Source organism: Pongo abelii, chromosome 13, assembly GCF_028885655.2.
Source record: "Pongo abelii isolate AG06213 chromosome 13, NHGRI_mPonAbe1-v2.0_pri, whole genome shotgun sequence".
NCBI classification, from domain to species: Eukaryota; Metazoa; Chordata; class Mammalia; order Primates; family Hominidae; genus Pongo; species Pongo abelii.
In genome coordinates this window covers 55991223-56135401 of record NC_071998.2, presented here as the reverse complement: position 1 = coordinate 56135401, position 144179 = coordinate 55991223, and the positions used below count along the sequence as shown (strand labels likewise).

Below are 144179 nucleotides of genomic sequence, written 5' to 3'. Positions count from 1 at the left end.
GTCCCAGACTCAATACCAAGAGAGGACCTAGAAGAGAACCTTGGAACTGTGGCCAATTTCAACATGCCTCCCACTAAGATCTGTCTTGGTAGGCAACGAGTTGATGTTGACACCTCAGGCTCTAGGTTCCCTGGCACTGCTAAGTTTTGGTGCCTTTCTTCTTGGGTACCCACTTACCCTTAGGGATGGGAAAATTGGCAATAATGGGACAAAGCTGTGCAGATCTAGGGGCACAGTCAACATTTCAGTCAGTTAGATAGCCAACCTCTGTCTACCTTCAAGTTTGCCCTGATGGGTTAGGATGAGGAGACTGTATCTGAGCCCATTGATTGTGTCTTCAACTAAATTAGGCAGAGCTTGGGGATGGTGTAGATTTAAGAACATCAAATTCAAACCATCACATAGCCAGAAAATCAAAAAACAGCCATGAGGCCAGGGTTAGATATATAGACATTAAAACCATTTAAAAAAAAGAACTATGAAGAATGAGATCAGGAATGCTGAAGACCCAAGTCAGGTTTCCTGGAAAGGAAATGGGAATTAGGAGCAGTCACTAATTCTGCTAAAGTCTCCTGCACTTGATTCTTCCTCACAAGTTTACCCCATGGCACATCAAATCTACTTATTTTCCCATACAATTTGGGTAAGAGTAGATATTCACTAAATTTGCTTCTGGACTACTCACTGCCCCCATTTAGCACAGCACCCCCATCAACATCTAATAAATTAATGACCTAAAGCAAGAGAACAGCCTTCCATGAGGCTTCTGGTAACACAGCTGTGCAAAGGGTCATCAGATGGATCTTCTGGCTTTGTGAGATATTTAATAGAGCAAGAGGAAGAGAATGGAGCCTGAGCATCAAAAAGGACTTTAATTGTATTTGTTATGTTTTCTTTTATTAAAAAAATAAAATTGGGGGTATAAACTGTTAATTAAATTTTACATGGCATTGTTATTTTTAAAAAAAGAAGAAACCAAAAGGATGATGAGACTGAAGGAGGGCAAAGGAGTGGGAGAGAGAGAAGGGTAGGACTAGAGGGGAAAAATGAAAGAGAGGGAGTGAGACTGATGAAGAAGGGGAGGAAACTTCCATCTGAAAGGCTCTATGAGGCGCTTAGTAAACCCTATGGTGAAATGACATGGAACTCAGCTCTGTCAGAGGTTGTAAGTACTCAAAGTAAGGGATAAACAAAGATAAAGTTCTAGAAGCCACAGATATGAGACAGAAATTCTTTGGATACAGGGAAGGACCCAGAGAAGTCCTTCTAGGAAGTACTACCAGAGGCTCCAAAGGAGAGAAGAGAATTACAGTCGATGGGTAAATTCCACCCATGTTCCCAGAATTCCAGGGACCTGGTCAACACCAGAACCTCCCATCAGACACTTTCAATGCATTTATATAGTTCAGTAAGGAAATGTTATTCTGGCTTTAAAATAGGAGCCAATAAAGAAAGAGAATTCTCTTTACAGTTAAATTATGAATTTTTCAGGAAATCGAACTTTTGTATGATGGGGTACCTATACTGCATTTACATCTCCGAAACCTAAGTATGGGCAATAAGGAAACATACCACCTAGTGGCAGACTACCTGTTGTGCTACAAACACAAAATCCATTCCCTTTTGATATAAAAAAGTTTTTTTTTTTCCTTATAAGACTTTAATATCCAGTAGTGAAACTAGCAGCTTATAAAATTTGCAGTATTGGAGAGAAGAAAAAATTCCAAATATATATTATTTCCTTTCATTAACTGAATACTAGAGAATGGAAGAGACTTTATAACTGCAGGAAGAATACATCCTCTCATTAATCCCAGCTGCTTAATTAAATCAATTGGAAGTCTCTAATTTCATTGTGTCTTTTCAGATACTTAAACCCATTTATTGGGAGAAGAAGATTTTAGATGGCTAAAGTCACATTTGGTTGAATTTCTTTAGAAGACATAATCTCTTAGTGCAGAAAGGGATTGTCTGAGACAATCAACTGACAGATTCCCTTCCAGTACTTTTGAAGGCTGTCGGAGGACAAAGCAATCATCATACACAGTGGGGCTGATTCCTATACGCCACATATGATAAAAAGAAAAAAAGATTAGCCTCCTCATTCAATAGGCACACTTTAGTCCCTGGAGAAGGTAGAATTTTAGCACAACATCTGGCCAGCAGAAAACTACCACGATTGAAGAAAATGTATTTACCCGTCCCTTCCTGGAACAGAAGGTAATTCAAAGTAGCAAAGAAAAAAGTGACACATTTCAAAACAATAAGGGGAGAAAAAAGTCTGTACAAGGTCAAAGAAGGAATATCAGAACCTAATGGTCATTCAAGATACGTCTTCAATGACTTTGTGGTTGTATTTAAGCATCAGAAACATTTCTATTTGGGGAAGGAGAGATACAAAATCTAACAAAGTAAGCAGTAGATAATTAAGAAGTGTCCGTATATGGGGCTGATTTGAGTGTAAACACCAGTCTTCCTCTGTAAGTAACAGATTACTGGCCGGGCTTGGTGGCTCCTGCCTGTAATCCCAACACTTTGGGAGGCCGAGGCAGGTAGATCTCCTGAGGTCAGGAGTTCGAGACCAGCCTGGCCAACATGGTGAAACCCCGTCTCCACTGAAAGTACAAAAAATTAGCTGGGCCTGGTGGTGCGTGCCTGTAGTCCCAGCTACTCAGGAGGCTGAGGCAGGAGAATCGCTTGAACTGAGGAGGCAGAGGTTGCAGTGAGCCGAGATCACACCACTGCACTCCAGCCTGGGTGATAGAGCGAAACACCATCTCAAAAAAAAAGTAATATTACTTTTGCTACCCGCCACACCCCCTCCAAAAAAGAGAAATCCTTGACTATGGAAAAATGTGATTTCTGGAAAGCTGCTTTTAAAAGAGAAAAATCTTGCCAAATTGTACTCCCGTATTGTCATGACCCACCACTGTTCTATTTCTACCTCTTTTTATGAATGGGCAGAACTTAGGCACGTTTATATTTTTAAAAACATTACAAAAGGTGCACTTGTTCCGTCTTGAGATAAAATTGAATCACTAATGCCACATTCATGGGAAGCCCCATGTGGTTAGTAAATTTTCTTGGGGCTTATGTTCTCCCAGTCATTTCCCCTTCTGATTCTCTGTTTCTGCTGAATAACTCCCCACACGCAGCTCTCACCTCCTACATCCCCTCTGGCCTCTTTATTGATTCCCAGTCTATTTAAACAGACTCTTTTCCTAATTTTCCTAAAGCATCACTTGCTCACGGCAGGGGGTATATGATACATTTTATAGAAGGTCAGAAGCCATGATGGGGATTATATTACAGCAGCCCAAAAATCCCTATAAAACAAACTATAATAACTAATTTTATGGTGCTTAACTGAGTGAAAAATGATTTATAAAATTGTATGCCTAGTCTTTTGCGGGGGGTCGGGGGAAGGGTCTTGCTCTGTCACCCAGGCTGGAGTGCAGTGGTGCTATCACAACTCACCACAGCCTTGAACTCCTGGGCTCACCACAGCCTCCCACCTCAGCCTCCCAAAGTGCGGACATTACTGGTGTGAGCCACTGCACCCAGCCTGTGTGCATACTCTGATTGTTAACATCACCCACTAGGAGGACAAAAAAAAGAGAAGGAAATATACAAAAGTGTGACTAGTGGTTATCTTAAGTTAATAAAATTATTGTTCATTTTTTTCTTCCCCTTCCTCTCAAACTTTCTACATCTTCTTTGATGCACTTGCCTCTCTACATGGCAAGGTGGGTGACCTTTTCTTCCAGCCCACATATCTCTGGGCTTCCTTTTCATATTTATAATGGAATGTCATTTCTGCCCAGCTTAGTGAACTGTTGCAAGCCTGTGGCTTTGCACTTTCCCATCTGCTGAGAAGAGTTGCATTCCAGGTACTTATCAGAGATGACCTCTAACTCTGTGCTGCTCAATATTTCGCAAAACTTCAGTTGAAAATAAATAGTGTAAATGGCAGATTGCCTGGAGGTTATTTCTTTCCCTTTATAGAATTATACTTTGGCAAAATGCCAAGAATGAGGGACGTTATACAAAGAGGTCCGACGCAATTCAGCCGCAGTCACTGCAGGGCATTTTAGGAACCTGATCATCAGAGCTCAAAATACTTTTTATAAGTAACTGTGAGAAAACTCACTTCTGTTCTTAACACCAGGGACAACTGAGCTCCTCCTAAAAAACTTCATTTTTTTAAATCACATAACCAAATGGGATTTTCCTCTTTGCTCTAGTCACTAGGAAGCCTTCAGTCAAATTTTTATTCCACAGGTATACATTTTCCATACTTACCTTTGCCATATTTATCCTTCCCCTTAGTCCTCATTTATTTTATATTCTTATTTTTTTATTGTCTTAAAGTTTTTATGAACCAAGACAGTTATAAGAAAAGCACTTGCCCCACTGTTATAAAGGAAAACAAATTTGAACAATTGCCCATGGAATGATGGAGACATATGGTCAGAACTTCTTTTCACTCTTCAGTGAAAAAGACAGACAGCATCTTCTTTGGCAAAACAACACTGATCAAGGAAGAGAAGAATACTTCAATATTTTCTCTGTGAATCCTGGGCTGTTTTCCATAGGAAAGCTGGATCTCTTTAAGAAGTTTTGAGCTGGGAAATGTTTTCATTAAACATATTCAAACAGTTTTTCTTTGTGGTTTGTCCTAGGAAAATGTGTGTGCATGAGTGTACCTGGTTGCTTGTTTTGCATCAACAAAAGGACACCTTAATATTCACTTTTTGGGAAAAGCACGTATATAAGAAACAATCACATGAGTTTCTGTTCCAGGGCCCTTGCAGAGCAGTAATAGGTTCTAGCTCTGCTTAGCTGGGGATAAGTCACATGAGACAGCAAACCTGGAATTTCATGGCAGAGCTTGTGTATACCTCCTGTTGTATAAAGGTTATTGTGTGATCATCATACTGCCTTGTTACTCAGGCTCTTTGGAACTCAGTAGGAAGTATTAAAAGTACACAATTTTAAGTATTAAGGGTTATAGAGAAGATGTTGCTATCATGTTTAAGACATTCTCTTCAATATAATCCAGAGCTGGCTTGTTTTTCCCCCTCAATGACTTTCTAGAAAAACTCTCATCCTTTTTTGCTGAAATGGAGCCGTACCTTTTCGCAGGATTGTTCTGTAGAGGCTTAGTTGTCACTAATGCCCTTCCCCACAAACATAAGCCCCCTATTATTAAAAAATCAAAAAGTAACAGATGGAGGCAAGATTGTCAAGAAAAAGGAACTCTTATATACTGCTGGTGGGAGCATAAATTAGTTCAACCATTGTGGAAGACAGTGTGGTGGTTCCTCAAAGACCTAAAGATAGAAATACCATTCAACCCAGCAATCTCATTACTGGGTATATACCTAAAGGCATATAAATAATTCTATTATAAAGACACATGCACATGTATGTTCACTGCAACACTATTCACAATGGCAAAGATATGGAATCAACCTAAATGCCCAACAATGATAGACTGGATAAAGAAAATGTGGTACATATACACCATGGAATACTATGTAGCCATAAAAAAGAATGAGGTCATGTCCTTTGCAGGGACATGGATGGAGCTGGAGGCCATCATTCTCAGCAAACTAAGGCAGGAACAGAAAGCCAAATACCACATGATGTCATGTATATGTGGGAGCTAAATGATAAGAACACATGGATACACCGAGGGAAACAACACACAATGGGGGGATCAGATGGTAAAAGGTGGGAGGAGGGAGAGGATCAGGAAAAATAATTAATAGATACTAGGCTTAATATTTGGGTGATGAATAACCTGTACAGCAAACCCCCATGACACAAGTTTACATATGTAACAAACCTGTACATGTATCCCTGAATTTAAAAGTTTTTAAAAGCCCCCAAAAGATGACTGTATGACTGTAAGCAACAACAGTTAAGTTGTTGGAGTTCACTGGAGTTAACTAAGTTCTTACTATGTGCCTGGAACAATGCAAAGCTCTTTACGAAGATCTCATTGTCCTTCACCACCAACCTTCTAGGTAGGTGCTGTGGTCTGAATATTTGTGTCCCTTACAAATTCCTAAGCTGAGTCCTAATTACCAACATGATAGTATATGTTGAACATGATAGTATACATTAGAATATGGGGCATCTGGGAGGTGATGAGGTCATGAGGGATTAGTGCCCTTATAAGAGGCGTGAGGATGCTGATTTGCTCCTTCTACTATATGAGGATGCCTAGAAGTTGCCATCTACGAGGAACAGGCCCACACCAGACACCAAATCTGCTGGCACCTTGATCTTGGACTTCCTAGCCTCCAGAATTATCAGCAATAAATTCTGTTGTTTATAGATTCCATTTAAGGTATTTTGTTAGAGCAGCAGGAATGGACTAAGACAGTAGGTCTATCTCCATTTTAGTGTTCAGGCTCAGACCACTGAGTAACTTGTCCAAAGTCAAACAGCTACCATATGAACAGAAACAGGATTCAAACCCAGATTTGTCCAACTCCCAAATAAATACTCTTGAATGTGACGTCATTGGGACTCCATTTGTCCAGAAGAGCAGAAAGTCTAAGTCCTCTTTCCATGGCTTGTTCACCCCAATAGAGCTAAGAAGTTCCAGGTACTTGTTCATGGGCAGAGGGTCTGCCAGTCCTACTTTCTCCCAGTTAGCCGCCAGAGCCAGAACTCAGTCATGCTTCTTTGATCTCCAGAGTACCATAATAGCTTGCAACAGAAGACAGTTGCTTTAGAAAACAAAATTAGTCCAGAAACCTGGTGTCCCATGAAGTTTAAAAAGGTCTTCCATTGACTAACCCTGACTTCACTAGAAGGCATGGTCAGCTCCAGCTATGTCCAAAACAGTTTAAGTGAGGCTAGGCCTCTACCCTCGAGTTTCTTATGACAATGTTAGCATTCCCAGAGGGTGTCTTGGAAATATGAAGACACATTTTAGTTGTCATAATGACTGAAGGTTTTATGTTGCTGGCTTTTAGTGGGCCAGGATTCCAGACATCCTACAAAGCAGGTGACACAGCCTACATATCAAGAAAAATGGTCTACAGGCGACTAAGGTAGGAGGGTCACTTAAGGCCAGGAGTTCAAGACCAAACTAGGCAACATAGCAAGACCTTGTCTCAAAAAATTAGCAAATAAATAAAACCTTAGCCAGGCACAGTGACGCATGCCTGTAGTCCCAGCTACTTGGGAGGCTGAGGAAGGAGGATGGCTGGGAGCTCAGAAGTTAAGGCTGTAGTAAGTTATGGTCATGCCACTACACTCCAGCCTGAGCAAAATAGCGAGAACCTGGAAAAAAAAAAAAAAAAAGGTCTACATGCCTCATATATCCACAGATGTTCCAACAGGCATCAAGGGTTTCCCACTTATTTATAATTAACTGAGCAAAGGTTTTGATTTTGTCTTATATATAAGCCAAAATTACTTTTTTATAATTTTATAACTGAATTTTTCAGGATTGCAGCTACTCTGTCTAGAAAAGGGAAGATTGCTATGTATTTAACTTGGAACATCACCAATTGTGGCTCACCATTTCAGAAAATCATGTCACTAACAGTGACGCTACTTGTGATATGACAGTGCCCATTCTATTCTACTATACCAGTATCATATGGATACGATGGCCTACGGGCTGCCACATTCATGAAGATCCTACATGTGCAATATCTGACCACTGCATGTTGTCTTCTGATGTGGTTTGGCCATATTGCTTTTTTATAAATTATTTTCCCTTCATGTTTCCTTTATATTATACTCAGGACATTATTTTGATTATTTTTTATAGATTATATATGCTCATATATCTTATCTATGATTTTCATTTCAGGACAGGGAAAGGGCATTTCAAGATATTTCTTTCCTGAAGGGGCAACTGATAGCATTGGGAATCACTCTACTCTCCTACCTAACAGAGTGCAAGTGAGTAATATGAGTAATGTGGATCTTCAGGTTAAAAAAAAGGAGGCTTCTTTACTCATTGTTATCTCAGCTGAGGATGCTCTATGCCAAAAGTGATTTGGGCTACCAGCTGCCATATTTTTAGATTCAAATGCCCAAGCCATTTGCTCAAAGCAGAATCCTTTGCTTTTTGGAACAAGGCAGGATCCAATGCCATTGCTAACATCCAGCACAACTCTGTCTGTCCCCATAGGCACTTTAATACAGGGACCTTTTTTATATTCCTATGGCATTGGATCACCCAGCCCACTCAAAGGTTTCTGTAACCTGAAATTACAAGAAGAGGAGTTTGAGAGATTTCGGTCCCTTCTCTCCCAGGAGGGCCATTAAAATCCTTATGGAAGTTTGCTTACCTCTATCCTGCTTTCTTCCTTACAAATTTAAATTCTTAATATCTGTACACTGTCCCAGTGAAAACCTCACTGGACACTCCACCAAAACTACTGACAGTCACTTTATATACTCATTCTCCCTTTGGATCCAGATGAAATGCTATAAAAGGCCAGAGGTTGAGCAAGAATTATTTCCTTTCCCCAACTGAAGAAAGTGAGGCTCAGAAGGAGTTACAGGACTTTGTCAAGGACACAGAGCTCATGAATGGCAGAGCCTGTACAAAAACCCTAGCTTTTGAATCCAAATGCCAGCATGGGTCACACCATATTAAGGTGATGGAAAATTTTTCAAAGCCATCTCAGAGTCAAACAAGTTCCTTCTACAACACATCTTTGAAAGTTTTTTCCTTCTCTCTTAAGCAAGGTAACTAGAGTCATCCTCTAGATAAGCAGAGAAAATATTACTTACAATTTAGATGGCAGTTTATATTGAATGTGGGCCAGAAATCCTTCTAACACACACAACTCATGCACACTCATACCCAAACTCCCACCTGTTACAGGCTCAGCTGCTTATTGATGGAATGGGACATTTACATACACAACTTAAAATCTTATCTGGGGGCTGCAGACTTCCTATTGGAATTATCAAACATTTCCAGCTTATTAGCCCCTGCATTCCTGAATTCAAAGGTCCTACAGAGCCTGAGGAAGAGCCAGAAGTTTAAAGAGCGCACTTTTTAGTATGTTTTCCTGCTCATAATGAGGGAGCTTAAGGTCTCTTTATGCTCTGAAATCCCATGTTGCTTTGACAAGAGCCACCCTTCCTTTCCCTTAACAAACACTGGGCACCCACCAGTCTCCTCTCAGGGCACCTCTGAACTCTGGAGAGCAAAGCAATGCTCTCCTGAGCATCTCTGAGAGCTCACCCAGATCCAAGAACCACATGCAGCTCTGCAAGGGAGAGTGGCTACAGGCTTCTGGGACCTGGAAAACTGGTGCTTGCTACTACCAATAGGAGCATCTTCAGGCTGAACATAGGACAGACATGGGTACCCCCACCTCCCCAGTGCCTACTTGTCAGAGTTTATATGTTAAGACTGGTACTTGATCCACATTGTCTATGTCAATGAACAAGTACCATAGATTCACATTCAGTGGTTAAAATTACACACAGTGGATCCTTACTGTTAACTTCTTTTCATGAAACAACTTTAGTACAAGATAAGTGTCTCTTGTATCTGGTCCAAGACTCTGTGCTGCCATGTTACACACGAATTACAGTACAAAGTGTCATGTCTATGAGAGGTTCATGCTATGTCCTCCAAAGGACACAACTTTATCAAGGCTTTAAACATTTTTGGTCCAAGTTCTGATTGCAGTAGAATTTCAGTGGTTATGGAAGACACGATAAGTATAGTCTGGATACAGATTACCCTCATTAGTCACTTAAAGGGTGCTTTAAGTGTGTGCACGCTGGGGCCTCCTACTGTGGGCTCCGTGGTTACAGTCCCAAACATTACAAATGTCAATGCGCTTGAAGAAAAGGTTAAAAACAACAAAAGGAAGACAAAGTTACATGGCAAAAAGAGAAATGCTCCTGGGATCGCCAACCTTATTAAACATGACAACACGTATATAATGACAAAAATTCCACAGATCCACTTCCACATGATACTAGAGATCAAGACCAAAGGAAACACAGGACTGTAGTAGGTATTTCTGGGTGAGAAAAGGGAACATCATTTTTGGAGGGAAAAGGGAATTTCTGTGGGGGTAGGAGTTTCTAAGTGCCCACACCAAGGGGTTGATTTAGGCTTGGGAAGGGAAGACACTGAAAATTTATCAGCATGGATTATGTGTATGACAAAAAAAAGTTGAGAAGATGAATTTGGCAGTGAAATTTTAAATAGATGCCACAAAACATCAGTCTCTTATTTAATCCATATAAATCAATAACTCCCACCAAACCCCCAAGAAGATTTTTAAAAATTAACCAGGGAGTTTTTGGGGAGAAAAATACAAAGACACACCCTACCCCTGCACCCCCCACCCCCCAAATCCAGATAACCACATGAAAGGCACAGTCAACTTGCTACTTTGGTTGTAAATCCAAATATGTACACTGCCAAGTCTAGATACAGGACAAGTATTTATAGCTGAGCAAAATTTAAATGGCCAGTAACTTTTCCTACCAGAAATACTTTGGCAATTAAGGAAAAGATTCTGGCCAGGCGCAGTGGCCCACACCTGTAATTCTAGCACTTTGGGAGGCCGAGGCAGTCAGATTATTTGAGGTCAGGAGTTCGAGACGAGCTGACCAACATGGTGAAACCCTGTCTCTACTAAAAATACAAAAACAACAACAAAAAAATAGCTGGGCATGCTGGCACGCGCCTGTAATCCCAGCTACTAGGGGGTGCTGAGGCAGGAGAATTGCTTGAACCCAGGAGGCAGAGGTAGCAGTGAGCCGAGATCGCGCCACTGCACTCCAGCCTGGGTGAAAGAGCGAGACTCCATCTCAAAAAAAATAAAAGAAAAGAAAGATTCTGATGATGACCAGAGGCTGGGGGAGGTGGGGAGGGAGGGAATGGAAAGTTGCTGATCAAATGGAAGAAAGTATCAAACAGAAGGAATAGATTTTGAGATCTATTGCACAACAGGGTGACTATAGTCAATAATAGTGCACTGTATATTTCAAAATAACTAGAAGGTGAATTTCAAATGTCTCAACATAAAATATGATAGGTGAGTGAGGTAATAGATATGTTAATTAGGTTAATTTAATCATGTCACATTGTATACATATATCAAAACATCACATCATACTCCATAAATGTATACAATTATGATTTGTCAATTAAAAATAATATTAATCAATTTGAAAATATACAAAAAAGGAAAAAAAAGATTCTAATAGAAGAACTATTCTATCTGACAGTATATGAGACCTGTTAGTACAAACCAGCTGAAGCCAGTTCATATCAGAGACAAAGGAAATGGGAAAAGAATTTGACCTGATGAATAGTTCCTGTTTTCACCTTCAATTTCCAAATAATCCTTGCTGCAATATTTCCGGTAATTTCTCCAATGAATAGTCTCCTGAAGTGAACTTGATTAGAGGAAACAATATTAGATCTATAAGGCACAGCTCCATTTCTCTTCATATTCTATAAACTTTCTTCCAGGGGCAGGCCCTCCCGAGATTTCTTAAGAGAGCCAGACAGAAGACAGGACAGAGATTAGGGGAGGGTGGCTAGAATCAAAAAAGGAAAATACAAGCAGCTTTAGTGGATGAGACTTAAATTTCTTTGTAAAAACAGAAAAAGAAGTTATAATTGCTGCAAATTATAACTATTGATTTATTTTTCCTTCAAGTTACTAACAGAATTTTTAACTGCCATACTTTGCTACAAGATCCTAATCAAAACAACAGAGGGAAAAAGGATGCTTCATTCCCCTCTTCAGGGGGTCCTCTAAAACTCCAAGTTTTACCTGAGGCGATCCAATTTGGTACCAAGTCATGCTAACACAAATACTACTTGGTATCTCTTGTTTTGTTCTCATTTTATTTTTGTCTTGCTCCACAAACAGATGTTAGAGGAAGGCCAGTTCTAAGAATGGCCACTGGCAAGAAAAAAATAAACTATAAAAGTTTACAGTGTGCCTTTTTAAAGTATAAGACATGGAGTTCATCAAGGATCTCACTTAGACTTCATCTATCCACATTAAGTATTAATGCCATCCTTCTGTGTATGAGACTTAGAACAGTCAGGGGACACTTTGCATAAATTCACTGAGGAAGCTGATCTGTGCCTTAGCTCCTCCTAACTGCTGAAAAGGGATTATTCTCCTCAGAATTCGTCTGCAGCCTCCTCCCAGGGAGTACTGATGTCATGTTTGCAAAGCACTTTGAACCTACTCAGAAGAAAGGAAACACACAAACTCAAGACATTCTTCTCATATTATGTAAGACATAGTAATCATTTTTTTGCTTCACATTTAGAAAACTGCCCCTCTAGCCAGGCAAGGTCTATGACGAAATCACTGCAAAGGAAAGATGAGATCTCCCATGATCTTCATGTATCTTTTGTTGCTTGTTTTGAGGAGTCTTTTTAAAAGCTGTTTTTACTGATATGAATACTTCACATATTTATAGGGTGCGTGTGATATTTCGTTATGTGCATAGATGGTGTAATGGTTCAATCAGGGTATTTGGGGTACTCATCACCTCAAGTATTTATCATTACTATGTGTTGGAAACATTTCAAGTTCTCCATTCTAGCTATTTTGAAATATATAATACATTCTTGTTAACTATGGTCACTTTACTATCAAACATTAGAGCTTATTGCTTGTGTCTAACTGTATATCTGTATCCATTAACCAGCCTCTCTTTATTGTCCCCCCTATCCATTCTCTTCCTAGCCTCTGTTATCTGTCATTCTACTCTCTATCTCCATGAGATCAACTTTTTTAGCTCCCTCATGAGTGTGAGAACATGAGACATTTGTCTTTCTGTTCCTGGCTTATTTCACTCAGCATAATGACCTCCAGTTCCATCTATGTTACTGCAAATGACATAAACTTATTCTTTTTTTATAACTGAATAGGATTCCATTGTGTAGCTATACCACATTTTCTTTGTCCATTCACCCATTGATGGGCACTTAGATTGATTCCATGTCTTTGCTAATGTGAATAGTGCTGCAATAAACATGCAAGTGCAGGTATCCCTTTGATATACTGACTTCTTTTCTCTTGGATAAATACCCAGTAATGAAATTGCTGGATAGTATGGTAGTTCTGTTTTCAGTTTATTGAGAAACTCCATACTATTTTCCATAGTGGCTGTACTAATTTACATTCCCACCAACACCATATAAGGGTTTCCTTTTCTCCATATCCTTGCCAGCATCTGTCATTTTGTTTTGAGCAGTCTTTATGCCAGCCAACTGTCTCTCCATCTCTTCTTTGTCTTTTCTTGCAGTCCCTGGCAAATGGGAGGAAGGGAGGGAAGAAGAAATATACAGACAGAAAATTAAACAATGATCCATCCTCCTTGTAGATGCCCTGAAAGGTGCCTAGAGTTCACCAAGAAAACCTGATTAAAAGATCTCTTCCCATATTCCAATTCAATTCCACAAACATCATAAGCCCTTCAAGTATTTAAATCATAATTTTTGCCTTCACAGTATTTACTTCTCATAGCAGGAAAATAGAAAGCTTTGATTGCAAAGAAGGACACTGTTGATATTGTGGTGTTATCAATATCAATTGTGGTATTATGGCTAAGAATGCAAAAAGCAAATATTAGAGTCAATAGCAGTCTCAGGTATGTCTCATTCCCCAAGTTTCCTCTCCCAATCCCAACATTTCCCCTCTCCATCTCTATCCACAAAGAGACCTCTCTGGTGCTTCCGAATGACCTTTCATTATCTTCTTCCCAAAGCAAATCCAAGTCAATTTAGGAACGAGGTCTGATTTGGGTCATTAACCTTCAATTATCTTTTAATTTGGGTCAGTAACCATGACCAGTTCTTCAACTATACAAGGAAACTTCTCCCAAAGGGTGAAACTTCTTATTTCTCTCACATGCAAGCCTCGTCCATTCAGAAAAACAATGAGACTCTGAAAATTGCTGTGATAAACACGCCTTCTGAGAGAGTTCAAATGTCTCCTGAGGTCGGGGGAAACAGAATCCCAAAATAGAATTCCACTTTCTACCAGGTCTTAAATCTGCTCCCACCATGGTTTAGCAATAAAACTACAGCCTACACCTTGTTATCCTATCACAGGGACAGCTGAAAATCACTTTTTTTTTTTTTTTGAGATGGAGTCTTGCTCTGTCGCCCAGGCTGGAGTGCAATGGTGCGATCTCAGCTCACTGCAACCTCCACCTCCCAGTTTCAAGCGATTCTCCTGCCTCAGCTTCCTGAGTAGTTGGTATTACAGGTGCCCACCACCACACCTGGCTAATTTTTGTATTTTTAGTAGAGAGGGGGTTTTGCCATGTTGGTCAGGCTGGTCTCAAATTCCTGACCTCAGGTGATCCGCCAGCCTCAGCCTCCCAAACTGCTGGGATTACAGGTGTGAGCCACCGTGCCTGGCCAAATCACTATTTCTTTATGTTCAAAAACATACTTTCCCTCCCACACAATTCATTCAAGAGCTCCTTTAAGATCTCAGTGGAAGACCTGGCTCCTGCTAAAAGTGCTTCTCCAATTACAATAGAATCCCCTTAACTCTTTGATCTGTCTATCCATTTATTCCAGACTTCTGACTCTAGGAATCATTAAGTGGTCTTTCCTCTTTTAGATGGCAAATTCTGTCATGCCTCATAATTGAGTGGGCACTCGATAAATGAATGCTATAGTGCTCTGAGAAATAATACTCTTCCTATTGGCAGCAAATATAAGAGAAACTTCCTTAGAAGCACTATGAATTACCACTTAACAAGCCTGAGTTTTGGCTCCTGCAGAAAAAGCAAACAAAACAATAACAACTTACCCCTGAGAGCAGCCACATTGCTATCTGGTTGCTGCCCTCCAGTCACCTGGCACACTGTAGGTCCCACAAGAAGGTGCTCGACAAGTCCTTGTTGGTAGATTGATTTGTAAAGGCATGAGACCAGTGATATGTAATCCATCACCTGATAGGTAGACACCAGCTGGTTTCCAAACAGTCTAGCTGTGCCCAGCTTCTGACCTCCCATGGTCCTTGGCTCCCTTACAGCTGAGAAATCTAGCTGGATGTGAGATGCTGGGCCAGGAGCAGGATGCACAAAGCAATGACTGGGAGGCTGTTGTGGAACACTATGAGGAATTTGCATTTGTTTCTCCTGCCACAGTCACCACAACATCCCTGTCTCCCTAAGAGTGCATTCTCATTCAAAACCTATCCCACAGCTCCCCTTCTATACCCCAGTGGCCACAGCTTCAGGCTTGACACCGAGTGAGTCACAATTAGAATGCACATTAGACTCACATGGAAAGTTAAAAACTGCTCATGCCCAGGCCCCACTCCCAAACATGTTATTCAGTTGGCCTAGATAGAGCTGTTCCTGTGTTGATATTCTTAAAAGCTCTCCAGGAGACTTTAATGTACCATCAGGGTTGAGGACCACAGTCTTATATTGTTCAAATCCTAGGCCCATACCTGCAATTGCCTCTCTTATACATTGAAGCTGCTGATTTATTATATGCCAGGCACTGTTCTAAATGCTTTATTATAAATGTATCCAACCCTCATAAAAAGTGGGTGTTCTTCCCACCCCCATTTTTCAGGTGAAAAAACTAAGGCATAAAGAGAGGCTAAATAATTTGCCCAAGATTTCACAAGGTCACAGCCAGGCTTTGAACTGAGGAAGACTCACTCCAGCACCCACTCTCTTAACCATTAACCAATACTGCCTCTCTGCATTCATTCAACACACAAAGGCTTGCAGGTACCACATGAGTGCCCTCTAGATCCCATACAGACATAATCACTTTTTCAGATAGTCATATTCATAAATACTCATATCCAAACAAATCATGTCTTGATCAAAAACCTTCAATGGCTTACTAAATGCTTTGCGGATAAACAAACAAACAATATACAAATGCCTTCCTTAATTGTACTTGCCTTCCTCTCCGGTATCTCCTCTGGGATCTATCCTCCAAAAATTCTGAGTTACTTGCAGTTTTTACATGTACCGTATAATCCTAAAGCCAGGCTCAAAAACTGGGCCTCCCCTCCACTCTGCAGACATGGTCATTACCAGCATTAGAACTCCCCATAAATGTGTTTCCAAAACAATATAGAGATGCTAGGACATAACCTTCCCAAATCGCCAGGCTGGAAGGAAGCATATTCATTCAGAAACTCAGCCCTTCAAGGAATGTGAACAGCAGTATAATATGAATTTAAACCTCCTTACATAACCAAGTAAGAAAACATTAAATAAATCAACTATCTACTTCCTCAAAACTCTTAAAAGTTCAAAAATGAAATATCAGGGTGAAATGGTAATACTTAAAGAACTTGCTGCATTACTCTAACTTGCAGATTAAAATTCTTATCTTCTAATAAGCAATCTATGCTTAACTAGCTCGGTAGAGGCCACAATGCCTCTATTTCCATAGAAACTCCCATTGTAAGAGTGTTTTAAATGCTATAGCCCTATATTCCAAAACCTCCTATAAATTACATTTATGACAAGTGAGAACAATCAAATTTGGGGCCAGAGTCGTAGGAATTAATTATCAGGGCTTCCAAAAATAAGTGGTACAGTATTTCATTCCTGCATTGTAAACCAAAGGAAACAAAACTCAACCCTACAAAACAAAGAACCCTGGTGAGTTCACAATGAAGCCTAGAATGTGCCCTACATTGACCTATTTCAACTTAAAATGTAAATAAACTACGTGTGTTTTGCTTTACATCTCCCAGTTCCGTAAATCCACCCACAACCTCCTCTGATACTGCATTTACATCTGTCATTGACTGGACAAAACCCAGCTTGTCCTTGCTCTGTTGTGAGATAGAACATCTTTCTATTAGGCCACCCAAGTTCTAAGTAATCTCCTTCCGCACAACCCAGATAAAAATCTCGCACATATAGAGCCATCTGACTTCTCCTAAGTCTAGCTCAGAATGTCTCAACTGTGGCACCATTGACATTTTAGACTGAATAACTCATTGTGGGGCCTAGTCCTGTGCACTGTAGGATGTTCAGCAGCATCCCTGGCCTCTGCCCAGTAGAGGGTACATCTCCCAGGAGTACATCTCCCCCAGGCATGACAGTGAAAAATGTCTCAAGACATTGACAAACATTTATTGGGTCTACAATTGCTTCCAGTTAATAATCATTTGTCTAGCCTCATATTCAAACCATTTTGGAATTTCCACTATTTTTACATTTGGCCACATTTTTTACTTTCCAAAATTGTTCAAAAGCAGTGTGTAAAATTGTCTTTGGCCTTGGAATTTCAAAAACCTTGTTGTTACCAGATTGTAACCCTCAATCGGCATTCATTTACAATAAGTCCACATTAACCCCTGATTTAGAGTGGGGAATTGATTTGGCCAGGTTACACAAGAATACAGTTGTTCAAAACAGTCCTTACTAATACCTGTATTCCTCTTCAGAATGCCCTCCAGGAGGGGTTAGCCATGTGGTTTCTACTGGGTGGCCATGTGCAGAGTTTTGCCTATTGCTTTCAGGTAAGCACATTCCATCTCTTAAGAGGGCACTTCTGTCATTTAGGTAGCAAGTAAGAGAAAATGCAATCTAAACTGACTTCAGCAACAAAGGGAATTTTTTGGTGCAGGTAAGTGAGAAGTCCCACAGAATGGCAGCTTTTGAAACAAGCTGATCTGGGCTTGGGCTTACAAATTTGAGTGCCAGTTATTTCAGTTTCCTCTTCTCCATAAGTCAGTTTCATCTTCCAACTGGCTTCCTTCAGGGTGGCAAATGGCAGGAGCAGTTCCAGCCTTACGTCCACACATCTCATTACTTAGAAGATAATGCCTTTCTAGCCAAGCAAAACCCCTGAGCTTCATCGTAACTGAACTAGCTTTTGTAATGTGCCTAAGGCTGAAGCATCCAATCAATGCCAACAGAGGAAGGCCATAGGTTGACTGGCTGAGGCCCTTAAACCAATCACAGTAGCTAAGGGGGAAAGTAATGTTAATGGGTTTAGAACAGTGGTTCTCAAAGTATGCTCCCTGACCAGTGGCATTAACATCATCTGGGAACTTACTAAAAATGCAAATTCTTGGGCCTACTGATTCAGAAACTCTGGAAGTGGGGCCCAACAATCTATGTTTTAACAAGCCTTCCAAGTGATTCTGATGGAAGCTAAAATGTGTGACCCACTGATTTTGACCATCAGGTCCTACTCATGGAGCCTAGAAGGGGTGAATCCCATTCATTTCCCTGGGCTGTCACACAATTAGAAAATAATGGAATGGAGGCCTGGGAAGTTACCATTGAAACACTTCAGAAGGGGATGGCCCCAGAAGAGGACAGCTCATTTCACTTCTTACTTTCTATGCTGAGGCTGTGGGGTAGAAATCACAGTGATGAGTACTACAAATTAGCAAGTTAGTTTGAAGATTATTTCTGATGCCAATATTATTAGTCTAAGGACCTTGAAGAAAAATAATGACAAGCATCAACCTTAGCATTTTCTATGGGTCCTAACCTACTCACTTAGGAGAAATTTGACAAATTAATTTACACAAATATGACAGAAATAAACCTACTTAGCAATTAAACAGCACTGAAGAAGTCATTCTCTAAAACAGTTTCTTAATCATGACTAATACTAAGAATCAACTAGAATAGGGTTACATATACAGATTCCTGGGTTCTACCCTAGACCAATTGAATCAGGATCATCAAGGGAGGGGCCTGAGAATCTGTACTTTTAGCAGACATAGCCAGTGATACACAGGGATTATATATGTTTGGAAAATGCTTCAAAGAGATAAAGCCAAAAAAACAAGGAGAAAAATCTCATGGAGGAATTATTTGAATGCTTCTGACTAATCAAACAGTAGTTTCTTCCTCTTATTTTTATTTTTATTTTTTTCGAGACAAGGTCTCCCTGCGTCACCCAGGCAGCAGTACAATGGCATGATCACAGCTCACTGCAGCCTCACCCTCCAGGGCTCAAGCAATTCTCTTGCCTCAGGCCCCCTCCACCCCCAGTAGCTCAGTCTATAGGCGCGCACCATCACGTCCAGCTAGTTTTTTGTATTTTTTGTGGGGTTTTACCATGATGCCCAGGCTGGTCTTGAACTCCTGAGCTCAAGTGATCTGCCTGCCTCAGCCTCTCAAAGTGTTGGTATTACAGGTGTGAGCCACCGCACCAGGCCTCCTCTACTTTCTTGAATGCACTCCCTCACTACTGGGGCCTCTAACTAATGTTTCTTCCTCTAGTCTGACCCTATCCCACACCCTAAACAAGTTGCTTTCCATACCATTGTCACAGTAAAAGAAACTGGATGTCAGGCCTCTGATCAAAATCTATCACAAGTCCTTACTATGGTTCATAGGATAAAATCCAAAGCTTTAGCATGACATCCTAGACTCCAGCTAATCCAGTCCTTGCCTTTCTTCTTCAGCCTTACTTCACATTGTTAGTGCATTTGAACTCCACCCTTGAACCACCCTGAATCCCTTCCATTGCCTTGAATACATACTGCTCTTTTGCCTTTGTGCCCTCTGCTCACCATGGTTTTCCTTCCCTCTTCCCCTGGTGTATCAGTCAGGTTAACACTAGGTTATGCTGAGGTAACAAAATCTCAGTAGATGAAGATGACAAAGATTTACTACTCTCTCACCCATTCTATGCCAGGGGTTGGCAAGTTTGTTTGATTTTTTTTTTCTAAAGGGCTAAATGGTAAATATTTTAGGCTTTGTGAGCAACATACAGTCTCTGTTGCACACTATTCCTCTTCTTTGTAAAACCCTTTTTAAGTGTAAAAATCATTCTTATTTGTAGGCCATACAAAAACAGGTGACTGGCTAGACTTGGCCCATGAGCCCTAGTTTGCTAAACTCTACTCTATGTGACCAGTGCTAAAGACATGTAGACAGCAGGGAACTACTCACATGGGTAGTTCTAAATGAATCTAATCACTCAGAGACCTGGGCTAATGCAGCAGCCACCTCTAAAACATTTCTTGTCACCATGCAGACACAAAGAGAGGGTTTCACATAAGCAATTAAATGCTCCAGTCTGAAAGTTGCACCCTGTAACTTAGGCTCACAAATAATTAGCCAAAGTTAGTCGTTCGACCCCATCCAACCATAAGGGGGCCAGGATGTCCAATCCTACCATGTGTTCAGAAGTGGGGAGAATTCAGATTGCTGGGTAAAAATTATGAAAAAAGCTCAGAGACAAACGCTCTGTGAAGCCTTTTCTGATACCTTCATCCTGCAGCCAGAATAGCTGCTTCTTCCTTGCAATCTTATAGCACTTTAGGCATCTCTTAATCAGAGTGCTATACATAGGGTACTACAGTTGCCCACTTGCCTGCCTCCCCTACCAGATGCTGAGCTTCCTAGATAAGCACTTCTGTATGCCCACTACTTTGCACAGTGCCTGCTAGCTAGGGATGCTCAGTATGTGTTGCTTCAACAAATAAATGAATGTGGTAGATTGTAGGAGTGAATGGGATTTACTCTGCATTTACCTGAAGGCATCGGGAATCCAGCAGTGTCAACTTCTCTGAACCCAGTTAGTTCAACCATTTTAGTCTCCACTTATGATCAATTAGCTGTTACTTCAACCACTTCAATATCCACTTATCATCAATTTATCTTTTTAGTTATTAGCTACTTTCTATCATAATCCAATGAATTTCTCCATACAACCTTTTTCTTCTAATAAACAACGCCTTGCAGAGAGCTGGTCCTTGAAGCCACGGAGCACTTTGATATAATGTGGGTTGGTTTTGTTTTCCGTTTACAGGCCAAAAGGCAGATACAGAGAGGCATAGTGATTTTTCCCAAGTTACACAGTCAGTCAGAGATGGAGCCAAAAGTTATGCTTTCTTTTGAGTCAACAAAAAAGCTACAGGATTGAACACAGAGCTGCAGCTAAGTTCACCGAAAGTTTATTTATATCCCTTGGAGAATTAGAAAGTACTCACACACATTTTTCAAAGATAAGTCTTATTATACCATACCAATGTATAGCTTGTAGTATACCTATATCTCTAGTAAAGTATTAAAAACAAGTCATATGACTGTTTATTAATGCTGCCTCTTTTTGTATTGATTCCACCCATCCCTTCTACTCCTTTCCTCTTCTGTAAAGCGGCAGCTCATCAGATGGCATTTCAGAACCCTGAGAATATGAAAGACATCATGCACTAAGGTTTTCCAATCACATCTCAATGCCATTAGGTGAATAACACCGGCATGCATCTTCACTACTAAATGTCATAAAAACAAATTTTAGTTGTTTCACATGCAACCTGTGTGGCTGCTGCAGTTTATATCAACTATGTAACCACAGAGTGGACAAAATAGCATTCAAAATGAGCTATAGTGCAAGATCCCATCCATACCTAGAGTTAAGCCCTTTCATGCTTAGCAGTCACAATCAGGATACCTTTGGCCCAAAGAAACACAACCTGACTTGGAATTTTCCTCTCCTGTGTGTCTCCTGGATATAGTAAGTTCCTAATAAACATCTCCCCTGATTGCTAGCCTTGACAAATTTCCAGGAGAACCAGGGCAAGGACAAGACAGTGAGACAGTGCCCGCTGCTCTTCAGATCACCAACAGAATAGAGTCAGAATATGATATTATTGAAATCTTCGAAGTTTGAATCAAGATAAAAACAACTTTTTAAAAATACCTAAAAACCTTTTATTTAAGAACGTGAAATCGCTCGATGTGCCCTCCCACTCTGGTTAGATGCTTAACAGACCACAGCAGACAATGCACCTCAACCAGGGCTAAGTGTGCAAGAAAACTGAAGTACACAAAAAGCAAATTATAGACTCAGGTACTGTCAGGCACAAAAGAAGAATCAATTCTTTCTAGGAGTCTTGCCTTTGCTTCCTTTATTCTTTCCTCGATTCTTGTAATTGAATGTTACAAAGTATACCAAGAGGAATAAACGTATGGGGCCCCTCTCTTCCAAACAAGAAAAGGTTAAGCTTTTAATTACAGGCCCCCAAACTATCATTTTGTGCAATTAGCAATTAACTATAATCGTTGATGAGCAAATGCAAAGCTGCGCTAGCAATTTCCCTTCTCCTCATCCCAGGCTGGGTTATTTCAGTCTTGTTCTATTACAGAGGACCAGCCACAACCGCGCGCACTCTCTTTCAAACACACACACTCTCTCACTTAAAGACACATTTAGTTTTCAGCAAAATGGCATCTCAGCGTGCGATTGAGACCGGCATCCCAAACCCCACATTTGAGCAGCCCAAACGTTTGGAGCCCCTCCGCTTCATCACTTTCTAAGTGGATAGAGGAGGCCCGAAGAAGATGCTACCTACCAGCCTCTCTCAGGGTCGCAGGAGAGGGTGGTAGAGAGATGCTTGTTGCCCCTGGAAACTGCAAGTACCCCCCAGGTGAACGGCCCGTTAGTGGGGAGGCGGCGGCAATAGCAACGATAGTTGCATCAGCGCTAACCGCTGCTGCTGCATGTTCTGCTGGAGGCTGCTGGGAGGGTACAGTAATGACTGTAGGGAGCGCACAGCTGCCGCGGCGGCAGGTTCCCTGGATCAGGAAATTAGGACAGGCACCGGGGATTGGAGGCGAGGGCGGTGCGCGAGCCAACCAGCGGCCGCCCCGGGCCCCCGTGAGCCCTAGGCGGACGCGCAGAGCAGCCGAGCCCCTAGAGCAGTCCGGGTGGCAGCGGCGGCGGCCACGACCACGGTCACTCACACACGCACGCTCACACTCGCACACTCCCAGCGCGGGCACCCGGCTGCCCGGCGCGTGTAAGAGGAGCGCGTCGAGGGAAAGGAGGGCTGAAGCCGCCGCGCTCCCGCCCGCCCGCCGCGCCTCCCGTTGACCACTCCCCCTCCTGCCCCCTCCCCGCTCCTCACCCGGCGCTCCAGCCGCCGCCGGTGTGGGTGCTCCGGTACCGGCTACTCTCTGTTCTGTCCTCTCTTCTGCTCTCGGCTCCCCACCCCCTCTCCCTTCCCTCCCCTCCCCTTGCCTCCCCTCCTCTGCAGCGCCTGCATTATTTTCTGCCCGCAGGCTCGGCTTGCACTGCTGCTGCAGCCCGGGGAGGTGGGTGGGTGGGTGGGTTGGTTGGTGGGGAGGAGATTGTGCAAGTTGTAGGGGAGGGTGTGCCCTCTTCTTCCCCGCTCCCTTCCCCCTCCTTCTCCCCCTTTCCCCTCCCCTCCCCCACCTTCTTCCTCCTTTCGGAAGGGCTGGTAACTTGTTGTGCGGAGCGAACGGCGGCGGCGGCGGCGGCGGCGGCGGCAGCACCATCCAGGCGGGCACCATGGGCACGTCCGCGCGCTGGGCGCTCTGGCTGCTGCTCGCGCTGTGCTGGGCGCCCCGGGAGAGCGGCGCCACCGGAACCGGTGAGTGAGGACGCGCCCCTCCGCCGGCGAGCGGGACCCAGCCGGGGCACCGGGAGACCCCGAGGCGCAGGTCTCCGTTTGCCCACCCGCCTCCTAGGAGGCGCCTCTCGGCTCTCCTCGCCTTCTCTCCCTCCCCTCCGTGGTGGCGCCTCTGAGCTGTCAGCGCCGAGGCTAAAGGGAGCCGGGCTTGGGGAACAGTGGGGTTTGGGGTGTCCTGACGCCTCGCCTGAACTAGTCTTCGATCCCTCACACCGCCTCCCCCAAAGCCGCTGCTTTGCCTGGTTTCTCGCCCTCTTGACAGGGGCTGAGGTATGTAGGCTTCTGAGCATTGAACAATGGTTCTGCCTCCTCTGCCAGGCGGAGTGTTAGGAAGGAGGTAGAGGGCCGAGACGTGCGCGGCAGCCCCGGGCGCGCCCCTCGAACCTCAGGGAGTGTAGGAGCGGACGGTGGGCGAAGGTGAGCGCCTCCGGGGACCGCGAGCGCCAGGTGCCGGCCGGGGTTCACAGTCTTCTGGCGGCCGTGAGCGGGCGCACGTTCGGTGGGCGGCAGCCGGGAGGCTCCGCGGAGCCGAGGGCAGTTCGCAGCCTGCGCACCCAGACTGCGACTCCCCCGGCGCGGGGCCGCCTCTCCGGCGTGCGGGGTAGGGGAGGAGCGGGGCTTTACGCAGGACTTTCCTCTGGGTGCTTCTCCTCTCCCTTTTCCACACCTCGGGCGGCATTTGGAAACCTCTTGGGTCTCTCGTGTAGCCGAACGGGGAGGGGGAGTGGAAGGAAGACTTAATCAGGTTAGTTTGCTGCTCCTCCTTCCCGGTGACGTTTCCTCGAGAGGAATTGAGTCCTAGGCTAGTGACTGTAATTAGCCTTCATTCTAAACAACAGATCAAAGGAGCAGCGCGAGAGCGAGTGTGTGGCCCTGTCTTGTTGGGAAGGGCGGTGGTGACTACTGTCAGGTCCCTAGAGTCTGCCGCAGGGGCTTGGGGGCCCTGCCTGGTCTTCAGCCGGATTCCTACTTGGGATCTCATAGCTTTCCTGGACAAGCGACAGGAAGCCTTTCTAAGAGGACTCAGTCAGAATCCTAGCGCGTCCCCGAAGTGATCTTCAGATGTGACGCCAAGGGGCTTGCTTGCCAGCTGCAGGGAATTGGGACTGAAAGCCGCCCAGGCCCTTAACACCCATTCCAGAGTCCCTAGCTCCCGTCGCCAGGTGGCTTAAGGGGCCCTGCCTGCCTGCAGTCATGTGCTCCTGAAGTGAGAGCGAACTTTAAAGTATGTGGTCAAGGAGCCTCCGAATGCCCCTGCCCTTTGGTTGCCACTGTCCGGAGCGTGTGAACTGGGACTGGCCTTTCTGCCCTCTGCGATTGGTTAGCGGTGCGATCACGTTTAGGTTGGTCACATGGTTCCGCGGACTCTTAAGTGAGCAGCATGGGAAGTGTTATTTTCAGTGGAAAGTAGGAGACTCCACAGGCTCTTATGGGCTGTTCTCTCAAATGCCTTCCCCTGCCTGGACTCTTTGAAGAGGACGAATGTGTAGTGAACATGGAATCTGATGTGTAACAAGCCTGAGAGCCTAGAAAAGCTCTGCTTACGAGCGTTTTCAAACGCTAGCATTAATCATAAATAGATGAGTAATACTAACTTATTAAACGATTTCTCAGTATAGTGCCATGACTTGCATTATGCCTTTTGTAACATTTCAAAACACTAAAGTATACCAGAAGGAGGGACAGTTATCCAGGAAAGTGAGAGAAAAGTTTCGTTTTTGCTGCATGTCCCTTCCACTAGACTAGAGGTTAACTTTACCTTATCGAATGCTAGGAATGTACCTAAACTACTGACGTGAGTTAGTCAAAGCCAGATGTTCACCTTGTATTAGGCAGGTGAGGATCCTTTTCACTTTGTCACATGTGAAATATTTGACATGCCATGAACAATGGAAAAACAAATTCTTCAAAGGAAAGGAGGCAGATTCTTTCAGAACTGGAGGAAATCTGGGCTGAGGCAGGTATTGACCCTAAACCAACCCCAACTGGCATCTGTCTTAAGTTCAAAGTCCCAGGGCATGTGGGCTGACTTTCTACCCTGGAGCTTCTACGCATACCCCTTCTGTCCACTGGCACATGGTGCTGTTCCACAATACTCCTGGACAAGACAGGTGAGCACTGCGACTCTGGCAAGGAACTTAAAGCTAATGAGAAGTTGGTATACCTGATTGCACAATTCCTGGGGGTTCTAGGACATTTTCCTCCAGCCTAAGTAGTCAAGATTAAGATCTGTGATATGATATATTCTTTAAGGCCAGAGTCTAAACGAACCAAGGTTTTGTGAGAGCTATTCATATATGGCTAGCAACTAGCCTAAGAGTAGAAAGAAAATTCCCTCATTGTGAGAAGTGGGTTGGTGTTACTGGTGGTAGTAATAGACCTGGAGGTAGGAAACTGGTTGGCACAGAAAGTAAACTTGGCTCATCCAGATAGCACCAATGAAGGTATGACGATGATAGTAACCCTTATCAAAGACTGATCACTCATGTGAGCAGGGACTGCGTAAAGGAAGGTCACCAGCCAAGCCCTCCTTGGCAGTCACAGCTTCATGAAATCTAGTGTAGCTTTGTTCCCTGAATCACCCTCTTGCCCACTTTATGTGGCATTTACCTATAATGCCTGTCCTGTGTCATTTTGATTGCTTTTATGGCCTGAGTCCCCAGATACTTAAAGCATGTGTAAAGGTCAAGTAGAGCTGCCAAATATTACGACTTTAGTACAATAGACTGCTATTTAATACTAAACATTGCTAGCAAAGGTGACAGCCTCCATGCTCAAAAGATGTGAAGACCTGATCCAAGTGTCTCTACCTGTCATAAAATTGAATAACCGTAAACTTGACTTGAGTAGTTTTATTACAATTTTGGAAGAGGAAAAAAGTTGTTACAAGCCCCTTCTGCTCCAGGAGAGGTATCAAACTGATTAAGACTTAACAAGAACTCCTAGAGTAGAACATGACCATAAGATCAAGGGAACAGATAGTACCCAGCCGTATGGCTTCGGGTTTTGATCCCAAACCTTGAAGACCTGGCACACAGCATAGAAATACAGCTAATTCTTTTTAAATATCTAGCCCATTTTCTATTTCTCACAGAATGTAAATTTGTTCTTTTCAGTGCAGGGAAAAGTGTTTAAGACGAGGCAGTTGCCTACGTGACTGAAAGTAATGATTGCATTCACTTTGGATACTGACTTTCATTTGGAAAACCACCTTCACATACTAGTCTATAAGAAATTAAATGTATTAAAGGGCTTGATGAGGTCTATAATGATGTTCATTGTAAATGTACCTGCCTTAGGGAGCTCCTTGTGGTGGCTAATACAACTGCCCTCTCCATGCTTAGTTGATAAACTCAAAATTGCTTAGTTTGGTCCCTACTAATTAAATCTCAAAAGAATACTTGGACAACAGCGTGATAGACTACTTTAAAGGCAAACATTCCAGAAATACTGTCTACTGAGGTTATGGGCGAGATATACTTGTTAAGCAGAAGTAAGTAGTCCAGGGACAATTTTTTTCTGCCACCTAAAGAGTTTTGGGCTAGAAAATCTGAGGACTGATAGTTTTTCTGAAGAGTTGGGGCAGAGTCTAACCTAGCTATAGGAGAATCTGGCTTTTAAGTAAAAATCATCTCAATTTTACTGTCTGCATTTTTCAAACTAAATCAGTGTCTCTTTGCTAAGTTCTTCTATTGGCTTGCAACAAAAACTCTAAACACTGTTAATACCACTTAGTTAAGTACACTAACAGCACTGCAGGAAACAAATGAGGTGGCAGGTGATAACACAGGTTGAGTGTCCTTTATCTGAAATACTTGAAACCAGAAGGGTTCCACAGAGTTTAGATTTTTTCAGATTTTGGGACATTCACACATACATAATAAGGTATCTTGGGGATGGGACCCAAGTCTAAACATGAAATTCGTTTATATTTCACATACACCTTATACACATAGCCTGAAGGTAATTTTATAGAATATTTTTAATGATTTTATACAAGAAACAAAGTTTTGACTGCAACTTGTCACGTGATGTCAGGTGTGGAATTTCCACACTTACGACATCATGTCAGCACTCAAAGTTTTGGATTTTGGAGCATCTCAGATTGCGGATTAGGGATGCTCAACCTGGACCATAAATTTAGCATACTTTTCCCATTGAGTGAAGTCTCCTAGGAAAGCTTGGGCCCAATAGTTATTTTGAGTCTCTAAGTAAGAGAATGCCTGCTAGGTCCTGTGAGAGTAAGTATGGAGATTCTGTTAGAAACGTTTCAATGCTTGCTTAGAGATCCTTTGCCTACTTTGTAGTTTAGAGATGCTGGAAACTATAAGATGGAGCCTCTGGCTAGAGCAGCTGATTTTGCCAACTCGGGGGGCATCTAGGTAGCCTTTATGTATATAGACGAGGTGGTGGGGATCGGGGGACTTGCAATTTGCCAACCAAGGGACATAACAAAGCCTCGACGATAACCAGCATTTGTGAGTTATATCACATGTTAGAACTTAATAGTTCTCCCACATGATGTGAATAAACAGGGTTTCTATTTTATAGACTGCCTCTAATCTTTCATTTTTTTAAGAAAGACTTCCCCAGATCTGAGGTATTAACTGATCTATATGTTCATTAAGTAGGTTGCAGATTGATGTTGGTCATCTTTGTGCATCTTCTTGAAACCACTTGATGTACATCTACTGAGTACCTACCATATGGCACCAGGCATGGGGACAGAGTGACCACAGCACTGGTTCCTTCCTTTGTGGCACTTAGTCTAGTAGGGGAATCAAAGCAGGAAACAGCCAAAGACCGCTTGAAATAGAAGCTCTGAAGAGGAGCGAGCGGATCCAGTATTTAAGACTTAATCATAAAAGAGGCAGATAGCAGCTGAAGATTGCTGGAGTTTCCATATGCTATCTGGGTTCTAGCTTATGAAGTTTCCCTAAAATTACCAAGAACTTAGACTTTAATTTCAAAAAGCCAGAAATGATTCGATCTCTGCAGATAGTCCTACAAAAGTGATATGATTCAAGCAACAATAGATTACTGCCAGTATTACCAAAGAGCGTTAAAACATGTCAGAAGTAAAATCTGGGTCTGATATATCAAACTCAACCTTACCAGTTAGCCGCAGCTAACTTTCTCAGGTGTTGGAACCTCTCTTTTCACATGGAAATGAAGCCAACACACCCAAAGGGACACACTCATTCTGACAGACAAGTGTGTGAAAATGCACTGTTTTTAAACGATAAATTGCAACAAAGAGGCCGGGCGCGGTGGCTCGCACCTATAATCCCAGTGCTTTGGGAGGCTGAGGCGGGCAGATCACGAGGTCAGGAGTTCGAGACCAGCCTGGGCAACATAGTGAAAGCCCATCTCTACTAAAAATACAAAAAAATTAGCTGGGTGTGGTGGTGCAAGCCTGTAATCCCAGCTACTCAGGAGGCTGAGGCAGGAGAATCACTTGAACCCAGGTGGCAGAGGTTGCAGTGAGCCGAGATAGCGCCACTGCACTCCAGCCTGGGCTACAGTGCAAGACTCCATCTCAAAAAAAAAAAAGAAAAAAAAAAGAAAAAAAAATGCTACAAAAATGAGGTGAAGGTACCTAGGTAACAGGGACCTTTATAACCTAGAGTCTTTCAAAGTATTCTAGCTAGTAAAACAACCAGTCACACTTGGTTTCGAGTTCTGAAAAAGCTGGGGAAAATGTTTTTGACAAAAGTTTTTAGTTCAGACCAGCTTTATTAGTAAACTAATAAATCAACTCATGCACCCAAGACTACCAACTAGTGCCTAGAGAATATAGGATGTCAGGGACCAGGTCCTGAGTTACAAATGTAAACTGCAGGCCATGCCTTAGGGGATCTCTGTGTCTAAAGGTGAAAAATGGTAGCTGAACTCATCTCCTTGGGTAATGGCTCTGTGACAGGGACTATTATGAGAAAGCAGCCAGACCATACCTAGTTTTTCCAGAAAAGGCATTGAGGCCTCATTCAAGAATACAGTCTGAGCCCACTCCTGGTGAATGGGTGGACAAGGGCAACATGAACAAACTGAGACAAAGCAGCCATGAGGAAGGGCAAAGCCATGGGGAAGTGAGTGGGTCCCCTTTGAGCTGTTAGCTCAGCCCGTATAGCAGATGATGGGTAGTGACCAACAGGGAAAAGTCTGAGGAAATTAGTAGAGAACTTAATCCTAGAGACAGTGGTAAGTCGAGAAATGACCCCATTCTTGGTTATTCTAGGTTGCTTGAATCACTAGGTTGCTTGATATGGGTAGAGAATGTGGCAGCCTGGAGGCAAAGGAACAAGAGATTTAAATTTAGATCAGGTGAGAGAGGAGGGCTTGGGCATTGCCAGGGCTTGATGGCCAAATGTCAGGGAAGAATTTGGGCTTATTTCTGGAGTACTGATTTAGAGTAAGTAATGGGGCCAATCAAAGATAGACCACACAGGGAGGGAAGGGTAGATTTTAGAAGAACCTCTGCCTAGTAAGACACCCAAATAAATTTTTTCTGCAAAGTAGTTTTGAGGGCTTTACTCACGTGTTACTATCATGTGTATTGTAAAAAAGGCATTTATCTCCTGTGTCCCTCCTGTGATGAACATTAGGCCTTATGAGGGTGTTATTGGTATATGTTACAACCCTGAAAATGAAAGAGCCACTTACATTATGGGTAGAAGCTGTAGCTTCTTAACCTTAGTGCAGTGGTTCTCAAAGTGTGGACCGAAATTGGCAACATTAATTCAATGTTAATTGAGTTCGTGTGTCAACATTGACTCATTAGAAATGCAAACTTGGGCCCTGTTCTAGACCTGCTGAATCAGAATCCAGGCTGGGGTCCAGCATTCTGTGTTTTAACAAGCCTTCCTGGGGATTCTGATGCACACGGGAGCTTGAGAATGACTGACTTAGTTTATCACTCACAGAAGCTAACAATTTTCAAGGTATATCTGATGGAGGGCCTTTCCTCTGACTTGAACCCTAGACAAGAAAACCAAGAGCTGTAATCCTTTTAGAAGACTTGCTGAGGAATTCTAGCAACATTTTTAAAAACTTAGAATGAGGAAGGAAAGCAGGCCTCCATCTCAACAACAAGGCTAAATCTAAATTGATGCTTAGTAACACAGTATCTGGAGCCAGTGCCTGGGTTCAACTCCTAGCTCTGCCCAGGGTGATCTGGGACAAGTGTCTGTACTTTCCTTCTCTAGCAGGTTTCCTGATCTGTAAAAGAGGAATAATAGGGCCAACTATGCAGGATTAAGAATTTTAAAAGCTAAGAGATGTGAAGTCTTAGAGCAGTGTTTGACCAACAACAAAAACGATTCAGTTATATCCATGATTCTTAAGATCAATTTGATGTAAATGGAAAAACTGACAATTGAACTGTAAAATTCACTTATTTCCATGACTCAGAAGAATTAGCCTACATATTCACCACTTTTTAGTAGCCCCCGAACTAGTTTTTTTGTTGCTGTTTGTTTGTTTTTTTTTGAGATGGAGTTTTACTCTTGTTGCCGAGGCTGGAATGCAATGGCACTATCTGGGCTCACTGCAACCTCTACCTCCCAGGTTCAAACAATTCTCCTGCCTCAGCCTCCCAAGTAGCTGGGATTACAGGTGTGTGCCACCATGCCTGGCTAATTTTTGTATTTTTAGCAGAGACGGGGTTTCACCATGTTGACCAGGCTGGTCTTGAACTCCTGACCTCAGGTGATCTGCCCACCTCAGCCTCCCAAAGTGCTGGGATTACAGGCATGAGCCACCGTGCCCAGCCCGAACTGGGTTCTTACAATGTGTCAGAGGCTGACTTCAAGGCCAGAACACAACCTTTGTGCTTGACAGCTCAGAACATTTCCCTTAACACCTGTTGTGGTACTTGCCTCTTAACAAACCCTTCTCCCCTTAGGAAAACTTTTTTGCTGACTCAGAAATTTGCTTGTCCTGAAAGGAGTTTTAGCTTACAAATAGAAACACTGTCATTAAAGTGGCAAGCAGTAGAAGTGAACTAGACTAAAAATAAATGCCCTTGGTGGCCCCAGAAGTGCCAAAACGAACGGACTGAAGGAATTCCAGCAAATAACACCCATATGCTCAAGCAATGAGTAAGGGCATGAGAGATGTAAATGTTTGGCCCTGGTGGCCCCAGCAGTGTGGCAGCATGAGCCTCTGTGCAGGTTGAAGTACACTCTGAGCCTGGTACCCAGAGACACTTTCTCTATATTCTGGGCATGCATCTTGGAGTGCTCCTGCCAGGGTGCTGCTTGGAGCCCCATAGGAAGATTTGTAGTCCATCTGGAAGGCTTGGTATTTGCTGGAAGGCCTATGCAGTTTTTTACTGAAGCTTATGTATTATTCCTCCATGTCAACCCCTACAGGGAAAATTAGACAATGGTGGCTGACTTCTATATGCATTAAAAACCCTGAGTTTCCCTCTAGGACATTGGTGTAGACAAGGAATTTATGAAAAAGACCTCAAAAGCTTAGGCCACAAAAACAAAATAGACAAATGGGACTTAATTAAACTAAAAAGCTTCTGCACAGCAAAAGAAATAATCAACAAAGTGAAGAACAACCTGCCGAATGGGAGAAAATATTTGCAAACTATTATCTGACAGGAGACTAATATCCAGAATATACAAACTCAAACAACAGGGGGAAAAATAATCCCATGAAAAAGTGGAGAAAGGACGTGAATAGACATTTCTCAAAAGAGGACATAAAAATAACCAACAGATACGTGAAAAAATCGTTACCATTACTAATCATTAGAGAAATGCAAACCAAAACCAAAATGACATATCATCTTACACCAGTCAGAATGGCTGTTACTAAAAAGACAAAATACAACAGATGTTGCTGAGTGTATGGAGAAAAGGGAAGTCTTATACACTGCTGGTGAGAATGTAAACTAATACAGCCACTAAGGAAAACAACATGCAGATTTCCCAAAAAGCTAAAACTGGAATTAACATTTGATCCAGCAATCCCTCTACCGGGTATCTACTCAAAGGAAAAATCAGTATATCCAAGGGATACCTGCACTGGCCTGTTTATTGCAGCACTGTTCACAATAACAAAGATACAGAATTGACCTAAATGCCCATCAATAATGAAAGGGTAAAGAAAATATGGTACATATACACAATGGAATACTATTCAGCCATGAAAATGAATGAAATCATGCCATTTGCAGCAGCATGGGGATGGAATTGGAGGTCATTATGCTAAGGGAAATAAGCCAGGCACAGCAAGACAAATATCTTATGTTCTCAATCATATGTGGAAGCTAAAATATTTCATTCCATGGAGGTAGATGGTAGAAAGACGACACAGACTCAGAAGTGGGGGGAAAGGGAGGGCAGATGAAAGGAAGTGGGTTAAAGAATACAAACATACAGTAAGGTAGAAGAAATAACATCAATGACTGTAGTTAATAAAAATGTACTCGCGTAATGGACACCCTAAATCCTCAGATTTCATCAGTATAGATTCATTACATACATGTAACAAAATTTTACATGTACCCCATAAATTTATACAAACACCACCAAGAAGAACCCTGCATTTCTTGGAGCCAGTGAACTGCCAATGTGTCTGTGTAGCAATGTTAACTATTTAGAGAAGCAAGGCTCCCAGGAAAATAGGTCCTTGAAGTAAGTGTGCATAGTCTATAGTCTGATTCCATCTATATAAGTGACAGTAAAAGTGAGAATTTTTTGACGCTCCAGGAATTCATTCATTACAAATTTAAATAGGCACATAAGCGAGTAGGTACAAGTGACTTCCAACCCCCTCACCCAAAGGAGCAAAGATATTCTGAGTATTAGAGCTGGAAGAAAACTTGGACAATTTCTTAATAGAACCCTTTTCAAATTCTTACACCAAAATCCAATATTCAAAAGAAAGTCTTGGTAGAGGCAGAGGTGGAACACACAGGGCCCCTGCTATTGTGGCCTTTCCCTCCACTTCAACCACCCCCCTAGCCTGAGGCATTCTTGTGAAACCTCATGGCTTTGAGGAACCCACTAACAATTGCATTTTACCCCATCTTCTCACCTGTCTGAGCAGAAGTGCCTAGCACTTCTACTTCCAAGGTATTTTTTGAGGTGTCATCGGCTTTAGCTTAGCCCTAAGAATTAAAAGAATCTCGAGTGTAGATGATTTCAAGCTCAACTTGTTCCCTTTATGAAAGTATAATACTGAATTTGAGACTTAACTTTCATGGATGGAAATAGACTGCAGGTCCACAATCCTATAATCCCAAAGCTTTGGAAACCAAAATTTTCTTAACTCATTTGGTGCTTTCAATTCTCCTAGAGCTCTGCACAGCAGCAGTCCCAGCTGAGCACCAGAGGTGGATAGGTAGAACCTTTTAAAAACTTGAACAGCAAACTTAACAGTGTTCCAGTCAGGTGGCTAAGGGCTGGGCATTCGATTTAGTGTCTGAGCTCTCCCTCTCTGTGGGAAGCAGAGAATTAAACAGAACTAGGGATCACTTTCTGCCCAGTAGCAGTCCCTCAAAACAAAGTACTTAGGAAACTAGGAAATGAAGAGGCATAGCCATAAAGCTTAAGGTCTTTATTTGCCTGTCTTTAAAGAGTCCTTTATAAAGCCAGCTTGTCTTCCCACCCCCACCCCAATGTCATTCTTTTAAACAAGCAGGGACATTTTAGTAGCACACTGTACTCCTAATGCCTATTGCTACTCCTTATTGGAGAGAGAGAGAGAGATAGAGAGAGAGAGAGAGAGTGTGTGTGTGTGTGTGTGTGTGTGTGTGGTTGAGAGGGAGGGTAAAACACAGCTTTATGATGATCAGGCAGAAGCTTAAGTGGAAATATCTCAGATAAGAAAAGCTAGAAATTAAACTCCTTTTTGGCTTCGGATATTTTCTTAGTAGAAAATGCTGATGCCTGTCCTGAGTCTCCTCAATATAGACTCTTGGAGCAGAGCTGCTAGGATTTTAATAGAATTTATTACTGTTGATAGCTTGTATATTACAACTAAATTCAGAGACCCTCTTTAAGGCAATAGTAGAGTAAATATCAGCCTTGGGATACTTTATGCCCATATTTAATCCCAGGCCACTCTGAGTGCCTATGAAATCTGTAGCTTCAAACTCATTCTTAAGGAGGTTGTCTTCCAGGTACCTTAACCCTGGGGTGGGAAACTATCAATTGACACTGACCTTTAAGTTCCTATTCAAATCTGATCACAAGGTTCCCATTTTGACTATGTAGATATCAATGTCAATGTTGTTGTCTCATTTTGACTTAATAACCTTTGGTAACTAAAACCTTAAAAAAAAATCAAAGGCTTTCAGCCTTTACTATATCCTAACTCCAACCTGACTATTCTTTCCAAGTATATTTATACCTATGTTCTCAGGCTACAAATCATTCTTTTTCTGTTACTCAAGGTAGAGTCTTACCACTTTCACAGTCCCCAAAGGTAGTAAGGTTATATAGAACTACAAGACATGTACCCTTAGCATTGAGAATATTGCAAACATATTAAGAATCCAGTGGCAATGAGGGGAGAGGGGAGAGGCACCAGGTACCTCATATTTGGTTTAGCAGTATAAAACCACACAGGTGATGCTTCCTGACAACAATCTCTACCCTCCTCTAGTTCCCCTTCTAAATCCCTAGTATATTACAACCAATAAAACATGTGAGGAATGAAAAAATATTATGAAACGAAGGTAGGAAACCATTCTGCTTTGTAACTGGGTCCTAGCTTAATTAGACTCATGGGAGCAGAGTGACAGATGCAGTTTTAAAAGCAACGTATTTAATATCCAAGGAAGTAACCACACCCATATGGTCATCTTGATTTGGGCCAAATTTTCATCTCCCTGGGAAGAGCCACAAAGCACAAAATGCTCCCAGACAGCAGGGAGTAGCTGACACTAGGGAGACCAACTAGGGTATTGTGCACATAACACAAGAGTTCCAGTCTGCGCTTGTCTCTGTAATATCAGTTCTTATGCCAGCATGCCACAGCTGCAAATGCTGAAAGGTGGCAGGAAATTGGAAGGCCTTCTGCTTGGACACCCTCCCTAAGTAATCTGCGTGAACTATATGATTCCACTGTTTTTCTCAAATATTTGCAGTACATTTGCTTTAAGCGGCCACATCTGTGGCTTTTATCGTGAAGCAATCACATCCGCCAGAAGGACAGAACTGCTAATGATAGGAAGCACCTGAACATTGGCTGGCCTGTGCCGGGCAAAACACCAACTATCCCACTTAGAAGTCTTAGTTCACACCATTGTGTGAATTAAATATCCATACATTAAGCATAGAAAAACAGATTCAGAGAAATAGAATCTACATCTTCAGCTCCACCTCACTTTCCTTTCCTCTTTTCTTTAAGTGACAAATGATCTTCCTTTCCCTCTTAACTATACTTTCTTGTTGCTTTTATCTTGGAGCTGTTTTTTAAACCTGTGTTTTTCCAATTAGACCTCAGTTTCTAAGAGGAGGAATCTTGTATTAAATCTCTATTTCTACCCTATTCTTGCTGCTCTTTCTAAATCCTCTTCACTGTGCTTGTAATAGAAACATCATTAATGGATAATATATGGATGTGGACAAGAAAGAAATGCCATTAAAGGATTAGGACTTGGCTGATTATAGCCACACACGTAGTTTCAACAAATGAGAGAAATGAGTCCACAGGCAGAGATGATGCCCCTTGTGGTCTCTGGGCAATCTGGATTCCTTCTATTTTGGTCTGGCTCCATTTGCCCAAGATCACTATTCCAGCCACCATGCCCAATTTTCAAGTACTAGAAATGAACAGATGGAAAGAAAATGGATCCTCTATCCTCTTAAGGACATTTCCCAAAATTGTATATACCATTTTAGTTTACATTCCATTAGTCAGAGTGTAGTCCCTTGGCTGCACCTCATTGAGAAAGGGGCTTGAAAATCTAGTATTTAGTCTTAGCATGTACCCAGCTAAGAACACAATTACTGTCAGTCAGTGGCTGAAGATCCATCCTGCTCTGGCCCTTAGGATGTTATAGCCTGCCAAGTCTGCAGTATCCTTCTGAGAAGGTCCCCATCCATGGGTATTAGGTATCTTGAATCTATAACTAATCCTTGCTTTACTGAATGTTCCCTTCTTATTCTAGGGAGAAAAGCCAAATGTGAACCCTCTCAATTCCAGTGCACAAATGGTCGCTGTATTACGCTGTTGTGGAAATGTGATGGGGATGAAGACTGTGTTGACGGCAGTGATGAGAAGAACTGTGGTAAGTAAAGAGTTTGATGACTTATGCATTTTGTTAAAATATGATGTTATCTTAATCTGCAATGTATTGAGATTCTGAAAATAAAATCCACTTCTAACAATTGCTTTGAAAGAATCTATACTTCTCTGTGTAAAGGAATAAAATTGAATGTTTGACATGGGGTTATCAACTTGAGAATGGAATGATAAGGTGATGTTCCATTTAAATGACAGGACCTAGTTTATCTTAGATCAGACAAACATGTGGAATAGGAATCTGGGAGAAGGGAGAAGAGGACCAGAAATAGAGACAAATAGAAGATTGCTTAGAAGGGACTTTTTTCCCCTTTTAATTTTCAGATGGCTCTGATCCTAGAAAAGAAGGCAAGCCATGGACATGAGAAAATTCCATAAAGTTTCAGGGGGTTAATTAACCCCTGACATAGAAACTACAAGCCAGCACAGATCAAAGATCAGATAAGGATTCTTTTTTAATTCTCTGCCTACAATAGTTGCTAATTCTAAAGCATTAGCAGGGCGGAAGACATTCTCTCCCCAAGAGAATGGGGATACAGTGTCACATCCATCAATCAGCATCTATTAAAAGATCATTGTGAGAAATGCCTATGTATGCAATCTATACAACCTCATGTCAAGCCAAAATAGCTGAGAACTGCATGGCAAGATTATATTTAGATACCATGAATACATGCTGAAGTTTGCTCTAGGATCCCTTTGTTCAATGTTGTAAACATTCTGAAACAATATTCTATGTGAATATTGGTGCTAACATTGTCATTTATCTTTTAAAAGATGTTATATAAAGATGTTCACTATACAAGGTAGAAATACAGAAGAAAAGTAGAGACTAAATGTAGGTTTCATCAACTGCCATCTTGTTATGCCTTTACCTACTTCTTCATGCATCATTACTAAAATGCTATACAGTATGCATCATGGCAGACCTTGTTCTACACCTCATCTCTCTGAGCAGTATCATAGGTGTTTTCATGCCAATGTGTAAAGCAGATCAGTAGCTCCTTTAGAAGCATAAGGAAGTCCATTTTACCGTCTCAGGGAAGAAACTCACATCCAGTCTCAGGACCAAGAATAGTTCTCCTGTGCAACACTTTCCCATCATTTGCATTTTAACACTAAGATTTTAATCTATTCCACAAGACATTGAGTCTCATGCTATTTCTGGGTTACCTAGGTAATTTAGTTCTATTACAAAATATCTCCCTAGAGAGTCCTCACTCTTGTCAACTATTTTCCTGTTGTAAGTTGCAATTTTTTTCCTCTATTCTAAACTATATATTTGGCAAAACTCATTGCTTGTTCTTAAAAAGTAATTATTCTCTTTATGTTGCACAAGTCTTCTTTTATCATCTGACTCAGTAGGAACTAACCTGGGTCAACTTGGGATTTTTCTAAAATAGTCTTGTATAAGTACTCTCTACTAGCCACGTGGTAGGAGAGTTTGGCAAAGAAAAAGAGGTAGATGTATATCTAATCAAGATCATTTGAAACAGGAAAAATTATATCCTTAGCCAAAATTTGTCTCTACTTCCCATGTGTGACAGTAGAGAAAGAAAGTGGAAATATTACAGTCAGGGGAGGTCTGAGTGCTTACTTTGTTTCTCTGTGGAAGAGGAAAGCTATAGAATTACTTAAAACTTCCAAAGCTGCCTCCTATTTTTAGTCTAGTCTCTTAATATGGAACTTGGTTACAATATTTAGCATAGTTCTTTATTTCCAGTATGTCAATGGGCATAGTCAACTTAACCTTAGATTCTATTAGCCATGTGCTTCTGTTGGTCCCATTAACTCATTCTTTTATAATGTTAGGCTGAGCTAATTAATCAGAAACCTAAGTACTCTAAATATGTAACTGCTAATTCTCTTCCTCTGTGGCACATCTAAATTCCTATTTGTCTCTCAAGGCCCAGTTCACATATCCTTTCTTTACCCTCCCAGTCTACGATCCAAATGAAGAGAGATAACCCTATGGCAATGTGTCTGTCTCTGTTTATCTTTTGCTCAAACACTGTGGTATACAGCCAATCTTTCACATCCTCCTTACGTTTTCTAAGACTTAAAATCATGGGGGGCCAGGTGTGGTGGCTCATGCCTATAATCCCAGCACTTGGGGTGGCCGAGGCAGGCAGATCACGAGGTCAGGAGATCGAGACCATCCTGGCTAACACAGTGAAACCCTGTCTCTACTAAAAATACAAAAAAATTTAGCCGGGCATGGTGGCAGGTGCCTGTAGTCCCAGCTACTCGGGAGGCTGAGGCAGGAGAATGGCGTGAACCCGGGAGGCGGAGCTTGCAGTGAGCCAAGATCGCGCCACTGCACTCCAGCCTGGGTGACAGAGCGAGACTCCATCTCAAAAAAAAATAAAAATAAATAAATAAAAAATCAGTCAATCAATCAATCATGGAGTCTCTTTACAGCCATTCCGCTACTCCCTCTTTTGTAACTTCCAAAGAATATCACAAGTTGAATTATAGCAACTAACCCTGCAGACCCTCTGACTTCTTCCTCCATGCTCAGGAGAACATAGACCTTGAATAGCACTTAATTCATTAACACTAGTGTTTGAGTTTTTCAGTGATTTTAGAAACAGGCATGAATCTAAAGCTAGCATGGCCAGTCTTGTCTTCTTGGCTATGTAATTCAAGGAGATAATCCTTTATAGATCATCATAATTTGTCAACCCATCTTGAGTTCTAGAAATTAACTGTAATCACTATCTCTCTCCTTTACAATATCTTACTCTGAACCAGAGTGGTCCAAGGGCAAAGCTCTGAGAGTTCTACCTGCTTTACACCAGTGATTTGGGAAACAGTCCCTTTCGAATGTTCATCAAACTGAATTTTTCACTTATTTACCTTCACAGAATATATGTTATAGAGGAATGTTTTAAAATAGAAATTTGAGTAGAAGGTATAAGCATATAGGCAAGAAAGAATATAATCTAAGAAAGACAAGCTTAGGGTATTCTGTGTGGCTACTTTATATCAAGATTCATCCTGCTCTGTGATTCCTTCATGGATAGGATAATCCTATCCGATTTGCTTAGGACAGCCCTGGTTTATGCTTATCTTCCAGATATAATTAACAGTGTCCCCTTTCTGCTGAGACTGTCCCAATTTGGACAAAAAATTGCATGGTAACCCTAAGTATAGGGGAAAGACCTGCCCCAGGAAGAATTAGCAACAGAATCAATTCCTCTCCTTAGGCTATTTTAACATTAGCAGTCAGTTATGGATATTAGCACTGACAGCTTCAATGACTTTTAGCTGGTTGATGTTAGCCTACCCCTTGGCTAGAAAGGCTAAAATCTTCTCTCCCTTGAATTCTAAATACAACATCTCTTGTTACACTGATTGAGTTTTCTCCCCTTTCTACCTGATGAGTTCCTTTGCCCCTGTAGACCAGTATGGGTGACAATATTCAGTACTGGGGTTTGGCCTTCATGCTCCACACTAAACACATGTGTTGTTAAGGGATGCCCCTTGAACTGTATATTAGTCAGCTCAGACTGCTCTCACAAAAATACCATAAATGGGTGGCTGAAACAACAGAAATTTATTTCTCATAGTTGTGGAGGCTGAGAAGAGATCTGCCAGCAGATCTGATATCGGGTGAGGGCTGTCTTTCTGGTTTGCAGATGACCATCTTCTCACTGTGTCCTTACATAGTAGATAACAAAGAGAGAGAAAGCAAGTGCTCTGGTTTCTTTTTATGAGGGTGCTAATCCCATTCATGGGGGCTCCACCCTCATGACTTAATTACCTCCCAGAGGCCCTACCTCCTAATAACATCATATTAGGGGTTAGGATTTTAACACATGAATTTTGGGTGGAGACAAACATTCAGTCCCCAGCAAGCAGTTCTACTATGATCCAGTCAGAAGATGGAATGTTTAGCTGTTAAATGAAGTACTTGAATGACTTGGAAGAAATGCATGTAGAAAATGAAAGTGTTACTTAATCTCAACATTATAAAACAGGCAGGAAGTTAAATGTAAGGTATCTCTGGGTTGTAAGATAATGGGCAATCTCTGTCTGACCTTGACTTCAGTTTCCTCCAAGTCTCTCAAGTAAGCATCTTCCTCCTCTGAAAAAAAATAATAATTTTTCTGAAGTTTCCCCTGGATATTGGCAGTTGAGTGCCCATTGACTCAGCTTTTTTTAGAGCAAAACATGCCAAAATGCAGTATGAGCCCTCATGTGAAGCTAGGGCTGTGGGTAAATGACTTCAACTTTAACCCTTCAAATAAACGTTTGTAGTAAAGAAGACGTGTGCTGAATCTGACTTCGTGTGCAACAATGGCCAGTGTGTTCCCAGCCGATGGAAGTGTGATGGAGATCCTGACTGTGAAGATGGTTCAGATGAAAGCACAGAACAGTGCCGTGAGTGTAACTTGCTTTGGCCTTGAACTTTCCCAAGTTGTTTGGTGTCTAACATTTCTAAGTATTGCTTAATCTACTACTTGGTATTCATTTCTCTTTGCCTGCCTTAAAGTTTAGGTCAATTGACTCCAAGGGCAGTCAAATCATTACCAGTTTATCAGCCTCCTTTAAAGAATGTTCTCCCTGGTCCAACAAGACTGACATTCTCTTGGGTAGCTTCACTACTGAATACTTAAAACTGAAGTCAGCAGATTCAATCAAGAACTCCTTGACTAGGTGCATAGATTTCAAATGTTTGATTATAATGACTGAGCAGATGGTACTCTGGTCCTGGAAGCTAAGTCAAGAAGTGAGGGTTCCCTATGGGCCAAGCAAAAGCTTTTAGAAGCACAGCTTATCATACTATTAAAAAGCTATTACTGAAGAGGTAAGGTAGCTAGTAATTGGGTGATATAGTGACTTCTGACACACATGTAACCTAAAGTTACTAAAATGGAGATCTTACAGCTTGTTCTTAAATAAGAGAAACTTCATAGGTATGCAAGTATATACCTGTGTCCTTAGGAAAAAGTCTATGAGACCATAAAGAATGATGGTTTGGGATCATATAAATTGAGATCGCATGAATGTCAAGGCAAAGAAAGTCTTAGAGTTTGAGTCAGTAGAGGCCTGCACTGGTAGAAGCACTAAAAAAGGACTAACATGAACACAATTTAGGTCTAAAATGTGATTATGAAAGAAAATCAAATAGAAAGGAAGATAAGGGTGTCACTTTCAATTTTCTAGATAAGAAGTGAGGTGAGTAATAGTGGTCAAGGCAAGTGAGTTCAAGGCCTGTGAGCTAAAGACAGGTTGTATAAAGATTCAGCCTCAAGTTTTAATGGAGAATGACCTGGTCAAGTCAAGCATTAGGGCATGCTTCTACTTTGCAAGATGCCAATCTAAAGGAGGTTGTGAAGGAGGCCCATAAAGGAATCTAGGCAATAGAAGATTTTGTAGGTGTTTGACCATCTGACTTTTCATGTATTTGAGATTAGATGACAATATCTGGGTGTGCTCACTTGATATCCAACAGATAAATAGTGGTCTAGAGCAGGCCAGCCAATAAACTTCACCACGCCAAGTAAAACAAAAGCCAGAACTGAGCACGCCGTGGGACCTTGAAGGAGTGACGTGGTCAAGGCTGTCAGGTACACTGCCAGGTGGCATAGGTTGGCACAGCTTCTAAGGAATGGAGCTGATGAAAGAGCTCCCCAGGCTTCAGCCAGTTAGTAGAATTTCACCAGTGTGCCAGGCTACTGAGTCACAGGTATTAGCACTTCCAGGCAGCACAGGAGCAGCAGCTTTGCATTGATCAGTTTTGAGGCTCTTTTGAGACTGTATATCATCAACAGATATGAGAACATGCCGCATAAATGAGATCAGCTGTGGCGCCCATTCTACTCAGTGTATCCCAGTGTCCTGGAGATGTGATGGTGAAAATGATTGTGACAGTGGAGAAGATGAAGAAAACTGTGGTAAGAAGATCAGTGTTGAGTGACGTAATCCAAAGACCCTTTTCTTAAAGGAAGGGTGGGCAGGGGGAGACTAACCTAAGCCTGAAGACACACTGACATTGACTCATTTTTCAGTGACTTCACTATCTGCTCAATTACTTGTCCTTCATAACTGCCCTAAAACCCTAAAAGACATTCATGTGGCAATTGACCATTGCTTGGTGTTTCTTTTAGGCAAATAGAAATAAGAAGGTAAGTCATTCAAGGCACTTATATATAGAAGTAGCTCAGGGAAGCAGCAAGTGTGTGGGCTTTTGTTTTGTCAGTAATTCATGTGTCTTTTGCACTTTGACACAATAAAATTAGAAGGTGAGTAGGGTTGGCAAACACATTCATAGGTCTAAATTTGATTGGGTTATTGGAATAAATTATTTGAGTATTATACAAGCATTTCTTTGCCCATGAACTAGATTCTGGCATAACTTTCCCAGAAAAAAAAAAAGACACAGAAGCATGAATTAACATCTTGCCTCAGATACCCAAAGAAAAGTCTACCCAACTGGTGATACCTTTGTCTCCTGTTGCAGTTCCTGTCTCTGAAAGCTAACTCTGCTTCCTATTCTTTCATGTTTCTGGTCTTGGAAAATCTTTAATAAAATGCTGCATGTTGAAGGTGAGGGCCTGGGAAAATCACTAGGCTGAGCAAACAGTGCTTTGCATGTTCTTTCAAGCTACTGCCCTTTTTATAGGGCCTCTAAAACCTACAGCTCCCAAGTCTGACAAGCATGGGCCTCCTGATATGGTAGTAGTCAATGGAGCTCAGGGCACTTACAGTTGAAACACCAGTCTTGTGTGTAGAAGTCGCCTCCTGAAGTCAATACCACTGCACCTAGTCCAATGAGTTTTAGTGTTCAATCCTAGAATTGAGTTTTCTGTATTGGTAAGCCCTGGTGCTGCCAAGTGTTTCCCTTATAAATCTAGACTTTGCTTCCCAAGAGAGTCGTGGTCTCTATTCTAATTGCCACCAAATTGTGACCGTGAAACGTTTGGCAGGAATTTAAGTCAAAGTACCAATTGGCTAGTAGGACTAGCTTATCATTGTCAGCATACCTGATTGTTAAATGGTGATTATAGCCCTGGCAGTGACTTTTTCAAAATAGAAAGTGTTTAAGACTTGTTATTCTTGATCCTTATTTAAAGGACCAAAAAGAGGAACCATGTATGGTGGTATGTGGTTCACCTCTTTTGGTGACAAAGTCTTAATGCTTGTTGTATTACGTTGCATGATATTCTCAACTAGTGATAAGATCTGACAAGCAGTATGTTGATTCAAGGACAACTCAATCTCTGCCTTCCAAATTGAAATCCGTTGTTACAGTTTGTTATTTATCACGGCCACTTTTAGAGTCAATTGTGGTTCTCATCTCAAATTAATTTCCAGTCTTCAACTATTTTCTTGGTTCTTTATTTCTGTTCTTCTTATTTATTGCGTGCCTTCATTTTTTGTACAATGAGACTGTACAAAAGTTCTTGATTTAACTCCATTGTAGCCTTTAAGTTGGGCTAGTAAGTTAGGATTAATGAATAAAGATCAATGTATTAGATTTTGGGACAAGAATCTTGAAAGGACCAATATTGATGCACTTTCAGTGGGGCATCCTCTCTCTTAATAGGCAATATAACATGTAGTCCCAGTGAGTTCACCTGCTCCAGTGGCCGCTGCATCTCCAGGAACTTTGTATGCAATGGCCAGGATGACTGCAGCGATGGCAGCGATGAGCTGGACTGTGCCCCGCCAACCTGTGGCGCCCATGAGTTCCAGTGCAGCACCTCCTCCTGCATCCCCATCAGCTGGGTGTGCGACGATGATGCAGACTGCTCCGACCAATCTGATGAGTCCCTGGAGCAGTGTGGCCGTCAGCCAGTTATACACACCAGGTGTCCAGCCAGTGAAATCCAGTGCGGCTCTGGCGAGTGCATCCATAAGAAGTGGCGCTGTGATGGGGACCCTGACTGCAAGGACGGCAGTGATGAGGTCAACTGTCGTAAGTAGCTTTCTAGCATGGCATGTTCAGTTCTCTTCCCTGTTATCAACTGGGACAATTTGCTGGCTTCATTCCATGGTGTTTCCTCCCTTTGTAGCCTCTCGAACTTGCCGACCTGACCAATTTGAATGTGAGGATGGCAGCTGCATCCATGGCAGCAGGCAGTGTAATGGTATCCGAGACTGTGTCGATGGTTCCGATGAAGTCAACTGCAAAAATGGTAAGGATTTCTTCTTGTTGGTTAAGCAATGGATTGCTCTGACCAGACCCACTCATGGAATCTCTCTTCTTTGTTTCTCTTTGTAGTCAATCAGTGCTTGGGCCCTGGAAAATTCAAGTGCAGAAGTGGAGAATGCATAGATATCAGCAAAGTATGTAACCAGGAGCAAGACTGCAGGGACTGGAGTGATGAGCCCCTGAAAGAGTGTCGTAAGTGTACTTGTTGTTCAAGTACAGGCCCTGGAAGTTTGATACAATCCAGCGTAGCTAACACTGTGTGGACCCCCTGTGATGGCTAGTTAAAACTTTTGGATGTACTGAAGTTCAATTGTAGACTTCAGAGTGAAACTTCATGACTTAAAAGCACAGGTAGGACAAACTAGTTTATAGTTTTTGTTTTCATTTTTTTGTTTGTTTTGTTTTTTTTTTTTTTGAGATGGAGTTCCACTCTTGTTGCCCAGGCTGGAGTGCAATGATGCAATCTCGGCTCACTGCAACCTCTGCCTCCTGGGTTCAAGCAGTTCTCCTGCCTCAGCCTCCTGAGTAGCTGGGACTATAGGCACCCACCACCACGCCAGGCTAATTTTTTTTTTTTTTTTTTTTTTGTATTTTTAGTAGAGACAGGGTTTCACCATGTTGGCCAGGCTGGTCTCGAACTCATGACCTCGTGATCCACCCACCTCGGCCTTCCAAAGTGCTGGGATTACAGGCATGAGCCACCACGCCTGGCCCAAGCTAGTTTATAGTTTAACCTCCTTAAAGATAACTGATCATCAATAGAGAAACTTGACTAAATGCTTGACCAATTGGTAACTTGCCAAGGAGATAGATAATCCACCCTGAAATATATACCTATAAAATAAATGATTAGGTCTTAGACAAATCATGGGTTTGACCAGGCCAACTAGATAAGTTATCACAAATAGCCTGGGTTTTAAATGTGAAAGAAGATATTAATTGAAAATAAGTTGTCAAGTGACTGCTACATTTTTATTCCAGATATAAACGAATGCTTGGTAAATAATGGTGGATGTTCCCATATCTGCAAAGACCTAGTTATAGGCTATGAGTGTGACTGTGCAGCTGGGTTTGAACTGATCGATAGGAAAACCTGTGGAGGTGAGTCTAAGAAGAAAACCCGGACCCTGCGGGTGATGGGAAAGGGTAGTATGTACCTAGTAAGGTATAGGAGCAGGAAGACTAATTGTGATTTCCCTCCTAGATATTGATGAATGCCAAAATCCAGGAATCTGCAGTCAAATTTGTATCAACTTAAAAGGCGGTTACAAGTGTGAATGTAGTCGTGGCTATCAAATGGATCTTGCTACTGGCGTGTGCAAGGCAGTAGGTAAATGAACTTGGACTGGTGTGGCTATTGTACCTTTATGAGTAAGTGCCTCTAAAAGGTACAGCGAGTGACTACAATAGTCAAACTAAACATGAAATTGTACTTGAGAACAATGCTGCTAACCTCATAATACAGCAGTATAGGTTAAATAGCAGATCTCTCCCCTAGATGTCTACCTTGATCATTCCTTTTGCATATGATACCATGAATATCTACCAGGTTTGCATGCTCTCTGTTTCCAAAACTTGAGTGCAACTCACATAAGTGACTTATTCATCACCCACCCTGTTGTTGAAGGCTGTAACCCCAGGACTGCCTTCCTAAACCGTAGGAAGCACTTGCAGGTCCCAGGGGCAGGAACTCCAGAACAGATACTATTGAGGTATTCCACAATACCTTTATTTTCTAAGTTCTCCTCTGCTGGGAGGAGGTGGTTTAGAAAGACCTTGCCTTCTTAAATCAAAACTAAGTAACCCTGACTTCCATCTTGCAGGCAAAGAGCCAAGTCTGATCTTCACTAATCGAAGAGACATCAGGAAGATCGGCCTAGAGAGGAAAGAATATATCCAACTAGTTGAACAGCTAAGAAACACTGTGGCTCTCGATGCTGACATTGCTGCTCAGAAACTATTCTGGGCTGATCTAAGCCAAAAGGCTATCTTCAGGTAACTTTCAGTTCCTTTTGTGGTGTCTTGACATAAGTCATTGTCACTTGGGAAGTAATCTGTGGGATAGTTCGGAGGAGTTTCTTTTGTGTCTAGCCCCATGTAGCATCTAATTACCTGGGGACATTAAGTCTAATGCTAATTCTTTATTAAATTGTTATCACTTCCTAATTAGAAACTAACAATTGTCTATGAAGTAAAAGATGACATCTTTCATATTTTTTATATTTTCTCCCTTTTCTCTACAGTTAATTGAGAACTGTTCATTGTTGCTACAAATAGAAATGGTAGTACAGCCTTTTCTTAATGGGAACTATAGAAACTCACATGATGGATACTGAAACAAATAGCTTCACTTAGAAATTTGTTGTTCTTGTATATAGAATACATACCAGCAACTAGATAATCTACAGCATTATTAATTTAGGATCAGTAAGCAGCATGGTTAAATAATTTGAGTGGTGAGCTGTGGTGTTAACTAGATTTCTTTCTGAACAAAGTCATTGACCATTTTGTAAGCAAAAAGTCCATTCTCCAAGCTCTAATTGTGTCAAACTCTTAAATTTCTTGTGACCTATTCTGTTTCAGTGCCTCAGTTGATGACAAGGTTGGTAGACATGTTAAAATGATCGACAATGTCTATAATCCTGCAGCCATTGCTGTTGATTGGGTGTACAAGACCATCTACTGGACTGATGCGGCTTCTAAGACTATTTCAGTAGCTACCCTAGATGGAACCAAAAGGAAGTTCCTGTTTAACTCTGACTTGCGAGAGCCTGCCTCCATAGCTGTGGACCCACTGTCTGGGTTTGTAGTCTGTTTTCCATCACATAGCCTTTTGGAATGGTATCTGTGTAGGTCAGGAGCTTTCTCATACCTGAATTAGTACTAAAATCTCAAGGTTTATGAGCCCTCTACAACAAAGAATTAGAATTCTAATTCAAGATATCAGTTTTGCCCCAGTTGAGTGACCCTGGGATGCCCTTATCTATATGACAGGTCCTTCTGTCTGACTCTGGTATGACTGACTGCTGGTTGACATTAATGAATTAACATTCCTGATTTGATGTACGTACCAAAAGCTGTATCTGAACCCTTTTGTCCACCCAGTTTCTACGCAAGTGATTTTTTAATTTTTGACTGAATGCTTTGCTGGGCTAGCTCTGGATGATCAAACCTAAATGACAGCCTGAATTGTGAGGATTTGGGTAACCACATTGCATCTAAGTGTGCAAGTTGTCTGAAAGTCCAGCAGAAATAAACAGACCTTTCTAGAAACATTTCACTAAGGGGGTTCCGTAAATTGCCACTAAGTAACATAGAAGAGCAGCTTAGGAAGTTGACTAAGGCTGTAGTCATCACAACTGGCCCCCATGCAGCCTCATTAGAACTCAATCAATCAGCCAACCCCTGCTATGAAATTTGAAGGATGTTCGTCTTTCATTCCTCTGAAAGAAGTGACCTTTTAAAAAGGAAACATAACCTTGTGACTTTGGGCTGAAATTTAAATGTCAGACAAACATAGATTATTATAGTTAATAATGAGCTTGTAGATTCTTAATATTCAATTTTATTTACCTAGAACATAATTTAGACCCTTAAGTGTTACTATTTGTCACTAGAGAATGCCTTGAGTTTTCTGCTCAAATTTTAAGTTTTGTTTCAAGCTACAACTTTATTCCTTCTAAACCACTGAGGCTTATTTCTCATTTAATTTTTCACAGCTTTGTTTACTGGTCAGACTGGGGTGAACCAGCTAAAATAGAAAAAGCAGGAATGAATGGATTCGATAGACGTCCACTGGTGACAGTGGATATCCAGTGGCCTAATGGAATTACACTTGGTATGTATGTTCTTCCTTCTCGACCACCCACTCGACTATCTTCTTAGTGTTTCCATGTATTTCCATGGTGAATTCTGGACTAGCAGATGACTCTACTGCTTCTGCCTAAATTCTAGCAGGAATTTTCAATGGGAGTAACTGAACAACACTAGTAAAATGGTGGATTAACAAATTACACGTTCCATAATTACTGGCCTGTTGTCCATCTGGGCCTAATATGTGACACAAATTCAGTGAACGCTGGGTCTTGGGTGCACTCATACTAAATATTCTGGGCATGAGTGCCTTTGCATTTCCTGAATTGCAGGCTTTTAACAGTTTTATTCTGGCTTTTTGGAGGAGAACAACAAAATGGTAGCCTCTTTTAATATTTTCTGTAATGTGAGTAATATTTCTTAAGTCATTTACTTTGAGAATCTCAGGTACCCTGTTAGTCCCCCAAAGTGAATGTGGATACAGACTCTGCATGCTGCTTCGCAAGGTTCGTGTGACCCCTGTTAAGAAACCCTGCTGGGGAAAGAACCATGAAAGTAGAATATTCATTCGTTAGATATTTTAAATGGAAGCCAGAGTAGTAGTGGCTTGTCATGTAATGACAATTCTTTTCCTACCTAGACCTTATAAAAAGTCGCCTCTATTGGCTTGATTCTAAGTTGCACATGTTATCCAGCGTGGACTTGAATGGCCAAGATCGTAGGATAGTACTAAAGTCTCTGGAGTTCCTAGCTCATCCTCTTGCACTAACAATATTTGAGGTAAGATGTGTCTCACATCGAAGTGTGTACTTTGAGGTACTATATCACTTTGAGAAGAAATAACAGACATAGCGGGAGGAGGGAAGAGCAGCTGAACGTGGCTTGAGAAACTGCTTTCACTTAAAACCTGATACAAATTAGACACTAATTCCCAGAAGCACTTCAAACCTAAACTTGATTCTTTTACAGTTTTATATCTAGTGTCCCAGCTCAGCATTCAATAAACTTAGTCCATTAAATGAGAAGTAAACGATGATGACCTTAGAAATCGACTTGTGTTAATCCTGGATGTACATGCTAATTGTGGGGTTCTGTTTTAGGATCGTGTCTACTGGATAGATGGAGAAAATGAAGCAGTCTATGGTGCCAATAAATTCACTGGATCAGAGCTAGCCACTCTAGTCAACAACCTTAATGATGCCCAAGACATCATTGTCTATCATGAACTTGTACAGCCATCAGGTACCGTGGAGAAGCACAGTCCTTCATAACTACTTTAAGGGAAGCAGCATGACACAGAACCTGCTGGATGTCAGTAGCTCTTGGCAACTCAGCTTTCTTTAAAAGGGAACTTTTGCCCTCCCGTACCCTACCTTAAACATTTCACACGTTATTTTTTTTAATTTCTGCTGCCTTAGAGAAATGGCTTCTGAACTTCAGCTCCTAGCTTTCCTCCCAAGGCTCAGTGTCAGAGCTTTTATTTCTGTTTCATCCACGTTCCCTTGGCCTTCAGCCCCTCTTGCCAAGAGTAGTGCAGTAACCTCCAAAGTAGCTTTGGTGCTACAAGCTTTCTCTACTGTTAGTTTGCTAGGATTTTTGCAATGAAGTGCCACAAACTGCCTTAAACAACAGAAATTTATTATCTCAAAATTCTGGAGGCCAGAAGTCTGAAATCAAGGTGCCAGGAGGGTTGGTGCCTCTTGAGGGCTGTGAGGGAAGGGTCTGTTCCAGGCCTCTTTTCATGGTCTGTTGATGGTGCTCTTCCCCTGTGTCTCTTCACATCATCTTCCCTCTGTATATAATTGTGTCCAGCTTTCTTTTTTTGGAGACTGAGTCTTGCTCTGTCACCCAGGCTGGAGTGCAGTGGCACAATCTCTGCTCACTGCAACCTCCGCCTCCTGTGTTCAAGCAATTCTCATGCCTCAGCCTCCTGAGTAGCTGGGACTACAGGAGTGAGCCACCACGCCCAGCTAAACTTTGTATTTTTTAGTAGAGATGGGGTTTCACCATGTTGGCCAGACTGGTCTTGAACTCCTGACCCAAAGTAATCTGCCTGCCTCGGCCTCCCAAAGTGCTAGAATTACAGGCGTGAGCTGTAATACCAGTCATATTGGATTAGAGCCCACCTTAATGACCTCATTTTAACTTGATTACCTCTGTAAATACCCTATCTTCAATATCTCCAAATAAGATCACATTCTGACGTACTAGGACTTCAATATATTAATTTTAGGGAGAAACACAATTCAACTCATAACACCTACTTTCCCCCTGTGACACATCTGATGTAGGATTGTGTAGATTCTCAAACACATCGGGTTATATTATCTCCTGCTGAAAACACTTGACTGGTTCTATCTAAATAAAACCTTCACACCTTCCTAAGGCTGAGTTTCCTTCCACTTTGTTGGAGCAAGTCAAGTGAAAACCAGGAGAACATGCCTAGTCTCCTTTCTCTGAGCCTTCATGCTAAACCTTGGGCAAATAGTGAGAGCCAGTCCTGGTCCCTCACCTCCCTTCCCCACCTCCTCTTTTGGCATCTATCTCTTAAAGGCATAACTTTTCCAGTCTATCTCCAAGAGGTCCCTTATCTGGTGTCCTTAGAGCATGCTGCCTGTACCTTTATACTTATTCTTCCTTGATATTGCTCTCACTTGAAGGATTGGCAGAGTAGACAAGTTTAAGCTCCTGGGGGCAAGGACTCAGGTCTTCAACACGTAGAACAAGGCTTTATATGTACTAGGCATCAGAATACTCATTTTAATGGTATTTTTTTCCTGACTAGGTAAAAATTGGTGTGAAGAAGACATGGAGAATGGAGGATGTGAATACCTTTGTCTGCCAGCACCACAGATTAATGATCACTCTCCAAAATATACCTGTTCCTGTCCCAATGGGTACAATGTAGAGGAAAATGGCCGAGACTGCCAAAGTAAGGCATTTTGTGTTTCAACCACAAGTAGAACCTACAACAAGCAATATAATAAGACAAAAGCTTGGATTTTTAAGAATTCTGTTTTAGCTAATTCTTTGAATAGATCTGAGAAGATATCTGCTACTGTTGTATGCCGGGTTATCATGTCATTTCTTTAGAACTGACTTTAACCCATTTCAACATTAAATGAGTTTATAGGAGACTAAAGTGTCAACATACCTTATACTAATTTGTACCAATTAGTCCCTTAACAGCTCTGAGCTAGCCAACTTGCAGGTAATTAAATGAGACCTTAACATTTTTCCTCAAAAGGAGGAGGACAGAAATTATGCTTAAGGAAGGCCATGGTTGCAGAAACCTCATTGCCTTAGTGGGTGACGCTACCCTAAAATAACACTTAAGCCAAATTTGCATTTAGTCTTCTGTTCTTAGCTTTTGATTAAGTGGCAAATTAAACTCATTTGTGTGATCAAGGAGCTCGTTTGGTGAGGCTGGTGAGGTTTTTATTAGCGTAATTCATGGTCGGGCAGGGATTAGCTCAGTTTACCAAGAAATTAGTTGCAAGACAGTCTGGTATGCCTGGTATACCAGAGCATCTTGAGAACATTTCTTGTAGTTTCTGGGAACATGGGATATTGTTTAGAGGGATAAAATATGGTTGTCCATCATTTTGAATTGTCAAATGCCAAACACCGACTGTTCTTCACAAAGTTTCATGTATCTCTTTTTTGCATGAAGATTGCTATTTCGACACATCAGCTGTACAACTTAGTTCAGCAGTGGTTTGTCTATTTTACCTGGTTTTAAAATAACCTTTTACATGGCTTGTCTGGACAAAACAGCTAGCCATTCTGGAACCTTGGCATTAACCAGGTTCTTGGTTTTTATAATTCAGGTACTGCAACTACTGTGACTTACAGTGAGACAAAAGATACGAACACAACAGAAATTTCACCAACTAGTGGACTAGTTCCTGGAGGTATTGAGCTCAGTACTGCAAACTGTTAATCTCAACTAACAGCCACACTCTTTGTATCTATAGCTTAAATAATTAATGCAGCCTTTAACTACTACTTCTGCCCCAGTTGGTAACCTATATTTAAACACCAAAGACTTAAAACTTGCATATCTTTTCCTGACTGATCTTTAAGATTTCTAGTAGAGAACTGTCAGTGAAATGGCTACTACAGCATGTGACTCAAATACTTCTAGGCCAGAGTTGTTCCTGGTGTTCAATTGTAGTAGATACTGAACATTAATATTGGATGCAAAGGTTTTGGCTCTTTACCTGATGGGAAATTTCTAAGTCTGAATACAGATCCTTTTAAACTGATTCCTTTTATTCCTCTGTAGGGATCAATGTGACCACAGCAGTATCAGAGGTCAGTGTTCCCCCAAAAGGGACTTCTGCCGCTTGGGCCATTCTTCCTCTCTGTAAGTAGATTTCATACAAGTCTGGGTTCAAGAACTTCTTAGATACCAGATGAAGATTTTTTGTTCATCTGGAGCTACCCCTTTCATGGCCCTTTATGCTGTCTAGCATTTTTATGCTGTCTAGCATTTATGACACTGAATTACATTCACTTTCTCCCCCACATAATACACTAAATTAAGGCCCATATCTTTTTCTTCAGTTGTGCCTTTGGCACAGTAACTGGCATGATAAATATTCAACAGTTAATGCTTTCTACTTCCACACTGTTAGCCTGGCTTATCCCCTTTTATAATAAGTCTCTTTAACTAGTGTACTGTTCTGTTCCCCCTTTGAAATGTGTGTAATGCTTCATACAGAGGAGATGCACAAATGCTTAAATGCTAAGAGTTACAGGACTTGTTGAGGGTAAATTAAAAGCAGTTAAGAATTTTCAAACCTATGGAAAAGGACCTCTAAAACTATTACGAGACACGCAAATTATAAGGATTTTGCTATAAAAGCCTTTGTCCTAAATTAATAGATTCCAAGCTTAGCTAACACACCAGGACCACCTGAATAGCTCTCCACAACCTACAGCAATTTTAATTTGGTGAGCCTAAGGTGGGACCGAGGACCCTGCCCTTGCCTGGATGGGTGTGGCTAGTCCAGCTCCAGTGCACAAAACTACCTCTGGGCTGAACTTGTTTCAAGCTCCTGGCCTATGTGTATTCCAACTTCTAGTTATCCTAGCTCCATAAAACGTGGCATTTTTACTGATGTCAATTATTATGGATTCCTGAACGTTATTACCTTTCTTATATGTTCCAGTACTAGACTTAGCTCACTTAGCTACCCTCTGATTTTTTTTCAGTGCTCTTAGTGATGGCAGCAGTAGGTGGCTACTTGATGTGGCGGAATTGGCAACACAAGAACATGAAAAGCATGAACTTTGACAATCCTGTGTACTTGAAAACCACTGAAGAGGACCTCTCCATAGACATTGGTAGACACAGTGCTTCTGTTGGACACACATACCCAGCAGTAAGTCATCTTTTATACACCATGGCTTGAAGTGAGACTTTTCAGAAAGGAGACCTGGGTGAGAGAGAGAGAGCCATTAGGATGATGGAGTTACCAAACACTTCATCTGCTACCTGGCTATTAGACAGTGTAGCCCGTTAGAACATAAATCAGCCAGTTGATCAGCATCTAACCCTCACCAACTGGCAAGTGGGTCAACTTAAGGTCACCACTATATTAAGATATTTTTGGTTGTAGAAATGACATGTAAATATTAGCATGAACCAAGTAGCTCATTAATGAACTATTAAATCCATTGCCTACTGGATATTTGAAAGTAAATTAGCATATCATATATAGGGGAGTTGGCTTAAAGTCAGTCAGTGTATTGAGTAAGATTCACTTAGCCAAAATTATGATATGCTTTGCTTTAAAAAGTATCCCACCACACTTAGTATAGCTAGCTTTTCTTCCAGCAATAGTGACTCACTTGTTCTTCAGATGAAACCCAAGTGGAGTATTTGGCCTTCACGTAGGAAACAGGCTGAACAAAACAAGTATTGATCACTCCCCTCTCAAATTCCGGCGAAACATGGAACAGTGGTCAATTCTTGACACACACATGGATTTTCACATTTTTCCCCAAGACTTATGATCATTAAGTAGAAAAGACAGAATCAGTCACACTATCTTATCTCACTACCAAGCAGGTATAGTTGAATTCAAGTTAAATGCATGAATGATACAACTCGGTACTCTTTTGTGTCTGACTTTTCTTCTGAGCACTCTGAGTGTTTGAATGACCAACTCAAAAGCAAGGTCCATTTTAAAGACTAGACTTGCCATCAGTGAGTGATCACCAAGCTCATTCCATACTTCTTCTTTTCCACAGATATCAGTTGTAAGCACAGATGATGATCTAGCTTGACTTCTGTGACAAGTCTTGACCTTTGAGTCTAAACAAATAATACCCCCGTCGGAATGGTAACCGAGCCAGCAGCTGAAGTCTCTTTCTTCCTCTGGGCTGGAAGAACATCAAGATACCTTTGCGTGGATCAAGCCTGTGTACTTGACCGTTTTTATATTACTTTTGTAAATATTCTTGTCCACATTCTACTTCAGCTTTGGATGTGGTTACCGAGTATCTGTAACCCTTGAATTTCTAGACAGTATTGCCACCTCTGGCCAAATATGCACTTTCCCTAGAAAGCCATATTCCAGCAATGAAACTTGTGCTATAGTGTATACTACCTGTACATACATTGTATAGGCCATCTGTAAATATCCCAGAGAACAATCACTATTCTTAAGCACTTTGAAAATATTTCTATGTAAATTAGTGTAAACTTTTTCAATGGTTGGGACAATGGCAATAGGATAAAACGGGTTACTAAGATGAAATTGCCAAAAAAATTTATAAACTAATTTTGTACGTATGAATGAAATCTTTGACCTCAATGGAGGTTTGCAAAGACTGAGTGTTCAAACTACTGTACATTTTTTTTCAAGTGCTAAAAAATTAAACCAAGCAGCTTAACCATGGTTTGTGCCTGTTCCTCTAGGATGAACTCCTATCCTGAGTAGTATCAAGTGTTCTAACTAAATGTGTGAGCTATAGTTCTTGATGTTGTATAACTAAGCCTGTAATTGGGCTGGTTTCTCTTACACCCAAGTACAGTTAAAAAATGAAGTGCTGTTTAACATTTGCTCCCGAAATATTTCTTACTGTGTAAAAGAAGCTAGCTTAGTCTGTACCTAGAATTCCTCTTGGCTAGAGGAGTTTCTTTTCCATTAACTTGGTTCCTGATCGAGAAACACGTGCTAAGATTTCTATGAATTCTGCTTCTTTATAGTTAAGTCTCTGTTTTCAATGTTCTGTCATTTATATAGGTCAAGGACAAGTGCCTTCTAAGGCATGGATAAGGGCTTTCTTCTTATAAAAGTCTAGACTGTCTTACTGTGAAGATGGCCAGGGAGGATAGCAAGCAATGGCATTCTTGAACAATCTAAAGCAGAGTTCTCAGTGTGGTCCTGAGAACAGAAGCATCTGCATCACCTGGGAATGTGTTAGAAATGCAAGTTCCCAGCCCCATCCCAGACCTACTGAATCAGAAACTCTGGGGGCAAGGGCCGAAACCTGCTTTCATAAGCCCTTCAGGCAATACTGATGTAAACTAAAGCTTATAAACCACTGTTTTAATGTGACTTCATGAAGAATATAATTGTAATATCACTTAAATTTTTATCCTGGCTGGGATGGGGCAGATTCTTAACTATGGACAATTTCTGAAACTCATAGTATGAAGAGCAGATGAAGAGTTTGAGACAAAGAAAAAATTGCACAGGGAGTTTAGTGAATTTTCCATCAGGTTGGCCATTACTTTCTTTCTCTAAAGTCTCAGGATGTCTGGAAGCAAGGAAAGACAAGACTTGAAGCACCGGGTGGATGCTGTGTGTCACAAGTGAGGTGGAGAGTTGGCTGCAGAAGGTACAGCAATTCCTCTGGAATTAAACGACCGACCAACACAGTAGCAAGAGGATGAAGAGAAGATGTTTTGAGTTGCTACATGAATCAGTGGATGACTCATATTTCACTTGCATATGAAATATAAGGCAGTTAACATCTTGTTTGTGGCTTAAGCAAGGAAATTAATATTACTAGATGAAGGGGAAGTTGGTTCTCTTGTCTTAAGGGATGCCCCCTTGTGATTTTGGTCAACTGAATGAAAAAGAAAAGATAGCCTTGGACCTTTTTTTCATGGGAGGTTTGGAGGTCAAGCACGTAGAAGGAAAAGGCTGTAGTCATGAATATAGAACTGTCTGCTCTCCACCTTTTCCTTACTCTACATTTAGTCATCACACTGAACAGGATGTGGCCTGCTGACAGTGAGTAGCTGAAGTGCCTATTTGGTAAGTAGGTTAGCATTCATCATGAACTCTGAAAGCCATTTCAGAGTTTGGCTGCTGCTCTGACCCTGCTATGGTACAAAAAACATGGATTTTTTTTTTAACTGGAGTAATACCAAATTTCCTTTAGAAGCTTGAAGTTTGATACTATTGCTTTCCCCATTATAAGGATTATACAGTATTAATTAATTATAAGGCCCAAAGTTTGTTTTGGCAAATAAAGTATTATTCTCTATCATCATCTTTTGAATTCTTTTCCCTAGTATGTTCTTTCATGTTCTGGGTAAAATTTCCAACCCTCAAAGAGTCTAAAACGTCTCATTTTTTTACCACGTCCTCCCCAGTAAGAAGCCAAGGTACAACTCATTGTACCTAAGAGGTACAAACTCATTTGTAGAAACAAAGTAACTAGATATTCCTATTGAAATAAGAGTAGATATATTGGTGGGCCAGGCATGGTGGCTCACGCCTATAATCCCAGCACTTCGGAAGGCCAAGGCAGGAGGATCACTTGAGGCCAGGAGTTCAAGACCAGCCTGAGCAACATGTTGAGACCCTGTCTCTACAAAAAAATTTATAAAAATAAAAGAAAAAATAGTTATATGACTAAACTACTAGTTAATACAGCTTGCAATAATAGTGCATGAATGATAAGAGGCCTCGGCTTTATCACCCAAACAAGAACTTGAATTCTATGTAAAATGTGTTAGGATAAGTTTGCTGTGTCTCTGGAGTGTAATGTAGAAGATAATTAAGAGGTAAAATATGAAGCTTATCATACACTAAAGGAGAATGTTTGGAGTTAGATGAGCCTGTCACACAAAGTGAAAGTGGACCCTCCAGAAATTTTAGGAATTGCCACAAAGATTGATGATAGATGAATAAACAGATTTGTGGCCTCTGGTAAAGAAATCCAGCCAAGTTCCTCTGTCCAAATTTTTAAGTGCCCTTTGCAAGCTATCTATTTGGCAAAAAATAGTCCCAGTTGTTCAACTAGCTCCCTTAAAACATTCTAGTAGGTGTTTTAAAGCCTAGGTATCTCTGCCTTTTTAGTTCTTGATGAATACAAGGCAAAAAAAAAAAAAAAAATTGAGGCTTGCACTTTGGCATTTGCTTCTGTTCCTTGTATCTGTGGAAGTCAAATAGCCCTTCTCAAAAATGAGAAGCCAAGCTTTAAATAGCAAACTATAGGGTATTAAAAGACTAACTCTTCAGTTAAGAACACTGTAGAAATGGGAGACCAACTTAAAGTCTACCTTTTAACAATCTTTACCCCAAACCTAAAGATTCTAGGGGTCACTTATCTCTATTATGTAATCTAACTGGAATAATTTCCTAGAATTCTTACTAGTGAAATCTTACCCAAGTAAAACAATTTATTATTTTGAATCCAAATGAAAGCTATACTTTTTGCTTTCAATGGTGGCAAAAACTTGCAAAAAGCAGATATACTTTTGCTAATTTAAGTTCAAGTACAATGAGTACAACCTGCTAATCTTGATCCCCAAATCTGAGCCCTTCAGTTTCATAATTGTTTTATCCTGAATGTAGTTGTGACACAGACATTTCTCAAAAGAGTCTGATACATCAAACTCCTAACAAGTAGGAGTAGCAACTAGCAAAAGAGTAGAAAGAAGCTTCCCTTATTGTGGGTGATGAGGCGGTGCCTAAAAACCACATATATATATATATATATATATATATATATATATATTCCCCTATGTATTACATATTCTGCAAGCCCTGTTAGTGGGGAGATGGTGGTGGCAATAGCAGCGATAGTTGCGTCAGTGCTAACTGTTGCTGCTGCACGTTCTGTTGGCGGCTGCTGGCCAAGTGTGCACACTTAGCCCTGGTTGAGGTGCATTGTCTGCTGTGGTCTGTTAAGCATCTAACCAGAGTGGGAGGGCACATCAAGCAATTTTACTTTCTTAAATAAAAGGTTTTTAGGTATTTTTGGTATTATATATTCTCTAAGGCCAGAAGGGGCTTATAATGACTTTTCTTCTCTTCCAGAATTGTAATATTAAAAAACTACTCGAGTAAATATCCTAACAAATATGATTTTTCTTGGGAAAACTAAAAATTGTACATCCATGCTTCAGCCATATCATGGACCTAAACTATGAGAGTTCAGAAATATATAAAAGTAGAAAAATCTTCAAAGGTACTTATTTCCAAATATGGAGGGAATGAATCTGAAGATGGAACAATGGCATTTTTTGTACTTATTTCTCTCTAATCCAGCCTGGAGGATTTTTAGCTCAAAACAGTTGCATGTGAAGGATATCAGCCATCTTTGCATATCCCTTTCATATCTACCTTCACACACAAAAGCTGAATGCATTTTACCAGTGAGGCTCTAGATATGAAACTTAGGGATCCATAGATAAATAAGCTACTAACAAACTGATAACAGTGGTGTTCCATCTCTCTATCATGTCTCCTGAGTCTGTTTCATGTTTTTGAGCCTGGCTAATCTAAGAAAAAGAACAAAGTAGGATCATGACCCCGTGTTCTCCTGTAAATCTCACTGTAAAAATCTCAGTGTAAAAACACTGAGACAGGAGTGAGACCAGCTGCGGGTGGGGAGTTAGTGCTCTGCAGGTTACCTCATGGCATATCAAAAATGGCTTTTTTCTTCACTGCGCTCAAGGAAAAAGTCAGATGGGTGGCAAGGTGGTTCTGTTTAGAAGCAGCAGGCAATGTAGTTAACAGCATAGACTTCTGTGTCTTGTGTGTGGTACCTTGGGCAAGTTACTAATTCCCTCTGTAAAGTAGAGAGTATAGGGACTGGCTCACTGTGACAAGGTAAGATTTAAGTGAGATGCACACAAAAAGCTCAGCACAGTGTCTGGCATCTAATATGTGCAGGGCAGATGTCACTACTGAATATCACATCAATGCTAGGTCTGTATTTACTGCCGCACACAGGAACCAGTAAGTGACTTTACCGGTGAAAGTCACAGGTACCTTTATCTATGACGAATGTGATGTGTTAGATGCCGACCCAAGTGTTCTCCACTACACCTGTCTAAAGAGATCTAAGTCTGATATTTAAGGAGTGATAGCATCCTGCATAGTTAAGAAGGCTTAAAAGACTGCATGGTTTAAACCCTAGAAACACAGATGGGATGTTTCTGCCTCATTCTTTTGACTACCTCCTAGAACATGGAAACAAATATTTGGGAGCCTGCATAGTCTTTAGATGGCTGCCAAAGCACTTAAAATCTCCTTTAAATTCTTACCATATGCTTACTTTTGTACTCAGTAAGTGCTCCCAAGTCTTTTACTTGCTCTTCACAGCAACCCTAATAGGTATCTCCATTTTACATATGTAAAAACTGAGGCTACAAACAATCTATGATTCCAAATCCTGTGTGCTTACTGCCATCTTCTCTTAGAAGGGGATGCGGTACTTTACAAAGATTGAGCTGGATGTTGCATTGCATATTTGCTGAGTCCCCCTCACTGCTGATGTTAGGATCCTTCAACAGGTTCTCAGATGCCAGTTATGGCTGGCATCCAGTATGGTGGTATAATGGAAGTGTACCACTACCACTACTACATCAGGTCAGCACAGATTAACTCAGTTACATGTTATACCTTCAAGATGCTAGACATTCCAGAATTATTTTCCTTGGCCATCCAAGTGAAATAGAAGTAGATTGTTGGATTGCAAAGAAAATGATAAAGATTCCCTAAAGGAATTTATAAGCAGGCAACTTCATTCCTGTGCATAAGATATTGGGAGAAAACAAACTATACCACAACAAATCTTAAGTTTCAAGGCTCTCCTATAGGGAGAAACATGGTCAAAAAGACAGGAAGAACTGTGGCTTAGTAACTCAATGATGCTATAACTCCAGGATTGGATCTTAGGTATTCTGGAATCTACCAGATTGGTAGAACTACCAGACTTGGGTATTTCTCAATTAACACGCATGCAAGGAGGAAGAGAGTTTTTTGAACAAAATGACTGGCTTTGACAAAACTATCTTGCTCTTTTTAAATGTCACTTGATACTAAAATGCGATTTAAAAGCATGTAATGCCTCAGGAGTCCAGCACATACAACCAAATTATCATGCTCAGGATCTTCAGAATTCTAAAGGCACATATTAGAATGCAGAGTCCTGATGACCTGTCAATAAGCTTTTTTTTATTAATGAACTGTACATTTAAATAAAAGTTTATTTTTGGGATAATTGTTGTCAGCCTTTCCTTTTTCTAGAGACCTTTTATAAAAGCTTTTACTCAAATCTTTTTCCTTTTCTCAACTGAATCACTGAAGATGACTCAGTCACCCCTTTCTAGGAAACAAGTAGGGCCACTCAGGTCTGAACTCTTCAGGCTGAAAAACTGAGAGATGTTCCCTTTCTTGCCATATTTAGTACAGTTAGTGCCTCACCATGGACAGCCAGTATATTATCCTCTCAAATTTCCCCTCTCTACCCTTGCCATGAAAAAGACAGAAGTCAAAGCTACTGTTACTTAGTTAGGAATGTTAGCCTAGCACTTCCTTCTTGTAGGTGACTGAGAACAGGCGACACCTGGCTAAAGGGGGGCATTTCCCAGGGCAGCAGGATAGGAAAGGACATTACAAGTAAAATCATTTCGATGCTGTCTCCTCATCAGTTCTTAGATGGTCTGTGTTGAAATTCGTTTATAAGGCTAAAACTTTTGTGAGTTGTAGATATATTCCACCTAAAACTTTTCTAAGCAAAGGCCCCAATTGTTTGAATTAGTTTGGGCACTGAACCTTGAAATTGACTCAGAGGATCCAAAAGAGTAGGAGAAAAATAAGTAAATCAAAGGAAAGAGAAACAGTCAAAAAATATTTTAAACCTCAACGGTGAGTCTATAATAAGTGAGATGTTGCATTTTGTTTGAGATGTTGATCTCACCAGCTTTGCAGTGAGGTGGATATAAGTTTGGATGTTTTTCCACTACTTAATCAGCTGTGGCCACAAGTAAGTTGCTTACCATCCAAGCTGATGTCCTCTTCTGAAAATCACAACACCTACTTTCATAGAGTTCTCATAAAAGAAAGAGGCAACACGTATAAAGTGCTTCATTCAAAGAACAGCTGCTATCTCCCTCTAGCACCAAAAAAAAAAAAAAAAAAAAAAAACGATTCATCTTTTTTAAAGTAAAAATCCTTATGTCTATTCGGAGATCTGATTTTGATCTGTACTCTTGTATTAAAATTCCATTTGCAAGTATTCCTTGTTAAATCTCCCCTTGAAATGCTAGCATTTGGTGATCTTTCTTTACTCAAAAAAATCAAGATGATTAATCATCCTCCACCTATTAGCTTTGCAGAAAGCCTTGTGTGTGACCCTCTGCTGATTAAAGAACACAGATGATTGGTTTAAGTTCACCAATTATTCAGAAATGTATTTTTAATTAGTGGGGGTAAGAAGACAGACTATACCTCATACCACTCTAGAAGATATAGCACGCTCTTTGGATTTATCAAGCTCAGCAAATATGATTGGCCCACAATCTAGGAAATGTGGAATGCTATATTTTATGCATGAATATTTAATGTTATAGTGTTCAATTCAGAGGCATTTCTTGCCTACTAGTTGATTGAGGGCAGAGAGTATATTTTAAAACCTTAGTCATTGTTTATGTTTTCTTAAATTTACTCACTTACGTGTGAGATTTGCTGAGGATTACTTCTTTAAAGTTTCAGGGAAATTTGCCTTTTGGCCTGACCCCAAACAAGTAGCCCTGTGGTTTCCTAAGCAGGACTTCTAAATGCTGGAAGATAATTTTAGATAACTAGATAGTAACTGGCATTCCTCCTCAGACCTCAGGGGACTTAAAGTCACAGTTTCTAAAAGGTTCCAGACAGTTTTATAATTGAAACATCCTAGATGAAACATCAGTTATGGGGAAGCACAAACATTTCTTAAACTTGTAACAAAATTGAGGAATGATATATGGATCAGCCACATCAGAAGGTATCCCTCCTTGTAGCCACACATAGACACCCCCTACATGTGCTGTCTTTCATTCATTTGTTTAGTGCCTGCTATGTACCAGGTATTGTTCTGGATTCTGGGGAACCAGTGAAAACATGACAGGCCAGAGCCCCATCCTTCATGGTGCTCACTCTAGCTGGGAGTTAGGCACTAAACAGACATTTATATGTTAGGCAGTGATAAAATCTATAAAGATAAACAAAACAGAGTAAGGGACTAGAGAATAGCACAATGTGCTGTTTTAGATAAAGTGGTCAAGGAAGCTCTCCAAAGAGAGGACTTAGCAGACAACCTGGTGGAAATGTGGTATGAGCCCACTGAGGCATAAGACTGGAGGCATAAGACTGAAGGTATGAATAATGAATAATGAATCCTGAGGCAGGAGCATGCTTGATTCCTCTAAGAAGAAGCAAGGTGGCCTTGGTAGCAGGAGGTGGCAGAGGCAGAGTGGGAGGAGAGAAAGGAAGAGGATCAAGTGATGCCGATTTCAAGAGCTGTGGTTGGGACTCAATTTTTTTTTAAGTGACAGGACTTTTTTAGTGGGCTTGGGGAAATAGAATGACATCCAATTTTAAAAGGCTCACACTGGCTGCTTTGTTTGGAATGGACGGCTGGGAGGCAAGGGTGAAAATAGGGAGATAAATTAGGAGACTCTGATAGTGGCCCTGGTAGATGGACATGATGTGAGATAAGCCAGCTGGGATGAAAGAAAGCTCTACTCCAGATTCAGTCCATCACAAGGGGTGTGTGCACAGGCTGTCTCCCCAGAGTGGGGGGAATTCAGCCTGTAGATGGTCCCTTAATCCAGGAGAATCTCACCAGTTCCTATCTCAGCCGTGCCCTCTGCCTGTGGGATATCTGTTTGGCTGCCTCCCTGATTGGGCAGGGATGATAGGCACAACCCCAGGACGGCTGGAAAAAAACAAGGCTGTATGGAAACCGGGAGAAAAGCCGTGCCTCTCCTCTCTAACCGAAAGAATTCAGGATTCAGAAGAAAAAAAGAGCCCAGAGCATGAATTCCAGCCCCCAGAAAGTTCAAAGACTTCAACCATCCAAAGGAAGTTCTTTTTTACCTTCAACGTAAAGGCCTTCCAGGGACATATTTTGGCAGCATCATTTTAATGTGGAATTCCATGCTAGCTCCTGAGTAATGATCTCTGGAGGAATGTTTGTATGAATGGCATCGTTTTTTAAAAATGTGATGGCATTAGGCAGGGTCCAGCATATCCTATCTATCCAACTGCTTCATATTTTCCCTGTTACCTGTCTGGTCTCTAAAAATATTGGAGAACTATCAAAACTACTTTCCCTAAGACATTTTAGAATCCTGGTATTTCTGAGTTAAAAGGAACCCAAAGGTCACTGAGTCTCTGATAGTTGTCTGATATAGGAGGCAACAGGCCCCATTGAGGAAGCAAAAAGTGGCCACCTAACATTACCAGGAAGGAGACCTCATTCAGCAATGTCTTAAGTCACCCACAGAGTAACAATTGCTCTCACAGTAAGCCCGTAGATTCAACAATAACTTGTGACTCTTTAAGATTAAAAAAAAAAAAAAAAAAAAAAAGGAATGGATGCTGTTTGGGAAAACAAAGCCTCCTAAAGCCAAAACTTTCAGGAAAGGATTCTTTTTATGTTCGGAAGTAAGGTGAGTCTCTGAAATGCATCCATGCATGTCAAAGAAGCCAAGTAGTAACAAACAGCTTATGAAACAGAAATCAGCCTATTCCCAGACATTAGCCCCAGTGCCTATTTCCATTCAGAAAAGAAGGCCAACCTCCCATATGTCAGGATCCACTAATCTCCGGGGAGGACTATGCTGAGAACAGAGACTACGTGCCATTCTTCCTCTCTTCTCCCTCCGCTGCAGCAGGCACTGTGTTCCCAGTACTCTGTGAACTGTCTCTATTATGAGACAGATAATATTTCAATGGGCCTACTTAATATTGTCAGTTCACCAAAAGTGGCACACCAGTTTGTATGCAACTTCCAGTCTCTCAGAAATCCAGTGAAATGGGGGTGGAAAAAGATCATCTAAAACCAAAACCAACTGTAGCTTCTTTTGCCTTGGTAGGAGGGCTAGGAATGCCCCTGGGAAGGGAAATTTCTCTATAGCTACAAGGGAAGGAAAATCTGTGGATCTATCAAAGGAGGTACTGAGCCAAGTTTGGGAAGTAGGCTACAGATGGCTGCATTGCTCTGTATTCCGCGGAGAGAAAAGTCAAGTCAGGGATGAGGAAGTAGCTGTGAAGCAGCAAGGTGGAAAAGAGGACAGAGCCGCATGGTGTGCCGTGGAAATTTGGAGCTCAAGGTGACGAACAAGAATATCCAATACGCAATTTTGGATTGCTTACATTTTTGGCACTGTAAGCCCTATTACCTCCGTGATCCTTCAGTAACGTCTGTGGCACACACTAACACATTGTGGGAGTGGCTTTTGATGAAAATCATAGATAGGAGCCCAGTCTTAGACCAGGGTTGATATGGCAACAGAACAGAGAAGGAACTTTCAGAACAATTTGTTAACTGAACGAATTAAGTCACTGAAGAGCTTAGAGTCAGAAAACATAAGCAACCCAGGGAGTCTTAGAACTCTGGCTGGGATACTGGACTTTCTGCAGGATGTGGAATGGGAGTTCAAGCCTGTATTATCTAGATATTCAAGGACAGAATGACTCCAGATGATGTCACAAGTTATTAAATGTGGTAGGTGGGATCAGGTGGCTTTTAAATACTATACACCCAGCATTTTGCTAGTCAGGATACAGAACTAAGTATAGCAATGGCTTGTAGGATCTTGGAATATCTTGAACTATGGAATCATCTTTCCAAAGTGTGAATATGACCATGTCACTCCCTATCTAGGATGACTTCTTGATGCCTGCAGAATGAAGGCCAAGGTCCCTAGACTCAGGCTCAAGATCACCATAACCTGACCCTGGAGCCTGCTTCTTGGCCCCGCTATGCCCTGCAGTTCCCCAGCCCAACTCAGTAATGCCCAACTCTTTGCAACCGCTCCCCTTTCCCCTCCTCCTTTACTGCTGTTTCCTGTACAAGACTGTGCCTTTGCTCCTCCTCTTCCCTCTGCCTGAAGTGCCCTTCTGGCCTTTACTTATCTGGCTCTTATTCTTCTTCCAGGTCTGGGCTCAGATGTCTCTTCTTCCAGGAAGCCTTCCCTGTTGTCCCGGTTTGGGTCATGAGTCTCCTATCTACCTGGCATATAATTCTACAATAACATGTATATCATCAGGTTGAGATTATGTATATGTATATAACTTCTTGACTGAATGAAACACAAGCTTCTTTTATATAAGAATTTAGTCTTTGCAATCTTTGTGCCCTGAGTACATAGCAAAAAGTTGAATGCTTTTTAAGTGCTCAAATACTGGATTGTAAAACTAAATTGATCCCATGATTGCAAACCATAGATTATTTTGTAAATAAGCATCACAGTATTTAGGCCTCCAAGTAAGCACTGTCTCTTGAAAGAAGTTTTCATAAGAGGTTGTTTGCCTATCCCGGTGATTTCCTACTCAGCACACAAGTTACAGGTCCTATTGTGGATTTATATTCAGGGAGCACAAAGCTGATTTTTGCATACATACTGTTATTAAAAAAAACCCTTACATCTTTGAAGGTAGATTTAAGATTTTGAAACAGCAAAATCGTTGCACTTTCCATCAGGGAACATAGTAATTTGTCATGCTGGTTAATGCCCTTTTGAGACCCTCCATAGCTGTCCTAATGAGGTAGTCCTACAGACTGTATGTACAGCTAATAGCATTGATACGGTTTGGCTGTGTCTCCACCCAAATCTCATCTTGTAGCTCCCATAATTCCCACGTGTTGTGGGAGGGACCGGGTGGAAGATAATTGAATCATGAGGATGGGTCTTTCCCATGCTGTTCTCGCGATTGTGAATAAGTCTCACGAGATCTGATAGTTTTAAAAACAAGAGTTTCCCTGCACAATCTCTCCTTTTGCTTGCCACCATCTTTGTAAGATGTGACTTGCTCCTCCTTGCCTCCCAGCATAATTGTGAGGCCTCCCCAGCCATGTGGAGCTATAAGTCCATTAAACCTCTTTTTCTTCCCAGTCTTGAGTATGTATTTATCAGCAGCATGAAAACAGACTAACAGAGCAAATTGGTACCAGTAGAGTGAGGTACTGCTGAAAAAATACCATAAAATGTGGAAATGAATTTGGAATTGGGTAGCAGGCAGAGTTTGGAACCGTTTGGAGGGCTCAGAAGAAGATAGGAAAATGTGGGAGAGTTTGGAACTTCCTAGAGACTTGTTGAATGGCTTTGACCAAAATCTTGATAGTGATATGGACAGTGAAATCCAGGCTGAGGTGGTCTCAGATAGAGATGAGGAACTTCTTGGGAACTAGAGTAAAGGTGACTCTTGCTATATTTCAGCAAAGACACTGGTGGCATTTTGCCCCTGCCCAAGAGATTTGTGGAACTTTTAACTTGTTTCTTGAGGAACCATTACTCTGATAGACACAAAAAATAATTCCTCCTATCCCCCACCAAAGCAGCCCACAAAGGTATCTCCATCTCCTGAGAGTGTGCTGTCTGGCAAGAGAGATGATTTACAGTATCTGGCAGAAAAAATTTCTAAGCAGCAAAGCGTTCAAGAGGTGACTTGGGTGCTGTTAAAGGCATTCAGATTTAAAGGGGAAACAAAGCATAAAAGTTCCAAAAATTTGCCACCTGACAATGCAACAGAAAGGAAAATTCCGTTTTCTGAGGAGAAATTCAGGCTGCCTGCAGAAATTTGCCTAAGTAACAAGGAGCCAAATGTTAGTCATCAAGCCAATGGGGAAAATGTTTCCAGGGTATGTCAGAGACCTTTGCAGCAGCCCCCCACTACATCACAGGCCCAGAGGCTTAGAGGGAGAAAATGATTTTGCGGCCCAGGCCCAGGGTCCCTCTGCTGTATGCAGTCTAGGGACTTGATCCCCTGCAACCCAGCTGCTCCAACTATGACTAAAAGGAGTCAAGGTACACCTTGGGCTTTTGCTTCAGTGGGTAGAAGCCCCAAGCCTTGGCAGCTTCTACATGGTGTTGAGCCTGCACATGCACAGAAGTCAATAACTGGGGTTTGGAAACCTCCACCTAAATTTTGAGCGTGTATGGAAATGCCTGGATGTCCAGGCAGAAGTTTGCTGCAGGGGTGGGGCGCTCATAGAGAACCTCTGCTAGGGAAGTGCAGAAGGGAAATGTAGGGTCAGAGCCCTCACACAGAGTCCCTACTGGGGCACCACCTACTGGAGCTATGAGAAGAGGGCCACCATCCTCCAGACCCTAGAATGGTAGATCTTCTGACAACTTGCACCGTGTGCCTGGAAAAGCCACAGACATGCAACACCAGCCCATGAAAGCAGTCAGGAATGGAGCTATACCCTGCAAAGCCACAGGGGCAGAGCTGCTCAAGGCTGTGGGAGCCCACCTCTTGCATCACCGTGACCTAGATGTGAGACACGGAGTTCAAGGAGATCATTTTGGAGCTTTAAGATTTGACTGCCTGCTGGATTTTGGACTTGCATGGAGCCTGTAGCCCCTTTGTTTTGGTCAATTTCTCCCATTTGGGTTGGCTGTATTTACCCAATGCCTGTACCCCCATTGTATCTAGGAAGTAACTAACTTGCTTTTGATTTTACAGGCTCATAGGCTGAAGGGACTTGCTTTGTCTCAGATGAGACTTTGGACTATGGACTTTTGAGTTAATGATGAAATGACTTAAGACTTTGGGGGACTGTTGGGAAGGCAGGATTGGTTTTGAAATGTGAAGACATGAAATTTGGGAGGGGCCAGGGGTGGAATGATATGGTTTGGCTCTGTGTCACCACCCAAATCTCATCTTGTAGCTCCCATAATTCCCACATGTTGTGGAAGGGACCTGGTAGGAGATAATTTAATCATGGGGATGGGTCTTTCTCATGCTGTTCTCATGATAGTGAATAAGTCTTACAAGATCTGATGGTTTCAAAAATGGGAATTTCCCTGCACAAGCTCTCTTTTTGCCTATTGCCATCCATGTAAGACATGACTTGCTTCTCCTTACCTTCTGCTATGATTGTGAGGCCTCCCCAGCCATGTGGAACTGTAAGTCCATTAAACCTCCTTTTCCTCCCAGTCTCGGGTATGCCTTCATCAGCAGCGTGAAAATGGACTAATACAAGCATCATCTTCAAAAAAGCACATAACCAGGAAAAGGAATTACATTGAATGGTAACAGTCATCTAGGTTACTATACACTGGTGGGGTTATTTTTAAAGTTATCCTATAGCTTGATAATCACACCTGTTACTTAGTTTTTTTGTGTTTAGAATTAATTTGCCAACTAAGTACCTTAATTAAGCATTGCTTGATCCCACAGTCCTCATGGGTTCTTACCCTAGTTATCAGAGAGTTTAAAGTCAACATTTAAGTCTATGATATATTAAGCATATACTACAGGCACAAAAGGGTTCTGTGTACTCTGAAACAGATTATTGAGATGAAGTCCCTCTTATGTATAACAGTTTAATGGCAAAGCAAAGCTCAGTGGGTCCCAAATAAACATGCCAGACAGATAGCACACTCTCTGAAAGCTCAGGAGATGGAGATATCTTTGTGGGCTGCTTTGGTGGGGGATAGGAGGAATTATTTTTTGTGTCTATCAGAGTAATTGTTTCTCAAGAAACAAACCCCACTTTAAAAGCCCAATGAAACCAAAAGATCCACCCAGAAAACATTTAAACTCATAAAATTTTACATTTAATTTCAGGAATTCCTGTATCTCCTAGTGTCTATCTATATGGGGATTCTAAAAAGGTCTATATAGGAAGTTAGAAACCTCTGTTTTATATACATTTAAATAAATTCACATTATCTATGCCTGTTCTCTTTTTTTTCTAAAATCCCACATGTAAGTTCTCTGAGATACCATCAAAACAGAGTATTAATGGGTGGAAAAAATATCTTATTTAAAAGTAAAACATAGACATTTCTTTATGGAATTGTAACATTTGGAAACTTATTGACAAAATATTCAACTCCAAGGATGTAATATTGGCTTATGCTATGAATATACCAAGTGTGTATATTTTGAATCTTGCAAACTAGGAATCACTTCATCACCATCCCTGTATTGTCCCTCTGGAGAGGCAGTATGCCATATGTAGAAGCATGAAAGCCAGAGTTAAGAGATTAGAGTTCTGATCTTAGTTTTGCCACTTACTTATTATAGTCGTGGTCAATTATCTTCCATCTCCATGCCTCCATTTCTGCATCTGTACAATGAGTGAATGATAAAATTTGACTTAGTTGCTTCACATAGTTGTTATGAGGACCAGATGAGATAACAGATGTATACAATCCAAATGTGAGCTTTTTTGTTTTGTTTTGTTTTTAAGGCACTTGAATAAAAGACATTTGCCATGTGTACATTTTACAAGTTCAATTTCCAGAAAGAAATTTTATTGAGGTTTGACATCACAGACTTTACAATGAAAATCACTGTGCAGGATGTTCTGTGTTTAAAATAACACCACCCATGTTGACAATGCCAAGTCATTCAAACTAATGCCAAGTGAAAGCCATTCCCTAACAATGCTTTTTCCCAACAACACTTTATTATATCAGAAAGGTGTTTAGGCATTGTTTGGGTTGCAGTCCACAGTTCAGAAGGAAATGCTGAAAGATGCTTTCATAAAACTTATATTTGGGGAAATATTTTCATAAGCTGAAAAGGGCTTATAAAATATGATGGTTTCAACCTTAAGACAAATTCATATTATTATTTTTAGTTTAAGTTACTAAACTTTTAAGTTGGCACTGGCCTGGCCTATCCTATCCTGAGAGCCAATGCAATAAAATGAAACTCATTGAGACTGGCCATTGCAATCTGATAAATCGAATTTCAATATTGTTTAATAAAAATAATAAACAGTGTGGAATGAAATATGTTGGATATCATGCCCAGAACAGGAGACCATGTTTATTCAAAAGGACAAATCTCCAGTATTGAAGGAAGGTGGCAATATTACAGAGTTGTATTATGAATAGGTCCTTCAGATTTGTTTTGTTTTGTTTTTTTTGAGATGGAGTCTCACTCTGTTGCCCAGGCTGGAGTCAGTGGCACGATCTCAGCTCACTGCAACCTCCGTCTCCTGGGTTCAAGCAATTCTCCTGCCTCAGCCTCCTGAGTAGCATGCCACCACACCTGGCTAATTTTTTTGTATTTTTAGTAGAGATGGGGTTTCACCATATTGGTCAGGCTGTTCTTGAACTCCTGGCCTAGTGATCCACCTGCCTCAGCCTCTCAAAGTGCTGGCATTACAGGCATGAGCCATCATGCCCGGCCCCAGTTTTCTTTCACGACTCTTTAAACCTAGAAAGAAAAGAAAATCTAAAATCGTCTTTAAAAAATTGCAGTCACTTAAAAATGCTGCAGTCTAACTCTGGTCTTGGCTTCACTTTCCTTTACTTCATAAAGTAAGTGTCAAGCCAGGTTGGATTTATTTAGCTGAATTAGAAACCTGAGGGAGCAGAATTAATTTTTCAGTGACGATGGTTGCAGCCCACTCATTGCCTCCCCATATAAAAAAATCTTTCAGACTATTCACAGTTTTCATCAAATGGGGTCAGTTTCCCTTCTATGTAGGAAATTCCTTCCAGTCTGTGAAAGATTAAACAAAAGCTTTTTCTGCAGGAACTTTGGAAATTAGAATATAATGTTTTCCTGATTGTTTATATTGCCCTCGCTGCCAACATATTTCCTGCCCATGGCTGCCAGATTCATCTCTCCAAAACTCACTTTGTAAACATCATCTTTTTACCGTAGAAATTATCGCAGGTTTCTGAGCAAAGTCGAAGCTCTTGAGCCTGGCATCCAAGGCCTTCCAAATGGCTTTGCTGGTAAATTCGACCAAATATTTCAGAAAGAAATAATACCATTATGACCTAATCTCTCCAGAAAATTGAAGAGAATAGAATATTTCCCAACTCATTTTAAGAGATCAATGTTACGCTGATACCAAAACCAGACGAAGACATTACAAGAAAATAGATAAATATTCCTCATGAGCAGATGAAAAAATTCTTAACAAAATATTATATTAGCAAATGAAATCCAGCAACACAGAAAATGGATAATACAATATGACCATATGGGGTTTATCTTAAGGATGCAGGGCTAGTTTAACAATTGAAAACCAATTAATGTAATTTGTGATATTAATAGATTACAAAAGAAACCAAGAGATCATCTCAGTAGGTACAGAAATAGTATTTGACAAAATACAGCATCTATTCCTAATAAAAAAATCTCAGCAAACTAGAAATCGAAGGGTACCTCCTCAACCTCACAAAGAGGATTTACAAAATGTTTATAGCTAACATCACACTTAATAGTGAAAGACTGACTGCTCTCACTCTAAGATCAGGAATAAGCCAAGGGTCTTTTCTTTCACCACTTCAATTCACTATTGTATTAGGGATTCTAGTCAATACAATAATACAAGAAAAAAGAAATAAAATGCATCCAGATTGAAAGGAAGAAGTAAACTTTCTTTATTCACAAATGACATTATCAACTGTCCAGATAATCTTACAAAATCTATAAAAAGTCCTAAACTTAACATGTGTTTAGCAGTTGCAGGATATAAATGCAGTGCACAAATATCAATTGTCTTTCTATAAACTAACAACAATTAGAACATGAAACTTAACAATACATTTTACATCATCAAAAATATAAAAACTTTAGGTATAAAGCTGACAAAAGATATGAAGACCTGAACGTAAGAATGTAGCCTATTTTGATAAATGCTACATATGAATTTTAAGAGAATATGAACTCTGCTGTTGTTGGGTGGAGTGTTCTGCAAATGTCAATTAGGTCAAATTAGTTGATGGTGCTGTTCAAATTGTATATATTCTCACAGATTTTCTGTTTTATCAGTTATTGAGAAAGGTATTGAAATCTCTAACTGTAAATATGCATTGTCTATTGATTCTTGCAGTTCCATCGGTTTTTGTCCATATATTTAATGCTCTACTCAGAAAAGTCCTGTTCTGTTTGGAGACTTCTCAAAGAATTTAAAATAGAATTACCATTTGACCCAGCAATTCCATTTACCCAAAGAAATATAAGTCATTCTACCATGAAGACACATGCACACCTATGTTCACTGCAGCACAATTCACAATAGCAAAGACGTGGAATCAACCCAGATGGCCACCAACAGTGGACTGGATAAAGAAAATGCAGTATGTATACACTAAAGAATACTACGCAACTATGAAAAAAATTGAGATCATAGTCTCTGCAGCAACGTGGATGGAGCCGGAGGCCACAATCCTAAGCAAATTAATGCAGGAACAGAAAACCAAATGCCGCATATTCTCACTTATATGTGGGAGTTAAACATTGCGTACACATGAACACAAAGAAGGGAACAATAGACACTGGGGCCTAATTGAGGATGAAGGATGGGAGAAGGGTGAGGACTGAAAAACAACCTATCAGATATTATTCTGCTTACCTGAGTGACAAAATTATCTGTATACCAAACCCCTACAACACACAATTTCCCCGTGTAACAAACCTGCACAGGTACCCCTTGAATGTAAAATAAAAGTTGGAAAGAAAAAACAACAAGAAAAATCCTGGTCCGTGCCTGACAATAATAGCTTGTGTGAAAGCACACGTGCACACTCACACACACGCATGTGAGGGCACCTATCAATCATTGTCACTTATAAATGCAAATGAAAATATTCCAAATAAAATGCTAGCAAATTAAATTCAAAGATACCATAAAGGGCATAATCCACCATGACCAAGTCATAATTATTGTGCTATGCTAGAAAAATTTAATATTAAGAAATTAATATGGCACATCAATGGATCAAATAAGACAAACCTTATAATATAAAACGTCCAAAAGGCATTCTGTAAAATTCAATAAGCAATTTTAAATAAAAGCTCTCTGAAAACCAGGATTACAAAGACACTTCTTTAAAATGATAAAAATACACAGCACTTTTAAATCAATAGCCACTTTCATACTTAACGATAAAATACACCAGAAGCGTTTCTTCTGAGAGCCTCAATAAGACAAAAACCCTGGGTTCGGCTGGGCGTGGTGGCTCACGTCTGTAATCCTGGCACTTTGGGAGGCTGAGGCCAGTAGATCACGAGGTCAGGAGATCGAGACCATCCTGACAAATACAGTGAAACCCTGTCTCTACCAAAAATACAAAAAATTAGCTGAGTGTGGTAGCGGGCGGCTGTAGTCCCAGCTACTCAGGAGGCTGAGGCAGGAGAATTGCTTGAACCCAGGAGGCAGAGGTTGCAGTGAGCTGAGATCACACCACTGCACTCCAGCCTGGGTGACAGAGTGAGACTCTGTCTCAAAAAGAAAAAAAAAAAAAATGGGTTTTTTTCCAAAGATATTTGCAACTTGCTCACTTCCATTCTTCATGTTACATGTCCCCAGTGGCCCCAGGGCTCTTGAATTTATTCAGTTCATGCCAGAGACAGTTGTTGTAGGGTACTCAATAGGGCTTGGTGTCATAGGGTTTATACCTCAGTGTCATAGGGCTTATACCTCACATCTAATTTGGCCAAATAATTATGGCAAAAGCGTCTGTGAGCCACATAGATTAAATTATGTAGAAAATAAAAAGTCAAAATTATTGGGAAAGTAATTTCCTTATAGCTGCATCAAATGAGACAAACTTTTCTTATAACTATTTGGTCTTATTTTCAGAGTTCCATTTCCTGGCCTGTCTTATTAACACATCCTTTGTCCTACAACTGAAATACTTATAGCAATAGGAATTATACAGTGAGAATATTTTTTGTTTTAATAAAATACTATTATATTATGCATATTTTATTGCCTGCATTTTTTCACTTAGCCATACATTATGACCATTTTTCTACATAATTTATATTTGGCTAAATTATTATTGTATAGGCTGCATAATATGTCATGATATAGCTGTACCACCATCTACTTAATCTTGTCCCTATTTATAAGCATTTGATTTTGCCTCAGATTTTTCTAAAACTGGGTTTTTAAGGAATATTCCCACCTCCTCCACCCACACAGCAAATAGAAAACTCATTAGATTTTCCTCATAACCCAGATCACTCTCTCTCTTATCTTAATAACCAAGTTTACACTCTGGAAGAAATAAACCAGAACTTTGAATGAAAATAGGGTGGAACAAGTTGGGAGTAAACATTGTCTATTTTCAGAGCCCCAATCTTCTTAATTCCCAGAATATTTCAGCCAGATTTATACATGCTTCTATGCACACACACGACAGGGGACTAAAGGTTTTGATACGACCAAGAAAAAGGATCTGTAGTTGCTGATGGTCAGAATTCCCTCTAAAAATGGCAAGGTACTGAACAAAACCATGTATAGAGAAAATCATCAGTCAGCAAGCCCTACTCATGCACACAGAGTTTTAATCAACATTTTAGTTCCTCACTCTTAAGTACGAACAGCCAAAAGATCACCCAAATTTTTTAAAAGCCTTCCAACATGAAAGGCAGACTAAATTGAACAAGAAAAAATAACTTCAGAAGAATCCATGTCAATGAAGAAAACAGAAGAAAATGTTTTAAAAAATCTCTATAATTCATAGCTTTGAAACATAAAATACTGCATATATAAAATAAGAATTGGATTTTATAAAAAAGTAATATTCCAAAAATAAGAAAAATTTTTGAAAGTTAAAAATACTATAACCAAAAATAAACAGGTCAGTAAAATAATTCTAAAATAAAATGGAAAAAAAAATTCCAAAAAGTAGAAAAAAAGTCAAAGAAAGAGAAAATAAGAGACAAAATATGTGACAACTAGAGGATCAGTCTTGGAGGCCCAATACTCAAAGACAAAGTTCCAGGAAAAGTTCAGAGAAAATGAGATAAAGAATATCATCAAAGTGATAACATGAGAATTTACTGGAAGAGAAAAAAATGAGTTTTCAGACTGAAAGGACCCCCCCCACACCTGACTGTCCAGTACAATAAAACACATACACCCCAAGATACATCACCAAAACATTTCAGACAACTGAGAACAAAGTGGAGATCATAAATATTTCCAGAAAGAAAAAATAGGCCACAAATAGATCAGACAACCATATGTCACTAGACTTCTCAACAACACCAGACACTAGAAGAAAATGGAATGGTTTTAATATGCTGAAGAAAGATTAGTTTAACCTAGAATTCTATATCCAGTCAAACTATTAATCAAATGAGAGAAGCGTGAAATAAACACGTTTTCAGCCACGCATGCTCTTAGAACGACTTACCAAACTGAAAGTTAGGTGATTATTTTCAAGAAAATAAAAAGTAATTGTACAAGAAAAATAATAAAAATACACAAGATTCAGTATTTACATTGTTATGAAAAACAAGAATAAGATTTACATTGTTATAAAAATATAAGTGCAACAATTAATAATAGTAATCTACAACTCAATTACTATAATCAAAAATTGTGTAATAGAAGGATATAGAGAGGAAGAATGTGGAGGCAGAGTTGTGAGGAGTTTTAAGTGAGTAAAATTCTCATGTTCGATAGTAACACGTCAATTGATAATCCCTAACTCAATAAAAAATAAGATTTAGCAGTAAAATTTCATCATTTAGAAGATGAAGTGAAATACTAGCATTAATGGTAGTAAAAGTTAACAGTACTTGTCTCTGGGTAGCTGGGATCAAGAGTGGGAAAGAGGTTAGAGAAGGGACCACAGGTTTTCATTATAATCATTGCAGAACTTTTTAATTTTTAAAACAGTGCCTACATTTTGTTTATTAAATAACTTCAAAAAGAGCATGAAGTAAGGACTTTGATGGCATGAACACATAGGGTTGAGGAAGTTCCTTTATGCTTTGGTGTAAGGAAGATAAAATGATATTCCAATAAACAGGGTGACCTCTGAATTCCACAATGCACTGAGGAATGTATAGGCTGTGCCAGCAATGCCAGAGGCACACAGAAAGGAATATGCACTGTAGTTGAAATAACTACACAGAAAGTTTTTAAAACATTCACCTGGATCAGAAACTGCTTTCTCTGCCAAAACTCTTGCCTTAGCCCAGCCAGGGAATACCATCTGTCAGAGATCTAGGCCTGTGGTATGATTTGGCTGTGTCCCCACCCAAGTCTCATCTTGAATTGTAGCTCCCATAATTCTCACATGTCATGGGAGGGACCCAGTGGGAGGTAATTGAATCATAGGGGCAGGTCTTTCCTGTGTTGTTCTTGTGATAGTGAATAAGTCTGATGGTTTTATAAAGGGGAGTTCCCCTGCACACTCTCTCTTTGCCTGCCAGCCTGTGAGATGTAACTTTGCTCCTCATTCATCTTGCTCTATGATTCTGAGGCCTTCCCAGCCATGTGGAATTGTGAGTCCATTAAACCTCTTTTCTTTATAAATTACCCAGGCTCCAGTATGTCTTTATTAGTACCATGAGAACAGACTAATACAGCCTGGATCAGAGAACCAAATTTTGCAAAATGGAAGGAAAAATAACTGAAGAGATGGAAGAGGATGGAGGGAAGACACAGGCACAGGGAAAAGAGTGGGAGAGAGCATGAATTAATCATCTATTGCTTGCCTGCCGTGTTTCAGGTCACTGTGCTAAGCATATTACCTCCACAGTAACATAGATTCTCACATAACAATAATTAGGCATTTCTATTATCTCCATTTTACCAATAAGAAAGCTGGAACTCTGAGGAGTGAACTTGCCTCACCAAAGCCACACCATTAACGAATGGTGGGGCTTGGATTTGAACCAAGTCTGACTGATGCCAAAGTCTCCTGTGCCATGACAGAGAAAAAGAAACCCAAAGAAACAAGCTTCCCATGCTTCCTGGGCATATTAAAATGTCAGGTTTGTTGTTTGCTTTTTTATTTATTTTTTTTTTATTTTATTATTATTATTATACTTTAGGTTTTATGGTACATGTGCTCAATGTGCAAGTAAGTTACATATGTATACATGTGCCATGCTGGTGCGCTGCACCCACTAACTCGTCATCTAGCATTAGGTATATCTCCCAATGCTATCCCTCCCCCAATTGTAGGAAAATATGCTTAACATAAAATTGACCATTTTAACCATTTCAGTGTATACAATTCAGCAGCACTAAGTACATTCACAATATTTGCAATTGTCACCACTATTTCCAGAACTTATTCCTATTCCCAGACAGAACCTCTGTACATTAAACAATAAAAACTCCCTATTCCCCACATTCCCAGCTTCTGGTAAATTCTATTTTACTTTCTGACTTTATGAATTTGTCTATTCTACTTACCTAATGTAAGTGGAATTATACAATATTTATCCTTTTGTGTCCTGCTTTTGTTTTTGGCTTAATTTGCTTCCGGCTTGTTAACTATAATATTTTCAAGATTCATTCTTGTAATATGCATCAGAATGTCATTCCTTTCAAAGGCTAAATAATATCCCATTGTATATACGTAATACAGTTTGTTTATCCATGCATCTGTTGATGAACATTTGGGTTATTTTTATATTTTGGTTATTGTGAATAATGCTGCTATGAACATTGGTGTGCAAATAACTGTTCAAATACCTGCTTTCAATTCCATACTATTTATTTTTAAGCCTCTTGTTCTCCTTTGACATTACTCTCTAAAAGTTACACTTTTTCTCAAACTTTTTCCCAAACCCATTCTTCTACCCCCACTCCATGCTTCAAATATCTTCAGCCCATGAGGAAAAAACAGTGGAAAAGTCTACTTTTCCAATAGCTCCTTGTACTCTCTGGACCTACTTAATTAATGATCAACACAGTTACCCCTTTATTTATTCATCCGACAAATATTTTGAGCACTGCTTTTATGCCTGACACTGTTCCTGGAGCATGGATACTTCAATTAACAAAACAAAGATTTCTGCAAAGATCATTGAGTTTACAAACGAAGGTCGTTAAGTTTACATTCTACCTGTTGATTTTTCTGACTCTAGTTTATCAGAACATTTCCAAATCACAGGGATATTTTTATAGGACAGAAGAAAAGGAGCCTTAGTCATTCAAGAATGCAAGTCTCAAATTTGAGTGCACTGATGGAAGAGAAAACATGACCCTTCTGAAAAGATTTGGATCCCTTCAGAAGGATGTGAGTGATTGTTTGACCCTCACTTCCCTATGCTAGAGAAGAGATGAAAGCAGGAAAGCAAGAGGAGGAGAAAGAAGCAAGAAGATGAAGCAAGACTCTTGGTTCCAGCATTAGCGTAACTTGCTTTGATAAGTCCCATTTCCAGGAGCTAGATATAAGGTGCCCGTATCCTTTCATCATGATGTTTGAAAGCTGAGATTCCCCAGTGGTTTCACTGGATGACTTAATAGAATGCAGGCACTACATTTTTGCTGAACTCAAAGTCCACTGAGGATTCTAAAGGAAGTTTTGAGTCTCTAACAAGTTGGAAAAGACTTTTGCAATTTTGCTCCACATAAAGGCACAGCCTCCTACATTTTTTTAAGATAAAAAAAAAAAAAGTCCTGCCACTATATATAGTACACTGCTGAATCTGCAAACGATTTTATAAAGAGCCATGTCTTTCTTGGGTCTGAAGCTACTTAAAAAGCATCAACGCCATTGCAAACTGGAGCATTAGATTTTCCCCAAAAGGCATGGATTTGGGGCCAGTAACTGACATCAACTCAAAAGCGAGTCTCGGATGACTACAGACCCAGCTGGCCTGCTGGTAACACAGTGCAGGGGTTGGTTGACATATTTAGGGCACCAGTTAGAATTTGGCGAGAACCAAACCAGTATACTTTTATTTTTTCCAGTTCAAAATCAAGATTACAAACTGACACTGAAAAGTGATCTTGAAGAAGTGTGCTTCCCTAGTTTGGACAGGAAGAGTCAGAATACAAAGAACTGGTTACATTCAGTGACACATACCAACATTAATCCCTCTACCAAAGCAAACCAGGGCTGCCAGAGTCAGCACATTATGTTCTAATACCCAAACAACTTGACTGGAAATCAACCCCCAGCAAAACAAACCGAAACAGGTTTACCAACATGACACTACCTGAATACATGTATTAGATTTGCTCTTGAGCCCACGAAGCAGCTGGAACAAGGTTTCCTTGGGTCCCTTTTTTTTTTCTTCTGCCATCTAACATCTCTAAATACAAATTCTATCTAACCTGATTTTTCTGGAACAGCAGTGTTCTTTAGGATTCCAAGTTAGTATAATGTCCTCAGGCAAGTAAGTTTCAATAAATGATAATTGAAATTAATGTTAAAGCCTGGGTTATCCTCAAGAAAATTTTATAATGAAAATGTTCAACTGACACCTTCCCTTTGGAGGGCCTTAGGACATAAGAAGGAAAAACACAAGCTAAGATATGAAGGAAGGAAGTAGAAAGCTTCCTCAATGAAGTATAAACATGGTATACTGCAAGGTGATCTCAGTTATGCCGGAGGAGCCAATTATGACTTGCTCTTTGGGCCAACCTGTGTATTTTAACTAGGGTGACTAACCCACGCACACCCTCTGCAACCAGCACCTAATAAATAAAAAGAGGCTCAAGCTTCTGAGCCCTGGTTATGTAGAGGATCCTGAGCCCTCTTTCCCTCCTTGCAATCCTTATTCCTGACCTCCTCCTCTGTTCTTGTGTTTACCTGCTGCCTGACCTATGAGTATCATCCTCCATTCTCCCCTCACTCACTTTTGGAGGGGCTTTACTCCTTACATTGGTCGTTTTGGTACCTAAGCTCAGACTCTCCCTGCTTTAGAACCTATAGCCTAACTATTTTTCCCAGGCAAGCCATTGACCTTCAGGTGGGTGCCTCTCAGCTCCACAGGGAAACTTAGGCTACACATCCAACATTCTCCACTCCAGATTATACTATTATAGGTGACCTCCACAGGCACTGACATTAGGATCACTGTGCTAACGCACCACATTAAAGGAAGTAGAGAGCTATATGGGAGAACACATTCTGACCTTGGATTTAGATAACTTGAGTTCCACCCTAATCTACCTATCTCTTACAGGCTATGTGACCATATTACATGGTAAGTTCAAACTTCACTTCTTAGCACACAAGGTCCTTTATTGTAGGATTCCTGACAATTTTTTTTTTTTTTTTTTGAGACTGAGTCTCGCTCTGTTGCCAGGCTGGAGTGCAGTGGCACGATCTTGGCTCACTGCAACCTCCACCTCCTAGGTTCAAGTGATTCTCCTGCCTCAGCCTCCTAAGTAGCTGGGACTACGGGCGCATACCACCATGCCCAGCTAATTTTTAGTAGGGACGCGGTTTCACCATGTCGGCCAGGATGGTCTCAGTCTTTTGACCTCATGATCCGCCCACCTCGGCCTCCCAAAGTGCTGGGATTACAGGCATAAGCCACTGTGCCCGGCCCCTGACAATTTTTTTTAATTCATCGCCTATCACTGCCTCCATCACTTCATTCAATTTAACCATACAGCCCCAGTGATAATTGCTCACGCTCTGGTAAACCCTAGTAGCTTTTGTGCATGTTTTTTCTTCAGCCTTAACCGCATTTCCCCTCATTTCTCCTTGTCCTACTTGTCCTTTGAAATACATCTCAGAGGCCATCAGTAGAAAACCTCCATCACTATGCCATCATCACTATCTCTCGCCTCCTCCTCTGGGTTTCTTTTCTGGAATCATTGATGTACACATCTGCTTTCCCTAATGGACTGTAAACTCTTCAGAGTCAGGCACTGTGCCATATATATATATTTTTTAATACAGAGTCCCATTCTGTCACCCAGGCTGGAGTACAGTGGAGCAATCTCGGCTCACTGCAAACTCCACCTCCTGGGTTCAAGCAGTTCTCATACCTCAGCCTCCTGAGTAGATGGGATTACAAGCATGAGCCAAAACGCATGGCTAATTTTTGTATTTTTTAATAGAGATGAGGTTTCACCATGCTGCCCAGGCTGGTCTCAAATTCCTGGCCTCAAGTGATCCTCCTGCCTCAGCCTCCCAAAGTGCTGGGATTACAGGTTTGAGCCACTGTGCCCAGCCCATATTTGATTTTAATGTCCTGTCCTGAAATATGCCTGGAACAGAGCAGTACTCAGTAAATGTCTGTAAAATGAGTAAGTGCTCACCTGCATCCCATGCCTGCTCTTAATCCTCACAAGGTCTGTATTAGTATCTCAGTTGGCAAATGAAGAAACCAAGGCTTATCTTATATTGGTGAATTATGTGATTTCAGTCACACAATTATGTGATTTCAGTCACACAATTAATGAAAGATAGAGATGATTTGTGAACTCAGGCTGGCTTGACCCTAAACCCCGTTCTCTTTTCACTACATCAGCCTTCTTCTACTGCATGGAAGAAGAATAATGAATCTGAAGTATGCAATTAACCTCATGTGGACTTATCCTTCCTATGTAGACTTCTAGACCTTGACAGAATAGAGTACGCCATGTATCACCACCTCCAACCAGTAGCTTTACCATTGAGATAGGCCTTCTATTTGTGAAAAGCTATAAGCCCACTTTTGTACTCTTGTAATATAAAATTTCCATCCCATCAAACCTGTAAGAAAGGGAGAGGAAGGGCAAATGAGTGGGGAAGAAAACACAACCGGGAGAAAAGAAAGGATTTATTTATTTAAGATCAAGAAAGCTAAGTCAGTCCATGACTAAGAATGTCATGAGCACATAACTCAATGGAAAGCCTCATTTGCTGCAACTGGTAGAACTTGTCAATCAAGGTTCCAAAGACCTTTCCTTTCAATACAATCACCCAGTTGCTCTGTTTTTTTCTTTTCTTTTCTTTTTTTTTCTTTGAGACAGAGTTTCTCTCTGTTGCCCAGGCTAGAGTGCAGTGGCTCCATCTTGGCTCACTGCAAGCTCCACCTCCTGGGTTCATGCCATTCTCCTGCCTCAGCCTCCCCAGTAGCTGGGACTACAGGTGCCTGCCACCGCACCTGGCTAATTTTTTGTATTTTTAGTAGAAACAGGGTTTCACTGTGTTAGCCAGGATGGTCTCGATCTCCTGACCTCGTGATCCACCTGCCTCGGCCTCCCAAAGTGCTGGGATTACAGGCGTGAGCCACTGTGCCCGGCCTCTGTTTTTCTATAACAACTTCCTTTGTGTGGCTTTGGACATCTATTCTTAGAGTTCTATGGTGCCTTCGATAAGCAAAGATTGCTTTAAAATAAAAGCATCCGAGCAGAGTTTTGGACACCTGTCACCAGAATCTTGGGAAAATTCCATGTAACTAAGAATTAAGTTTGCAGTGTCTTTTAGACGAGTGCTTACCATGATCCACTGCCAAAGTCCAAAATGTGTGTGTGTTTATGTGTGTTTGGGATTGAAATAGAGAGAGATACTGTTTCATACATCTCATCTCTGTCTCACCACAGTATTATCCAGCAATTAACAAATATTGACAAGTCTAATAATAGTTTATCCTTGGCTAATCCTATAATTTGCTCCCATAATACTATAGGCTAATCATGTACAGGCCTGAACTTCTAGCAAGCTTGCCTCAGCACCCAGCTTCCTGCTGTAGGTGGGACACTGAGTAAATACTGAATTGACATTTCTCTATTTTGAAGATACTGACACAGATGTGAGTGCTTTGCCTGTATTTTATTGATTTGGTTATTGATGTCAGTATCTTGTTCTTGCCATGGATTTCACAAAAAAAAAAAAATTGGAATAGATTCCTTTTGTCTGCAACCATAAGAAAAATAAGAGTAAAGAAACTTCTTAACCAAATACAGTTACCTTGTTTCAAAGTGGAAATATTCTACTACATCTATCCTGATAAATCATTTTTAAAATAGCCTGGATCTGTAATATTTCTTCACGGTTTATAAAATTTGCAATGGGAATGCCTTTTCTTAAAAAAAAAAATACTAGACTCTTCCCTATTTTAGTAAAGTTTTTGCTTCTTAAAATTTTCCATAGCAGGAGAAGGGACAAGAAAAATGCCTCCTTATTTTCTACCCATGAAGCTCCATGTTACAGCCAATGAGGGCTCTTTAATTTTCAACGGCCATCTGCATAAATACTATAAAGATAATATATTATTAGGATTATTTTGGCTACAAGTAACAAAACAATAAACTTATCTAAACCATAAAGAATTTATCATTTCACTTAATAAAAAAATTTAGAAGAAAAGCTGCTTTGGTTTTGTTATCTCAGAACTTGTACATGTCACCATGTCACCATGGACTCAGATCCTTTCCATATTTCTGCCCCATCACTCTGGTCTTAGCTTTCCTCAAACTGACTCTCTAATGATTGCAAGATGGCTGAATAGCTTCAGGAGTGAAGTAGAGGTGCTTTCTTTCAAGCAATGGGAAGACTGCTTTCTTCGAGGGGTCCTATCTTACCAGTGAAGAAACTTTTCTAGAGCCCCAGTAGCACTTTTTCCCTAATTGACCAGAGTTTCTCATTGGCCAGAATGGAATCATGTGACCATGCTCACAACAATCATAAGCAAGAGAAATCAAGCCACTGTAATTGGCTAGTGCCACCTTTTAGCACTAGGTCTGAAGACCATGTCCTCTGAAACTTATGGCAAGATGGAGGAGGGTAGACATAATTTAGACAGTAACAGAGTTCTGATACAAAGGAGGAAAGAGGAATGACTTTTGAATCAGACAAGAGTCTACGGCAAATGCAAAAAGGAAAGTTTCTGCAATCTGGTCATTTTTTCATCTATTTAACCAATGTTTCCTGTGCTCTCTATGTGCCATACACTGTTTGTTTTTGAGATGGGGTCTCACTCTGTTGCCCAGGCTGGAGTGCAGTAGTGAGATCATGGCTCACTGCAGCCCCATACTCCTGGGCTCAAGCTATCCAGCCAACTCAGCCTCCTGGGTAGCTGGGACTATAGGTGCATGCCATAATGCCTGGCTAACTTTTTTTAAAAAACTTTTTTTAGAGATAGGAGTCTCACTATATTGCCCAGGCTGGTCTTGAGCTCCTAGGCTAATGTGATCCTCCCATCTCAACCTCCCAAAGTGCTGGGATTATAGGCATGAGCTACCATGCCCAACCTGGCCATACTCTATTCTAAGTAGCAGGTGACACCATAACAAGAAAAAGCAGATACTGCCTCTGCTGTCATGGACTTCAGTCTACTGAGCATTTCTTGATTGTCCACATTGTGCATAGTCCCAAAGCTGCAAGGAGGCTTAGAGAGCAAATATCCTAACTCTCTCATTTTTAAGGTAAAGAAACAAGCCTGGAGTGACTAAGTCATTTGCTGGACCTGGATACACCTGATTTTGGATTATCTTCAGATTGTACTTTTTGGGGCACCTGTTATCCTGGGTACAAAAGCTTTTTAAACATGGAAACAGAAATTGTCATATGCCAACTCAAAATATGACTTATTGTAAAACATTTAATGTTTCAAGAGAACTATTTGCTCTATGAAATGATTCATAAGATTCATTTAGACAGTACCTCTATGCCATTAAAATACATTTTCATTTATAAAAATAGTTCATAATCTTTTTGGACATAATCTTGGTGAATGATAAAAATTCAAATTGTATACTTGTATCCTACCTCAAACCCCATCACTCTCTCCTTTCCAGATCTGTGTAGTGCAATCAACCCCTGTGGGTGGTAAGAGAAACTCTGTACTCCTGATGGGTCATTTGGAGCCTTCAGAGTCCTACAAGGGATGGGTCCTACAAGGGATGGGTCCATTGTATACTCTTTTCCTCTCCATTCTGCACACTGGTAGTTAAGACATGTTTGTACCTACAAATTTTGTCCACTTCCTCTGGGATCCCTATTAATAGGTGATTGCTTAAAAGATTCAAAATCATCCAGAGTTCTGCTGTGATCTGGACATTAAAACTGTAACAGAAGTAGCCGAGTCTCTGGTCAGAAACTTTACTTATATTTGTGCTGAATTGTTAGTTCTGATTACACTTTTTTGAATTTATTCTACAAAAAGAATCACAGAGGTGCATAAATGCAGATGCACAAGGATATATATTGCAGCATTACTTACAGAAGGTAGACATCAGAAACAATCTTAGGCCAGGCGCATGGTGGCCCACACCTGTAATCCCAGCACTTTGGGAGGCTGATGCAGGCAGATCACTTGAGGCCAGGAGATGGAGACCATCCTGGCCAACATGGCAAAACCTTGTCTCTATTAAAATGCGAAAAAATTAGCCAGGTGTGGTGGCGTGTGCCTGTAGTCCCAGCTACTCGGGAGGCTGAGGCAGGGGAATCACTTGAACCCAGGAGCCAGAGGTTGCAGTGAGCCGAGATCACGCCACTGCACTCCAGCTTGGTGACAGAGCAAGGCTCGGTCTAAAAAAAAAAAAAAAAAAAAAAAAAAATTAGCTGGGTGTGGTGGCATGCACCTGTGGTTTCAGCTACTTGAGAGGCTAAGGTGTAAGGATCACTTGAGCCCTGCATGTGGAGGCTGCAGTGAACTGAGACTGCACCACTGCACTCCAACCTGGGCAACAGTGGAAGACTCTGTCTCAAAAAAGAAAGAGATTTTTTTAAAAAAGAGAAAACAACAACAAAAAAGAAACAGTCTTAATGCTCCTCAATGTATCACGACACATGCCTGAACATCACATGACCAATAAAACAAAAGAAGTAATTCTATGAACCAACATGGAATGATCACCAAGAAACCTTAATAGAAAAAGCTCAGTGCAGGACAATACATATGCCATGGAGCCTGTTTGCAGACAAATTAACAAGGAAACAGAAGGAAAGTATAGTATATCTACATGCGCTTGAATATGCAGGGAATGCCTGTAGAACAGCAGTCAGCAAACTGGCCCAAAGGCCAACACCAGCCCACTACCTGTTTTTGTATTTTTTAAATATTTTTAATGGTTGAAAAAAATAAATAGAAGAATAAATTCAAAAGATGAATATAATGGCATGAAAATATATAAAATTCAAATGTCAATGTCCATGAAACTTTCCTGGAACACAGACACACGCTTTTTTTTTTTTTTTTTTTTTTTTTTAGTGGCAAGTGCCACTCTGCCCTGCTAATTTTTATATTCTTAGTAAAGACAGGGTTTCACCATGGTGGTACAGGTGCCAGCCACCATGCCCGGCCGACACACTCTTCATACTATCCACAAAATAATGGTACAATTGAATAGTTGTGATGAAAACTTCATGGCCCACTAGGGGTAAAACATTTATTACCTGGGGCTTTACAGAAAAAGTTTGTCCACCCCTGGTCAAAAAGAATTTACAGCAACTAACAGCTATAGTTTCCTCTGGGGAAGGGCACTGGCATTTAAAAACAAGAGCAGGAAGAAGACTTAGGTTTTACTTTCTACCCTTTCATGTGTGTGTGTGTATATATATATACATGTATGTGTCTGTATTTATATACACACATATATACGTATATCTATATACGTATATATGTGTGTATATATACGTATGTATGTATATATATACACATATACACACATATATGTACACACATATATATACACATACATATATATATACACACATACATATATATATATTTTTTTTTTTTTTTTTTTTTTTTCTGGAGACGGAATCTAGCTTTGTTGCCAGGCTGGAGTGTAGTGACACATTCTTGGTTCACTGCAACCTCCGCCTCCCGGGCTCAAGCAATTCTCCTGCCTCAGCCTCCCCAGTAGCTGGGATTACAGGCAAGCGCCACCACATCCAGCTAATTTTTTTTTTTTTTTTTTTTTAATAGAGACGGGTTTTCACCACATTAGCCAGTATGGTTTGATCTCCTGACCTCGTGATCTGCCCACCTCAGCCTCCCAAAGTGCTGGGATTACAGGCATGAGCCACCACGCCCGGCCTCTTTCATATATTTTTAAATTTTGTGCAAGGGTCAAACATCTCCTATTTTAAGAAAATAAACAATTAATTTGTTAATAATGTCCTTAGATTATTTGATTAATAATCCAATAAATCTTTGAAACTGTCCATTTGGGATAAGAAATAGTGTATCCTTGATGAGGTATTCTGTCATTGGCGCGACTCCCTGAGATGATCCTTGGAGTGTCAGAGAGACCAGGAAACTGGACCAGTATGTGTCCTATATTATTTTACCACTGCATTTAAAAGAGTCATCTCTGTTCTGAGGAAGAAAAAAGCAAATGTCCTTATTTCTTCTGATGGAAAAATAAAAATACATGGCTATTTTTAAGGTTCATGCTACATTATAGTGCATCATAGTACTTCATGATCATTTTCTCTGTGGCTACATTGAAAAAGTAAATGAAAATCTTCCCTGTGATTGTCTGGACCCAGCTGCTCAGGCACAGAGGGGAACTCCCTGACTGCCTGTGATGGAGACAGGAAAGGCATCTGGAACCTGGAAATGAGCAATCTGGGCAGAGATCTAGATTCTAAACTACATCCAGGGTTAAGAACATTCTCTAAAGAGCATCTCAAATTTTTTTTTTTTTTTTTGAGACAGAGTCTCCCTCTGTCTCCCAGGAGTGCAGTGGCGCGGTCTTGGCTGACTGCAACCTCTGCCTCCTGGGTTCAAGCGATTCTCCCACTTCAGCCTTCCAAGTAGCTGGGATTACAGGTGCGCACCGCCAGGCACGGCTAATTTTTGTATTTTTAGTGGAGATGGGTTTTCACCATGTTGTTCAGGCTGGTCTCTAACTGCTGACACCAAGTGATCTGCCTGCCTCGGCCTCCCAAAGTGCTAGGATTAGAGGTGTGAGCCACCACACCCGGCCTGCATCTTGAAAATTAATATGAACATAATTAAAAAGAAAATATAATGAGAAAAATAAAAGAAATGCAATTCATACCAAGTATCTGAAAAAACCTTAATGAGAAAAGTGTGTGACTTTATACATAGAAAATAATGAAACTTATAATAAAGAAGGCTTGAATTAATATAGAGCCATATCTTCCATGAGTAAATATTTGAAAGATGCTAATTTATCTCCTTCCCCCACCCCAAGAAAAATTCACAGAATGATTTCTTCTGAAGTTATAGGAAAGAATAACTGAGCTGAAATATTTAAAATAATTCTAGAAAGCATGGCAGCAGGAAAATCTAGAAAGATAGTGCATTGGTGTCTCCTGCCTTTCCTAGACACACAGCTCCTCCTCAGCTTTCTGTCATTCCCCTCAGCCTAGCATCCACTCAGGCAGTGAATTGGCAAAACTGCACACACACGTTACACACACTGCACACCAGTGTGGTGTGTCCACCCTCTGGGCCAAATGGGAGCCTGGGAGGCAGAGGCAGCAGAAGGTAATTCCAATGCAAGGATCTGAAGCAGCCAGCTCCTGGGAATAGCTTGATCTCCTGAGATTCCTGAACCTCTGTAGGGAAAGTTGACAAAGTTGACATTGGCCAGTCTCGCCAGGCCCAGAGAAGCTGATGAGGAGCTTTGAGGGTGGACTGAGGGGTCCCCCTGAGGCTGGGAAAGCCACGGAGAACCTCCCTCCTCCTCCACACTTCCTCATGCCATGATAGGGAGTTGATTGCTTCTCACTGCAGCCCAGCCAGTTTACAGGGTCAGATCACCAAACCTTCTGTGTCTGTTTCTCAGGCAATCTCACCCCACCCTCAATCCCAGTTAAGGTATCCTAGCCACTGAACTCCAATGATCAGCAAAGAAAAATAACCAGATGCTAAGGGGGCTCAACAATTAGAGAGAGGAAAAATAAACAAGGATTAGCTGGTCCCTCATGAAATAAAGCTGACTGGAACAGGCAGAGGGCAATGTACTAAAAAAAAAAATGAAAAAGTAAATGATAAAAAGAGTATTTAAAGGAATTCAAATTCAGCACATAACAAAAGACTTCTTAGAAAACATGCATTCATTTTTTTTTAAGTCACTAAGTGAATTTAAGGAAATGATGATCACTGATGATACTCAAATTCAATGGCCTGGAAGATAAAAAGGATAAAATAAGTAAATCCTCAAGAAAAAAAATACAAAGGTCTAGTAATCTTGAGGAAAAACATAAGTAGACCCAGGAAACCAGCACTAGAAGAAAAAGAAAAGAAAAAAGTGAAGAGATGGAGAAGAAGCAAAAGTTAAAAAAACCTTCCCTTAAAAAAAACAAAACTGAGTTTTTAGATTAAAAATGCCTAATAAACTTCAGGTAATAGTATTGAAAGAAGAGAGACATTTATCCATATTTTGGCAAAACTCCCAAACTTCAAGCATAAAGAGAAAATCTTGAAAAGTTCTGGGTTGAAAGGACCCAGAAATTATCTTTTTCTTTGAAAAAGATAATTCTATAAACTTGGAAAAGCTTCATCCTAATGCTAGTAAAACAGAAATAAAAGAAAATAATTACACATTTCTATCAGAAATATAAGAAAATGGTAAATTTATGTGAAATTTTATGCAGCCAATATAAACAGTCATTAAAATGATTCTATAGTTACATGGAAAAGCACAGATGTAAGGAAAAACAACACATTATAAAGTAAAATAGCAAATTATAGAATGTTATGCAGTATAATTAAAACTATTTTTAAATGTTCATGAAAAAGATAGAATAAACAAAGATACAGTAGTTGGGTTAGAGTCGTTAGAGGAATAAGCAAGATAACTATAGTTGGGTTAGCGTCGCTAATGGAATTACAGGTTTTATTCCCTGTTTCATACTTTCTATAATGTAATATTTTAGTAATAATTTTTTGAGTTAATAGTTTATATAAAGTTCAGCTTTTGCAAGCAAAAAAAGGAGTTATATTTTTAATAAGTGACACGAAGAAGTCACAGCTATAATCTGTAAACGCTAAAGGAAAGTTCCTACATAGCACATGCCTTGCAGCTAAGCCAGATGATCCAAGCCTCCAGGATCTATATGCCAAGAGCAAAATCAAATTTTAAGCTTGATATTGCTTGGGGGAGGGGTTTGCCCTAAGACTTAGATGGTTAAATTATTTATTAGAAGAAATAAGAGCAGTCTGAATTTCCTTATTTGCCTGTATGTTTATACCGATTCAAACCAAAGTTTTAGGGTAAAATCTTGTCTCTCTGAATGCATTTCCTCTGGTTCATCCATACTTACTCATTAAGCTCCTCAATCTATACAGTGGGAGAAAGAAACACAGCCCCTGATAGTTGGGAGCTGGCTGGCACTAGCAGTTAGGTCTTGGTATTGCTACTATAGAAAACAATGCGAGACAAGGCCATTCTATCACTGAGATAAAGTGAGACAGAAACACATTCACCCCATAGTCATGTCTGAGCAGAGACAAAAATAAGGCCACTGTGAAAACTACCAAAATAACCAAATATTTCTCTCAGCTTATGAGAGAGACTATAGCTTCTTAATAATCACAGCTTTAATCACACTTTATTCTTCCTGCCTTCTCGATAAAAATTCAGATACCCAGTCAGAATTGGCCCAATTCCTGACAGCACCGTATCCAGAGCAAACTCATGCTTCCTTGAACTGTCTCCAAAATCATCTAACACCACCTCAGATCCCATAATGTAAACCTCTCACACCTCCTCTCTGTGCTTCCACCTATGTGTCCCCTTGATATGCAGTCTCCCTCAGTGCAACAGGCCAAGAAAAACCCAACTCAGTTTGACTTCAGGTGCATCCCTGGTGGTCTTTGGCTTTACAGCACTGTCAAATGGAATCACATCTTTATTCCTGGCTCTTTTTTTTTTTTCTTTTGAGACAGAGTTTCACTCTTTCACCCAGGCTGGAGTGCAATGGTATGATCTCAGCTCACCACAACCTCCGCCCCCCAGGTTCAAGTGGTTCTCCTGCTTCAGCCTCCCAAGTAGCTGGGATTACAGGCATGAACCACCATGCCTAGCTAATTTTTGTATTATTAGTAGAGACAGGGTTTCACCATGTTGGTCAGGCTGGTGTTGAACTCCTGACCTCAGGGGATCCACCTGCCTCGGCCTCCCAAAGTGCTGGGATTACAGGCATGAGCCACCACGGCTGGCCTATTCCTGGCTTTTGTCGCCTTTAACGCAAGCAATCAAAACTTACTTGGCAAGCCAGAATTCTATTTGTAGGCTTTTGCCATTGCTAAACTCATTGCTCATTGTTATCCAGTACTGATCGATGCTCATTTAAAAGAAGCAATATGATGAACTGCCTGCAGCATACGTAATCCCTTTCTTCCTCTAAGACCTTGAAAATCTAAGGCCTTGGATTAACTGAGGACTTACTGTAGCCTAACTGAATTAAACTTTGGTATAATGCTGTGACAGCATTCAATAAACCTCATCACTTGGCCACTGTGAAGATGCTGAAAATGCCATTCATTACATAAAGCAGTTTTAGAACTCTCAGGAGAAATGTATTTCTTTCGATAATATCAGGAACAGTTTTACTTCTGAGCAATCAGTTTGTTTCCATTTTATATACAGTGTGAATTGTGTAACTGTAAAGTTTCCATTTTTAAGTTGGTTTCTTGAAAAGCGAGCCAAATCTGTAGCAAGATGAGCATGCTCTCCGATGTTTGTCTCATTCCTGGCTCCCTTTAATTTATCTCTGTCCTTGTTTTTCTTTTTCCCCATTGCCAAATGTATGTTATCTTGCTTCATTTTATGTACCTGTGTAAGCCTAAATATACCTTTTAAAAAAAATTGGAAAGGCTGTGAAGAAAGAAAACTCAAGCCTGAAATGGTGTGATACCAATTACAAAGCAGGGTACCTGTCTAGCAGAAGGTGAGAACAGTGGACGAGCAATTGAAATCTGGGCTTTGGGGGCTGGGTGGATAAGGGACCACATCAGGACACTGGAGGAGCAGAACTTAGCAATGTATATGGGAGGTGCAGTGAGCAAGACAGGAAGGAACCTCGTCTGATGGTCCTGTAAAGTTCATGCCAGAGAGATAAGCCTTAGAATGCAGAAGAGGAGAGGAAGATTGGAGAGAACCTAGAAAACAAGGAGCAGGAGTCTAGGCTTGATGTAGATCACATCTGTCCTTTCTGTGTGTCTAACAAACACAATTGCCTATGTCCCCACATTCATGAGTCAGCAATGCAGGTGGCAGAAAGGATACCGTATTAGTATAATACAGGGCTGTTATAACGAAGTACCACAGACTGAGTGGCTTACACAGCAGAAATTTATTTCTTCACAGTTCTGCAGGCTAGAAATCCAGAATCAAGGTATCAGCAGAGTTTATTTCTTTTCAGGTCTCTTTCCTTTGTTTGTAGATTGCCGTCTTCTCTCTATGTTTTCATATGGTCTTCCTTCTCTGTGTGTCTGTATCCTAATCTCTTCTTATAAGGATACCAGTCATAGATTGGATTTGGGTTCACCCAAATGACCTCATTTACCTTAATGACTTCTTTAAAGACTATCTCTCCAAATATAGCCACATTCTGAGGGATTAGGGATTAGGACTTCAGCACATGAATTTTGAAGGTACACAGTTCATCCCATGACATGTAGTAGTTTCTGGAGAGGGCACAAAGCAGATGACAGCTAATATCCAATGAGAGTCCACATGGAAAATGCAATTTGTTTCTGTGAGATGCAGCAACTCCTGATGGAAGGAAGTTGGGAGAAATGAGCATTTTGAAGAAGCACTTTCCACTTACCTTGGCATCCGAAAATCAACTAGGGCTCATCTTTTCCAAATACCTCTGATTAGAGGCAGCAAGGGAGAAGGGTGAACTTTGGGCATAATGAAGATGACAAAAGAATTTTACTGACAATGACTATGATGAAAACTGTGAACAATTTATGATTTTATCCTCAGTATAATGAGTGATAAAGGACAGGCACACAGTGACTCACAATAGCTATGTAATTCCATCATCACTAAGGCAGAGGTAAGAACACACACAGTGGGACTGGGAATAGTCTTCTGACCTTACCTTCACTCTCTTCCATAGAAGCCACACTGTCTGGCTGACATGTCCAAATCTTTCCTCTCTGTTCTAATTACTTATCAGAAGAAGTTCATAGACTTTGCTAACATACCATCTCAATATCTTTAACTGGGAATGCATCAGTTGAATTCTGTAAAAGCAGGCTTTGCTTATTCTCAATATTCCCTGTTTAAAAAAAAAAAAAATGCTGGCTGCTTCTGACATGTTCCCAGTTAAACTCATGCTATCCTGTATGCCACTGAGCCTCTCTTCCTCTCTAACCTGTGTTTCAGATTGCTTTCAGCAGCTGTATGTGCTTCATAGAAACAGAATTCTCTCCAAGGAAAAAAAACATCATTTCCAGTAAAATCACCAAACTCCAGCCTGCTATGTGAATGGAAGGAAATGTTACATTCTTTATAACAGGATGAATTACTTCCTGTTGTGAGTCCAATGAAAAATGAATCATTGGTTAGGAAGAAACATAGGGCCCATGACATTTTCAGTGCTACCTATTATCTTCTTTCCAATAATAACTCCTGATGTTATAGTCACTTCAACATTGAGTTTGCTAGACTAGCAAGTAAATTCCCTTCTTGCCTTTATTGCAATCCTTTCAAGTTGTCTTTTGCTCTTCTGTGCTACCCCATCCATGCAATGTTTCATGAGTTGGCTGCTATCTCTGAAGGTTATACCCATTCCAAGTTCAGTTGACTGAGGTTGCCTCAATTATTATTCTAAATGGATCTCTTTTTTTCATAAGATAAAAACATTATTTGAATAAAAGTGGATGTCAGATCCAATTTGAGAATGCTTAAGCTTGAGAAAGAGAAACTAATTGGAAACTATTGAGTAAAAGGTTGAAAGTAAGAAAATTCTGGTTGTTGCATTCAAGGCAGATGAGTTTAGGAAAGGACTGAGGAGAGGAGGATGGGTTGGGAGGCATTCACAGCAACCCAATCCTGAGGTGACACTTCAAGGGCTTGAATTCCCCAAAGCTATGAGAAATGAAGGACCCTAGAAACAAGGAATCTTAGAGAGTGGCCACAGTAAAAAGAGAAAAGAAAATAGGTCAGCCAAAAGGACAAGACAAGGGCCACTGGGAAAGATGGCATCACCAAAGTTTTGAGGCAGAAAACTTTTAAGACCTTATAGCCCAAACTGCTTTAATGTTATTTAATTTTGTTTATTTATTTTTGAGATGGAGCCTCACTCTATCACTCAGGCTGCAGTGCAATGCTGCAATCTCAGCTCACTGCAACCTCTGCCTCCCAGGTACAAGCTATTCTCCTGCCTTAGCCTTCCAGGTAGCTGGGATTACAAGTACGACTCATCACTCCCAGCTAATTTTTGTATTTTTAGTAGAGACGGGGTTTCACCATGTTGGCCAGACTGGCCTCAAACTCCTGACCTCAAGTGATCTGCCCTCCTCAGCCTCCCAAAATGCTGGGATTACAGGCATGAGCCACCACACCTAGCCCCAAACAAATTCATGCTTCAGAGTTGAATTCAATGTTACAAAATCTTTGGTCCCAAACTCCACACCCCTCTGCTAGGAGGGACATCAGAATACACCAGCAAGGTCATGGAGGATAAGATAGTCTCCACAGAAACTATTTGCCTCCAAATATCTTTCTTTGAACAACCCTGTAACCCGATTAGCTTTCTAGCCTATCCCCATTTTGATACTGATGGGGTGAACAGCAGTAATTTATGTTGTCATTGAAACTGCTCAGCATCACCACCTGTCTCCTTCCACTGAGTTGGTGGCACTGATTTAGTGACACTGCCTTTGTTGGTGGGAACCAACAACTGCCAAAAGTCTGAAGAAATAAAAGTCCATAATTTTGCCCATCCAGAGGAGAATAGCTAAAGCCAGGACACATACTAAAATATTTTCCCCTGACATTCTCCCTTCATCCCTTACTAAGGAATAAATATCCGGCTTCTGGGTTGACTTTATTTTTTAGAGCCCACTATGTAAGGTCAGATTGGGCAGTGATTGTTGAAAGATGAAAGGAGGCTGGCAAGCAGGCTGACTGAGGAAGCCCACACGGCCTGCCTTAAATTCTAGTCCCGCCACTTTCCAGCTGCGTCTCGGGCCATTATTTAACTTCTCTGAGATTGAGTTTCCTCATCTATACACACACACACACATACACACAAAACAAAAAGCCAAGATGATAATGCTTCCTTTGCAAGTTGTAAAGAAGAAAAATACATAATTTTGACAACATAGGAAATGCTTTAGAAAGAGCAGCTTCTACTGCCATTAAGAGAAATCGTATTTCTTGACCATATTCTTTGTGCCAGGCAATGGCCAAGCCCTGTTGACATAAATTTCCTCATTTAATCCCCAGATCTGCTTTATGCAATAGATACAATTAACCTTGTTCAGACAGGTACAACTATTAGCCCAAAATTAATTGGCTCATATGGGCTGGCCTCAGCTGTCACCCTAGACCTGTTTTTCTCCAAGGTTTCTTCTAGCAGATGACAAGTTTGTCCATCTTTCAAAGACCTAGGCCGGGACATTTCTCAAGGAACACTGTGATTTCTCTAGACTTGTATGACTTTGCTGTGAACTTGCTGGGTCGTGTAAAGTTGTTACTTTGGAGATAGTTAGGCTGCTACACTTATTCAGCTGCACCTCAAAGGGAACTGGATGGGTGTTTACATCAGGTCCAGTTATCTGAGTCTCTGACAAGTGAAATGCTACTTTCAAGTTGTTTTGTTGAGAACTCTGAGAGCTCTTTACCCTCGGATCAAGGCAGAATGGGTACCAGTATTTTAAGCTACACATTGGTCCATAGATAGATAAGTAGATAAATAATTAGTCAGGCTTGTCCAGATGAAAAGGATCAATTGTGTGTGTGTTTGTGTGTGTGTGCGCTCATACGCATATACATATAAATATTTATTACTAGGAATTGGCTCATGCGGTTTTGGCGACCAAGTCCCATGATCTGCTGTCTGCACGCTAGAGACTCAGGAAAGCCAGTGGTGTAATTCTAGTTGAGTTCAAAGGCCTGAGAAGCCCAGAAGCCGATAGTGTAAATCCCAATCCAAGTGCAAAAGACCAACCTGACAGCTCAAGTAGGCAGGCAGGAAGAAAGACACATTCCTCCTTCCTCTACTATGCAGGCCCTCAATGGATTGGATGATACCCACCCACATTGGGGAGGGCAATTTACTTTACTCAGTCCACTGACTCAAATGCTCACCTCACCTGGAAATGCCCTCACAGATACACCCAGGAACAATGTTTATTCTAGGCTCCCCGGGTGCAGTCAAGTTGGCAGATAATACTAACCATCACAATAGATACAGAGATAGACGTATGTATAGATAAGGATGTGTGTGTGTGTGTGTGTATACACACACATATATATGTGTGTGTAATCACTGGAACCCTTTATGTTGCACATACACGTGAGTGTGTGTGTGTGCATTCGTGTATGCATCTGTGTGTCTGTGTCTTTGTTGCTAGTTAAGATTTTTCTTTTTGAAGGCTGGGCACTGTGGCTTATGCATGTAATTCTAACACTTTGGGAGGCCGAGGCGGGCGGATCACTTGGGCTCAGGAGTTTGAGACCAGCCTGGGCGACATGGTGAAACCCCATCTCTACCAAAAACACAAAAATTAGCTGGGTGTGGTGGTGTATGCCTGTGGTCCCAGCTACTTGGGAGGCCGAGGTGAGGTGGAAGGATCACTTGAGCCTGGGAGGCAGAGGTTGCAGTGAGCCGAGACACTCCAGCCTGGGCGACAGAATGAAACCCCCTCTAAAAAAAAAAAGATTTTTCTTTTTCAGCACCAGACTCATAACCTACAGTTTGGGATCCTTTCCCAAATCAGAAGGTTCCCTGGCCCCTCATAATTTCTTTGCACCACTATTTTTTTTTTTTTTTTTTTTTTTGAGATGGAGTCTTGCTCTATTGCCCAGGCTGGAGTGCAGTGGTGCCATCTCGGCTCACTGCAAGCTCCGCCTCCTGGGTTCATGCCATTCTCCTGCCTCAGCCTCCCAAGTAGCTGGGACTACAGATGCCCACCACCGTGGCTGGCTTTTTGTATTTTTAGTAGAGACAGAGTTTCACTGTTAGCCAGGACGGTCTCGATCTCCTGACCTCGTGATCCGCCCACCTCGGCTTCCCAAAGTGCTGGGATTACAGGCGTGAGCCACGGCCCCCAGACTGCACCACTATTAATATATCCTTGTAATTTCCATCAGAAATGTCTTCCTGAGTTCTATATTCTGAAGCCAACTATTCATTTTCTATGTATGAAGTTATCTAGTTTTTCTGACCAAAATACAGCTGAGACCTTGCCTCTTCTATTTGAAATGGAAAAAGAAATTGCAATTAGTGTACTAGATTTACAAAAATAAATTTTAAGCCTAAAGAAGCCAAGTTTTGAACTTTGGCTTCTGGTGTTAGAGCCCTCATTCACATCACCACATTCTGCTGCTTCCCAGTAATGCCAGCTAAGTATCATTAGAAACAATAGTGATCAAAAAGTAGAATAGAGACTACCAAGGCGGGTGAGGTGGGAGTAGCGGGAAATCATTGTTTAATGGGTAAAGAGTTTCTGTTTAGGATAATTTAAAATTTTGGAAATAGTAGTAATGATTATACTACATCATGGATGTATTTAATGCCACTGAATTGTACAGTTAAAAATGGTTAAATGTTACATTTGTTGTTGTCGTTCAAAAGGTTCAAGCAATTCTCCTGCCTCAGTCTCCTGAGTAGCTGGGATTACAAGCACGTAATTTTTGTATTTTTAGTAGAGATGGAGTTTCACCATGTTGGCCAGGCTGGTCTCCAACTCCTGACCTCAAGCTGTCCACCTGCCTCGACCTCCCAAAGTGCTGGGATTACAGGCATGAGCCACCGCACCTGGCCAAATGTTATGTTATATGTTATGCTTACATTTTATGTATTTTACCACAATAAAAAAAATACACCAAAAAAAAATAGTAATTACTACTTGTTTAGCAATTCATTTAACTTATTAAAGCCTCGGTTTCTCCATCAGTAAAAAGGGTGACAATAACACCTAAGCTCAAAAATTGTCGTGATAATTAAACTCTATTACACCAAAAGCACCTAGCTTGGTATTTTGGGGGTGGTTATACAGCCTATCACCCCTTCATCTGATGGCTTCCATCGGCTCAACCCACCAGCCAGGGGTGGGCTTTCAGCAGCTGTGTTTTAATTTGCCTAATATGGCATGTATGACTGTACTGTTTGGCACAGAGCCCATTGTGGTGCTCAGCCTATGTTCATTAACTTTCCTTTGCCCAATGCTAATACAACTTGAGTACCCCAAATTCAAAAATCAAAACTCCAAAATGTTCCAAAATCTGAAACTGAACACTGACATGATGCTCCAAGGAAATACTCATTTCAGATTTGGGAATTGCAGATTTGCAACTTACAGGTTGACCTGTAAGTATAATGTAAATATTCCAAAATCTGAAAAAAATTCAAAACTCAAAATAATTCTGCTTCTAAGCATTTCAGATAAGGCATACTCAACCTGTATCTCCATTTATTTATACTTACTGGGCTCAGCTAGCGGAGTTGGGAAATGTGTGCGCTAATGGGAAGCTTCTCTGTGATTTAAAAGTGGTAGCGCACTATCTGAAAATGCCTAACACTTAACAGGTGCATAATGAATGTTTGTTCAACTAAATTGAATTGAATAGATAATAGACCACAAGGGAACCAGAGAAGAATGAGGATGTACTACTCAGAGACGGTTCTTGATGCACGTATCAGGGACTCTCAATCCATAGGGGATATAAACAGTATTTATTGTTGGTGAGGCAACTATGTTTGTGGTACACTTGATTACATCCCAGATTTAGGCTATTTTTTAAAAGCTTTTTTATGTGCAGTTTTACTACCTTGAACAACTGGAGCCAATGGGAAATTGGTGTTTGGGGGATCATCTGTAATGAAGAAAACTGCAGTAATAGGTACAAAAAGCAGATTCAAAGGCCACAAGTTACTTAATCCCCAGTTTAGGTGATGTAAATTAAAATCTGAAAAATGGAACTAGGCATTGATTGGGCTCACCTTTTATTTTTAAGGTTGCATAGAGTCTATTATAGGAATGACCATTATAATTATGTAATTTAAGTTACACTGCTTTTAGATTCAGAGCAAGGAACATAAAACTTTATTCCATAAATATACAACTTCTAGAGGTATACAATAATTTCATTTTATATTTTCGTAGGTTAAATGAAGAAGACAGGGTTGAGTGAAAGCAGAAAAGGGAATAATAAGGCAAGAGAGAGAGACAAGAGAAAAACCAGGCAAGGGTAGGTCAGATAGAGGTCCAAGGAAAAGAAGAAACCCACATAAGGAAGATATAAATAGAAAAAGAATGAAGTGCATAGTAGACATAGAAGGACAACCCAAAACTCTCAGTTGGTTCTGAGGTCAGTGAATAAAACAAATTGGACTTCTTGCAAACCAGGGAATGTGGGAGCGATCATCTGATTGGGCTAGCTTGGGTTAGGTGTCTTCACATGGTCCAATCAGCTACAGTCATACAGGCCATATTAGGCAAATTAAAACACAGCTGCTGAAAGCTCAACCCTGGCTCGTGGGTTGAGGGGATGGAAGCCATCAGATGAAGGGGTGATAGGCTGTATAACCACCCCCAAAATACCAAATATGCCCCATCCTTCCCTGAAACCTTTTAGTTCCCTTCTGGTGAACCAGTCCAGTGGTTCTCATACTGGAGCCAATGCAAAAGTCACCTCAAGGGAATTAACACACAGTTTCCCAGGCCCCAGGTTATTTTATTTATTTATTTTTTTGAGACAGGCTGGGGTGCAGTGGTGCAATCACAGCTCACTGCAGCCTTGACCTGCTTGGCTCAAGAAATCCTCCTGCCTCAGAAGTGAACAAGAAAGACAGAGACACACAGAAACATGGAGAGCCACTGAGAGACTGATAATGAAGGAGTCAGGCCTACTCTTCCCAATGGTTATGCTACCACTTCTGACACTTGGGTGGAAGAGAGGTGAGAATGAGAGACAGAACAAGCAGGCCAGAGGTCCTTGAGCAACGAAGTGGGTCCTAGCCCATCAGTGCGGAATAAACAAGAGAGAGATGACACTTTCAATCATTAACCTTTCCACATATATAGCAAATATGGCCTAAAAACTATTCCAGAGTCAGTTCAACACACAGAAACTTTCTCTCCTTTGGGAGAAATTAGGAAGAGGTTTGAGAAAAACAGCAGATAGAGCCTTGAAACAAAATTTTTGTAGTACTCCCCAAACACCATGCTACACGTGCTACATGAAGTGAAAAGTGACCTGATGGCATGTAATGATGCTAAAGAGACAGTAAAAAATTAGGTATGGAAGTCTATTAGATGAGGTTAAAAAGCCTAGGCTATATCCTGTAGGTCAGTGCTGCTTGCTGTCGTGGTCCATGAGGATGCAAATTCTCCAGCCCCATCCTGGACTGCTAACTCAGAATTTCAGATTTGAGGCTGGGTATGGTGGCTCACTGCTGTAATCCCAGCACTTTGGGAGGCCAAGGAGGGAAGATTGTTTGAGCCCAGGAGTTCAAGGCCAGCTGGGCAACATAGCAAGATCCCAACTTCACAAAAATTTAAAAAAAAAATTAGCCAGATGTAGTGGCACATGCCTATAGTCCTAGCAACTTGGGAGGCTGAGACAGGAGGATTGCTTGAGCCCAGGAATTCAAGGTTGCCATAAGCTATGATTACACACTGGACTCCAGCCTGGTTGATAGCGTGAGACTCCATTTCTAAATTTAAAAAAAAAAAAAAAAAAAAAAAGTAATGAAAGAAAGAGAAAAAAAATCTTTTGCTTTTTTAAAATTTTTAATTATTTTTATTCTTGTTGTCCTGTGTCACCAGGTAAATGTATCCACCTCATTGGGGAGGCAAGATTTCAGTATTTCTGGGCCCCCTGGGCTTTATACTATCATACTACCATCAGAACCTCACCTTATTTTTGACAGAGGCCATTTCATATAGGGAAAATCCTGGGCCCAAGAATCCATTCCCAACCCTGCCACTTTGTGGCCCTGTGTCTTCCTTCCTTCCAAGCCACATGAGGATTTCAAACACTGACATCACAGGGCTGTTTTAAGGCTTAAATGAGAAAATAGCTTTGAAAAGTGCTTTTGGCAACTATGAGACTTCAGCCCTCTTTGCTAAGCTTCTGTTCTTATCAAAGAGGGCTAAGCCTGGATCTCAGTGTTCAGCACAAAACTTGCTATCTGGGTGCTCTTTCTTGGGTGAGTGCCTATTCTTATCTTGATGACCCTCACACCCAAGGAAATGATGTTGAATTTGGAACCCAGCAATTCTCAGCTCCTGTTCAGACTGCTTTCTTCCATGTAGCAATAGTCATTTGTTGTATCTTCAACCCCCAACATAAAATAGGAAAAACTGATCTGTGACTACTTAGCTCAAAATTTATTAACTAAACATCCCTGCCTTCTGGAATCTTATATGGCAAGTGGAATCCAACCATGATGACATCATGTTACCAACTATATAATGAGACCTTCCTACAGCTGACCCATTGATATTAAATAAATACTGGGGCGGACCAGTAGGGATACCACTAATACATCCTCCTTGATTCATAGCCATTTTGCAAAGCACATTTCAACAATCTCCTTCGTTGCCTTCTAGAGCTCCCAAGCCACTACATTATGCATTGTCATATAGTACTTTATGAAGTTACACGCACCAATATGTATCCCAGCATCTTTTTTACAGAGCAACATTGAGGTGCATCAGCTTAACTAAATAGATTCTCCTATCAAGACTGATTGGTCTCGCAGTAGCTGCCACTTTACACTCCAGGACAAACTGAGAAGGTGGAAGCTGGCTCCAGATCGGATGGAAACTATCTTTTGTTATGTACAAGACACTCACATCCTTGTCTTATCATAACTTCAAAACAGCCAAGCAATTTGGGCATTGTTAAATCCTTTCATCAGATGAGGAAACTACAGGCAGAGAGGTTAAGCCACTTGTACTTGGTCACACAGTTAATGTCAAAAACCAGAATCCAAATGCACAGGTTTTGTTGTTAAGAAGTAATCCGTCAAAATAGCAACAAAGTGAGACCTCCATCTTTACAAAAAATAGAGAAAATTAGCCAGGTGTAGGGTACGCACCTGTGGTCCCAGCTACTCAGGACGCTGAGGAGAGAGCATCACTTGAGCCCGGGAGGTCGAGGCTGGGGTGAGCCATGATCGTCCCATTGCACTCCAATCTGAATGACAGAGCAAGACTCTGTCTAAAAAAAAAAAAATAACCTGCCAAAACAGGTATATGAACACATCTTTTAATTTATGTTTAATCACAACATCACACAACACACTTACTTGCATTCCTAAGTCACAAGTGTGGCTATGTTCCCCATCTTTCATCAGCTCTTAGGAAACAGTGTATTCCAAAGCCTTCACTAACAACTTGCCTTACATTTCATGACCTCCAAAGATCCTGAAGATAAAACACGTCAAAGGTCATTCTCTTTCTTTCTTGGCATTGTTCAGGCACAGCCTAACTCAGCAGTACTTGCCACCCATACCACAAAAAAAGCAGATGAACAGAGAACTGAGCACTGAGGTTTTATCATGGAAACAGTGTTCTCAAATATCAATCACAGAGCTGTACCTGGGGGGCGTGAATTTGAAAGGATAAGGCAAAAAACCTCCTAAAATCATTCGCCTCTGCTCTCATGAAATGGTTGACAAAGAATGGCATTGATTAAAGTGATTTAAAACTGGCATGCTGCAATTGTCTTATAAACTATTCTGAAAACTGGTTTTCATGAAAATAGAGAGAAGGTAATGGAAAATGGAGGTGAACAGGACCTGGGACAGAAGCATTCCAAAAACCTGGTTAGTCCCCAAAACTCATCAGTCTGATTACCATATGCTTCAGTTCAACCCCATCTTCAAGCCATGAGTCCCATATTTCGTGGTGAATTAGCATCCTCCCAGGAGCTTTTAAAAATGCAGATGATCAGATCCAAAGAATAAGTCTCCTTGAGGAGTGGGCCTAGGAATTGGTATTTAACTTTCACTTATAATTAGTTTATTCCAATGCTGCCAGTCACTCCAGGAACCAACTCTCTTAACGGACAATGACACACAAGGCAATTTATGAGAAGGAAAAAAAAAAAGTCCTCTGCAATTTAAATCGGAGTTCCTTGCGGTCTGAAATGCTTCTGGGCGGTCAGAAGGCTGGTATTCCGCAGCAGGGCAGCATGAGCTCCTTAGTACGCTTCACCTCTTCTACCAAGTCCCACAAGCCCCTTGTTTATCTTTAACATCTTTTCTGTGTAAGGAAATGCTAATCATTTTGTAGTGTAACATTTCCATTTGTATTCCGGACCATGGAGGAGGCAACACCCTGCTGCCAGACAAACCTATCACTTTCCCATGAAGACACTTGCATACAAAGAAGAGGGTTCCCTGAGCTGCTTGAAGCTTCTCTTTTTCTTCACATGTGGGTGCCACAGCTGAGGCTCAAACTCAACAATAAAAGAAGGACAGAGAGCAATTTAATTCATGTCTAATTCCCAAAGCTAAGTTGTTGCTTAAGTAAGCAGAGGCTTCTGGCTGGCTCCTCTTTGTGAAATAGTCATATCAAATAACATTTGCAGAGCACTTTTTTTTCCAAGTTGTTTTTCTTTTCATTACTATCTCACCTAAGCATCAGAATAACCCAGAGAAATAGGTATTACTTCCTCCATTTAACCTGAAGAGACTGAGGCTCAGACAAGTTAAATGACCTACCCAAGGTCACACAGAAAGGAAATGAAAAAGACATGATTTGGAGCCAGGTCTTTTGACTTCAAGTCTTCTTATGCAATTGTCCTGCCTTTTTAAGGACCTAACAAATATTGCTAAATGAATAAAGGAAGTGGGAGATGGATAGATGGATAATCTCTTATGAAACAAACACAGTGGTAAAAATTCAAATTAACTTTAATATATACACTATTGGATATAATCAAGGAAGATGTCAAACTTAAATAAAAACTCTGGAAATGGACTGCCAAAAAGAAACCCAAAGTGTGAATTTGCTAGCTGGTCTTATCACGTTAAGACTCTGAAACCACATAACCTGAGTCTGAATCTCAGATCTACTGCGTACTAGCTTTGCAACCCAGAGTAAGTTACTTAACTGCGTTCTGACTCAGTTTCTTTGTCCATAAAATGAAAGTAATAATAATAAATGTTCTAACATACAGAGTTGGTTGAGGATTTTGAAAATTAAACATATTTAATGGATTTAGAATTGTGCGTGGCACACAATAAGATATCATACATTTCTTTGACATTAATGAAAATAGTTCCTCATATATAATCTACTCTCAATTGTCTATGTGTGGATTATTCAGTAGGTTTTAGGTTTTAGTTGGGGCTGGTTTGGTACCCTTCACATACAGAGATCTATTATCTCAACAGTTAACTGCCCTTGGGAAAAGAGAAGGACATTTGCAGAGCAAGTACCACGTGCCGGGCACCAGGCCAGATACTTTATACATACCATCTTACTTAATTCTCACACCACCACCACCAAGCAGCTATTATTATCCCCATTTTAGAGATGAAAAAAATCTAAGGCTCAGATTTAAATAAACCCTAGCTGGTAAGTGATGAAGGCAAGATTAAATTAAGCGTTTCTCTCCCCTGATCTCTTGCTCTTTCAGACTGTCTCTTGTTCAATATGGATATGAATATGATCCTTACTAAATTCAAACTACATTAGCCGCATGTGGTGGTGTGCACCTGTAGTCCCAGCTACTGAGAGGCTGAGGTGGGAGGACTGCTTGAGCCCAGGAGTTCAAGACTGCAGTGAGCTATGATGATGTCACTATACTTCAGCCTGAGTGACAGAGAGAGAGAGAAACCCCAACTCTAGAAAAAAAAAATACAAATAAATAAAATTTAAACTACAACTACGTGCCTTCCACACTAATCATGCAATATATCACACCTAGCTCCAGCCCCGGGGCAAATCCTGATGACCTGTACGAACCACTTCTTGGGAGATCAAAGGGCATAGGAAGATCAACCACTCTGTCAAGCCACCATCAAACCAATGCTTTCCCTCAGCAGCAAAAGTGTGTCCTGTGCTGCAACATCCAAAGTACTGGAATAATAATAGTGTGTACCTTAGAAGGTAGTTGTACTGATGGTAATTAATTGCTCTCACCACACAGCAAGCACCCAATAGCTATTGGCTATAAAAGGCAGTTCAGGACAATGTTTAAGAGCATAAACTTGGGGCTGGTGGTTCACACAATGAAATTGTGGTGGCTCATGCCTGTAATCCCAACACTTTGGGAAGGTAAGAGAGGAGAAGTCTAGGAGTTCAAGACCAGCCTGGGCAAAATGGCAGGACCCCATTTCTATGAAAAGAAAAAAAAATAGCCAAGCATGGTAGCATGCACCTGTAATCCCAGCTACCCAGGAGGCTGAGACAGGAGGATAGTTTAAGCCAGAAAGTCAAGGCTGCAGTGAGCCATGTTCATGCCACTGCACTCCAGCCTGGGCAAGAGACCCTGTCTAAAAATAAATAAATAAATAAAGTGTGAACTTGGAAGCCAGATTGTCTGTATTCAAAACCTGACTATGTCACTTAGTAGTAGGGAGACCTTGGACAAGTTATTTAGTTTTTTGTGTCACAGTTGCTCAACTATAAATTTAGGATAACAATAGTATACCTGAAAGGGTGTTGTAAGGATTAAATGAGCTAATATAAATGAAGCCATAGAACAGTGCCTGGGGAAAAGTGACTGCTATATAACTGTTGGTTTTTATTATTAAGAAAATGTGGAGTTGCACTGAAGAAAAATGGGTTGGTGAAATGTGGAAAAGTAGGCATCTACATATATTATTGGTTGGATTTTATATCTGTGCAATGTTTTAGAGGGTGATTTGACAATATCCAGCAATATTTTATTAATAAATCTGTGTGCACCTTCTGATTTGTTAATTCCATACAGAAATATAAACTACAGCAGTATGAGTGTGTGTGTATGTTAAGAGAAGCAACCAGGAGTCAGAAAGAACTCCCTTAATCTAATAACGATATCCATCAGAAACCTATAAGATGGTATTCTTAAATGGAAAAATATTAGAAAATCCCCTTAAAATCTAGAACAGAACAAGGATACTCACTATCATTTCTTCTAGTCGATATTATACCAAAGACTAAGCTACCCGCATGGAGAAGAAAAATAAATAAGGATTGGAGAGAAAGACTCAAAGCTGCCATTAAGTACATAGAAGATGATTGTCTACATAAAACTCAATAGAATCTATTGAAATGTATTATTACTGAAATTAAGAAGAGAGCTAAATAAGGTAACTAGCTAGGAGAATAATGTAAAAACTTTAATTTCTATAAACCAGAAACAAATAGAAAACATAATTTTTAAAAAGATATATTAATTATATACTAGTCTGTAACAAATTATCCCAAAATTTAGTTTAAATTTTGTTGTTTAAATTAAAACAACAAACATCTCACAGAGTTCAAGCAAGCCTCAGTTCTCTCCATGTGGACCTCTCTATAGGGCTGCTTGATTATCCTCATGACATAGCACTGCCTTCTTGCACAAAGGGTGCTCTGAGAAAGAGAAAGAAGAAAGCCAAAACCACAGTACATTTTATGGTGTCATTTTAAAATTACTTCTGCCTTATTTTATTCCTTAGCAGCAGCAAGTCACTAAGTTTATCCCACACCTAACAGGAAGAGAATTAAGCCCCACCTTTTTTTTTTTTTTTTTTTTTTTTTTTTTTTTTTTGCCTGCCAGGGACTGAAACAAGGAAGCCCCATCTTTTAAAAGGAAGAATTTCAAAGAATGTGTGAACATATTTTAAAACCGTCAGGAATGTCATATACAAAACCAGAAAAATTTTAAGTTACTTAGAAATAAATCTAATGAAAGATGTTTAAAACCTTAGAGAGAAAAATTTTAAAACTTTAGTGAAAGACATTAAAGAAGACCTAAATAAATGCAGAGATACATGATAAGTAGTCTTAATAGCAATTATTCCAAATTAATATAATAATTCAATTTAATTCAAATCTAAGGCCCCAACAGATTTTTAAAAAATGTGTGGAACTTGAAAAGTAGATTCTGGGCTGAGTGCGGTGGCTCACACCTGTAATCCCAGTACTTTGGGAGGCTGAGGCGGGCGGATTACTTGAGGCCAGGAATTTGAGACCAGCCTGACACTCTACTAGCCAGTGTGGTGGTATGCACCTGCAGTCCCAACTACTGGTGAGGCTGAGGTGGGAGGATGACTTCAGCTCAGGAGGCGGAGGTTGCAGTGAGCAGGGATTATGCCACTGCACTCCAGCCTGTGTGACAGAGCAAGACTCTGTCTCAAAAAGTAGAAAAGAAAGTAGATTCTAGAGCTTTTATGGAAATAATTCAAAGGTCCAAGAATAGAAAACAAACTCTTGAATGAGAAACAGTACAAGATTGAAGAACATGACCCACAGATACCAAGACTTCTTATAAAGCTTGGTATCAATGGCTGTTAAAACAGTGTGGGATTGCTTCAGCAATAGACAAACCAAGTAATGGCAAAGAGAGGACCAGACACAGACCAACTATAGAAATTTGATATATGCTAGAAATAATATCACAAATTACTTGGGGATGAGTATACTATTTAATAAATACTACTCAGATAAGTGTTTATCCATGGAAGTAAAAAGTAAAATTGTATCCATATCTCAGGCCATATTTTCAGATCAATGGATTCCAGATAAATTTTAAACTTAAATGTAATAGAAAATTATAAAAGTTACCAAAGAAAATAAAAGGATATGTCTTTGTGACCTTATGGGAGGGCTTCCTAAGCAGACACAAAAAGTGCTGGCCATAAAAATGATTGATAAATTTAACTACATATTACTCAATATTGTCCTAAAGTTATGAGCAAATTCAAAAGACCAGAAAATGAAATAATCTATGTAAACACTTAAAAAGTAGAGATAAAACGATTGATGTGATTTTATTTCCAGAAGCCCTGAAAACTCTAGTTAAAAAAGAAAAATGTCTAGAATTAATAAGAAATTTGATAAGATGGCTAAATGCAAGATAAATATACAATGATAAATAACTTCTCTTTATACTCTCAGTAAGGCCCAAGAAATGGAAATGGACAGCTAGGCATGGTGGCTCACGCCTGTAATCCCAACGCTTTGGGAGACTGAGGCAGGTAGATCACTTGAGGTCAGGAGTTTGAGACCAGCCTGGCCAACAATGTGAAACCCCCACCTCTATTAAAAATACAAAAACTAGCCAGGCATGGTGGCAGGTGCCTGTAATCCTAGCTGCTTGGGAGGCTGAGGCAGGAGAATCGCTTGAACTCAGGAGGTGGAGGTTGCGGTGAGCTGAGATCGCGCCACTGCACTCCAGCGTGGGCAACAAAGTGAGATCCTGTCTCAAAAGAAAAGAAATGGAAATGGGAGATGTTTCATTTACAAGACAAAGTGAGTAAAATATTTCAGGAGAAATTTAACAAGGCAGGCTTAGGACTTTTATAAATAATCTATCAAATCCTGCCAAAAGTCATAAAATAAGATCTGACCAAATGGAAAGACAACTCTGGAAAGTTTCTCTACATTCATATTTGGGTAAAAATTTTAAACAGGGGAATGGTCTTGTTCTATTTGCAGAATAATTTAGAATGCATGTGAGCTGGCATTTGCATTCAGCCATTCAACAAATATTTACCACTTACTAAGTGCCAGCCTCTGGACTACACATAAATAATAATCTAGACTTGGTCTGTGTTCCCACAAACCTGATAATTGAGTAATAATGGAAGATAAGGTTTAAAAATCACAAAACATAAGGGCTGATGGAAGAGACCTTATATGTTACCTATACTCATGTCATTATTTCACAGATGTAGAAACTGAGCCCAGAAAGGACGTGTTTTATTGAAGTTCACATAGCTAGTAGCCGAGCTGGGACTACAACTCAGTTCTTGTGACTTCCACAACATATCATTCTGCCTCTCAATTATAATATGAAGAGTTTAAACTATTCTTCTCAGCATAGTCTAACCTAGTACTTAAAGAGATTTTACTGCACAGTTAGGACACACAAGTAGTGGGATCAGGCTGGAGAAAAAAACTAAGCATTGTCATGGTACACATAGTCTATTAATATTTTGTTAGGCAACAAATAAGGTACATACAAACAAGAGACTACCAGACAGCTATTAAAAAGATGATAGAAAACTAGACATAGATCTACACTTGGAAAAATGACTGTTACATATCATTGAGTGAATAAAGGTTGTAGAATGTTACATTTATCCATATTCCATAGACGTAAAATTTATATATGTCTAAATACATGTGTGTGATCAGGGAATACCATGCAGCCATGAAAAATGAGTTCACGTCCTTTGCAGGGACATGGATGAAGCTGGAAACCATCATCCTCAACAAACTAACACAGGAACAGAAAACCATAACACTGTATGTTCTTGCTCATAAGTGGGAGTTGAACAGTGAGAACACATGGACACAGGGAGGGGAACATCATACACTATGGCCTGTCAGGGGGTGGAGGGACAGGGGAGAGAGAGCATTAGGACAAATACCTAATGCATGCGGGGCTTAAAACCTAGATGACGGGTTGATAGGTGCAGCAAACCACCATGGCACGTGTATACCTATGTAACAAACCTGCATGTTCAGCACATGTATCCCAGAACTTGAAAAAATGTGTTAAATTAGATGTATTAAATATATATATATGTGTGTGTATACATACATGTGTATATGGATAGAGAGAGACAGCAAGATGCAGAGATCTCTGGATGAATGTTCATGATGATGTAAACAGTATATAGTTATTTTGAGTTGTAAGATTTCAGGTGGATTTTATTTTTTCTTTGTACATTTCTCTACTATTAATTTTTTCTTATATTGATCAGGTATCTTTATTAAAGCAAAAAAATTTAAAATACAGGCTGATCTGAATAACCCCAGGTATCAAAAGCATGACCAACCAGTGGGTTGAAACAAATGTTCATATTAGGATGTAGATTGGATATAGAGATTATAGCAGAGCTTAATCATCCAGAAAAAGAAATAAGGGAAGGAATTTGTATTTAGGACCAAATGCACCTTTCTAAAATTCACAAATATTCTGGGATTTATCTGTATGTAAGTAAGCACCACAATAATACAAGAGATTCAGAGTTTATATTTACACACAAGGTGGCAGTTAGTCTTAGTTGGCGTATCAACAACCAGTCCCAAACATCTAGAGCCCCAACCATACTATAAAACAATACTATAAATACTGGGAAGTATAGTAATCACCTTCCTGAACTCCCTTGTAACTCAGATCTGGCCAATCAGAAATAAGTGAAGGTTGCTGGGTGGGGCTTCCTTAAACAATATCCTTTTAAAAGGGGCCTCTTATTCCTTTTTTTAAATTATTAGTTTGTTGTTGTTCTTGTTTTGTTTTTTGTGGTTTTAGAGACAGGGTCTCACTGTGTCACCTAGGCCAGAGTGCAGTGGTACAGTCATAACTCACTGCAGCCTCAAACTACTGGGCAAAAGTGATCCTTTCATCTCAGCCTCCCAAAGCACTGGGATATAGGCCTGGGATACCATGCCTGTCCTCTTTTATTTTTTATTTTATTTATTTATTTTTTAGCAGCCTGAAATATAGACTTAATTCCTGGAGGTCCAAAAGTCATCTTGCAATCATGAGGATCAAAGCTATGTATTAAAGATGGCAAAGCAGAAATATGGAAGGATCCTGGATCCTTGATGACATCCTTAGCACCTCCACCAGCCCGGACTGCCAATCTTTGGGCATCTTGTCATAGGAGAGAAATAATGCTTACATGTTGAAGCCATATTTAGTATGATTTCAGTTACAGGCAGCCTAACGTAATCCTAAAAGGTGGATGCAATATAACGTCCTTAAATTGATTTTATCTAGTCATAGTTTGCGATGTTCTTATATAAGCAGGAGCTAAAATTGACTTTTGCCAAATTAATTTTAGAAGAAATCAAGAGTGAAATTATGGGGACAAGGAAAATCATTACCTTTCTCAAAAAAAAAAAGCTACTTATTAATCACAAGCCCTTTCGCAGCACCCAGCACAGAGTTACATACAAATAGTTGCTATGTCAATTATGTAAATAATTTTTATTTATTCCATAAACTCTTTCAGGCAATTACTTGCTAATTTATTTCCAGTTTGATCTTCAGTCCAAAATACTGACTTATCTCATGCCATTCTCTGAAATCAGCTGCACTGCTTGAAAATTTAATCCACATCAACATAAAAACATTATGCAACAAATTATTTAAATATATTATTTATGCTTTTCAGTGTGTGTAACTCACACGCACATTCATCACTTAAGGTCTAACTCTTCTGTTCTGACTTTATGAGTAGCCCCTGTAATGCAGAGATATATTTTAGAAAGCTATGTGGAAAGTATTTATCTACACTATATAATTTTGCCATGACCAATAACTGTTGACCTGTACAAAAAAAAAAAAAAAAAACCCAGCTTTTGGAGTAAAACTGCATAGGAAATTTGTATAATATAATTGAGTCATCATTAATCATTTGCAATCCTTTTCCTTCATCACATTTATTAATCCTTGAAAGATTCAGAGAATGATTCTATTCCAATGTTCTACACATACCATCTGTTCAAGCACATTCCTTATATTCTTACTAGGTTTTCACAGATGCCACTTTTGAAATCGGCAAATCTCCTCAGGAGCATCATCTGGCTCCTGTCACCCCTACTCCAGGGATCCCTCGTCACTGCAGTAATGCCAGTGTCAGAGCAGATGTTCCATAATCTCTGGCACATTTCCCTTCCTTGGTAGAGCTTTTGAATGCAAATTTTGAGGTGAAAAACAATCCTTTGAGTGAAAGCATTATCTGCAAATGCTTTCTCTCTGCATCAAATGCAGCACTCAGGCATCTTATTTCTGCTCTTCTGGAGGCTTGGTCAGAGAGAACCTCATTGCTCACAGCAGAGGGAGCGGAAACACAGCAAGACCCAGAGACCAAGAGAGAACACAAGGAAACCAAAGGAGGTTAGGTGTAAAGCAGTGTTAAATTATATGAGACTAAACTTTTGAAGGTCAGTGGGGCTGTGCCCCAACAGAAAATAAGCAAAGCTCTGGTTTGGACAGAAGAGAAGATATTGTTTAAGAAAGTTATGTGACATTCAACTGTGACTATGTAGGCAACAGAAAATGGAGAGCAGAAGTCTTCCACAAAATTAGATCTGTGAAGGCAATTAGTTTGGATAACTGAACTCAGCTCTTTTTTAAATGCCAGGATCTGATATTTAAATTACTCAAAAACATTCCCCCTAAATCTATAACTTGCTTGTTCCGCATAGACACAACTTCAAAGTGAAAAATACATTCAAGGAAGCAGAAACAATATCAAGTTAGAAGAATAGGGCACTAACCTGGAGTTAGAAAGGATTCTAGAGTAGAGTGAGTTAGGTGCTACTAACTCACCTGTGAGATTTGGGGCTAGTCGCCTGACCGATCTGACACCTCAGTTTCCTTATTTCTAAAGTGAGCAGTGGAACTAGTAACCCTGGGTCACTGCCAGCTGGAAAATAGCACAACACCGTGCATGCAGTACAAGCAGGTACACCTACTTCATGTTGAATTAGCTTGCATCCACTTCCAAGATGCCAAAACAGATGGCAAGATCTGTTGCATCAGCTGGGGCAAAAATAATAAAAAGAACCATGTTGAAAGACAGTCCATGTATGTTTAGGAGGAGCAATAAATAAAGACCAGTAATAAAAGTCAAGATTTTCTAAGTGAGGGGCATATCAATAGGGGCTTCATGTTCAGTTACCACAGTCCAGAGAACAGAAAGATGCCCAGAGATGCAGATACATGTGTCCCAGATCCAGATCCAGCTCTGCCGACCAACAGCAGGCTGAAAACCCACATCTCTAAGTCTCAGGTTCTTTATCTTTTGAAAAGAGAATTAAAGTGGATGGATGTGCTTTGGGAAAATGGATGCACACTACAGATTTAAGCTTTATTACAAGACATTGATAAAAAGAATGCTTAGTTACAGCCTCCTCTTCTCCCCATCAGTTACTCTTCCTTTTTCTAAAGTCACAGACAACTTTAATTTAGTCAGCAAGAATTTCAACCGAATAGGACACTTTGTAATCAATTGCTGCTCCCATTCATTCCACATCTCACCTATGGTGAGACAGGCAAATGTAAAGAGGAAGTGAACAAATAATTCAATTACTAGAAGAAATTTACCAACTACTAGAAGAAATTTAACATAAGCTTTGGGGAGGTGGGGGGAGAAAGACCTACTCTTTTTTCCTTTGTTGAGAGTGGAGAGATTGTTGTGTTTTTTAGAATAATTTATTTTTGTTTGACTATCAAATTATCCAGCTATTTATTTCAACTTCCCATTTTACAATTACAATCTTAGTCATTTACTTTCAAAGGCCCTAAAGGAAATGTAGTTTCCCAAGTAAACGCCAAAGTTCCCTTCTGTCTCCCTCTCTCCCTCTGCCTTTCAGAACTAGGTCTGAGTAAATTTGTAAAGTTGTTTATTATCAGTACTCTTGCTATTCCTACCATTTGCCTTAGTTTGACTCTTTCAATATTATTCTCCCCAAGCCATCCTGAACCCATTCTGAAATGCCCCCATCCCAAGCCTGCTCTCTACTTGCTCATGCTTCTCAATCCTGTCCCATCATCCTATTCATTTTATCAAAATTCCTTTCTCCCTGTCACATTCCTTTTTAGTCTCAGAAGTAGCAGGCCAGTTTATGCTGGCAAACTCATTTGATTAAGAGGTTTAAGAACCTTGTGTATTTAAAAGAGATGGATATGGACGCAGCTGATAGCTTAATACTGCCCTGTCCAACATGGTAGCCATTAGCCACATGTGACTGTTCAAATTTAAATTAATTAAGGCCAGGTGCGGGCGCTCATGCCTGTAGTCCCAGCATTCTGGGAGGCCAAAGTGGGTAGATCGCTACAGCTCAAGAGTTTGAGATCAGCCTGGACAACATGGTGAAATCTAATCTCTACCAAAAAAAAAAAAAAAAAAATTAGCCAGGCATGGGGGCCACACCTATAGTCCTGGCTCCTTGGGAGGGTGAGGTGGGAAGATGGCTTGAGTTCAGAAGGTGGAGGTTGTGGTGAGCTAAGGTCGTGCCCTGCACTCCAGCACGGGTGACAGAGCCAGATCCTGTCTCAAAAAATATATATATTAATTATATTAATATACACATTGATTTAATATATATTAATTAAAATTAAATCAAATTTAAAATTTCCATTCCTCTGTGGCACTTGCCATGTTTTAAGCCATAAGAACATTACCATCCACATAGAAAATTTTATCAGTCAGTGCTGCCTTCACATAAAGTAATTAATGTTAATGGTGGACTAAAAATGTAACCATTATTTCTGTGCTAAGAAACCCTACAGGTAATAAAAATGAACTTACTTGTATGTTATAGGTGTAGAGTCAGGAATTGGGGTAGGAGGTGGATAGATGAGGGAGAGATGACTGTCTTTTGAGGAGTACTTATTATGTGCCAAGGTTTAGGCACAGACCAGGGAAAAATAGAGAAGTATTCTCTTTTTATATCAGCAGATGTTCCAGTAACCCATTTTACGGATGTGAAAACAGAACCTAAAAGAGCCTAAGTAATTTGCCCAAACTTTGTAACTAGAATATAAAACCAAGCCTATATGCATTCCAGTGTTCTTTTTACTGTACTATGCTGCCTGTAAATCTCTGTCAACAAGGAAAATCCAGCCACTGTTCCTCAAAGGTTATTCGTTTTCTTTCCTTCAAAGTGGGGACTGGGGCTATGTCAATGCAGAGTAATATTCTTTAACTTTTTATGTTAAGATAATGGTAGATCCACATGCAGTTGTAAGAAGTCATATGGTAAGATTTTGCATATCCTTTCAATAATTTTTTTAAATCTGCTACCATACTAGACCCCCTTCTTAGTGCTGGGGCCACAGAGACAAGATCATCCTTTCCCTTAAAAACTTCAGAGGAGATGAGGAACATGCAAATAAATCATTCATATAGAGTTGGCTAAAGCAAACATGTAATGCAACTTTCACCTATCGATTAACAAATAATAACAATAATAATAATAATAATGACATTCTGGCCAAGCTACTGTAAAACAGACACTTAACTTCTGTTTTCTCACCTGTAAAATAGGATTAATAATAGCACCTATACTATAGGATAGGTGTAAACATTAACATAACTGTATCTGGACATTCTATTTACTATTTAATATTGTATCAATTGTTGGTATTCTGGTTTCTATTTTTAAATTTTTCTACAATGCACTTATGCAACTTTTAGAGAAAAAAATTTAATCACTCTTAGTTAAAACAAGTGTCTCATGTTGTAAGATAGTGGTATATACTATCTTAATTGAAGACACTGAGATGGGACAGCTGATTCACCTTGGAGAAACACAGCAATGTCAGAGAAGAATCACTGAAAGAGAAAGACAATGTCTGAGCTGACTTTTGGAAGCCAAAGATATAAGAAGAAGGTCAGAAGAGAATTCAAGATAAATGGATTATCAAGCAAAGACTTAGAATCTTAGTAATTTAAAGGCAAGAAGGGGACATGAAGGTCATCCAGTCCTACTTTCCACCCTCTGCAGGTCTCCCTTGCAGCCTGCTTGACTGATTCTTAAATGCATTCAGAAAGAGGGTGTTTGTATCCAGGTCTTGAGATTTGGGAAATAGAAAATGTTTATCTAAAAATGCAAGTCTTTTTGGTTATCAAACTCAGACATTGAAATGAAAGTGCAGTTATGTCATTCTCCCATTTAAATTATGTATTCACCTCTTGAAACTGTTCACTATTGCCACAAGTAGATATATATTAAACTAATAATACCACATTGGACACTATATCTCATACCCTAAACCATAATATGTCTAATCAATAACCAATGTTACTTTAAATAAATAAAAATTTCTGACAACTATCAAAAAAAAAAAAAAAAAAAGAAAGAGGGTGCTTTCCCATGGAATACTATGCAGCCATAAAAAGGAATAAGATTATGTCCTTTGCAGGGACATGGAAGAAGCTGGAAGCCATCACCCTTAGCAAATTAAGACAGGAATAGAAAACCAAACACCACATGTTCTCACTCATAATTGGGAGCTGAACACATGGACACAGGGAGGGGAATGATACACACCGTGGCCAGTCGGAATGAGAGGTGACGGGAGGGAGAGCGTTAGGACAAACAGGTAATGCATGCAGGGCTTAAAACTTAGATGACGGGTTGATAGGTGCAGCAAACCACCATGACACATGTATACCTATGTAACAATCCTACACATTCTGCACTTGTATCCTGGAACTTAAAGTAAAATAAAATTTTTAAAAAAGAGGCTGTTTTCCACATTATGAGTCAACCATTGTTGGACAGTTTTATTAGAAACTGTCTATATATGTGTATACTCATCTAATGTTGCACTTACATGCATATACATTAGGGCAAAATCCAAGCAACTACTCATGCCAGGGGTGTAATAGTCACTTAAGTGTGGTCTACTCAGGTAATATTCCTCAATCTACTGTATGGATATGGTGTTTGTGCTTAGCTTCTAGATGCCATACAAACATTACTAATTCCATAGTTTTTAAGTGTTGAAAGTTTGGATAAGTGGTAGTATATGGGTTAGGTGTGGTGGCTCACACCTGTAATCCCAGCATTTTGGGAGACCAAGGTGGGTGGATCACCTGAGATCAGGAGTTTGGGACCAGCCTGGCCAACATGGCAAAACCCCATCTCTACTAAAAATATAAAAATTAGCCGGGCATGCTGGCGGGTGCCTGTAATCCCAGCTATTCGGGAGGCTGAAGCAGAAGAATTGCTTGAACCCAAGAGGCGGAGGTTGCAGTGAGCCGAGATCATGCCACTGCACTCCAGCCTGGGCAACACAGTGAGACTTGGTCTCAAAAAAAAAAAAAAAAAAAATAGTATATCAACTGAAAAAGAAGAAGATAAAAATATGAAAATGGTGATATTTTTACTTTTTTTTTTTTTGAGACCAAGTCTCACTCTGTCACCCTGGCTGGAGTATAGCAGCATGATCTCAGGTCACTGCAACTTCTGTCTCCCGGGTTCAAACAATTCTTGTGTGTCAGCCTCCTGAGTAGCTGGGATTACAGGCACCCGCCAGCATGCCCAGCCTGGCTAATTTTTGTATTTTTAGTAGAGATGGGTTTTCACCGTGTTGGCCAGGCTGGTCTCAAACTCCTTACCTCAAGTGATCCACCTACCTCGGCCTCCCAAAGTGCTAGGATTACAGACATGAGCCACCGCACCCAGTCTTTACTTTTTATGATAGTATAATTGGTTCTGAAGAGAAAAGGTGAATTTATGCAACATGCAAAATCTATTATGGCAGTACTCAGCACAATATAAAGAAAAGATAGACTTGGAAAGCAATTAAGTGTGTGGCTAGCAAAACAACATCAATATTGTATACCAAAAAGGGAACGCTAGAAATACATTTAGGAACTTAAAGGCTAAGCCTGGTAAGAAGCTTTACCATAAGCTTGTAGATCTGAGGCCTATTGCAAGCTAAACAACATCGGTGAATGCCATGCTAGCAGATGCAGACCTCGTAATGTTACCTGTCTCAACAACTTTGAAGCATAGTTAAAACTCAACTAAGTGACAAAGATAGTACCACAAATCAGTGAGGAAATGATGGATTATGCAATTAATGTGTTGAAACATCTGGATAAAAGCTTGGAAAATAAAGTTAGGCCCCTAGTTCACTCTACATCAAAATTAATGTCTGATATTAAAAATAAAACTATAAAAAGAAAAGTTTTAATTACAGAGAGGTGAAGCCTTTTCTAATACTACACAACACCCAGAAATCATAAAATAAATATTTTTACATGGAAAAAATATTAAAGGAAAAACTGAGAAAAAATTTGCAATCCATATCACAAGTAAAGGGTCTTTTTTCATAATATATTAAGCTCTCCTACAAATCAATAAGAAAAATGTAAACAATTCAATGGAAAATATGGGCAAAGTAGATGAACAGACAGTTCCCAGAAGAAGAAATAGCTTTTAATCACACGAAACAGTGTTCAATCCCATTTATAAGAAATACAAATTAACCCACATATCATTTTCACTTGCAAAATTGGTAGAGTTAAAAAAGTATAAGAAGACATTTTCAACCATTGATGGTGAATTGTAAATTGGTAAAACTTTTATGGAGAGAAATTTAGCACTACTAATCAAAATTACAAATGTGCAATCTTTGACCTAGTAATCTCACCTCTAAGAATTTATCCTTTATATATCTTGAACATGTGTAAAGTGATGTACATATAAGGTATTTGTTGCATAATTGTCTATAAAAGCAAAGGTAGAAACATCCTGAATGTCATTAGGAAAGTGCTCAGTGGCTATTTTTAAAATAAGTTAGATATTTGTGTTCAGATATGAAAACATCTTTCATATGGCCAACTGGAAAAGGCAAAGTGTATAGCATTCTATGATTTCTATTAATAATGAAGAGGTATTGAGATGATGGATAAAGGTAGGTGTATTTTTGCTTACATATGTTTAGAATATTTCTGGAAGGATAGCCAAAAGGCAGTAATAGTGGTTGTTTCCTTGAGGTACACCTGATGGCTTGAAATTATGGTTGGGAAAGACATAAACTTTCTACTGTAATATGCCTTTGTACCTTTAAAATTTTTTATCATGAATGTGTATTAGCTATGCAAAATAAATTGAATCAAAAAACCAATTCCCTGCTCAAAGCAAATCCCTCCTGCTTCTCTCCTCCCCAGTATTTACTGCATCTTTTGTTATCCTTGCATGTTTATATCCCCAACAAAACCAGGAGTTCTTTGACTGCTACAACTGTGTCTCCATCGTTTTTGCATATCCAGCATTTGCACAGTGCCTTAATCATGAAAAGGTTTTTTTTTTTCAAAAAGTGATATTTTGAAGGATGAAGAAGACCCTTTTTTTTTGGGTGGAAGTCAGGCTCCCTTTAAATATGGCCTAATACTGCTGAGCAGGGTTGTGAGGCCCTAAAAACATCTTCCTACCATTCCTGGAATTCTACCTTGCAACATGTCCCTATCCTTTAAGAGAAAGGGAGGAGACAAAAAGGAGAGAGAGAGAAGCTGAAGCTGACTCAAAGATCTGACTGGACCTGAGCAGTGCCCCAGGGAGAATCCATTTGAAAAAAAAAAAAAATGTGCTCATGTGAATGGACAAGAAGGAGATGGCTTTAGATCTCATATGCTCTAAACAAAAAGTTATGCTGAGAGGGAAACTGACTTGTCATGAAGTCAGCTTTGTTCCGTTGCTATGCGTCATCCCTGCTGATGGTGAGTTTACCTAGGGCAGAGGCTACCATCTCAACCATAAAGCTGAAGACACAGGCATCCGTATTCTACAGCTAATTCAGTTGATTTCATCTCAGCACACATACATTGAGCACTTCCTAAGAGCAAGGTTGACCGACATTTTTATTAGCAATAATCTCTGCCTTCTTCTGATTCTCTAGAGATTTAAGACCACATAATCATCCTCTACGTCACAGGGTCAAGGGAGTGGGGGAGGAAATGGGCTAAGAGGTTCTAAATCTCTCCTAACACTTGCTTCTTCCAAATCAGCAAGATTAGAGCAGTCAACAGCTGACTGCGTTCAGACCCTGCAGGCTGGGCTGGCCTGCCCAGGACCTGAGGAGGGGCAGCTCCAGTGGCAATGTCTGAGCCCCTAGGTGTGCTGGTCCAGGCTGGCCTCTCTAAGACAGTGCAGGCCACGTGATCCATCCTCTTAGAGGCAGTGAACAGGTTAGGGACCCTACAACAGCCAGGAGGAAAAAGCAAGGAGTCCACTTTCCGCAGCCATGCTGAAACAGAGCGAGAGGAGACGGTCCTGGAGCTACAAGCCCTGGAACACGACGGAGAATGAGGGCAGCCAACACCGCAGGAGCATTTGCTCCCTGGGGGCCCGTTCCGGCTCCCAGGCCAGCATCCAAGGCTGGACAGAGGGCAACTATAACTACTACATCGAGGAAGACGAAGATGGGGAGGAGGAGGACCAGTGGAAGGACGACCTGGCAGAGGAGGACCAGCAGGCAGAGGAGGTCACCACCGCCAAGCCTGAAGGCCCCAGCGACCCTCCGGCCCTGTTGTCCACGCTGAATGTGAACGTGGGTGGCCACAGCTACCAGCTGGATTATTGCGAGCTGGCCAGCTTCCCCAAGACGCGCCTAGGTCGCTTGGCCACCTCCACCAGCCGCAGCCGCCAGCTAAGCCTCTGCGACGACTACGAGGAGCAGACAGACGAATACTTCTTCGACCGCGACCCGGCCGTCTTCCAGCTGGTCTACAATTTCTACTTGTCCGGGGTGCTGCTGGTGCTCGATGAGCTGTGTCCACGCTGCTTCCTGGAGGAGCTGGGCTACTGGGGTGTGCGGCTCAAGTACACGCCACGCTGCTGCCGCATCTGCTTCGAGGAGCGGCGCGACGAGCTGAGCGAACAGCTCAAGATCCAGCACGAGTTGCGCGCCCAGGCGCAGGTCGAGGAGGCGGAGGAACTCTTCCGCGACATGCGGTTCTACGGCCCGCAGCGGCGCCGCCTCTGGAACCTCATGGAGAAGCCATTTTCCTCGGTGGCCGCCAAGGCTATCGGGGTGGCCTCCAGTATCTTCGTGCTCGTCTCCGTGGTGGCGCTGGCGCTCAACACCGTGGAGGAGATGCAGCAGCACTCGGAGCAGGACGAGGGCAGCCCAGACCTGCGGCCCATCCTGGAGCACGTGGAGATGCTGTGCATCGGCTTCTTCACACTCGAGTACCTGCTGCGCCTAGCCTCCACGCCTGACCTGAGGCGCTTCGCACGCAGCGCCCTCAACCTGGTTGACCTGGTGGCCATCCTGCCGCTCTACCTTCAGCTGCTGCTTGAGTGCTTCACGGGCGAGGATCACCAACGCGGCCAGACGGTGGGCAGCGTGGGTAAGGTGGGTCAGGTGTTGCGCGTTATGCGCCTCATGCGCATCTTCCGCATCCTCAAGCTGGCGCGCCACTCCACCGGATTGCGCGCCTTCGGCTTCACACTGCGCCAGTGCTACCAGCAGGTGGGCTGCCTGCTGCTCTTCATCGCCATGGGCATCTTCACTTTCTCTGCGGCTGTCTACTCTGTGGAGCACGATGTGCCCAGCACCAACTTCACCACCATCCCCCACTCCTGGTGGTGGGCCGCGGTGAGTCCTTTGGCCCTGGGCTTTCCCATCCTCTTCCCCAGCCCAGTGAGCTGCTCCTCCCTTCCCTGGTTATCAGCCACCAGGCTTTGGCTTCTGATCCTCTTCTTCCTCCCCACCCCCAATCGCTGCATACAGCTAACAAAACGGCGGTGGATGTCAAAGTGTTGGAAAGAGAATCTCAGCAGATCAGTAAGTAACTGAAATTGACTTAGTCGTAGAAATCTCCAAATCTAGATTTAGTCTTCAAAGCTTTGAAAAATAGATTTTAAAGAAGATTCATCATCATTACTGTTATTTAGCAGTTATTGAGCATCCAGTGTCCTGACAAAGCTCATCTCATTTTGGCATCACAGCCTTTGAGATGGTCATGACCACCATTTTTTTTTAAGGGGACAAGCAGAAATGGCTTCAGTTTTTGAAAGAAACTGTAGATTTATGCGGAGAAGGAGGTGAGACTTGGCTGAACCACGTCGACTCCAACTGAAATCCCACCACCTCTGGTTCCAGTTAAATCTGAGTGTGGAAAGAAGCATCTCAAATTGAAACTTGCTCTGACTTCACTAAAGTTCTTTCAGGACCCTGTATTATTGCCCCATTTTACAGATAGTGAAATTGAAGTACAGAGAGTTTGAGTGTGGACACACAGCTAGAGGTGGCAAAGCCAGAACTGAAACTCAGGCCTCTCCAACTCCAAAATCCATGCCTTTCCCACACCCAAGCACTGTCTCTTTCAAGTTTTAGTTCTTTTGCATGCATTGCTGAATTTGTACAGTTAGTGTAATAGCTATTTTTTGTCATTGTTTTCTTTGGCCTTTGCCTTTCTATAACTTGTGCTGTTTACTCAAATATCTGTATTTTGAGTTGTGGTAGCTGAATCCCTGGAAATAAATGTTAATCAGGTCTTCTCAGATCAATGAATAAGTTGGCATATATGAAGGAAAGAATTGAATGTATGGTTTCTTTAGTTTTCTTTTGAAAAGTAGATTGTAATACCTTTAAAGACATTAAGCAAATATAACTAGTTTTCCCATGTCAGAAAGTAGATATTTTCAACATTAACATTGTGTATGTCATAAACCATAGTCTGGTATGCACTTCTGAGACAAACCAACCCAAGGCCACTGACAGTGCAATGTAGCATGATATGAGATTTAGAAAACCTGATTCTAGTCCAAGACCTGTCAATAATTAACCATGACCCTGAATAATTAACTGTGAAACCTTAATCCCTCACTTCCAGTTCTGCTTTCTCACTTCTAAAAGGGGAGGTTGGACATGTAAAAGTCCGCAGTTCAGTGAGTCTTCCTTCCCTTGAAAGCAGGGAGCTCGTATGTATAGAGGATATGTGAGCTTTCTTCAGTGGCAGGATGACACGATGCTTTTCTGAATGAGCTAGCCAAATTCTGCTTCTCTGATCATATTCCAAATGAAGGAAGGTCATCCCTATAGTAGATAAACCATGTGTACAGATGAGGCTCGTGGTTGATGATTTGTCCCCAGCAAATGACATTTACTTTGGAGGTGACTAAAGCAGGAAAGCAGAAGAGTAAATCCACACGCTGATGATATGATACAACACTTGAGAGTCAAATTTCTATTCATCTAAACATCTTTAAAGGCTAGTGCATGTAGGCACTGGATCTAGTACACTCTCTGATACTGCAGTTTTAACCCACAAAAGTTTTTTCAACCTTTTGTATATTAACAAATACTTTGATAAAAGTTATGTTACTTTCAAAGGGATATGGCTAGAGAAAAAATTTTAATTAAAATAAAATACATAAAGAATATTACTCATGTTGTATTTTTACCAGTAAATTTTTTTGAACTGAATACCCATTGATCTCACTTAAATTTCTGATCTGTTCAATGTACAATGAATTCTAAACCTTTCAAATTATCTCTTTTTATGTTAACTGGCATTATTTAACTCAAAATCAATGTTTTTCATAAATTTTACAAAAATTGAATCACCAGTTTTTATCAATAATAAATATTACCAATTATTGCTCTTATCTGTATGAATTTCCTTTTGAAGCCATTATCTCTATCAGGCACTATTTTCACAGGCCAAATTTTGCACATTCCAACCATCCCATTTACAAACCTTACCCTTTATCAATGGTCTTTGTCCATTTTATTCTGAAAATTATTTATACCAGTAAAATTCGTTATAAATTAGATAAAAGACTGATCATTTGTATTTATTTCTAAACTAATCTATGAAAACAATGGGAGCAATTGCCCTTGAATATTCTAAGACCTCTCTGTTCCCCAGGACTGCTATGTTGTTAATCCAGTTCTTCTCTGTACCTCTAACTACACTGCATAATACAGACTAAAGGTTCATATTCTCAATAGAGCAAAGAGAAAAGAACATTTTGAATTGATGTGGACAACATGTCTTGTTTCCAGTATGTAGATGCAAAGTGAAAAGAAACAAAATATTAGGACGAATTTGTCATGTAACACACAAAAATTCACCTTATTCATTCATTGAACAGTAAGTTTTTGAGTACCTCCAATGTGCCCAGTAGTATTCTAAACACTAGGGATACAGGGTAGGAGAAGAAAAAACAATGAAGTTTTTTTCTCTTGTGGAGCTTACATTCTAATGGAGAAAGACACATAATAAATAATTTCAGGTATTGGCATAGCTTGTGTGGGATAAGAAGACTGAGAGTGATTTAGGCGGTAGAGTCTGTCTTTAGTAGGATAGTCAGAGAAGCCCTTTTGGAGAAGATGACATTGAGATACATTTTGAAAGATGAAAGGAGACTCATCTAAATGCACCTGACTAAACAGATATGACAATCTGAGAAGAGGATTCATAAAAGTAACTGATCTAGTGGTTTCTAAGCATTTTATTGATCATGCATCTTATTTTTAAAAATTTGGGGCACATACCCATGATAAATGTGTATTTATTTATAAATAAATTAGAGGTTATTTATTGCCATAATAACGATGCATCACCAACCACCCTGAAACTCAGTGGCTTAAAACATCAAGCGTTTATTTAGCTCATGAATTTAAAAGTCAGCGTATACTCTGGTTTCAACTAGAAGTTTCTTCTCTTTCATGAGGCTGTCGTTACTCATTCACATGCCTGATGGTCAGCTGGCATGAAGGGAGACACTAGGCCACATGTCTGCATTCCTCTAGCAGACTCCAGCAGCCACATGTCCATGGCTGTGGAAAAGAATAAGAGAGAGAATGCAAGCCCCATCATGCAAACACTTCATAAGTGTCTGTTCATGGCATTTGCTCAGCCCATTGGCCAGAGTAAGTCACATGGCCAAGCTGCACGTCAAAGGGCAGGGCAGGTTAGCCCACCCACCATAGGAGGGCACTGCAAAGTTATATGGCAAACAGCTTGGATACAGAAAGATGTAAAGAATTAGTTCCAATAATGCAATCTTTCTCCTGCAGTAATATATTACTGCTCAAATATATTATACATATCAGAAAGTATACACTCACAAATTGAAACTTTAAAGATGAGATAAAGAAAAATATAATTGGCATTTTATTTCACCATTGTGGGGCTGTATCCTTTGTGAAATATTCATCCCACATTACAGAGAGTTTCTCTTATCCATTCTTTTATGTATTTTTAATGCTTTCAGACAACACCAAATCTGACTTGCTTTTAATAATCTTTCTTCTCTCTATGCCAAGGATCCTGCAAACTTTCTCTGTAATTCAACTCAGGGATTTAAGAAAAATACAGTAATTTTCATTATTGTGAATTCTCCTGCAGCTGCAAAACAAATCCCTCCTGGACATTTATGTCTACAAATGCTCATGTATTAGGATGTAACATAGACCTGTCTTTTTCATCTGTCAAATGGAGGTTATTTGTGAGCACTAATGTAATAGGAAACATATGTAAACTGCTAGTCTATAGTAAGTCTGCAATAAATAGAAGCTACCATAACTGACTAGTTGATAGTCTTTATCACATGGAAGCAATAACCTTTGCTTCTACATTCATTTGGGAAGAAAATAAAACAGAAATGATTCTTTTTCTACAGAGGAAAAGAAAGAACCTATAAAACATACGAGAAGGTCAGCTGTTCCCTCATGGGAAAACTTCTGAGAGTCCAGATAAACAGGCCCACGCCTAAAGCAGCTCCAGCCATCTTGGGGCTCTCTGGATTGCCTGGGGGTAGGAAATGCACAGCACAGCTAAACAAGAACAATGGGCTCTATGATGAAGCTGTAATCATTGGCCTCCTGTGTGGGTATAGTTTTTTTTCTTTTACTTTTTTTTTTTTAGCCTCAACATATTACATTTTTTTTCCTTATTTTTTTTTTTGCTGGGGGTCGGGGGGTGGGGGGCATGGATATGTTTTTAAGTAGAAAAGAGTAAGTAGACTTTCAATGAACCATTTCCTTCTGAGTTTTCCAGGGCAAGTTAAAGCTGTAGAAACCAAACAGGAGACTATGGCATGAACTCATTCCTTCAAAAACTAACTTTTCAAAAAGAAAATTTATCTCTAGTTGAGGCACCAGATCATTTTGTCCCAGAGACCTTGCTCCCATCTTTGTTTCTCTAAGGTATGTTTTCATTACCTTGCCAATAGGTGGCACTTACAAGATCACTGAAATTATTTTATTTTTGTTCATTGATTGCTTTGAGGAAACCCATTTGAAAAATAAATTAGGTTGCAGTCAGGAAAATAGATACCAAGGTGAATATTTCAAACAGGGAATTTAATACAAGGAAATAGATAGTTGTTAGAAGACTAGAAGAAAAAAAAAAAGAAGACTGGAAAAGCAGAAAGAGAAAACTGAGATAATCCAGAGATTGGTAATTGCAGGGAGTAGCTATTGGCCCTAGAATTGGGAGAATAAATGGGAAAAGGTGTTGCTACCAGAAGCTGAGAGTCCAGAGGAGGGGCCTCTGTGTAGCTGTTGCAGGGACTCCTAAATTGGCACCATGAGGCTGATGCCAGGAATGCCAAAAAATGACTGAAACGTAACTATTGGCTGCAATTGGAGGAGTGACAGCAGAAACCAGAGGCAGGATAAGAGACCCTTATGTCCTCATACCATCTTCCAGTCTCTTACAGGCAGAACATTACTAGAAGACAGTGGGCAAGAGAATCTGGGAAATGTAGTTTGCAGACTCCCAGTTCTGGAATTATAGAATAAAATACAGAAGGGTGTCAGGCTTGGGACTAAGAGACAACATATAAATATCTGGCACAGAAAGTAGTAGAGTTCTAGCTCCTTCAGAAATAGCACAGGAGCTATAGACGGGGTAAAGGCTCTTAGGCATTGTTACTACTTTTGATCTTATGGATTCCCAATTTTGGAGTGGTCTCCTTTTATGTCTTTAAAGTATGTTCCTCATGTTAGCCAATACGATGTGAGTGGAACATGACAGCATTGTTGAGGGCAGGGAGAAATGCAAGGAAGCTGAGGATGTGGAGAGCATCATTATTGCGCACCTTTCTGTGGATAGATTAATAGATCTCAAAGTTACATTTGTGGTTTTGCTTTAGCTGTGCACACCTACCGCTTATTGTACCACTTACAAACATGTCAGAACTGTAATATACAGATGAGGGTTGTTGTTCTCCTGAAGGTAGTCACCCATGACCTCATTCTAACAGTGCTTCCACTAATCAAGACATTCTTTGAATTCCACTGAGGAATTACCTTCAGAGTTTGTGACACATCCACTTGTTTCTATGTTGCTAAATCTTTATCTTTTTAAGGCTAGATTCAATATTTAAAATAGTTAAGACACTTTGGTTTAAGATTGACACTTAGAGTACGCCATCAAGGTGGATATGACCGCTTGCTGCCACTGAATCTACTGTGCAGACTATAATTCAAAACAGGAATTCCAAATATACTTGTTGCAATAATAGCATGAGTAAGTACAGCCTTTGAAGCTAAATCCTTTGAAGGACAACATGTATTGAGGCTTATAATAATTTTATCCAAAAAAGGTCCATCTTCACCACCTCTGATTCCTTTGGAAAACAGAAAGTGTTATTTTGAAAAATAAGTTTTATTCCCTAGGATCATAAATTCCTGAATGCATGGACTACTGGGTGCCAAGATTTTTTCTATTCCTTGTTCATTATGAGGGAAACAAAGTTGTCTTGTTAAATGAGAAATCCAAGTATTCTGAAGTTTTGGAGAAAAATTTGATGCTTATCCTCATAATATATGGCAGGCCAGGATTTGTTGTTTAGTGAGTAAACTGCCAGGGGAAGTTCACATTCTGGCTTTGGGACCCAAGGCTAAGGAAAGTATGTACGTTTACAGCAGAATGGTTAAGTTTCCAGTTTGCAGAGTTGCTGAGCTAGCCAGTTTTCTTCAGTATATTAAGATGGATTGTGGAAATTTTGGTCACATTTCCAAACCCAACTCCTGCTAATGTGACAACTCATTCTGTGAGGTCACTTGGGTCAGTCTGGGGCCTTCAGCTTTTAATTCCCATCTAGGGAGAAATGGCTTGGCCTATGCAATGTGGAAAAAAAGTTCCCCAAAGCCAAGGAATCCTGAGTTCCTCCTGGAGCCAAGGAGCAAGAAACAGATTACTTGTTGAGTCAAATTATTCACAAAATAGACAACACATAAATTAACTGTAAATTTTGAATAAATTATTGGGGACCAGTCACACATAGCCTTCTAGCAGAAGAGATCTGTTCTCTAAAAATAGATTGAAGATATACAAAAATATTTGGATCATATTATGCACATCAGATATTTATTCTTCTTTAAGCCAATTCTCTTTGCTTTTGACTTTTCAAAGTTCAGCCAAAAAAAAAAAAAAGAAGTTTGGCTTAAGGGTGAAGCAAAGCCAGTATGCAGAATGATCAAAAGTTTAAAATAAGCAGTTTATCTTAATTATTTTCTTCTTCAGTGTCTTCCTGCCCTCTCCCATCCCCGCCATCCTGAACCCTTAAGTGACTTGTTTCCTCCAAGGCCTCTGCATTGGACTTCCGTGGATGTCTCATGTTCTAAACCAGGGTCCCCAATCCCAGGGCTGTGGACTGGTACTTGTCTGTGGCCTGTTAGGAACCTGGCCACACAGCAGGAGATGAGTGGAGGGCCATCAATCATTACCGCCTAAGTTCTGCCTCCTGTCAGATCAACCACAGCGTTAGATTCTCGCAGGAGTGGGAACCCCATTGTTAACTGCGCGTGCGAGGGATCTAGGTTGCTTGCTCCTTATGAGAATCTAACTAATACCTGACAACCTGAGATGGAGCAGTTTCATCCCGAAACCATCCCCTCCCCCAACCCCGTCCATGGGAAAAATTGTCTTCCACAAAACCGGTCCCTGGTGCCAAAAAGGTTGGGGACCGGTGTTCTAAACTACCCCTTCCTGCCACTCACTCCTAAATCCTAACTCCCTTTAGGCCTCCTCCAGGGAAAGTTGACTAAACTTTCATCCAGAGGTGTGAGTAATGGTGTTAGTGACAAATGAAAGCTATTGTTCAGCTCACACAACTGGAGAGAGATCAGCCTGGGGTTCTTTGACTTTTGGTGTGGTCAATGACAAGAAACACACACCCGGACACAGGAAGGGGAACGTCACACACCGGGGCCTGTTGTGGGGTGGGGGGAAGGGGGGAGGGATAGCGTTTGGAGATATACCTAACGTTAAATGACAAGTTACTGGGTGCAGCACACCAACATGGCACATGTATACATATGTAACTAACCTGCACGTTGTGCACATGTACCCTAGAACTTAAAAAAAAAAAAAAAACACACACACACCCACTCACGCAACCAAGAAGACTTTGAGATTAACCCACAAGCTCACTTTATCACTGCCTCACATCACCCCTTGGTCCAGAAGTTGGGAAAAGGAGATTCTCTACTGGAGCCAGAGGGCAGAGTCAGGGAGGAGCTTGTTTCCACAGCCTGAGGGTCTGATAAGCGTAACATATATAGAGTTGCTGGTGTAGAATGCACTCAATAAATGTTGGTCTTTGTCTCTCCTCAGTGGGGGCCAGCTTCAGGATGGGGGACCCTGGGATTGCCTACATGATATATATATACTGATATTGCTTACACACCCTGTGCCAGACACTCCTTCAATTCCTGTAGCAACTCTATGAGGTAGATACCACACATTTCAAAAGTAGAAACTGAGGCCGAGAGAATTTAGGTGATCTGCCCAACTTATTCAGCTGGGATTCAGAAGTGGATTCAGACCCTAAGTCTACTGTAGTCCCTGTTTCCTTCAGCTTATCTACACCACATTGCCTCTCTTGGATGCTTGCTTGTATTCTGACCCTGCAGAAAAAGGCTGCATGACCTCTCACCAGAGACAGGGCAGCGAGTGAGAGGAGATGCATCATCAGCCCCAGAAAGGAGGTGTACCCTTCCTTTTTTCGTGGGCTGGATGGAGCTGTGGTTATCAGTGCCCTCAGTTTTGTCCAGCTGGCTCACATCTCCATTTCATTCTAATCAATCAACTGCACTATTCCAGGTTCAAACTAACCCTTACATCATCAAAACAAAAATATTTACACTGCTAAGCTAACGGCCACCTCAGCATGGATCAACAAGATGACCATATGCTTTACTGCCGTCTGCTGGAAAATTATGGCAACAACTACTCAAATACACAAAGCAAAGAGTGCCTCCTGGAGTTGTGCAACGCAAAAATTTTTACAACTGTGAGCAACAGCTCTGCTTAAAAGGCTTCTAGTAATTTAGCCAATACTCTGGGGATCAGAGGGAGTACATGAGGCATAAAAAACAGTCCCCAAGGAATTTTCACAGGGTTTTCTCTGATAACTGATAACTAGTCCCATGGGTATCTGCATTTTAAAACAGAAGCTTGTTGACACAGGAAAGGGAACATCACACTCTGGGGACTGCTGTGGGGTGGGGGGAGGGGGGAGGGATAGCATTAGGAGATATATATACCTAATGCTAAATGATGAGTTAATGGGTGCAGCACACCAGCATGGCACATGTATACATATGTAACTAACCTGCACATGGTGCACATGTACCCTAAAACTTAAAGTATAATAATAATAATTAAAACAAAACAAACAAAAAACCCAGAAGCTTGTTAACCTAAATAAATCTCCAATTAGTGGGATTTAAATCAGTATGACAAGAGTAACGGGAAGTATTTCATGCAGGGGTGAACATAGTTTTGGTGAGTGATATCTTACAAAAGTCCGTTTACAAAATAATGAGAGTGTTTCTCCAGACATCTGCAATTAAAGCATCTTCATATAAAGTCTCTCATTTGAACTACATAACAACTTTGAAAAGTGTTATAATTGCCTTCATTTTAAAGATGAGAGGAAGACAATGGAAGAGTTTCATGCCTTTTGTATGCCTGGTACTGTGTTCAGTGCTTTATATTCATTTTCTTATTTAGCCTTCACAAGAATCCTGAGAGTTAGATGGTTGTCTCCTGTTTTAAATAAAAAAAGAAAAAGAAAGAAAAAAAGAGAGAGAGTGAGTCTGAAGGTTTTGCCCCAGGTCACTCAACTGGAAAGATTCAGAGTCAGGACTTGAACCCATGTCTGTTCTAAGCCCAAGATTTTTTCAATACATACAGTGTACAGGCAAACCCAGGGACCCACTATCTTGAATCTGGTCCCAGCTGAGTTAGGGAGGCAAAGATCATTTACTGAGCACGTTCTACACCAGGAACTTAACATACTGTTTTAAATGCTCTTTACAACAACCCTTTCAAATAGGTATTACCTCCTCCCATATCTTACATTCAAACATGCATGAGTCGTAGTCAGGATTTCAGCCAGTCTTTCAGCTCCATCCATAGCTTCTGTTCTTTTCATGACACAGGTCCTACAGGGAGTCTTCCTGGTACCTCCTACAGCAGGCTCCATGGGAAGCCATTACACTTCCCATGTGTACCCACGGGGAGGACGCTTCCCTGCTTGCTCCTCTCCCTTTCTTCTCCTCCCCGATCTTAGTGCTAACAATTCCATCCTGCTTTCCTTCCTCTACAGGTGAGCATCTCCACCGTGGGCTACGGAGACATGTACCCAGAGACCCACCTGGGCAGGTTTTTTGCTTTCCTCTGCATTGCTTTCGGGATCATTCTCAACGGGATGCCCATTTCCATCCTCTACAACAAGTTTTCTGATTACTACAGCAAGCTGAAGGCTTATGAGTATACCGCCATGCGTAGGGAGAGGGGAGAGGTGAACTTCATGCAGAGAGCCAGAAAGAAGATAGCTGAGTGTTTGGTTGGAAGCAACCCACAGCCCACTCCAAGACAAGAGAATTAATATTTTATAGGACATGTGGCTGGTAGATTCCATGAACTTCAAGGCTTCATTGCTCTCTTTTTTTTCAATCATTATGATTGGCAGCAAAAGGAAATGTGAAGCAGACATACACAAAGGCCATTTCGTTCACAAAGTTCTGCCTCTAGAAGTACTCATTTTGGCCCAAACTCAGAATGTCTTATAGTGCTCTTTCACTATGTTGTGTGAAACATCTGACCTTCTCAATGACATTGATATTGAAAACCTGAGAGGAGCACAGCTTAGATTTTTCTTGTAGCTTCTCGTGGCATCTAGCTCAATAAATATTTTTGGACTTGAGTTGATTTGAGAAAATTTTTTTTACTTTAAATTTTTTTTTAAATTCTTAACTTTCCAGAGAGAGGGAGTGTTACAGCAGGAATTATACAAGCTTTGGAGTTAGACCAACCTTAGTCAGAATCCCAGAGCTACCAGCTGTATGGTTTTAGGCAAGTGACTCTAACCCTTTAAGCCTCAGTTTCTTCAACTGTAAAATGTAGGCAATACTTACCCTGCCAGCCTGAGCAACATAGTGAGACCCTGCCTCTACAAAAACTTATTAAAAATTATCTGGGTGTGCTGGCCCACACCTGTAGTCCCAGCTACTTGGAAGACTGAGGTGAGATCACTTGAGCCCAGGAGTTTGAGGTTAGAGTAAGCTATAATCACATCACTGCACTCCAATCTAGATGGCAGAGTAAGACCCTGCCTCAAATAAATAAATAAATAAATAAATAAATAAAACCACCTGCCTTGTAAAATGAATCTGGGGATAATAGATATGTGTAAATGCTCAATAAACGATAGCTATTAAAATTGCTTAAGTGGATGTTATCTAATGAAATCTCTAGACCAGTGTTTCTCAAAGGCAAATTCATTCCTCAGAGGCCAGCTGATGCCTAGAGATGGTTTTGATTGCCAATACTGTGAGGGGCAATAAGGGAGAATTCTGGCATCTAGGAGGTAGGGGCTGAGGATGTTGCTAAACATCCTACAAGGCAAAGGACAGCCCCCATAACAAAGAATTATCTGACCCAAAATGTCAATAGTGCCAAACTGGAGAAACTCTTGTCTAGATTTAATGTGGGAGCCCCCAGATTGGACTTGTGAAACATGCCTAAATGTACTAATCCTCCCCCATTAGAAGGAGACCCCATACGGTCCTCACCAACTCAGGCCTCCTTTTTCTCTCTTTTCCACAAAAGGAAGAAAAAAAAATAGCCTACCTCCTGAACAATTGCTGTGGGCAAAAGGAATTAAATCAATGTGGCCTTCCACTCTCACTGTTTGTGGATTAGAGAACCAGTGCCCACAGGAAATTGGTCCTTTCTCTCCCTGTAACCTTTTCCTCTTAATTTCTTTGTCCTTCAAAGAAATTGAGACTACTGGAAGTGGAAGTGTTGAGAATTAAAGGCTCCTTTGAACTGAGCACACAAAGATTGCTCTGTAACTGGAGCTTGCCATGCAGACCCTCAAATTTGTCTCAGGGCATGGCTGGACCTATACTTGTGTCATAAGAATAAATTGCCGATTCAAGCAACAGAGAGAGAAAAAGATAAGAATAGTTGCCTACAATGAGAGGCAATTTGGACTGCATATGGAGCATATAACTTTAATACTTAATATATCCCTCAATAAGGTATTGGATTACTTTTTAATTTAGGAAGAAATGGAAGCTTGGAGAAGTAATTCCACTACGTTCACACAGCCAGTAAACAGTGGGACTGGGGTTCAAGACCAAGTCTGTCTGATCCCCAAGGCTCTTGGTGGAGGGCTAAACTTGTGTTATCAGCATCACCTGGAGGGCTTGTTAAAGCCGAGCATGCTGGGCCCTGTCCCTGGGGTATGAATCAGTAGGCTTGGGATGGAGCTCAAGGATTTGCATTTCTGAAAAGTTCCAGGTGATGCTGATGGCGCTTGTGCAAGGGAACACATGTTGAGAGCCAGGGGTCTAAATCATTTTGCTCTGCCCTCCCATAAGGAGCTATGATTATGAAAGGAGGCTATAACTGGCAAACTCTATTTAGATCCCACTCCCCCTTACTCCCAAGTGTTCTTATCATCAGCAATGACCTGGCCTCTGAAGGGTGAACAGAAGCCCTACTGTCCTAAGGTTGCCAGATAAAATACAGGATGCCTCGGGTGTCTTACTCTGTGCTGCTATAACTGAATACTACAGGCTGGGTAATTTACAAAGAACAGACACTTATTGCTCACAGTTCTGGAGTTTGGGAATCCCAAAATCAAGGCATGTGCAGGTTCGGTTGTCTGATGAGAGCTGCTTTCTGTTTCCAAGATGGTTTCTTACTGCTGCATCCTCCTGAGGGGAGGACGACTACTTTATCCTCACGTGGTAGAAGAGCAAGCTTACCAAACACCACATGAATCCCTTTTTATAAGGACCTTACGTACTTTCAGGAGGGAGGAGCTCTCATGGCTTAATCACCTCTTAAAGGATCCACCTCTGAAAACTATCACATTGGCAACAGCTGAATTTTGGAGGAGACACATCCCAACCATAGCACCAGTTAAATTTCAAGATAAATAATTTTTAGTAGAAGCATTTTGCAAATATTGCATGGTGTATACATCTACTAAAAAACTGTTTATTTAAAATTCAAATTTAAGGTGTCCTGTACTTTCATTTGCTAAATCTGGCAATCCTGTACTATTGCTTTTGAGTTTCCTCTTATGGATGAAAATTACCCCCAAGTCCTAAAAAACCCACCCAAACAACAGGCCTGTCAGCCAAGGGAGACTTCTCTCCCCTCTTGCCAAATATAAAAGAGAGAAATTTCTAATTAGTTTCTTTGCCAGATACAATCATGCAAACAAAGTTACAACGTGCAGGTCTGGAGCACAGCTTACATAACCACCTAACACCCTCACTGCAGCAGCCACCTCTTCCTGTCGACCTCCAGCCTTCCTGCTCCTTCTGCGGTCTCCAAGGGGAGGGATTTACTGATGAAATGCATCTGCTGGGGCTGTTAGGAAGGGCCAATGTCCATCATCCCGTCCCTGCTTGAAGCCCAGAGAGAACGGTCCAGACCTTCCCAGCAGAAGAGACTGCCTGAGAGAAAGGAGTAGGGACCTGTGGAGGAAGGCTCGGGAGAGGTCTTGATGACAAAGATGGACTTTTCCAGATCCCTGGGAGGGAATCTGGGAAACGACAGTGGCCCACTCCTCCCAATCTCACTGGCCACATCTGCTCAGCACTGCCTTCCCAGCAAGTAAGACTGACAGATTGAAGGAAGTTAAAACAAAAAGAATGTTTCATAAGCCTCACTGTGTACCAGGCACAAAACCAACATTATGTCACTTAGTCCTTCAACACTCCTATGACATAGGTTTCAAGGTGGTCATTTACAAAGGCTTAGCTTCCTTTAACTTGACATGGTCTTTGGGTCTGGGTTTGAAACCTGGCTCTGCCATTGACTAAGAGGTTAAGCCATATGAAGTTTCCATTTGCATTTTAAAATGTCTGAATAGTGGTAATTTCACATGGCATAACTGAATAGTTGTGTGACCACAATTTCCCTCAGCTTCATTTAAATGGAGATGATAACGATGTCTTTCTCAGGGTTGTGGTGGTAAATGATATGATAGATCTCTTAATGTACTATTTGACACATATTTAGTGCTAAATAAATTTAGGTCACTATTATCACCATCATCATCACTATTTTGCTAGCTGGATAGGAAAACTATACAAGTCCAGACAGAGTCACCTGTCATCGAAGAGACGATTCTGTGGGTGAAGACAGCTTTTGAATCTTGTTGCCAGCCCCCTAGCCCAACCAGTGGTATGCACAAGGATCTAGATGAGTCTGTCCAATAGAACTTTCTGTAATGATGGAAATTTTATTATGCACTGTCTGATGCAGTAGCCATCAGCCATGTGTGGCTAGGGAGCACATGAAATGCAGCTAACATAACTCTGGAACTAAATTTTTTATTTACTTAATTTTAATTAATTTTATTTTAGATTCAAATGTCCTCGTGTGGCTGGAGGCTATCAAATTAGACAATGCTAATGTACAGTGCAACGTAGCCTCTTCTTCTGCCCTCATGGTGGGATCTCAGGAGGAGTGTTTGGCTTTTTGTGGAGGGGTAGAACCAAGAAAAGAACAAGAAAACATGACAGTACCCCCGTTCTGGCCCAGCCGCTGGAATGGGTTTCCAGGCCAACAGGTGCGGCATTGTAAATAGATAGCGTTGATCTGATTGGTGGACTGGGATGGCCTCCTTTGTTAAAGAGAAAAGAAAATCTTCCAAAGTATAAGCAACAACAAAAAAGAGCTCTGAAAAGACCATCTCCATTATTCAAATGGGTCCCAACCTTCATCCCAAGGGGCTTTGGGGCTCCCTCACTTGTGCCTGCCCAAGGCCATACACATTATCTTCTTAATCTTCTAACCCAGACTGGGCCAAAAACACTTCCCCTGTTTCACCTTAGCTTCAAAAAATTAGTGGACATGTTCACAAGAAACTTTTCTCAAATTTAAGGGGAAAGCATTAGTTATCACCTGCCTCCAAAGATTCCAGGTTCAAGAAAATAGTTTGCATTTTGTTGAGCTCCCAGTTCCCTCCTCCCAGGCTGATGTCCTGGTTCCCCAAGTCGAGGGGAATGTGGTCCCTACACTGCAGCTTTCCTTTCCCTCCCTGGTTTCCTCTGATGTGATGCTTTTAAAACTCATGTGAATTTTGTATTCTACCTTCTATGTCTATTCTGGTGTGCTGGGCCTTCTCCCTCTGCCCTCCCACAGCCATTATTTACCCTTTTTTGCCCTGCAGCATGACCAAGCAGTCTTGGAGAGAATGTTCTGGGTGTGTACTCCTCACCCTCTCTCTATCTACTGTCTAGTCTAAGCAGTAGTTGAGTTCCTACAGCCGTGGCTCAGTTGAGTAGCCTTGTTTAACCACAGCATTCACAGGTCATAGAAACACCTTTCCCTCCTGTTGTTCCCTCAGGCCTATGAGTAGTAATGGCCTCCCACTGTTGCTAACTCTTGAATATCTTACCGAGCCTTGTTGGTTCTCTTCATCCAGATCATACCTGTGTGTGTAAATGGAATCTTTATCAAAATCTCTTCAGTTAAATTGCTTGAGTGTGCCATCTATTTCCTGCTGGAACCTTAATACATCTTGTATTGTTTAAGAAAAATATATTGTGCATATTCCCCAACTAGCCACCAAATAGATGAGGCATGTTTGTCTGACAGTCACCACCCCAGACTGAGAAAGACAGTCTTCAGATTTATCAACAAAGAGGCATGTCTGCGGGCACGGTGGCTCATGCCTGTAATCCCAGCACTTTGAGAGACCAATATAGGCAGATCACTTGAGGTCAGGAGTTGGAGACCAGCCTGGCCAACATGGTGAAACCCCGTCTCTATTAAAAATACAAAAAAATTAGCCAGGCATGGTGACGCATGCCTGTAATCCTAGCTACTCAGGAGGGTGAGGCAGGAGAATCTCTTGAACCCGGGAGGCAGAGGTGGTAGTGAGCCGAGATCGCGCCACTGCACTCCAGCCTGGGTGACAGAGTGAGACTTGGTCTTTTAAAAAAAAAAAAAAAAAAAAAAAAAATGCCATATCCAACTCACAGATGATTGATAGGAAATGATAATCAGCATACCTCAGTGCCAATAAATGATTCATCTCTCCTGTCAAAGGCTTCCGGCTCCACCATCTTTAGGAGAAGTTTTCTATGACTAAATCTGTTGAGTTCCCTTACACAACCTCATCCCAATATACAAATGTATTTTTGTGAATATATGATGGAATTGTGTGCATAAAATCTGTTCAAATATATGCACCTAGAAACAGAAGTTTTGGTGCCCTCTGAGGACGTCAATAAATCATCTCAACCAGGCTCTTACCTTGATTCAGGTAAGGTTTATTTACCTTGTTTGGCAGGTGGTATAACTGAGACCCAGAGAAGTTAAGAGAAATGCCCAGAGATGGATCTGTTTCCCATGCTGCCATCCGCTCCCTATGTCCACAGCAGATATTGTTAATCACATTACTCATTCCCATTGGAAGGCCTTCTTGTTGCAGTTCTCTAGCAACCAACGCAAATCTCTCAGAGTTGACACTCAAGACCTGTTTGTCATCCTAGCATGTGCTTGAGTGTTAAAAACCAGGAAAAAGAACTAGAAATCAGTCTCTATAGTCTCCTAGTGCACTGTTCTTTTTGAAGGATTTCCCTGTAAATTCAGAAAACCTGTGCAGACTACGCTCAGTTATCCTTAATACCTAGTATGTTTTGTTAAGTGAGCCTCTTTGCCTCCTTCTTTTTTTTTTTTTTTGAGACAGGGTCTCACTCTGTCACCCAGGCTGGAGTGCAGTGGCGCAATCATGGCTCACCTCAGCCTCAACCTCCCAGGCTCAGGTGATCATTCCACCTCAGCCTCCCTAGTAACTGGGACTACAGGTACCCACCACCACACCTGGCTAATTTTTGTACTTTAAATTTTTTTTTTTTTTTTTTTTTTTGAGACAGGGTTTTCATGTTGCCCACGCCGGTCTCCAACTTCTGGGCTCAAGTGATCCGCCCACCTCCCAAAGCAAGAGGATTACAAGCATGAGCCACCATGCCTGGCCAAGTGAGCCTCTTCAAGCCTCAGTTTCCACATTATAACATGGAGATTAAGATTTCATTATTGGGAGGGTTAACTGATACATAAATGCAAAGTACCTGGCACAATATCTATTATATAATGGGTGCCTGGATCATGGTAGCTCTTATTATTCATATTTTATCAACAGAATATCCACCATCCACAGTGTGCTCTTCTGTAGTGGTCATCAGGGTCCCCAGCCATTAGGCTGTTCACAAGTATTTTATTAATTTTCCTGAAATATGTGCATTCTAATTGCATTTCTCCACCACATTCAAGTTATGTGTGACAAATGGCTTGTTTTGGCCAAAAAAATAAGAGCAAGAGATATTACTTCTGAGTAGAAGCATTTAAATGCTACTTCTCTCCTCCAGTCTTCCTTTTCTATGTTTTTGTAACTGTGGAAACACATGTCAAGATGGAGCATCCATCAGCCAAAGGCTGAGTACCTTGATGAACAGAACCCCAGGCTGACCTCTGTTGGACACGTCATGTAAGTGAGAAATACACCTCTTTTGGGTAAAGTCACTGAGATTTTGCAATTGTTTCTAATCCACCTTGATGAATGCCTCTTTTTGCATCAAGTTTCCATCATAACAGAGAGGTAACCTGAAACATTTATATGTCTTGAATATTCATGTCCCCTAAAGTAATTTTCTAACTCTTCTACATAGTACTTGATAATAATGCTGCTTAAAATGTATCCAATGCCCATTACATGCCAAGCATTTTTTCTGAGCACTTCAAGCAAGCTAATGTATACATTTTAGTACCATATCTGGCACAAGGTAAATGTCCAAATTTATTCTAATCATCACCACCATCATTGTCATCATTACTATGCGCCATCTCCAGTCCTTATGACAGCCCAGTGAGGTAGGGACTATTATTATCTCCACTTGACAGAAGAGGAAGCCAAGGCACAAAGTCATTAGGTAATATGCTCAAGGTTTCAGAATCAGAAAATAATGCCACAAGGGTTTGGGCCCAAGTATGTCTGAAACCAAAGTTCTTGTCTTTTCTATAATGCTCCATATACTGCCCATTAAGGACTGCCAAATTCCATGTAACAGATTTTCCTCAGACAATTTCTGCTTCCCACTGGTGTGGCAGGTGCCCCAACCTCAGAATCGTCGCCCTGGTTTTACCACTTGGAGCTGTTGTAGACTAATTCATTGAGGGAGAGAAAAATTGGATTCCTTCAGGCTAATCCCTTCATGGAAATTAAAACTTGGCATTCAGAAAGAGGATTTAGATTTTTCTACCAGCTTCAAGATTCACTCCCAAAGGGATTTCCCCCTCCTTCCTTCATTTTCTTCAAAATCTCTAGGCTTGTCTGTCACTTATTTCTGTTTCATAAGTAGCATGAGACGAAGGGCCAGTGACAAGTTTTTCCTTCCCTGCTCATCCTCCTAGAGCTACAGAGTCCACACAGGGAGGTAGAGAGAGAGAACCCAAACACGAACAGACCTACCAACCAACCTCCACTCACCACATCTGCCTCCAGGCCATTTATTTCATTAAAGCACAGGATGCTCAAGAGAACTCAGGGAGGGGGACAATTTCATTTTTCCTACACTTTGGAAATTAAAATTATTTCCAAAAAATAATGTGCTTTGTTCTTCAAGAAAGCTGAAGAGAGGAGAAAAGAGGTCAAAGGAGTAAGAGGTAAAAAAATGAGAGGCAGAAAGGGAGAGAGAGATAATAGAAAGACATATAGCAGTGGCTCACACCTATAATCCCAGCACTTTGGGAGGTCAACAATGCAGGAGGATTTCTTGAAACCAGGAGTTTTAGACCAGCCTGGGCAACATAGTGAGACCCTGTCTCTACAAAAATTTTTCGAAAATTAGCCAGGTGTGGTGGCATGCACCTGTGGTCCTAGCTACTCAGGAGGCTGAGGTGGGAGGATTGCTTGAGTCCGGGAGATGGAGGTTGCATTGAGCTTTGATTGAGCCACTACACTTCAGCCTGGGTAACAGAGTGAGAGCCTGACTAAAAAAAAGAAAGATAGAAAAAAAGATATATATATATGTGCATACATATGTATATGTGTATGTATGTGTGTGTGTGCATGTGTGTGTGTATGCAGGAAATAGAACAGAGTAGCAATGAGATTGGCTCTGTGTCTTCATTATATCAGCAACCATTTGATTTTTTTTTTTAATTGGTACTACTTTGTCAATCACCCACATTTGGAGTGTTTTATGGAATCCCTTCCTTGAACTCCCACTCATACCCCTAGAAAAGCCTCTAACTCAATGGTTCCCACGAGTCTAGTTTATATCTGTGGTTCTTCTTGAAATGACATGGGGTAGTCGGAAGGAGGAACTTTCTAGTTCAACTAACCTGGTTTCAAAATACAGCCCTAGCCCAGCCCATTGTTTTCATTCAACTAATACTTATTGATAACCATATGTGTGCCAAACACTGTTCTAGGCACTGAGTTACAGTGAACAAACTTCCCTGCCTTCATAAACCTTCCACTGTAGAGGAATAAATAGAAAGAGGAATATCTAATATTTTACTGATAAGTACAATGGAGGAAAATAAATCATAGGAGGAGGATAAGGAGTAAGAATACTGGAGTGAGGCACGATGTCCAATAAAATGATTGGGGTGGGCCTCACTGAGAAGGATGACACTGGAGCAAAGCCTTTCAGGAAGCAAGGACTGAACCCCACAGGTATCCTGGGGAAGAGCAAACACCAAGTGCAAATGTCCTGGAGTAGGAGCACTCCTGGCATGTAAGGAGGCCACTGAAGGAATGAGGAACAGCTAAGACGAAGGTGGAACAGATCGTAGGTCATGGTGCAGTCGTAGAGTATTTAAGTTCAGGCACTAGAGGGAGTGAACTGGAAAGAAAGATATCGAAAAGTGGGATGCATGAAATTGACTTTATGGAATGATTGCCATTCCCATGCATAATCTAGAGTAATGGCAGTGAGTGTCTGAAGTAGGATAGAAGAAAAAATGACACGTGGTGAGAAGGTGAAGGTTATTGGAAGTCTCACTGATGTAGGTATTAAAGTACCTAGAGTAATGGCAGTGAGTGTCTGAAGTAGGATAGAAGAAAAAATGACACGTGGTGAGAAGGTGAAGGTTATTGGAAGTCTCACTGATGTAGGTATTAAAGTACCTAGAGTAATGGCAGTGAGTGTCTGAAGTAGGATAGAAGAAAACTACAGATGGTGAGAAGGTGAAGGGTATTGGAAGTCTCACTAGTGTAGGTATTAAAGTACCTGAGAATTAGAGAATGGTGTTGGAGTATAATCGCCCAATGGGTTCATTTTGCCCACTGCCCAGATAGAGCCGATTTATCAAGGTGGGGGTACTGCTGTAGAGAAAGTTTAATACATGTAGAGCCAGCTAAACAGAAGACCAGAGTTTTATTATTACTCAAATTGTCTCCTTAAAAATTCAGAGGCTAAGGTTTTTTAAGGATATTTTGGCAGGCAAGGGGCCAGGGAATGGGTGCTCCTGAATGATTGGAGATATAATCATAGGGGTGTGGAAAATGGCCCTCATGTGCTGAGTCTGCTTCTGGGTGGGGTGGAGCCATCTGGTCATCAGAAATGCAAAAGCCTAAAAAGACAGCTTAAAAGGTCAATCTTAGGTTCTACAATAATGTTATTTATACAAGTAATTGGGGAAGTGGCAAATCTTGTGACCCCCAGAACAATGGCTAGTTGTTGGTTAACTATCCTTACATTTTAGCAGAATTCAGACCCCTCTCACCCTCCTAACCTGATGGCCTTTCACTAGTTTTACAAAGGTAGTTTAGTTTTGGGAAGGGCTATTATCATTTTAAGTATAAACTAAGTTTCTCCCAAAGTTAGCTTGGCTCACACTCAGGAATGACCAAGGACAGCTTGGAGGTTAAAGGCAAGATGGAATTGGTTAGATTAGATCTATTTCACTGTCATAATTGTCGCACTGTTATAATTTTTGCAAAAGTGGTTTCAGGAGAGGGTGACAATGAGCCAGGTCCTACTCTTCAAGGAATTACAGGGAGGGTCTGGAGAGCAATAGTTGATTGTGATAAGAAGGGGGAGGGGGTCTGTGACTTGCAGTTCAAGCTTGGTTTGGAGCAGTTAGTGAAGAAGGAGGCAGATGGTCTGAATGCAGCAATAAGGAGCTAGGAGGACACCTACCTTACACCAGGCCCTGTAGGTAAGGGTCATTGGATAGAAGGCAGCCACCACTTGAGAGAACTCCAGGGAAACAGGGTTCTCAAGAGAGAACCAGGTATCAGTTAGGCCAATCTAATCGGGAGCACCTGGAGCTTAGGTTTCCTGTTGGCCCTGGAGGAAGGAAGACCTCACAAGGGTATTCTGAACTCTACTTAGTTCCTGCCACATCTAACTCTTTGTCCTTGGGCAAGTTATTTGACCTTACTGAGCCAGTTTTATAATCCATAAAGTGACTCAGTGAGACCTATCTCACAGGATTGTGGTGAGGCTTAAAACTGGACAACATCCAGAAAGCATCTTTAAAAAGATACAGTCCAGCAGATGGTAGGTGCTCACCACTGTCAGGCCCACAGCCTATGGCTCAGGTTACACAGGTCTGAGTTCAAATTCTGACTCTGCCCCTTACTATTACTGTGTGACCTGGGGCTAGTTATCTAACTTCTCTGAGTCTTAGTTTTCTTCTATAGAAGACTGGAAGACTTATACCAGGCACAAAGGATGCTTGTAAGGAATAAATGGAGGAATAACATAATGAGCTATTAAATTTTGCCACCTTCTCCTTGCTAGAAGAAACTCCAAAGCATAAAAAAGTAGTTTTCTCCTTCCTACCCCTAGCGATTTTTAAAGTGAATCAGCAGGCCTCTGTAGTCTGGGCTCTCTTGTCCCAGGAAAACTAAGGAGCTTCTTTGAGAAATTTCAGAACTGCTACTAAGGCCTAGAATACATTAAGGGGTTAGGCAAGATCATGCTGAACTGGAAGGTAACAGAGACTAGAGTTTGGAGTTGACATTGGACTACGGGTAGCCCAAACCCAGGAGAAGACAGGTGAATTCTCTAACATGGGGAAAAAAGGAGGCTTGGGTTCTGCAAAAAAGTGGCAGAGAGCTATCTGGCATTCTAAGGCAGACTCGGGGATGTGCCGGGCTGCTACTGGGATAGTACAT

The 144179-nt window shown here is 40.7% G+C and overlaps 2 protein-coding genes and 1 long non-coding RNA gene across 7 annotated transcripts; 2 read left to right on the top strand and 1 right to left on the bottom strand.

The window, feature by feature from the left end:
• The first annotated feature begins 23220 nt into the window (after nt 1–23220).
• VLDLR (very low density lipoprotein receptor) lies at nt 23221–55553 on the top strand. Of its 5 annotated transcripts, none has more exons than XM_054519999.2 (19): nt 23221–23357; nt 36532–36651; nt 40929–41051; nt 42446–42568; nt 44221–44592; nt 44690–44812; nt 44899–45021; nt 45811–45930; nt 46034–46159; nt 46653–46824; nt 47413–47631; nt 48549–48667; nt 49283–49422; nt 49743–49884; nt 51428–51574; nt 52473–52556; nt 52931–53011; nt 53863–54032; nt 54904–55553. In XM_054519999.2, exons 1-19 carry the CDS (start codon nt 23276–23278, stop codon nt 54937–54939), a joined length of 2622 nt encoding a protein of 873 aa, XP_054375974.2. In that variant the 5' UTR covers nt 23221–23275; the 3' UTR covers nt 54940–55553. The 5 variants fall into 5 exon arrangements, with proteins under 5 accessions (XP_054375974.2, XP_054375976.2, XP_054375975.2 ...); XM_063714235.1 differs by lacking the exon at nt 23221–23357 and adding an exon at nt 23582–23666; XM_054520001.2 differs by lacking the exon at nt 42446–42568 and having other exon boundaries at nt 23235–23357.
• LOC112134904 (uncharacterized) lies at nt 53937–137774 on the bottom strand. Its single transcript, XR_008509698.2, has 4 exons — nt 134637–137774; nt 70140–70191; nt 68982–69105; nt 53937–54086 (listed from the first exon to the last, which is right to left on the bottom strand). It is a non-coding gene; the product is annotated as an uncharacterized LOC112134904 (long non-coding RNA).
• On the top strand, nt 119863–133280 carry KCNV2 (potassium voltage-gated channel modifier subfamily V member 2). The gene is made up of 2 exons (XM_002819833.6): nt 119863–122139; nt 132120–133280. Exons 1-2 carry the CDS (start codon nt 120784–120786, stop codon nt 132399–132401), a joined length of 1638 nt encoding a protein of 545 aa, XP_002819879.4. The 5' UTR covers nt 119863–120783; the 3' UTR covers nt 132402–133280.
• Nucleotides 137775–144179: the final 6405 nt, after the last annotated feature.

Bases quoted from the DNA above. Each gene is read 5' to 3' on its own strand.
- VLDLR (XM_054519999.2), top strand. From the start codon at position 23,276: ATGGGCACGTCCGCGCGCTGGGCGCTCTGGCTGCTGCTCGCGCTGTGC. The intron at 23,358-36,531 runs GTGAGTGAGGAC...TTCTTATTCTAG, and splicing joins GAGCGGCGCCACCGGAACCG to GGAGAAAAGCCAAATGTGAA. The intron at 49,423-49,742 runs GTAAGATGTGTC...GTTCTGTTTTAG, and splicing joins TTGCACTAACAATATTTGAG to GATCGTGTCTACTGGATAGA.
- KCNV2 (XM_002819833.6), top strand. From the start codon at position 120,784: ATGCTGAAACAGAGCGAGAGGAGACGGTCCTGGAGCTACAAGCCCTGG. The intron at 122,140-132,119 runs GTGAGTCCTTTG...CTTCCTCTACAG, and splicing joins ACTCCTGGTGGTGGGCCGCG to GTGAGCATCTCCACCGTGGG.